This window comes from Nipponia nippon, unplaced genomic scaffold (genome assembly GCF_047370975.1).
Source record: "Nipponia nippon isolate SJK-2023a ecotype South Korea unplaced genomic scaffold, ASM4737097v1 scaffold_10, whole genome shotgun sequence".
In the NCBI taxonomy this organism is placed as follows: Eukaryota; Metazoa; Chordata; class Aves; order Pelecaniformes; family Threskiornithidae; genus Nipponia; species Nipponia nippon.
In genome coordinates, this window is record NW_028262291.1 from 2,531,038 (window position 1) to 2,646,065 (window position 115,028).

A 115,028-nucleotide genomic window follows, 5' to 3' on the forward strand; every position below is an offset into this window, starting at 1 on the left:
GGCAGCATTTCACAGGTGTGTTTCTCTCTTTTGCAAAGGATATAAAGATTGCTTTCACAGAGGACAGCCCCCCATGTGTTAGCTTACTACTGATACCTGGATTAAGGAATGAAACAAAGTTAATCAAGACTTTGACTATCTGAGCAACTAAACCCCTCGAGGCAGTGAAGAGAAAAGGGCCTCCATTGCAAACTTGACTCTGTGCCCTACAAAAAAAAGCTTGGTTTTGCTTGTGGTTTCTCTTCCCTTTCTGAAAGTACATGATGTTCCTGAAAAGTAGCCCCATCTGAGGTACAGGGTGGTGTCTCATTAATTCAGAATATACTGAAAAAAGGAGAACGTGGTCCTTTTCTCCTCCTAACTGATGTGATGTCTTTTTAATGTTCTTATCAAACAAGTAATTACTGGATTTTTTTTCTCTGGAACATTTCTTCAAAACAAAATTTTGCAGCCTGCAAAAGTTATTGTCCCTTGAAAAGATGGAGGAGATGTTTCAGAATGTAGCCTTGTCCTGAATTATGGATTCCCAATTAAGTTTTCTACCAGAGAGACAATAATTTTAACAATTGCAGTTTCCTTGCTGTGTTTGGAGAGACACGTCATAGTCACAGAAGGGAGTCTTGGATGAGGGTCCATGCAGGAGCACAGGCTCTGCCTACAGGAGTGGGAGCAGATGGATGCAGGTCAGCTCCCTGCCAGAGGTCAGAGCCATGTTAGGGCAGAGCATCCACGAGCCATCCACAAAGGCAAGGTGCTGTTCCAGCATGTCTTCAGACCAGCCAGGGCAGGGCAGAGAGACCCAGGTCTGCCTACATAGATAAGTGCAGCCGTAATTGTAGATGCTTACCTCCAAGGTCACGCTTCTCAAACTCTCTGTCCTGTTGACATGTAACCCTGGAGACAGAATCATGGAATCATAGAATGGTTTAGGTTGGAAGGGACCTTAAAGATCATTTAGTTCCAAACCCCTGCCATGGGCAGGGACGCCTTCCACCAGACCAGGTTGCTCAAAGCTCCATCCAACCCGGCCTTGAACGTTTCCAGGGATGGGGCATCCACAGCTTCTCTGGGCAACCTGGTCCAGTGCCTCGCCACCCTCATAGCAAAGAAAGACATGTACAACCCAAAGCTGTCTGTCTTATACCTAAGTTCTCCTTCTGGGTGAGACTGTACAGCTCGTAAAGTAGATGTTCTTCATCCAGTCTTGCCCAGGAGCCTCACTTGGTAGATATTCTCACAGCACGTGTGACAGGCTCCATGCAAAATTTAGTTTTCATAGAAAAGGTGGTCAAAAGAACCATAGGTGGCATCCTGTATGGCAAAATTACTCAGGCCTTCTCTGGAACAAGAGATTTTCTGAGACACAAGATGCTTCAGTGTGTCTTAATACTAGATTGTTTTCTGGACCACTCTATGCCAGTTTATCTCCAGTGGATTAAGTGTAAATGGCAAACATTTATGTGGTACGGGATAAAAATGTTGATGCAATAACCACCAGTTCAGCAGTCACATACTGGCTTTCTGGAGATCCGGAAAACTATGTCAAATGCCTGTGCAAGGAGACTCTTAGTCACAAAAGCAGCGCTGTAGAATAGCTCTGTGCACATATACTAGCTCCCAGATGCATACGACATAGATTTTGGCAGGTGTGTGGGTAGTTGTTGCAGAACACCGAGCGTGGTGTAAATTCACTCAATAGTTTCTCTGGATGAGCATGACTGTGGTGGCTTTCACTATCTGTCTGGGCTTTTCCGTGCAACTCTGAAATTTGGTTGGTGACCTGGATAATATAGACAGAGACAGCTTCTGCTTTCAGATTGGGAAAGGACTTGTTTGAGGTCTTTTAATGTAATGTAATGTAATATTGACAGGCATTACAGGACCCTCTGGATGGGATCTGATGCTAAATAAATTCAGACATGAAATAGCTCTGTGCACTGTTAATATGGAAGACAATTATCTTAGAGTTCCCAAACTTAATTTGTCTAAGTCACAACAGTGGTGTGGTAGATACTGGCACCTGCAGTGCGTGTTACCAGTGAAAGTCATGATTCCTGACTCTGTGTGTTATAGGCAGAGACATCCTGTATTTTTTCAATATGTTCCTGGCTCTGGATTTTCCAGCTCCTTGTAGACCAGAATCTAAACCCACATTTTTATCTACTTCTTTTCAGGTAGCTGCTACATTTACAAGTCTGAATATAACACAATGGGAAGTTTTTTTTGTACTTTCAGCCAGCTGTGGAGTCCCTTGAAATTTTTTTGCATGTATATAAAAAAACCACATATGCAGAAATTTGCAACAACTATTGCATATTTTATTACCACCACCTCAAGTACTGAACATGGTTTATGTAAGACTCTACACATATTCCAACTAGAAGACGAACACATCATTAGTGTGGACACTCTTAACTTTTATTTAGAGCAAGATAAAGGGTTTCAAAATGCAACGTGACAGCACGGTAGGCATTATTCCTCCCATTCTTTTATCACTGCCTTCTAATGAATACCAGTAGTCACACTTCTCTTTTACCTAGGGTGGTTCAACCATTGCCACACGTCAGGAACTTTAAACGGTTGTTTTGGGCTTGACTGATTAATTTGCAAGATGCTACATGATTTAAAGAATGAGAATTGCATAATTTACAGTTCTGTGTCAGCCAGAAAGACTGCCCACTCCATGCAGGGCTGAGGGCCAGGCAGGCGTCTCTGCTATGTGAGAGTTCAGCTGCCTCTATCCAACTGGTTTTGGGCTACTGTTAATTCACTGGGAAACACAAGGAAGACAAAACCCAAGACGTCACATTTGCCACTGTGTTTGTAGTCTGAGACTTGAACAGAATTTGCTAAGAAAGATAATTGTAAGCCGAGAACTTCATGGTCGCTTATATCACAAATACCCTGTAAACTCCATTTAAGAGTCCCTTAAGGACAAGCTCTTCAAAATAAAGTTATTCTATATAATTTAAACGGTACCTTTCTCCTGATGCAGAGGCCTATCAGATCATCTCTGCTTTGATCAGCTCTTGCCTACGCATGCCGTCTGCTTGGGAGACAGGGAATGCAGCCATAATTTCATCTCACCCTGCTGAGGTACCTTGGTCAAGAATGTAGTTTGGCTTTCTTTTCTTTCTGTTCTTCCTGAAATCTGCAACTTCAGCTGTTTTTTTTCAGGCTTTCTCGGAACTGGGAGCTCATCACAACAACCACTTTTTGTTGAATCACGATATGTGAATTGTCTGTGAAACTGTCACAAGAGATAGTTGAGACCTAGAACTTGTTAGGTTTCAGGCAGGGACTGGGCATCGTTGTAGAAAATATTTGTGGTTATAAACATAATACATTGATAAACATAAATAAAAAGTTTGCAGAAAGGTGGAAAAATCATGATTTGGGATTTAACTCAGTATTGCACTGTAAAGGGATAGGATGGAAACCTAAGGAGAACAGACTATACCATATCTGCCTGTTGCTTGTACCTTCCTCAAAAGCATCCAAGGCTAATAATTTTGGATTAAAAGAAAAAAAAAAACCACAAGATTAAGAGGATCCTAAATCTCAAGTAGGGCAATATTTCATATATGTGGGCTTAGTTTTTTCTGGGTCACCTGCAAAATTGATGTGACTTCATAGGAAACATGGCATTGCCTTCTCTTTGCTGTTTATTACGACTGAGAACTCTTACCTCTTTACTACACAGCAGATCCTCTCTGAACATCAGAGATATTTAGACTTTGGCTCTACAAGACTAATATTTAAGTAAGGTTAATTATGTAAAGAGTGCCGTTAAACATAGTTTTAGAAACTCCTAATTACAGCCAAACTTGGTGTTAACAGTAGTTGTTGTTATTGTTATTATTGTTGTTATTATTATTATTCTCAACCCCCAAATCTTTTAACATCTGTTGTTGACTTATGAATGAATTACGTGAACAATGAGATGACTGAATGACTGGAGTATACACAGGAAACTGAAAACAACTGTATGCACCGTATTGTCAATGTGCAAGCCAAATTAACAGGAGATAAATCATGTTTTCCTAATGTGCTCTGTCTTTACTCTGATCTGGTGGTATTTTGAACAACAATGCTTTTAGTTAAGACACACAAATTTAGCATGCCAGGGTCAACACGAAAAATTTCAAAGCCCAAAGGACAACCTGAAATTTTTGGGTTGTGACGAGACTGTTGAGAGACACCTTGTGGAGAGATTGCAGACCTTGGAGCATTCTTCTGTTTTCACTATGCTATGTAAAAGTTGGCCCTATGCCTTGAAGGCAGGAATTACAGTGGAATGAGAGATGTTAGCAAACATATTTAATAACAGCTTTTGCCTCTCCACACAAATTCCTTTACAGCTTTACATTTTGGTGCTATATGACTTTATGAAGCTCCACTGCATGATAAATGCAGGATTTCCTGACCTTAGTGACTGATTAAAGGATTACAGGATGCTGACAGTGCTTCAGTTTTCTAAGATCACTGAATATTTGCTGCAGAAGAGCTCCCCACAGCCTTCCTTGGATTTCTCTTCTGGCTAACCCCCATATTGACTTAGCAGTGTAGAAGCAAGTTAACAGCTTACCTTATCCAGTTCCTAATGCTCTGTGAAGGTGCTCACTTAATAGTTCTTTCCATCATTTTGCTATCCCATTTAACTGAACAACAGATAATCTTCCTAAGTCTTTCTATTTATACACATTTATATTCAGTGAAGTAGGCTACAGTTCTCATGCATAATCAGACCTTCCAAAGGCAACTCAGAAAAGATGAAGGAACAGGGCTTTTATTCAAGGGTGTGTCGAAGTGTCTGGTGTGAACGTAGAAGAGGAGGGAGCTATGGAAGGGTGTGTTGGGCAAGGGGAGCCAACCAGCCCTAGAAGCAGAGGGAGTGGCTTGGGGAGGGACTGTGTAACGGGCAGGCTGAGACGATTCACCCTCCACCTGGACACAGTGCTGCAAAGCTTAGACTAGTGAATCTGTGTTGACTGCACATCTACTGGTACAGATGGCTCCACAGACTGGCTCCACCGGAAAGGAGACACGACCTGTTTCAGCCTTTCTACAGCTTTTCACTTGGGAAGAGATCAGAATCCACAATGGCCATGGTCAAGGTCAGAAGCAATGGCTGGTGATTGACAGGAAGGTTTATGATGTCAGCAAGTTTTCCAAACAACACCCTGGAGGCAGCCGAGTTATTAGCCACTATGCTGGGCAAGATGCTACGGTAAGATCTAGAAGGACAGTGGAGGAAGGTGGTTCTGTTGTCAGGGCAGGATGACATGGCGGGACGCCAGTGGAGAGTGCCCATGGTAGTTGGCTCTGTGCTTGGTCAGATAATGTAATGGACATATCTGGGCTATTTGTAAAAATGCCCTTCTGGTTACCTTCAAGGTAACCTCCTATGCAAACTGTAAAGCTCTGTCTAGGTTCATTACACCCTGCTGTAAACAAAGCAATATCCATGCAGGTTGCCTTGCCCCTAGGCGTGATCAGGCAAGCCATCTTCCAGATGCCTGAAAAGTGTCTCTCGCAGCAGTGAGAAAGGGAAGAGGGTAGGAAGGGGTATGCTCACTGCGTATTTTTACTTTAAAGGCTGCTCTTTCAGTGTCACATGGATGTGATCGGTGATAAGCAAATGATAACCAAAGATAGAGCATGGGTAGATAGACAAGGAGGAGGTAATATCCAAACATAAAGTAATTTTGGGGGCAGAGAAGCAAGAGAAGGGGGTACTCAAGGAAGTGACACTACTTTGTACAGGTAAGTGGAGGAGAAGAGAGTCTTGAGCAAAAAGGCTACTTCAAAAGAGGGGGGAAAAGAAATAAAATAGAGGAAAAATGACTGAGAAAGAAACAGAATGACATTTGGCTGCAGAAGATGAGGAAAAATTCTACAAATAATCACTATTTGAAAATAGATTTTCCAGAGATTCCTGCAAAATTCTTTCATTTAGAGGATTTCTCTAAAAAAATTTGTTGCTTGTTGACAGAAATAATAAATTCTAAGCAGATCTCACAGACTATTTGCTGAAAGTAGGTACTGAATTTCTGAATAGTCAGGAATACGCACATTAGAAACATGACCAGGATTATGTCATAAACTTGTGATGTGGGAGACCCAGATTTAATTCTTGTCACGACAAGACTTTTTGACTTCAAGGAAGTTGCTTAGGCTGCCTGATTCCTCAGGTTTCAGTATATAAAATGGGATAGCACTTCCTAACTCATGGCCCGAAGTGGGTCAGATCAGTTATTTTTCACGTTTCGTTCCTTTCACCCTACTTGAAACTGAGGCAGAAAAATACCTAGTGTTCTCAAATGAAGAAAAAAGGCGGCTTCTGAGTCTCGTTGGTTTTCTTCTCTAGCTCACTGACTGGCAGATACAGCCCTGTTTGAAGGAGAGGGTTGTGTGTCCATTATGCAGCACCTGCATAACGTGATGGGAGATTGCAAACAGGGCTGCACGAGGAGCTACCTGGAGAAGGGACACCAATCCTGCCCACCGGCTCTCTCACCAACCTCTTACCTTCCCAGTAAACCTTCTGTGCATGCTAATTCACTGTAGTCTTCTCTCAGGAGGATTTAAGCATGCTAAAAGTATTTTTTTAATGAAAACTCTGTTTTTACTTAAAGATGAACGTGCCAGTTTTAAATCAACACATCCCTTTCAGATGATGTTTTGTGCCATGCTGTAATGAGCTTACTGCAGCAATAGAGACAAATGTTGAGGCTGCCACTCTTAAGAATGTAAGACCAACCATATCGAGCCAGCCCAGAGATCCCTGTAGCCTGGTGCCATCTCCTGCAGTTTCTATTACCGGACTTGTACAAAAGGAGACAAGGAATACAGAAGGCATGGAATGATTTGTCCCCAAGCTATGTCCTCCCAGCTTTTGCAGCCACCAGTGTAAGGACTTGCATTTAGATTATTATGCTTTGTAGACACCCAGGGGTTTTAACCACAGTGAATTTGTCTGGTATGAATGAGATTAAAGAATGACCTTTGATCTTATTTGTATTTATTATTACAATAATATTACAATGTGGTTTTCCTCATTATTACTTTCATACATTTTAAACCTACCTCCTGATAATTTCATTATTGTGTTATGAAAACAGTGAATAGATTTTCCATCATTTTCTCAATGCTATTTACAGGTTTTTAAAACTCATTAACTTGTTACCTGTTTTCCAAGGCAGTCTTCTAGTATGAAAGCTGTTCTAGAACTCTATTCATCTTTTTTTGCTACGTGTAGTTGTACCACATCCCTTTGAAGACAGAAGGACTAGAACTACGTGCAGTACTCAAGGTTGTGGGTACACTGTGGATTTATGTTGCATCATAATGACATTCTTCTGTCTTGCTCTTGATTTTTATTCTGCTAGACTTTATCGTTCTTTTTGCTTTTAAAATGCTGCTATGTCCATATATTCTGAGAAATATAGAGTTCTGAAATTTTACAGAAAAGCAGGACTGGAAGGTGTCTCAAAAGATCATCTGGTGCATGACTTTGCCTAAAGCCAGGATCCAAGATTTTTTTTCCAAGTACTCTTGACTACTCTAGAACTCATAATTGTATATATATGGTGAGAATTTTCTTCCTCTGTGTGGATTACTTTATAAATATAGACAATATGCTTTGCAGAACACTACATTGATGTCAAATGTTGGAGGTTAGGTGCGTTACAGATGATAGCCTTTAAAGTTAATCTCTCATAAGATGATAATCAGGGCCTAAGAGCAGGGAGGAGAAAGGACAGGTTGCAGGACTGAAAGGCTTGTGTTTCTGTGATAAGAATCTGTAATGATGATGATGTGGATAGGAAATTCTGCTTAAAAGGATTCTGGCTCCTGTTTCTAAGCTGCAGTATAGCTACTTACAGCTTGACTCAGTTTTAGAATTCCTGGCAAGAGGGAGCTACATAAAAATGCATAAAAAAACTGTAGGATGAGGGACACAGAATCATAATGGAAAGATTTCCCCAGTCCTCTGGGTCTGGACAGAGTTCCTCATTTGTCACTGTGACAAAGAGCCACTGGATATCTGTAGAAAGCTCATCTGTCCAAAAAGTCACCTTACTCTGACTTCTAGACTAAAGTACTCGGAGTCAGACTGTCTCTAAACAAGGGACTCCAGACGAATGTCAGACTGCACAAGGGAAGTCCTCTGTCCTCTTCCAGGGACTTAATCCTGACCAGACGCATGCAGAATTTTTTTGTGTCGTGATCACCCACATTGATTTTTCAGAGCCAAAATCAGCAAGTACCTGGCTGCTCAGACACTGAGGATTTTATTATATCTACTCTTCCTGGAAGACAAAAGAGTATGGTCAGCCTCTTTACCTTTCTTCTGGAAAATTCACTGAGGACATGAGTTAAAGAAGAGTTTTGGTTTTCGGGCATTTCATCCTTTATTCTTTAGTTTATATTGATTTTTGAAACTGGTATTTCAAATGGTTCTTGGACAGACCCATTTGTGTCACTACTGTTACCCAGTTCCCCAAAACATCAATCAGTCTGAAAACTTAGAGGGAGCTGTAAGAGATACCCAGTTAGTCCTGCTGTGTATGGAGCTTCAGCATATATTTCCTATGGTCCTAGTGTAATAAAAACAGGATTTTAAAATCATCATCCTAAGCATGGCAAAGACACACCTCATTCATTGAGGTGTTTTCCTGCTCCTGGGTCCCATCCGTAAGGCAGGGCTGCTGGCTGGAGCCTTCGAGGGAAGGACTGTGCTGAAACAAGCAGATGAAAGAGCATGTTTCCCTCTGCAAAGAGTTTTTCATCAAACAGTTTCACGTTTATTACCAGCCTCGCCCAGGTACTTTTATGAAACCTAGTTTCTTGAAACTTCTCCAGCTTCCTTGGGCCAAGTTCCAGTTGATGGCAAAGAACAACAGGAGCAACCAAAGGGACAAAAATGGACAAAGGAAACTGGATTATGGATTATAATAAAGACCTGAAAAAAGGAGAGGCTCAGCATCTGGTGTTCAGTCACATACCCCTTCTTACCCCCTTCCTTTGTGTGTTTCTCAGGATGCCTTTGTGGCATTTCACAATGATAAGTCTCTGGTGAAAAAATACTTGAAATCTCTGCTGATCGGGGAGTTGGCACCAGATCAACCCAGCTTTGAGTCTAATAAAAAAGTAAGTGTCCTAGAATCCAGCTGTGGGAATGGCTTGGGGTGCAGTGTGGGAGGAGAAGGAAAATAAGGGAGCTATCAGAAATAATTTCTGAAGCAGCATGCCTGACACTGTGCCATAGGCTGGGTGGTGGGGAGGCAGCCAGCAGTAGTCATGCATGGGAACATGTGCTGTCCCAGCATCGCTAAATCCACACCTGGGTGTAAGGAACGAGGCCCAGAGCCCCAAATTCTCCTCGGTTCTTCCCACTGCGATATCTCAATAACAGAGCCTGTCAGCAACTTGTTTTCCAGCGTCAAAGCAAATCCAAGATCTGTTGATCTCATGCTCATTTTTGCACAGAGACCCCCTCTGATAGCAGCCATGGAAGTCAGAGGAGATATTCTTTGGGATTCCTGGGTCTGCTTTGTTACATTTTCAAAGTAGGTGTGCATTAATACTCACTTTACCCACAGAAATCACTTTTAGAGGATTTTCGTGAGCTGCGCTGTGCTATTGAGAAGATGGGACTTCTGAGACCAAATTACATCTTTTTCTTCCTGATTTTCCTTCACCTGCTGATACTGGATGCTGCATCCTGGCTTGTGGTCTGGTACTTTGGGATATCCTTAGTGCCTTTCCTGGTTGGCATTGCATTCTTCACCATTGCTCAGGTAAACTCCTGACAGCTGTTCAATACTGCAGCCACATCTGGTTCTTCCAAATGGAGAGGATTAATGAAATGTTCATATCCCAGTCATTGCTTTACTGCCTCTTCTTAGATCCTGTAATCTGGCTGAAGACAAGCCGCATGTTCTCCATAATTTTTGCTGCCTCTAGCAAATCTAGATTTGCTGACGAGCTGCTCACTGGGGTTCGTGGGGTGTTGTGGAGCCGGCAATTTCACAAGACGGGATGAGCTGATCTAATCACTTACCTCAGCAAAAGAGGGAATATTTCATTCTCAGCTCCACTTTTGGCTCCATGTTCCTTCTGTTTACTGACTGATGGCTCTGGTGTTTGTTGGGTCCTTCAGAAGCCAATTACACTCATTAGACCTGAATAGTTTTCTGCTGTTTAGTAAACTGAATCATAGAAGGGCACGATACGTGTCAGGGTAGGTGTACGGAAGGAGGGAACAGGACTTTGTGGCCCTTAGGTGGGAGAAATTGGAGGGCGAGGGGAGGAAGAAAGCAAGATTTTCTTAGTAGCGCTGAAACCTTAGGTTTGCTCAGACATCCGTGGAATATGTGCGAAGTAACTAATTTTTTAAATAATCTGTTCTGTTTGCCTAATATCTGCTAAGGAAGATATTCCACAGGGAGCATTCTTGTGTTTCTGTGGGAATATGAAATGCAACGAAGCTATGGATTTGGAAATTCTTACACTTTCTAGCTGGTTACTTGGAAATTATATATTTGCAATGGCAGCAAAAGACTTCCATGCTGTAACAGTCAAGTTAAAGATGCTTTACTGCTTTCCCTTTAGCTGCTACAATAAAATCAATATCAAGCATTGAGCAGCTGTAGTGGACAGTAGTCTGGAATTAAATTCTCAGCATTGAGCACATAGGACAGCAGGTAGCATTCCTTCCCCAAACCAGAAGGAAGATGCACTCGCGCTATGGAGTTACAGAGAATCCCGAGGCAAATTAACACGACGCCGCTGTGATCGTTTTGTCTTCCAGATCCAGATGGGCTGGTTCCAACATGATCTGGGGCACTGCTCTGTCTTCAGGAAGCCTAAATGGAATCGACTTCTGCAGATGGTTGTGATAAATGTTCTGAAGGTAATTGGCTCATGGTGGGAATAGACTCTGAGGCCCATCTGGACTAAGCAATGAATGGGAGCGTCCCTACATTCGGGCAGTATCGCCTGTGAGGGAAATGTAGTGCAGCTGTCAATAATAGGTGGATAAATACTGATGTAATTGTTGATATTGTTCTAGTTTGAATCCCTGGTCTTTAACTTTTCCTGCAGGGCTTGCCAGCCAGCTGGTGGAATCACCTACACAACCAGCACCATGCCAAACCCAACTGCTTCCGCAAAGACCCTGACCTCAACATGCACCCTCTCCTGTTCAGCTTGGGAAAGACGCTTTCTGTGGAGGTGAGCGTGGGGATGGCTGGAGAAGCAAAGATTTTAAAGACAGAAAGCTGTAGAGTGAGGTATAATAATAACCCAGATTGTGCCTTTCTGCATAAACTCATGGTAATTTCCAAAGCACTCCAAGGTCTGAGAGTCTCATGTACTGACTGGTTATTAAGATGCTTAGGCACCAGCTCCTGAGAAGCAAAGTCTTAAAATCAGTGAAGTTCTGTGTGTTGCTAGAAGAGCAGGGTAAGCACCTCGAAGGCAGTCCAAAGAATGAGTCAGTCCACTTGCATTAGTGTTAGATGTTCGTAGTGATCCTGTAGATAGTGAGTCAGATGTTCCCTCTGGGTCCTTTTGGCCGTGGGAGCTGTTTGGCACCTAAATCCTTCAGGATCAGTATAGCTGCTATGCACAAAACACAAGCATAGCAAATTATTTCTTAATCACGAAGTTTATGGCTTTCATAAAAATAAAAACCATGAACAGCCCTTCCCTGCATCCTCATGATTTCTGATATCATCAGGATGGGCAAGGTCTCGTTTGCCTTTTCTTTCCCTGGCAACTCTGTTTACTCATGGGGTGATGAAATGTCCTCTTTGCTAGATAACCAGCCTCTTAAAATAATCATAGAATCATCAAGCCATTTAGGCTGGAAAAGACCTTTAAGGTCATCAATTCCAACCGTTAACCTAGCGCTGCTAAGCCCACCACTAAACCATGTCATCAAGCACCACGTCTACCCTTCTTTTAAATACCTCCAGGGATGGGGACTCAACCACTGCCCTGGGCAGCCTGTGCCAGGGCCTGACAGCCCTTTCGGTGAAGTTCCTAATATCCTATCTAAACCTCCCCGGTGAACTCTCACTCTCCTGGTAATAAGCAAAGAAATTACAGCTCTCCAAGGCATGTGGGAAATTCCAGCTCTGCTGTCTCAGAAAGACTCCTGTAAAGAGAGTTTACACAAAATACTTATTCATAGAAAACTGTTAGCTGCAACTGGGAAGGATTTTGGCAGTGCTCTTCTGAAAGATCTCTCATGGCTATCTATTAGCATGAGCATCTAGAGTAGGCTGGCTGTGTTAGATTGGGTTTGATGGAAGTGAAAATGTAGAAAATTAGTTCTCATGTCTTCCTGCTTTTTAACAGAAAATTCAGGCACACTTTGAATGGGCAAAATGGATTTCAGTGGTTTCATTTAGTCCAGTTCATTTGTTCTGTTTCGGGTTTGATCCAGCGAAGACATCTTTGAGGTGTTCAAGCTTTTTTTCTCTGTGATAGGGGAGCTCTGGAAATAGTTTGCTTTACCACCTTATTATTTTGTCCTTTGAAGAATCATAAGCACAAAATTTGCAGAAGATGTTAAGAACCCTTTTGTGCAAATAGTGAAAAAATAGACTGTGAGGAAATAAACTCAGTTGTTCTTTTTGTAGGTATTTCATCTTTTTGCTGTTTCAGGTACTTGAAGGCAAAATATTCAACAAAACAAAAAGGCGGATGTCTTTATAGAGTACTTACTACTTTGATCTTGTGATCACTTTAGGATAGCATCCAAATGCTTGTGTCATTTCTGGCCACTATCATCTCCTCTATTATTCAAAAATTTGGGATGTCTGCATCCTATCTTATCTGATACAGAAATTCAGATGTAGCTTTCACAGCAAACACGTCCTGCATTAGTCACCCATCAAGTTTCTTGTCTTAGTTTTCATGTTAATAACCTGTTCCTCCCTGAGCAGCCATAGTCTCAGCACTCTGTGGTTAATATGTGGAATTGGTTAGATTGGACTTTCATTGCCATCACTGGAAACTTCCCCTACAAAATTCAAATGACTTGTGAGTGGTTTTGTGATTTTTGAGCATTTTTGTATCCTGCCATGAGTTTTGGAACTCTCCTAAAAATGGCTCTGTTCTGACATTGGCATAACGTTGATATCTGGATACAGAGGCTCAAATGAAATCTGCCTTTCTGCATTGCTTTGGAACTTCAGCACCTGCTTTTCAAGAAAAGGGGTTGAATTAGAGAGATTAAGAGGTAGTTCTCAATGTGTTCATTAGACAGGAATAAGAAATACCTTATGAAGGGTCTCAGGTCTCCAACTGACCCATTACAATGTCTTTTCATTTTTCAGCTTGGAAAAAAGAAGAAGAAGTTCATGCCTTACAATTATCAACATAAGTATTTCATCCGTGAGTATCCCCACTTCCTTGCAGTGCTATAGGAACTTCACCTAAAAATCATGACTGCATCTCCTCCCCAAAATAAAGATTTTTAAAGACACCCCTATTGAAGTCACAGCTTCAGGAAGCTTCCTTCACTTTAAAGAAGGTTCACGTGAGGAGGAATTGCCCCTTACGTCTCTGTTAGGATTATGTGATGGTAGGTACTAGATAGGGGTGAATTGAGTGGGAAGAAGAAAGGGATGGGAAAGAAATGAAGAACTGGTGAGATGAAAAGAGGAACAGATTATGTGGACACATGAAAAATTAGTGTAACTGGAAGACAGCAATTTTTTTATTCCACTGCAAAGAAGAATCTTCTAGGGGAACTGTTGTGTCCTCCCCCCCCCCCACCCCCCCCCACCCCACCCCCCACCCCCGTTCTGTAAGATTTATGATGCAGAGAAGTTATAATGTCTCTCTCTTTTCATTCTTCCCTTCAGTATTGGCCCCACTGGCACTTGTACCCTTCTTCCAGCTGTCTATATTCTACTTTGCAATCAAGAGGAAAAAGTGGTTGGTAAGCACTACTTGCATTTTCTAGAAGACTTCAAAAGATATTTGCCAGTCTGTGGCTATATTAACCTTCACCTCAGGTGATTGTGGGGCTTAAGACAGAAAAGGCTGATTCTAGGCTTGCTGCAGCAGGAATGCAGCCAAGGGGTCCAGGGAGAATTTTTTTAACCTCTTAGCAGCTGAATAAATGTTAACAGAAGACTATCAGACCTAGGCAGGTTGTGATTACAGGGCTGTTTGCTGGTCTTTCGTTACTGATGGTAAAGTGAGTGCTGTGGGAATATTTGAAGGACACACTCAACTTGAGGCAGAATGATGGTGTGGAGCTTACTCTTGATAAATAAGAGATCAATAAATAAGAACATTTTTAATGCTGCAGTTCAAGTAAAGGGGAGAGGAGGGAGTGGAGGGAGTTCATCAACAAAGACTTATTTTAATATTTATTGTTGTTTTATTTTGTTTTGGTTTGTTTTTCTTTTTTTTACAGGACCTGTTATTGATTGTGTCTTTCAACATCCGAGTCTGTCTTATGTATATTCCTTTAATGGGATTTAACAATTTCATGGTGTACTACTGGCTGTCCAGGTAACACACAGCATACCCAGAGTCTCCATGACTAATATTTGTAAACAATATTGAGCTTCAATGGAAATAAATGAAAACTAGTCATACTCACTACAATTTTCTCAGAAATAAATAGTCAGCCAAGAAGGAACAGTGTAACTTGGGGAGGTGGTGGTGGCGGCTGCTCAGGGACATCTGCGACTACAAATTTAGTGACTCTCAAAAGAAACTCCAGAAGTTAGGAGGCAAAGGAATGGAATAGAAAATCTTGGATTATGTAAAAGTGCTCTTTTACTTAAGACGAGACTCAGGAAAGTGTTTTAATGGTATCTTTGGGTGGGATCAGAGATATGATAAGTGTTTCTGTGTTTATCTGCCCAGGTACCTAGAGAGTACCTGGTTTATTTGGGTGTCACAGATGAATCACATTCCAATGGACATTGACTATGATAAGAACAAAGACTGGGTATCTACTCAGGTGAGAATCTCCTTTCTTCTGGAAGAGTGGATCTGTAGTTCTGAATTATAGGACAAAGACAATGTTGTTCTTCTCTTAGCTTTACTGCTGTGTTGATGAGGCTTGTCCTTGCCGTTCGTTAAATAGGCATGCATTTCTGTAGTAGCCAAAGCATTTAAAACTTTAGTTGGAAAACAGGACAACTAGATTAAAAAAAAAAAAATCCTATTTTTGACACATTTTTCACAACGCTTTTCCCGTCATATTATGAAAAAGTACTGATGATAGAATAGCAGTCAATCTCCTTTTTAGGCCAACTAAAGAGAAGCAAAGTGGGACTGGATACCTTTATTTTTTTACCCCACAGATTACAGGTTTACTGCAGATAAGATAAATCTGACAAAATTTAGGTCTGATAAAAATGAGTATGTGAATACAACTTTACTCACATCTATACTTCCTCCAGCAGTATAAGCCCACATGGTGGGTTCTAAGCATTTTTCCTTATATTGAGGGGAAAAAGACCCAGCCTGATATTCATCTGATGAGATCTGGATGCCTACATCTGAACACCTGCTACATTCATGGGAGAGAAAAAGCCATTTCTAGAGCATGATTCATCTTACCCTAAAATAGACATCTAAATTGGATCAGATGAATGACACCATAAAAATGTCTATTTTTCTCCATTGACCCTAAAGTGATGAGCTCAGATGCAGATTTCAAACTAAAGGTGTCTAAATTAGGTGAGATGAAGCCTGTGTACACAAACGTTTGGCCTCGTACTTTTGCATCTGACTCCACTTGTACTGGTGGGAGGAGGCCAGAAGAATGGCTTTTGTTTCTTTATTGGGCATCTTTTCTTTCCATCCAAGTGAAAGATGTGAGGAGAACCTCTTTAAAAGAACCACAGTTGGAGTTGTGTGCATGCCAGTGAAGAAATTGTTCTTTCTGAGTGAAGAGCCAGCTGAATTAACCTATGTCCCAACAACCCATTTCAATCTAGACTTTGTTTAATTCTTCAGGGCAATGATACCTATAATCTCTGACACTAAATTGCTTTTTATGCTAGATGAGGGTGGGTAATAATTGCTGGGGTTCAATTATCAGACTTCCAGAAAAATAAATCATGTATTTCTTTGGTCTTTTTTCCTTCCAGCTCCATGCAACATGCAATGTGAAGCAATCTTTCTTCAATGACTGGTTCACTGGGCACTTGAACTTCCAAATTGAGCACCAGTGAGTATGATTATGGGGAAAAGAGTGGGAATAATACGGGGCACTTAAAAGTGAGAAAGACCATGTAGCCTCACATGAAACCATTCAGGAGACCTTTTGCTCTCCTTCTAGGGGAGGTCAGGGAAATATTTTGAACAGAGGGAACAGAGGGTGATGCAAGCGAAGTCTTACAATAGCTATCTCTCATTCAATTCTGCAGCCTTTTCCCCACGATGCCTCGACACAACTACTGGAAAGCTGCTCCTCTGGTGAAAGCCCTTTGTGATAAGCATGGCATTGAGTATAAAAGCAAGACTTTACTGACAGCCTTTGTAGATATTTTGCAGTAAGTATCACTTAACAAGACAGTTTGCACTGTAATAGCATGCAAGGGAGGGACATAGGCAGCCATTTCAAAACAATATCCATGGAGAGATCAAACCTAGAGTTTATTTAGGTTTTTCCAAAGGCACTTTTAATTTTCAAAAATTTTTAAAGTTTCAAAGATTATTTTCCTTAAATCCTCTCAATTCATTCCCTGTAGTCAGACTTCGAGATGTCCATGCAGTTTTTATTCCGTTTTTTCCATTTACTTCTTTTTACATCTAAACTACATTTTGCTTCCCGTGAAGTTGAATATTGTCTCCCCATAAGCCATTTTTTACTTTCTGTTCCTGCAGTTCACTGAAGGATTCTGGGGAGCACTGGCTTGAAGCATATCTGCATGGATAGAAACTCTCAGCTCTCAAAGGGAACCTCTTCACCAGACGACTGCTGCAAAGAGTCAGCACAGACCATCTGTGTGTGTGTGCGTGCGTCTTCTGGCATAGAAACTCAGGAGCTGGGCAAAGCTAATTTCAGTAAGAATGGGTGGGGAAGTGGTTTAAAGATACATTATTTTTTTTTTTTTCTTGTACCCAACCATGAACCTCTGTTTTTCCTGCTCTCAGTCTCAGAATTTAGAGCCATGATGAACGGGGCCTTTAACTGGGGAGAAGTAGCTCTTGAATCAGCTTGGTTGGTTTACTTCATTGGAGGCACCAGCTCATTGCTTATGGAAAAAGTTTGAAAGGAAATTCTTTGTAGACTCGTAGAATCATAGAATGGTTTGGGTTGGAAGGGACCTTTAAAGATCACCTCATCCAAACCCCTGCTGTGGGCACGGACAACTTTCACTAGATCAAGTTGCTCAAAGCCTTGTCCAACCTGACCTTGAACACTTCCAGGGATGAGGCACCCATGACTTCCCTGGGCAACCTGTTCCAGTGTCTCACCACCCTCACAGTAAAGTATTTCTTCCTTCTATCTAATCTAAATCTACCCTCTTTCAGTTTAAAACCATTGCTCTTTGTCCTGTCACTACGAGCCCTGGTAAAAAGTCTCTCTCCATCTTTCTTATAAGCCCTCTTTCAGTACTGAAGGCCACAATAAGGTCTCCTTCTTAGTGTGTTTGGCTCAGTGGAACAGTGAAAATGGCATAGAACGAAGCAAACTGCAGGGAGTCAGGACACACTAGGGCAGGGGGGATCTTTAAGGGATATTCTAGAACAGATAAAATAAGTACGCAAAGAACAAGATGGCCTGGGGTATGTCCCCATCGCTGTTGATCATATGTACACTACTCGCTCTAACCACCTAGGTGTTATAACTAGTACTGTTTGTGGATTGCGTAGGGAGGCAGATAAGTAGATGTTAAGTTTTACACCTGTAATAGTTGGTTTGAATACAGTCCAAAGAGTCTGTATAGCATGTATTATTTATATGCATAAATACATGTGTACCTCTTATTTGGGTGGTGACTGTGCTGTCTGATTAGCTTTCTGATGTAGACCAGCTTTGAGTAAGACTGAGAAGCCTAGGCACGGAAGAGTAGGTCCAGATTGCAAGGGTATTTAGGGTACTCTTGCTTTTATTGGGTTTTATACATACTAATTTTCATCTAAATGCTTACTTCCCAGTGATTCCAAGGACCTGTGGGCATGTACATTGGTTGTTAGGCAACTAAGTACCTTTGTGGCTCTGTTCCTGTATCCAGGAAAGGAAATAAATCATACCTAATTCTGTCATCCCATGTGGGCCTCTTTGGGCCTTGCAAACTCTTCTTCTCTTTCAGCATCCCCAAGAACCAGCTCCTTTCCTGGTACTCTCTCTTACCAGTTTGGTACCTGGTACTTAGCTGTTTGGCCCCAAGAAGGACCTAGCTCCTCCCTGCTTATGGTCAAAGACAGCTTCTGCTAGTGGAAGCGTAATGACCGCCTGTGTAGAGGCACAGTAGCTCTCCAAGAACACAATTGGGTTTTGAGAGAGAGCCAACAAAATGAAGAAGCTAGGAGTGGGCCTATAGTAGAATATTTTCACTGGAAATGCTTTAAACTTTATGGGAAAGGTAAACTGTAGATAAGGAGAGATGAGCAGTGAATAACAGACCAAAGAAATAGAGGATGTATGAAAGAACAAGATGTGTGAATGTCAATTAATAGCAGGAAAAAAAGAAGGGGAAAAAAAAGAAGCTGAGTGGTGATAACATGTTTTTTTGGAAAAGCTAGAATATAGGAAAAAAGAGAAATGATAAGAATATCAATAAAGCTCCTCTTCAGGATTTTTAAACTGAAAGTCAATACCTGTTTTAGAGCATAGGAGCTCTGATTAATCTTGCTGATTTTGCAAAGGAATGATGATTCAATGATGACATTTTCTAATATAATTTATAGCTCATATATTTCATTATGGGACAGTTGAGCCATACTGGCAAAACCCGTATTGTACTGTATTCACCTAACTGACCTAAAACCATGAAGGTAGTCTGTAACGGCAGTAAGTAGACAATTTGCCCATAAAAGCAAAGACCATGTGGAAGAAAAGTGGTTCTTCTCCTCTGCCATTCATATCCAGAACTCTATGCCCCAGCTTTCAGTGGACAAACCACCTAAAGGAGGAAAACGTGAAAGATCTTAAAGTGAGATTCCACCATGAACAACATGACCCATCTGCAACCCACTGGTGAGCAGCTTAGATGTATTACAAGCTACAGACGACCACAGCCGCCTTCTAGGTAACAAATCACATCAAGCCCAACACACAAAGCAGAAGGAGTTTGGACTTTCTATTTTTGCCTTTGTTTTTAAGGAACATCTTCATTTATTCTTTTTATTTATATTTTTTGTGTGTATGTGCAGGTACTAACAACACTGTTCTGGTTACTTCCTAATAATAGCTGACAGATGTCACTGAAAAGGATCCTGATTAAAAAAGTAGTTATTCAAAAACTGCTTTGAATGTAATTTGAAAATCCCTTCTAACTAGTACCTAGAACAATTCTGTGTTCCCAAACCCAAGGTTGGTTAGAATGGTGATATCCACAATTATGTGTAACAGTAGTAACATTTTATAAGTATGTAAGTGATAGTACTGTCTTCACGTGAATGCAGGGATTTCACTGCACGCTCTGTTGGGTCATACACAAAGACATTTTCAAATGGATGTTTTGGTGAAGGTAATGTAAATATTAGGGATTCCTATGGGTTTTTACTGGTGAGACTTGAAAGCTGTGCTGATTAGATCCTGAGTCCCACTGAAATCCTCGAAATACAAAACTGACACAAAATGGTTCTTTCTGGTGTCAGTCTCATAAATCAAACTGGTTATTTGTTGCATTTAGTTAACATTCTACTCATTTGAACGTAGTAATTTATTGAGTCTGTCTATTTGCAACCTCATTTTAATTAAAACATTTCTGTCTCTAATTGGTTCAACAGGCTGCTTTGTGTGAATATTCATTTCTTTCATAAAGGTTATTAACAATTAAGGTGGTTTACGTGTATCAAATTCTAACACAGTTCACAGACTTCAAGGGGTCAGGCTAACACCTGGTGAGAAGCTGGCAAGCCACTTCATTTGCATTCGCACTAATGCTGAAGTCTCTAATAGTCTGATCTTAATGAGGAATAACTGGAAATTGCCCCAGCTGTAACACTGGTATAGAAGGAGAAGAAAACGTGCTCAGTGAAAGCCTGTTCAACAGAAAACATACCTGACAGACTAAGAAGATTGAAATACAGGCTTTGTGCTTAAACAGTCTTCTTGAGACTGTAATCTTATTCATCACGTTTTTCATAACTGTAATGATCCCTGAAAGACAATATATGCAATCTGGAATACCTGGAAGAAACAAGGAAATTAGGGAAATAGTTTGCAGAATCCTGCTTGCTTCAGGAGTTTATTCTGCTACAAGTGTTTTTTCTAATACAGGTAGACCAAAAGAGCAAAAGAAATGGGGCACAGTCCCTGACAGTGGTTAGGAATTGAATTCGGGTCATGTAAATACAGTGTGTCATGCAGAGTAAAGCAGCATGCTTTTTATTCTGCAGCAATCCTATCTCCAGCTTCTCATAGTAATTAAATGTTTAATTCTAATTGAAATAACGGGAACTAACCCCCTAGATATTGTCCAGCTTGTATACCCAACTGTATTTGCATCCTCAAAGCTCCTTTGCCTTAATTCAGGGGTTTAATGTAACTTTACATTCAAAATTAGTCAGCTTGTCAAACAAAAATATTTGTTTCAAGGCACTAGCTTTCTGAATGGTCAAGATTTCAAAGAAACCAGAGGCTTTTGAGAAAAAATGTAATCAAAAGCCCAGCCTTTACTAAAATGCAGTTTTAAAGAAAAATCAAACTCCTGGACTGCCAGACTCCTGGATCTGCCATTTACACTAATCTTACAGATAAGAGTAAACACAAGAATGTGCAAATGGGGTTGAAGATCTAGGGCATATGTTTGGAAGTCTTTCTGGTTTTAAGTTATCAGAGTGAAATGCAATATTCCAGAGGACTGTTAAAATTGATGTGCAGAGAGAGGTAAACCACTTATTGTCCTTCTCTTTCTATTCCAAACGCCAAGTCCCTTCTTTAAGCCACTGTCCCCTTCATCTCTTCTTCTGACTAAGCAGGGTCACTTCTCACAACAAGCTTCTCTCTCAAATTGATAATGGACACTCTGAGTCTGTCTCCCTCCCTCCATCATCAAACACTTCACATACTTGATGATGTGTAGGCTATTTTAATAAGCAATGTAGACAATCTTTTATAGCAAAAGGAGGAAGAATGTCATAAATCTTTTATTTCTTCTTCCACTTACTTTCTTGTTCTCATATTACACAGCTCCAGTATTCTCCTTTCACTTCTCAGTTTTTCTCTCACTCTCCTCTTGGATAATTTTTATCATTGCCTCCTTTAACTCTTTTCCAAATGGGTTTCCATCAACCTCTTTCCCACCTCCAACTCGTGAATATTTCCTGTCTCCTCATGATTAGACAGATTCCGGACTTTCTACCCTGTAGGTTCTCTGGAAGATTTAAAGGATGCTGACTTGGCGGCTGTTTGTATGGGTAAGTCATGTCAATGAAGCTGCAGCAAATATCCTTACGCAGACCAAAAAGGATTATGAAGTTTCGGGGATAAGGATAAGCTTGGCTTAACAAAGCTTATTTCATGATGAAGGGAGGCATATATGGTTACATTCCGTCTCCTAAATTTGTATCTTTGCTTTTGTTCTTCACTCAGGATCTAGATTTAGGGAGGCAATTGGATAAGATGGTTCAAGTGGAATCTGACTGAAAGAATTTAGAAAAGGAAAGAACAACTCCCTTTTCTACCAGCTTCTCGCTCTGTGCGGCAGGACCTCAGCTTAGCACTTGCCCTCTCTCCTCCCACCGAAGGGTAAAACGATTCCTATATAAGGCTTGCTCACTGATTCCTCTTACCACCCACCCCTGCAAAAAAATGTTAGAGTTCTTCAGTGCTGTTGCATAAACTCGTAAATAATTAATTGGTGGCCAACTTGTTTGTCAGCTGACATGAAGGAAACTACAATGTATGTATATAATGTATATCCTTTAAGAGACAGTCAGTCAGAAATAGAGACGATATCTAAAATGAAGTCTGATGACATACGTGACTATATTCCAGCTCACCACCTAAAATGCCTTTTCTTCAGGTGTTGCCTACAGCTGGCTCGGTAGGTGTGTTCTGCGATTATTCTAAAGCTCTTTAAATGCTGAGCTATGCTCCTGTGCATGTACAGAACTGCCTTGGTCTGAGCTGTTTTCAGCTTATCACCCACCTAAGGGTGGGGCATATTTGGTTTTCCTGTCTGCCGTATCTCCTGAGGGGCCTGATCCCATAGGCATGCTCAGAACATGCTTGGCATGTTGGCAGGACTTGTGCCTTTCAGAGAACATTTGTGTTTATTTTCTTTCTGAAATGGAACTGGAAGAGGTGATCCTCCACTTTTTCGTAATACAGTGGTTATACAGTTGTTATGGCAGTATAATTGCCTAGGTTGGATTCTCTCCCTAGCGAAAGTGACTCAAAGCCATAACGCCCACCTCTCACCCACGTGTGAACTGGATGGTGACATGTTCCCCTCTCTTTGGAAGGTGTACCACAGTGCAACAAAGAATTCAAGACTGGCAGAACTGGCCTCTCATTTATAGCATTTCTTGTCTCGTTCTCAGTATACTTCTCGGGGAGGAATTCAATCCCCATTTTAGATGCTTTCTACACCTCAGATTGAATGGCTGCTGATAATTGCAAGAGCAATTTCCATCCTTTGTAATTGCATTCATAAGAGTGATATGGTGTCTAATCTGCTGTCTAAGGCAGCCTGGGCCCTTATGTTGTACTTCTGGGCCTGTCCTTGCTCAAACTCCACAAGGGACTAGAAAATGGTGTGCCAGGACTGAGTCAATTGTTCAAACGTTGGTTTTTGGTACCCTTTTTGAGGAAATTGCTATCAAGGGATGTGCGCTGTGCACACACTGCAGTCTGAGAAGCACCGTGATGGGTTTCTGGTACCAGGAAGAAGCAATTTAAAATCAGGATAGTGCCTCTCCTGTCCCCCCTTTTGCACTCATTACTCTCACCTCGAATAAAACAACAATGTGCCGTGAATACTAGAGGATGAATAGTTGTGTGCAGAAGTCCGGGAAAAATACAGAGTGAGAACCAGAGAGATTACTGGAGAGCCCACAGAAGCTTGTGCAGTATGAAGTGGTAACTTTTATAATGCTGTTGTAAGAGCTAGTTGGAAACATCTGTTGTGGTATATGATGTCTTCTGTTACCCAGTGCTGGTAGAGTCAGCTACAAGTTAGGCTCTGCAGGTACAAGTTGGAGTCTGAATGAAGCCAACGTGCTAATTCCCTGCTTCTCAACAATGTGTTTGGTGCTGAACATGCCAACTTTGCCTTGCAGCACCTTCAAGAGCTAGTAATAGGCTCTTTAATGAACTGTTGAGTTCAAGTGGTCACCTGGACCCCGGCGAATAAAGTGGGGAAGAGGCCAGTGTGGTGAGTCTACATTAGCATGATACGCCATGCAATGTAGGCATTCCTTTAGGACTGGCAGTGCTATTGTACTGACAACGTGCATAGGGGTGTTGCCAAATGCACTTCCATGAGGACAGTGTAATCTCTGTGCTTATTGTATGTAACTACAATAAGAACTAAATATAAGTCAGATATGCTTTCTTTAAGATCTGTAAGTGTAGGTAGCTTTTATTTCCTCAACGCTTTAAGATGAACTTAGAAAGTACCTAAATAGCGATAAAAAGTAAATTAATTTGTTCAGCTCTTGCAAATTAAAACCTGCTTTCACCAATGGGATTTTGCACGTCAAAGAAACCAACAAATATTGTTAAAATCAAGGTGAAAAAAAGAGTCAGTACTTGTGTTTTGGAAGGTGCCTGTATGTCTGAATTCTCTGGTTTTCATACCAAGAAATACTCAGCTTGCAAAACCCTGCTCGGGAGAGAGAAATAATCAGAGCTGATCTTTCCTCATGACTGAATCGAAAAGGGTACTAGCCTAGAGCAGTATTTGGGCCTGTATAAAGTCCAACCCCAGCTGCCCCTGCTCCGAAGTTTGTTTTTTGGAGAAACTGAGTAGGATTATTAAGAGGATAAGATGATGGAAAGATATATTCTTTCAGAATTCTGTCAGTAATACTGTAATAACTCCAGTACAATAAACACAGTAATAACTACCACACAGGTAGAGGTTGGCAACTTGATAAGAAACCACGAAGCAATTCCTAACAAGGAAGAGTTCATTACATATTTTTAGACTCAGGTTGAATCTTAATTAAAAGAACATTTCCAGCTGGTAGCCAACCTAATGAACTTCTGCTTCCAGTTAGACACAGAAGAATGTTTATCAGAATACTTATCTTCTCCTCTGTGGACCGGAGGTTTCCATTGTGACAGTTTTGTACCAGAATATGAATTATATCATTATGCTTCAGGTGTTCTTTTTTGATGAGTTGTGAAGATGTTCCTTATTTGGACCCTTGGTCCCTGAAGGGTATTTATATCTTATCAGAAAGGTGGTATGCCTGTTATGGCTGAGGATACGTGAGGAAAAAAGAGAATCAAGTGAAATAATCTTTATTGGTTTGACTGGACACTAAACTGAAGCTGGTAACATATGCTCCGAAAAAAATCGTTCTCCCCTGAAGGACCTATGTTCCTTCTTGGAAGTAACAATTAACATTGGAAAACACATATAAATATATGTGAAAATACATCTTTTTGCGATGGTTTAGGTTCCTAGGGGATCTAGATCTCTCCCTATTGACTACCCTATCATTAAATATATTTACCACTCAAGTAATACTTACACTATCTGTATATTTTATCACCAGGGTGGTTATGCTTAACATAAGCAAATATGCTTATACTTCATGTTTTGGTTTTGTGATATGTTGGAAACATTCTAGTGGAAACATGTACAGCGATCCATACTATCTTTTTGTGCCAATTAATAAAGTTTATTGATTGAAGGGTGTTGACACAAGGGTGTCCACTAAAGCTGTTATTCTGATCTAGGATGCGTTAGAAGAGATTCAGTCTACATGTATTAGTGAAATAAAAATAATGGCATTTTTTTTTAAGCACTATTTCTTTTCCTTTGGATTTGTTTATTGCATATAATATCCAAGAAACCTAACACGAACCTCTAGAATCTCCAGCATCAAACTCCAGTGTGAATTAATCTTAGATTTGTTTTATAAGCGCAGTTTCCTATGGAAGTCATCCCTCTATGGTGACTGCTGATTGTTGGGTTCTCACATATAGGATTGTCTTTGCTGGTCTGTACCAAACTTGACAGGAGAACAGCGGCATCAACAATTGCTGTCTTAAAAAATATGGGAGAAGTGTCAGTTGAGCACAAAAGAGACGTGTAAATCCTTGTGTAAGGAAAAGCAGCAACAGGAACTTTGTTTCTTATGTCATGTGGTATCAGAGGGTCGCTCAGATTGATTCTCTATTTGCCCATTCGTGACAGCAGCTTCACCCTGCTTTGATTTAAGTATCTAGTATAAAAAACGTTATGTATTTTAGAATTACCTATTTATCACTGCACAATTCTTGTGCCAAAAAAACTGGTGTGCTGATACATACGGTTTTATACCAGCATAGTATGGAGGACATTGAGTAAGAGCAAGCTAATTATGCAAATAAAGCCCATATACTCTGCAAGAATTGCCACATACAGAAATCTACATGACCTTAATTTTCACTCTGATGCATAACTCCATTTTTATGAACAGAACCGTGCATGGCAGTCGCATACCATTCGGTATGTAACTGGGTCTTGTTTACATGGCATTCCAAACTATTTACAACCTCTCCGATCAGTGTCACACAGACTGATTAAAGCTTCAGTTACCTGTGTCTATGGGGCTACCTTAGAACAATAAATAGGCATGAGGTGGCATAAGAGAGACCATGTTAGATCAGAGCAATATTCCAGCCAGCCCAGTGTCCAAAAAGTGGATGCCTGAAGAAGGATATAAAAACGGATTCAACAGGGATTAATTATAATCTCTATTTTATTATCATATATGGACCGAATATGCGGTGACTTATGCAATGTGGGAAGGAAAATAATAGCAGCTCTGACCACTGAAATTGTTGCTAGCAGTGATTTAAAGGGTAGCTCTTCTCAGGAATCACTCATTCCACTCCCACTGACCTACTAGGACCTTTGAAATCCCACCCTCATGCTAGATGTCCCAAGTATTAGTCTAACCTTCTTCAGTTCCTTTTGAATTACGAAATAGCTTAAGACACTTCGGCCTGTTGCAATAGAAGTGCATTTACCAGGCTGCGGCTCCTCATGAGGCTGAAAAAGGATTTGTCTTCATTTTTTAACATTTGTTGAAGTGGGCACTAAAGCTACACACACCATGAGAAAAAAATCACAGTAATAATAGATATGAAAAAATCATCACTGCTTTGTTTCTGTGTGATTTTTCCTTTCTGTGTATTTGGAGAATGCACACTCTTAACTATAACATCACAGTAGAGGCTTACCAAAAAAGAGAGACCTATGCCATTAAAAAAGTAATTTCAAACCAGTTTGCTGGTTTTGGCTGGGGTAGAGTTAATTTTCTTCATAGTAGCTAGTGTGGGGCTATGGTTTGGATTCACACTGAAAAGAGTGTTGATAATGCAGAGGTGTTTTTGTTACTGCTGAGCAGGGCTTACAGAGTCAAGGCCTTTTCTGCTTCTCACCCCATCCCACCAGCGAGGAGGCTGGAGGTACACAAGAGGCTGGGAGGAGACACAGCCGGGACAGCTGACCCCAACTGACCAAAGGGATATCCCATGCCATATGTCATCATGCTCAGCATGTAAAGCTGGGGGAAGAAGAAGGAAGCAGGGGACGTTTGGAGTGATGGCGTTTGTCTTCCCAAGTCACCGTTACGCGTGATGGAGCCCTGCTTTCCTGGGGATGGCTGAGCACCTGCCTGCCGATGAGAAGTAGTGAGTGAATTCCTTGGTTTGCTTTGCTTGCATGCACGGCTTTTGCTTTACCTGTTAAACTGTCTTTATCTCAACTCATGAGTTTTCTCATTTTTAGTCTTCCAATTCTCTCCCCAATCCTACCAGGGGGGGAGTGAGTGAGCGGCTGGGTGGTGCTCAGTTGCCAGCTGGGGTTAAACCACGACACTAAGAGTCCCTATATTATTCCTGTTATGTCAAGGTGAGCCGAGTCAACCAATTTTGGAATATAGTATCTTGCTTTCTATCAGGGCCTGCTGGGATTTCTGATGCACTCTTTCAACACACCATTATGAAGCTCCACTTTGCTGAATCAGAAATGCTTTTATACATCAGCCATGCACATGAATAAGCAAAACAAAGCAGGCATGTAGTGCCCATAAAAACACTCATTATAATAGCTTTAAATGTCAGCTGTGGGACATGAGCTAAAAGTTTGATATTGCAGCATACCAAATTTGCTCAATGCATGGGATGGTGCTGTAAGCTTCTTAACCCCACGAATAAAGTTGCAAGCTGTGGATGTGTGTAAATGAGAGAGAGCTTCTCAGGATACTTTTTAATCCTTTTTTATTAACTTCTTCTTTTGACTGCCCTTACCAACCTTTAAATAAAAAAATACCTTCAGTAAGAAGCTTTGACATGCTGACAGCCAGTGAGATAAAACTCAGCCTTCGATTGCTGTGTGTAATTGTGTAAAGAGTGTAGAACATCTGTGTCAATCACACCGCTCAGCTTGGTGTCATCTGCAAATTTGCTGAGGCTGCACTCGATCCCACTGTCTATGTCATTGATGAAGATATTAAACAGTACTGGTCCCAGTACGGACTCCTGAGGGACACCACTTGTCACCGATCTCCATCTGGACATTGAGCTGTTGACCACTACTCTCTGGATGCGACCATCCAGCCAATTCCTTGTCCACCGAGTACTCCATCCATCAAATCTGTACCTCTCCAATTTAGAGGGAAGGATGTTGTGGGGGACCGTGTCAAAGGCCTTACAGAAGTCCAGATAGACGACACCCATAGCTCTTCCCTTGTCCACTAATGTAGCCACTCCATCATGATTTATTCATTCCTCACTTGCCAGCCTTATACATCACAAATTATTTACTAGTTTTTGTTTACCACTTATGGTAAAAAGCTACTATAGACGCAAGCAAGACAAAAAACTTCAAAATGGCAGCCTGCATTATGGTGAAAAAAAATAATTCCGATGTGTAGATTCTTTTGCAGCTTTCTTGACACAAGGTTGCTTTGGTGGTTTTGCAACAGCATGGGTTGTCCCCAGTGTTTGCCTGCTGGCAGGTTTAAACTTGTAGAAGTCATGTTCATTCTGATGAATTAATTGTGTCCTACATTTATTTTAGATTTATAAAATAAAATATTAAAAGCTTCCAATTGAAATTGGATTTTTGCCCCTGCTTTTAAATCCTTTGAAATATGTGGAAAGCCTCCACTTTCATTTAGTGGTCTCCAACATATGTTGCATGAAGGATGAAAGAGGAGTGATGGGTATGTGGGCCGAAAGCATGCAAGTCCAGTGTTGAGCCTCACAGGTGCTGCATGAGGTTGGAGAAGTTTGTATTTTATAGCAATAGCTATAGCTTGTAAACCTAAGCATGTATGTGAATTTTATTTACTGTGCAGAAAGACTTGTAAGCAGGGTTCTATGCAAGTTAGTAATCCACAGCGATTATTTACTGTCTAATGCACATAGTAAATGACTGGGATCAGCATGCTGTTGGAAAAGGGATCTTCCATTGCCTCTCCCTGGTTGTAGCTAAAACTCTGCAGTATTTCTTGCCTAAGTTGTCCTTCTTTGCTAGATTTCTTCTGCAACAAACTACTTACATTGAGTGCAAGCTCCAAGTGCTGTTTTCTGGTTTGGACAGACTTCGTGAACAGGTGAAAAGGAGCGGTTGGAGTTTGAAGGTAGGCCACTTCAAATTAGAAGCAGTATGTGCTTTTTATCCAGAGGACGTTAAGGCAGCAGTCTGGTAGCACATCCTGACTTCTGTGCTCTCTGGCACGAGATGAAATTTAGCAGTGCATAATAACATACTAGAAAAAATACTGAGGAAACTTTTCCCTGACTCAAATAATATGTTCTTTGGACTGTGATTTACAGTTTGACCATCCCTCTAAAATGTGTCCTCTCCAATGAATCAAGGGATCTGGTTTCACCAAAAATCTCAACTCCTTTTTGTTGCTTTAATCCTTTTCATTTTCTGTATCATGGGCATGAGTTCCTCATTTTAACTACTTATATTTAAAAATATTTGGTGACTAAAGGCAATATGTTTTATTTTTAACTAACGTCTCCTTTTTTCCAGTATGGACTGTTAACTTACACCCTTGTTACACTTACCAGTTAAAAATCTGCATATCCCTAGGTAGTTTCATTGTAGTTGTAAATACGACCTGTGTAAGTTATCTTGCCACCTTCATCTCTTGCTAATAACAACTTGTGAAGGGATTTACCTCTGGGCTACTGTCTCTGGTTTTGTTACTCCTGGTATTTTGACAGTCTTTGCTCCCACTGTAAGTTAATTTGATATGAATACTGGTGGTATATCAACTATAATGCCTGGATTTAGGCAGTTGGACTGTTTCTGTGTGAGCTGTCCTTCTCTGTACAATTTATTGTTATTTCTTACCACAAGTACACCCAGTGTCTTATGTGCAGCAGAGGAGAGAGATCCCAGCTAATTTCTTGCAAGTTTATTGAAAGTATGCCAAGAGTAACTGAGATTAAGGCAACAAATCTAAGTAGTTGGCTCTTCCAGGGAGCTGTACAAGATCCCTGTTCCCTATCCTTGTATTACGATGCCTTTCAGGCCTTGATCAGCATTGATCGCAGTCCTTTTATGTTGCCCTCTTCATTCAACTCAAGGGGCATTTCTCCACTCACCTCCTTGTTGCAGCAGGAGAGAGAAACCCAGGTCTGGTTCTACATGCCAGGGTGCTTTCTCCTTTCTCACCAGCGTTCTCCTCGAGTGGTTGTTTCCCTTGGTCACGCTCCCTAGGTCTGTATTGCCATAACCTTTCTGTGTCCACCTCTGGGATCCTGTTACCTCTTTTTCTCTCTATGCATCCCCGACACCTTTCCAACCTGATTCCTCCAGCTCCAGTCCTCCTAGCCCTGCTACCAGGGCATGACTGGAGTGTACTTTACCCTGGCATGGACCGATTGCCCAGGGTCAGTGTGGTTGGGGCTGGTCATGGGAATAAAAGCTTGCCTTCCCTTTTTTTCTTAAGAAAGAAAGTGTGGCTTTGGAAAAATCGGTGGAATATAATTTCCTTGGTTGCTGCTTCTTCAGAACTGCAGCTCTTGTGGAGCAGAAGATTCCTGGAGAAGGAACACTCTCTTGATAAGCAAATTTTTAAATATGACCTCAGATATTAAAAGCAAGGTTGAGGCGTTGCTGCCTTGTTTATACAGACTATTCCATTGTCTTCCATGAGTGTGTCGTCACTGTTTAGTTGCGTGAACCAGGGCGTGTCTTGCGTTCTTCTTGCTGTGGTGTCTGCATCTGCTGACAGCAATATAATTCCTCTGGTCTCTAAAAAAACAAACTCTTAACATGTTTCCCAGTGGTAGAGCTACCCTGGGGAAAGGACAAGATTCCATGGATTTTAAATAAAATCTATGGCAAGGCAATCAGGGGTTGTCTCTGATCATAGAATGGTTCGGGTTGGAAGGGGCCTTTAAAGATGATCTAGTACAATTCCCCTGCCATGAGGGACGTTTTTCACCAGATAAGGCTGCTCAAAGCCCCATCCAACGTAACCTTGAACACTTCCAACGATGGGGCATCCAGAAGACTGTTACTTATTTTTGTTCCCGGACTACAGACTTTGGTTTGTTAATATGAGGGTTTTTAAGGTAAGAGCTCTACAGGCAAAGAGAAAAAATAAGCAGTGACTAGAGGCTTCTGTGACTCCACAACAGCAGTGTCTGATCATCCCACGTGTCTTTTTCACACACTGATCTTCATAATCCTTTTGGGAGCTGGGAAAGTGCTATATCCCTTATAGGGAGAGAAGTCTCAACATCTGCCTCTAAATGGTTTGAGTGTGAAATGAGTCATTTATTTTTATAAGAAGACTGTGGCGGAGAACATAACTAAGTCCAAATTTCTGGCATCACTGGACCCTTTGTGAACATAAATGGCCATATAGATGTGTCTGTTAATATGGAGAGATTCAGATGTAAAAAAGATGAGAAAGAAATGCAAAATGGCAAGTTAGAAACAGGTAGGAGACCTTTGAAGATGAATGCTTGTACTAGTAAGAGAAGTGGGCTCGATCCCTTCTTGCCTGGCTCTATCTTTGTCTTGTGTCTCAGCCTGCCATGTGGTACTTCTATCATTTACTTTCTCTGTATGCATTCCAGCATCCTTTCACAGCATTTAATTCTGATATTAATGCTGATGAAAAAGTACATGCACTTGCTGCTAACTGGTGAGCTGGCACCTGATAAGCCCAGCTCTGAGCCCCAAAAAATTCTGCATTTGTCTTAATGAGTGCTTGCATGGTGGGACTGCCAGGAGAAGGTGGTAAGACCTCCTTCTATTTACTGGCAACTGGATCTTCCCATTTACATTGCCCTATAGCTTGGACTCACTCTGTACTGAACTCATCTCCAAGCTGAACTTGTCCTTGGGGTCACTGCTTGATACTTTTAGCGACATCCCCATCTGGAACTGGGAGCAAAACCTGCCTGCTCCAGGTGCTGTCTAGCTCATGTGCTTACTGAAGCCAAATAGTAGCCATGGCGATGTGCTCCCCGCAGTGGCAAACACATGAAAATGAAGATGAAATACATGCCAGAATTCTACTTTACTTTTTCTAAATCCAAAAAGGCAATCCTTAGTTATAGAAAAAAGAGGTCAGGGTGCTTAATAATTTTAACACAGTTGTCCATGTGATCTCATTTTCTTTGTAGGGATAAGCATTTAATGTGCGCCTGGAGGAAAGATTGCTCCTCACTTAGTTTTTCAGGTGTAAATTCTCAGGCCCTTCTTTGAGGAGACTATTTCTAGACAATATGGAGACAGTTTTCAGTGTGAAATTACCTTATTTTGGAGTGCACTCCTGGGCTACTGGGTGCATTTTACCTCAGTTCAGGAGTCAGCAGTTCCCCTTATGACTTGAAGTCAAATCAAAGCTTTTTTTATGTACAAAGTGCTTTCAAAGGAGTGTTTGACTAGATCTGAATCTGGAGAAAACTATTGTGTCTTTCTTCACTCACTAGGGACAAACATCTGAGTTTATATCGATTTTATCTGAGTTTATCGATTGATATTGGGACAACTAATGAGAGGAAGGCTGGAGAGCCTCAAGAATTTGATCAGAAAGTGGGAGGGGTTGAGAAGATCAGAGTAGTATGCACATCATTTAACTTGAATATATTTTAGTAGCATAGACTTACCACAAATAACATATAAAGTAGGGTGCAGTTTGGTGCTTTGAAGCATTCTTGCCTCCTGAGTGGTAGAGTATATACTGATACACTCATCAGGACTGATTATGGTCTGCATTAGATCAAATCTTGGTCATTAGATTAAATCTTTAATTGGTGGCCTACAATATTCTGTGCTTGTTTGGTCTTTCTCTGGCTCAACACATCTTGCACCTTTTGCTGCACAATGACAGTCTTGCTAGTAGAGAGGAAAGGACTTCTTTCAGTATGGAAAGGAATGGGCTGAAAAGTGGGGAAACACAGCTTTGACTGAGTTGTTTAGCTATCCATCATAGAATCACAGAATCATAGAATGGCTTGGGTTGGAACGGACTTTTAGAGGTCATCTAGTCCAACCCCCCTGCAGCGAGCAGGGATGTCTTCAACTAGATCAGGTTGCTCAGAGCTCCGTCCAACCTGACCTTGAATGTTTCCAGGGGTGGGGCATCTACAACCTCATAACCTCATAATCATAAACAGCATCTCTTTCTCTATTCTTTTTCTAAGAAAAGGTGGACTATGTCAGGGCCTTGAGTACACTAACAGGTCTTAGTGGCTGTGACCAGCCTCACCCGGTCCCCATGTAAGCTTAGCTTAGTCTTCAGTCCCTCCCTGAGCTCAGCTAGGCCTGGCCATGGACCCCATTGACCCTGACCCATGGACCTGCTTCATCACCACAAGCTTTTTCCTGTCTTCTGGGACTTGGTTGAACCTGGCTGCCGTCCCAGGCCTGCCCTGCTCACCTCTCAGGTACTGTGGGACAGGCCCCAGCTGACATGGCCGTGCTGCTTGTGGCCCCCCACTCTCCATCTTGTGGGGAGCTGCCCGCCTTGGCTGCGTCCTGACAGACTACTCTTGGTCTGCAGCTATAGCTTGCACCTTGAGTGCCATCTAGATCTTTCTGTGACTAGCCAAAGAAGCTTCCAGGGCATTTGCAGACTTCTGAACTGACTTGTGTCCTGCTCATTTCACCTAGAATCACAGAATATCTCAAGCTGGAAGGGACCCATAAGGATCACCGAGTCCAACTCCCTGCTCCTCGTGGGATTACCTAAAACTAAATCATATGACTAAGAGCATTGTCCAGACACTTCTTGAACTCTGACAGCCTGGGTGTCGTGACCTCTTTACTTGTCAAAGTGCTAGAAGAGGTGGAAGATCCTGGCATGATTTCCACAAAAGGAAATTTATTTGCAATCCGAATAGTTTAGAGCTATAGCCTCTCTCAAGGAGAAAAATAGGAAAGGATTAGGAGAAATAATCCAAGTTTGCCTCCTTGTGGTGCTGTCCTGTTGTTATGCCTAGAAAGGGACCGCTTTTTGCTTTTCTTTGTGTGAATTCCTCCCTGTTCGCTGCTGAGACTGGAATAGCTGTGGTCCTAACAGATTGCTTAGAGCATCCCTGGCTTTTCAGGACTTCAGTTGTGATTTTGGAGACTGAATGCCAGCTAGCATTGTTCAGCCAGGACAAAGACAGCACGCAGTTTTGCCTGATAATATCCGATACTACAATGCAGTGCTCCTGCACTGTGTGTGTAACACAGAAATTTTATCCAAAGAAGCGTAATGACAATATAAAAAAACCTTAATATCTTTCTCCTGGATTACTACTATTATCATTTGTATTAGGTGCATTTGAAAATGAAAAGGCAGTGCGATTCTAACAATTAATTTATAGCACACAGTTATGCAGCTGGAGCTATTCAGTCAAAGCACTGTTCTGTGGGTAAAAGAACCCAAACTGTCTGCAGCAAGAGAGTCTGGTACTGTCTGAGAGAGAGCAGGAAGCCAATAAGCATTAAAAATTAGCTGAAATTAGCAGTAAAAATATAGCTGAAATATAAGAACTTGCAGGGAAATATAAGGAATTACAGGGAAAGGCCTAGGAAACAGTTAAGGGCTTTTCTCCTTAAGCAGCCCTCATCCTCTGGCAGTTTTATGAAAAATCTTAGACCCAGGGAGGACTGGAACAACATTCTTTGAGGCTGGTGGACTTATTCACCAGCAAAGCTTCAGCTTGCTTACCAGGTACCCCTGAGCTTTGGCATCCTTTCCGCCATAAACAAAACCAGGCACAACGAAAAGTAAAAGCCACACCAGGCTACAGACTTTTAAAAATTATTTCTGAATTACACCTTCTTATCATTCTTCTTAGGAAGTAAGGAACTTTGCAGTCAATAGCTGTAATAAACTCATATAAATGAACAACAGAAAAATCTTGGACAGCCTCTGATTCCCAGCCTAAGAAAATGCAGACTACAGAAAGCCAAATTCTGTATTTTTTGTTTAGAAAGCATGATTGTCTGAAAGCCATAAAAAAAAATCATTCTTTCAGAATTTCGCTAAAAGCCTTTGATTAAAAACACTGACAGATGGCTTTCCCCAGGACAATGGACAAGTTACAAACCCCACAATGGTGAGTGGGTAGACCACATGCTGGGTATGGTGCTGGCTGCAGCCACTTGAAAATACCAGTTTGTAAGTAGCTCATAAAAGAGAGAAAAGACGACATGAAAACACTAACATTGTTTGTGGGTTAATTGGTAATAGCAGTATATTTGGAAGTAGGGACTACATGGGACTTAGAATTCACAAATTTAAGCCGAAAACTGTATATTTAGAGCAGCCATTCCAGCACCTGTACAAGAAGGACCGTTGTCCACACGGAAATTCTCAGTGTGAAGTTCATAATAGTGCCTTGCTGCAGTTTTTCCCTCTGTGTCCTGACTGCTCTACATCTTGTTCTTTGAATGAATTTGCCTCACATGTTTTTCCAACAAATTGTGAGGGCTTGCTCATAAACTAGAGAACTTGGCAGACTCTTGCCTACACACCTTAGTTGCCTGCAAGCCTAAACAAGGCGGTTCAGCATTCTCACCTCACATGCAATTAGTGTTGCTTTTCAACATGATGTAGAGAAAGAAGCAAGCAACAGGAATGTTTCTCTAGCACCTTCTTTTTTGACATAGCTTTGGATACTGTAAGGAGTTTGCCAGTGTCCAGGAGGACACATGTCGTCTTTGAGGAAACTATCTTGGTAACCACAGAAGGTGTTCTTTGCTACCAGCTCATGGTGCCTCATTTTCTGAAGGGGAGAGACTCAGGGTCTGGATGACAGGTCAGAGTCCTTGAGTTCCCTTCTGTACAAGACTCCTCCAAAAACTCTTCTCCAAGAAATGGAGTATAGGAATGGCTACATGGTCCCTTACACAAGTAGCCTCCTCTTTCAATCCATCTTGCAAAAAGCGGAAGGGGATTTAGTCTGACAGTAAAATCTTGATCTAGAACCGCAGTAGACAGCAAGACACAGAAAAAGGATCAGCCTCACCCAGGTGAATATGTAATTAATCTATGCATTTTCAAATTCAAATAAATCTACAAGCGAGGATATTACTCCACGCCAACATGCGAAGTAAGTTAACAGAAATCTCAAGAGAGAGCACAGTGTTTGGAGTATGGAGTCTGAGTCTAAATAACAGAGCCTAGTTTCTCGTAACTTTATTTTCCTTAACTGCAAGTTCCAGTTTTTTCTTTTCTTTTTTTTTTTTTTTAACGGTTGGTAGTTTCTCTTTATCTCATAATAGCTGAGCCCTCAGTGGAGACACTTGAACGAGCTTTCAGAACCAACTGTGAGTTTATACAAACTTGTAGGAACTTATTCTTGGCTTATTTTAATCAAATTTGACATAGTGTAAAGGTCCCAGTAAATACAAAAGTTGTTGGCTGGGAGGAAAAGTGAGCTGAGAAACAGGTAGGCACCTGTTAAATCTCATTTTCTTGGAAAACCAAGCTAAAAAATCTCAAGGAGGTGTTTGTGACTTACAAGCTGTTATTTATTTTTCAAATGAAACAAGAAAGAAAAGGGCAAAGAAACTTGTCCTTTTCTCTCATGTCCAGCCAAGGCAGTGAGATCCTTTTGACCCATTGCTTCCTCAGAACACTCCCCACTTGCCCTGTTTTAACGTCCCTTGCAAAATCACGTTACTTTAATATCTGCAATGCAGCCTACCTGAAGGCTCCATCTGGATAATGAGGTAGTGCAGCAAATACAGAAGCACTCAGGGCATGAGTAACCAGTGTGAATTCTTGAGGGTCCACAGTTATTTTCTATCCACTTTCCACAGCTAATTGCTATGTGTAAGCTCTGCACCTGCAGTGGGAAAAAAGAGGTGACTATTTTAAAAGCTCTGAATAGAAATTCGGCACATGGGTACTCAGATCAAGGTCCTGGTTGAGGAGAGGAGAATAGGAAGTAAAGGGTCATGTTTGGGTCCATACATTCCCTAAGGTGTGATGCTGGCAGGGCATCAAAACCTGGTCCACTGCGGAAAACTATCGGCAACGTCACAGTGACTACAGTAGGTGTTTGCTTTCAGGCTGATGTGGGAAAATTATAATTTCTTAACCTGTTTCAAGCTGGCTCATGAATGTGTGGAAACCCAGGGATGTTCCTGTCAAAAGCGGGTCCCACTTCCTTATGCAGGACAAATGAACCTTTTCTAGATCTAAAATCAGATTGTCAAACCCCAAAATTCAAGTACAGAGTTAAAACTAAGAGTATAGGGCTTTTCTAAGCCTACAAATACCACCATTAATTTAAAAATTAAAAGAATGTTTTAAGAACTTAAAAGGAAATGCATTCTTTTCCCTTCTCTTACCTCTGCCCCAAGAAAACCTTCTCCCAGCACTCACTGATTTCTAAGTTCCTCTTATGCACACAGGTCAAAGTTGCAAGCTTTTCTGAGTAGGCATAAGGCACCTTTTCCCCCTTCTTCTCTCCACTCTATTAATGAATACAGGGTTTGGTTTTTTTTAATTTTGTGCTTGCTGGGGACAGAATTGTTAAGAAAAATACCCAGAACTGCAGGGCTCACGACAGAAAAGCAAGTGCTGATACCATCACTGAAAATGCCTCCCAAAAGAAAACAACAAAGGTCAGTGTCTGGGATAAATACCAAGGAATTCAAAATAGCGGAAGTTTTTCAGGTCTCTCCTGGTTAGGTTATGTCTACAGGCAGTTCATGGAGAGAAGGGATGTAGTGTCATGGCCTAGGATTAGTCTTGCATCTCCTTTGCTTGCTCCATGTAATATCCTATGACACACTAATAGTGGTTGGGACTGACTCCAACAGCCTAGGCTAATGAAGCTCATTCCTACAGGTCACAAAGCCCTTGTATGCCTCTTACAAAAGGAAATGAAATTGCATTATGTCCCTGATATAACCCCTTTAGTTTAAAATTAATTTAATTATGTTATTATAATAACATAATTATTATACTATTATAATTAATTGTGTTATTATAACATAATTATTCCCCTCATGCCGAGGAAGGTTATGGCGCAGATCATCCTGAGTGCTATCACGTGGCACATACAGGACAACCAAGTGGTCAGACCCAGTCAGCGTGGGTTTATGAAAGGCAGGTCCTGCTTGACCAACCTGATCTCCTTCTATGACAAGGTGACCCGCTTAGTGGATGAGGGGAAGGCTGTGGATGTTGTCTACCTGGACTTCAGTAAGGCCTTTGACACCGTTTCCCACAGCATTCTCCTGGAGAAACTGGCTGCTCATGGCTTGGATGAGCGTACTCTTCACTGGGTAAAAATCTGGCTGGATGGCCAGGCCCAAAGAGTGGTGGTGAATGGAGTTAAATGCAGTTGGTGGCCAGTCACAAGTGGTGTCCCCAGGGCTCAGTGTTGGCGCCGGTTCTGTTTAATATCTTTATCAACGATCTGGATGAGGGGATCGAGGGCACCCTCAGTCAGTTTGCAGATGACACCAAGTTGGGCAGGAGTGTTGATCTGCTGGAGGGCAGGAAGGCCCTACAGAGGGACCTGGACAGGCTGGACTGATGGGCCAGGGCCAACTGGGTGAGATTCAACAAGGCTCAGTGCCAGGTCCTGCACTTGGGTCACAACAACCCCATGCGACGGTACAGACTTGGGGAGGAGTGGCTGGAGAGCTGTCTGGCGGAAAAGGACCTCGGGGTGTTGGTTGACAGCCACCTGAACATGAGCCAGAAGTGTGCCCAGGTGGCCAAGAGGGCCAATGGCATCCTGGCCTGTATCAGGAATAGTGTGGCCAGCAGGACCAGGGTGGAGCAGGATGGTGCTCCTGTATTTGGCACTGGTGAGGCCGCACCTCGAGTACTGTGGTCAGTTTTGGGCCCCTCACTACAAGAAGGACATCGAGGTGCTGGAGCGTGGCCAGAGGAGGGCAACGAAGCTGGTGAAGGGTCTGGAGCACAAGTCTTATGAGGAGCGGCTGAGGGAGCTGGGGTTGTTTAGTCTGGAGAAGAGGAGGCTGAGGGGAGACCTTATTGCTCTCTACAACTGCCTGAAAGGAGGTTGCAGTGAGGTGGGGGTCGGTCTCTTCTCCCTAGTAACGAGTGATAGAACGAGAAGAAACGGCCTCAAGCTGCACCAGGGCAGGTTTAGGTCAGATATTAGGAAAAACTTCTTCACCGAAAGGGCTGTCAGGCCCTGGCCCAGGCTGCCCAGGGAAGTGGTTGAGTCTCCATCCCTGGAGGTATTTAAAGAACGGATAGATAAGGTGCTTGAAGACAGGGTCTAGATGAACTTGGCAGTGACAGGTTAACGGTTGGACTCGATGATCTTAAGGGTCTTTTCCAACCTTGATGATTCTATGATTCTATGATTCTATGTTGCCCTTAGCCTTTTGTCCTGGGACACCAGGAGATCCTGCTATATAGAAGGTCATATTTCAAGATTCAGATCTCCCAGGTATAATCCCAGCTGCTGTCAAGCTTTACATTCCATGTCCAAAAGACAGCACTTGCACCACTGGGCCAGCCAATATATTGGGAAGTGGTTTGTGTGTCTGGCATCGCTGCCTCCTTAGGTTTATTATCTGTGAGCAATCAGTATATAATCAACGAGTAGCTGCCCAGGGCTAAGATTAAACAATTAGTACAACTAGTTGGATTTTCAGAAGTATACCACAGGCATAGTCCAAGGCATCTATTTGTCTAATGAAGGATTAGGAGCAATTAAGAGAAGTAAAATGCAATACTTGCATGGTATCCACTAATAGCCATCATGCTGGGCTGGCACAAAACACTTAAGAAATGTGTTTTTTAAATGCAATCAATTTCCTCCCAAGGTTAATCCTCCAGGCGGATCATGGTACACTTAAAGAAAATACCATACTAGAACCTGGTGTCTATAGACAGAGAAGAAAAAAGCATTCCATCGAGGTAAGTTATGTAGCAGTAATCCACAAATCCAAATAAAGATCTAGGGTCTGTGCCTCAATGAGCTAGTTTCAGTTAGGAGAGGAGAGCTCTTGATCCATCAGTTCAAGGATGTAGAACTGAAAAGAAATGGACGGTGGTCCTGCACCTGAAATTCAGCAAAGGACTCACTATAAACTCTGATTCATGTTACGTAGGAGATAAGATCAGTTAGTCCATGAGTCTTTGCTGAGAACAGAAAAAGGACTCACCCCAAGGGTATCTGTGAGGACAAACTGGATTCTTTTGTGCATATGATGTTTCTCCCCAGATATTTACAAGGAAGTTCTCAGTATCCCTTCTCTTCACATGGCAGCTCTCCAGGGAATCTCAGGAACTGGGAGATGGGAGACTTCAGATGCACATGAAAATTCACCTCCTTAAATCCACATTGTTTACCTGTTCTTTATTCTTATCAGGCAATATAATTTTCCCGGTTCCTTTTTGAGTCTGGGCAATACTTTTGCTTACCTCAGTACCTGCTTTGTCTGCCTCAGCTGTAACATTTACCTTTTAAGGATGCTTTTTTTGGCTTTTTACCAAAACATTTTTACCTTCTGTTTTGCTTAGATAGTTGTAAATGACACATACCCTGAAAAAACTCCTATGAAGAGTTTCTCTTTGTTACCCTTTGCTAACCCATAATTTGTAAAAGCTGAAGTAAAAATCAGCTGGGAATAGTTAAACTCCGATGCTTTTGCCAATTTCTCTTTCAATAATACAGGTCAGCTTTAAATAAAGAGCATAAAATACTCTAACAAAAACAAGCACGCACAAAATAATCTGGTAAACATAAATAATCATAAGTGAGGACGGGTTCTTAGACTTTGAGCAACTGAGTATCTACATCAAATAATTAGATTCTTGAGCTGACTGATCTGATGACATCAGAAAAGAACAAGAAAATACTGCGCAGTTGATCCATGGAAGCTATGCAGGGATTGTGCATTGTGCATTGCCCACAAACCTTATGTCCTCCTTAGGTAGTAGTCCCAAGACTATTTATTTCCCTCTGTCTGGTTGGTACCCTTGGTCTACCTCATCCTTGGACTCTTCAGGCCTCACAAAAAGCTTTGACGATAACTAGGCCTGGAGAGGGGGAAGGAAAAGGCGACAGAGTAGAAAGGGAGGGAGGAGATGGCTGGCACTGGCTGAAGACAGTACCGGAGGAGTAACCACAAAATCTCCTGTCTTAGTCTGAAATAAGCAACCAAAAAGAAAGAGGCTGAACATGGTTTTGCCACCTTCAATTAAGTTTATAGATAGAATTATTAATTTTAACCTTAGAGATTCTTTAAACTTTGTTTTTGGAGAAGACAAGTAAAAGTTCCATTTGAAAAATGAGAAACTTTGATTATAGGTAAGTAGGACACAGAAAACTTCGAACTTAACTGAACAATGTGCAACTGCTTGTTTTGTCCCTGAGCACGAGCAACAACACATGACCATTTCCTGCCCTTACATGAAGATGTTTCAAATATAATAATCCTCTTAAAGGTGGTACCGCAGTGCAATATTCACTTACCTACTTAACATCACTTCTACGGGTTGACTGAATTATATTACCTGTTCTTTGTATGTTGGACCACTGCTCTTCAGTTATAAAGGAATTATAATTATATAATTATTTTTATGGTACCTTATCAATGTCTAAGAAGCTTTCAACAGATATTGATTATATTATACATATTATCGATTATATTATACATATTCAAAGGCACAGATGAAGGTGACTTGTCTGTGATTTACATGGCATTGATTGTTTGAATTGTAGCCTTGTTGTAAAACACTGAAGTTGCAGTTAATAAATCCATGTAATTTCCAGCGGTAGCTGCACTTCTGGGCCTGGGGACGTGACGTAAGTTGGCGTGTATCCTATACCTCTGCCGTCTGTGCAAATTTACATTTCCAAATGCAATGGTACGTCAAAGTCTCTGTTAACCTGATAAATTCTGTTTGGCAAGCAAGAATGATTTGTGTGGTTTGGCTAACCTAAGAGCTAGCATTAACTTCCCATTTCTGCTTCTTTCCCCTTAGCAGGGAAGCAGAAGGAAGAAGATCCTAAAAGAAAGGATGAGTTGTGATGAAATGTGGATCCAGTCACTTCAGGTGAAACAAAGTAATTAGGTAGCCTAATAGGTGCTGGGCACAGGTTGTGCAAGGAACCAGTCCAGCTACAAAATATAGATCCTCCCTTTTAATCTTGATAAAGGTTCCGAACTGACAGAATATATTGTATTGCCCTGCTTTGCTCCCCCTCGTTTCCCTCAAATAAAAGTGACTGATTTGTTCGCGCAGAGTGAGTGGGTGTCTAGGATTTTGTAAGACAATTCTCATTGTGCAATGCGCCAGTTCTCAGCTGAGATTGGTTGAATAACTTGACGTGATTTTAATATACTGCCTCCCTTGGGGAGAATAAAGAAGAATCACGTAGACTCATTACGAAAGGTGAGGGACAGTGAATGCACATTGGTAATTGTAGAAGATAATTGTAAGAGAGTAATTCTGCAAAAGGCAATTTTAATTGTTTGATTTTCTATTTCAATTGCTTCTTCAGACTTTTTTCAGAAATTTGTTTCAATCGTTCAAAAAAGACAGAAAAGGTGATGGTAAGAGCTGAAGGTACAATTCCTTAAAGAACTCTGATATTTCACTGATGAAAGAGAAGAGGAGGACGTAACATGGTCACTGTCCATAACAAATGGAAGGAATACAAAGAAAATCTGAGTAGATCTCAAGTGCTTTGGTTTTCTTTAAACCTTAAACTTGTGCTGCCTCCAGCAATGACTGTTTAGAAAAAGAACGTTATCAACCCTAGCACTGAAGGACACATTAAATAGGATTCATCTTGCCTAGCTTTATGAAGTTAAGCATCTAGTCTAAGCTAGTGTCTAGGTTCTCTTGTCAATGAAGTAAGATAGCCATCTCCAGATGCAATTTATGCTGTCCATTATTCTCAAACGATTATAGAGCAAGAATAAATAAATCATTTAGATTATGCATTTTTAGACAGCTAAAGCTAAGTGAATGAATTCATTCACTGTATCTGAACTATTCTGATGCTCACATCATCCTTTTTTGAGACAGGGAGATGCCATGGAGCACTTTCAATATCTGTACTACCATACACCATAATCCTTAAACCTGTAGATGATAAAAAGAGGTTAGTGTGTTAAATGAAATACTCTACTTGCAATATAGTGAAATAAAGATGAGTTAAAAATACTTATGTTTACCTACTACTATGTTCAAGTCTTCCTTTTTTTTGTTATGATTTTATAGTCACATTTTTTCATCCCTCATTTTCAGATCATTCTGTTTCTGTATTAGTCAGTCACAAGCAGAGCAAAGAAAGCTGCTCAAATTAAAAGTAATTTTATACAGTCTGCACATTCAGTATCCTGTATATATTGCCTGAGGACTCTTTAGTGTAAGTAAATATGAATATGCCTTTTTTAAAAAACGTATTTGCAGTGCTGCAATATTGGCTATATTAGCCCAGGAAAATGTCACGTGGCTATACTGTTTCCAATGCCTGAATTAGTTGAAAGAGTTAAGTCTAGAGCAATATGAGCTCAGCCTCACTCAAGATAACTCATTCTTGTTCATGTAGAGTGTCGAGAGCCTGTATACATGGGCACTGAGTTTTTCTCTATCGACAAAGAGGAGCTGGACTCAATGATCCTTATGGTTCCCTTCCAACCTGAGCTATTCTACGATTCTAACATGATCTGGCTGGGATCACATGGGAATTTGAAGGCTGAGAAAGAATATAATAAATTTCCAAATTCTGGAATAAAATCCTAAGGGCTGTTTTCATTAATGATGTTTTGAGAGGGGCAGCGTGCTGTCTGATAATCACCTACAAGCAACAAGGGGGGGAAGGCCATGGGAGAGCAATGATGTCTACATGCCAATTCTGTGCTGCACCTGAAAAAGACAAAACTTATATCAGTCAAGGAATCACCAGCAGTGCAAGAAAAAATTTAGTGGTCTTGTACAAGACTGGGGAAGTTTCTTCTAGATGATTGTGTGAACTCTTGGTTGCCCGTTCCACAGAAAGATTAATTCAAAATTAAAGACAGAGGGCTACTTGATAGATCAGAGAAATGCTGTGTTGAGTGTATGATCGGAAGCTAAAAGAACGCAGCCAATTTTCAGGTGATATTGCCAATATTTTTGTCCAAGTGAAAAGTCAAGAACCAATGCAACTGTAATTTATATACATGTATTTAAATTTTGTAGAACAATATGATTTTCGGCTGTTCTTTGTAGGAGCCTAGTAGGTGAGAAGAAATACTACATTTGCTCTCACTGATGTAGTGCTTAAGGACACGAAGTACTTTCCATGAGATCTAGTGAAAGAAGCACATTAGGCTCGTTTTGTTATAGAAGCGACTTCTCAGGAAGATAATTTATAGTGTTGTGCAATGTGTTTTCACCTACTATTTGATGTGACTTGTCTGTACCCGTTGACATACCTCAGAAGAAGACTGGGTGGATCTTTATCTTATGAGGCAAGTTGTAATAACCAGTTTTCTCCAAATAATAGTATAGACAAAGCTTTCTACAAACGATATCTGTGAGTCTATGCAGAGTGTGGACACAGTCTATAAGCTCCATGTGCAGGAAACTATTGCTGTCTTACTGGCATTGTGCTGCTTTGTCTCTTGAAATTCACGGTTCCTCTCCTGTATAGGAAAAAGAGGGGGTGCAGTGGCATATACGTAAAGAATGCCCCTCTCTTTCTCTTCTTTTCCAGGAGAATATGTGCAATTACTGGGACACCGTCACAAGTTTCTCTCAAGATTTGCTTTAAGAACATGAATGATTCCAGGTTTTCCTGCACTTCTCCATCCTTGCCACTGGTGTGATGGCAACATAATTACTACTCTTAGGAAGTCTCTCTGCTGACTTTCCATCACCAGTGAGAACCACGTTTCGCCTTCTATACCATATAATTTGAGATTGGTTTCGTTCCTTTCCTTTCATAATTCCATTGTCTTTTGTTGCTTTTGTTAAAACACATTTAGAGTTGCTAGGCTGTTTCTTTGTCCTTTTCCAAATACTATCTTCATCAGAACATCATTCTCTGAAGATTAGGAAAGGAAGGTTATATAGTTATAACATATATATATGGTTATAACATATTTCTGAAAACCAAGGACTAAGAAATTAAGAAGTATGCAATATTAATCCCTCTCTCCCTCACAGATTGGCAACATGAAGTGGAAATCAGCTGAGAATATTCCAAGTACGCCTAACATGTAAGCAGTTAATGAACTGGACGGTGAGTTTAGCAAAGCTGTGATACAGGATTACCTGGAAAAGCCAAGACTTTCTAGGGGATTTCAGCCTCTCTCTGACCCTTTTGTGTACAGAGGACAGTGTTACATGTAAACTTTCAAATACTCGGCCATACCTCATATCTGTGCTGGTTTGCATAGATTATATCAAGTAGCAGGAAACAGGGATTCTCCGACTGTGGAGACTACCAAGAGTAAAGCAGTTCTTGTTTGATCTGCGTGTTTGAGGGTAGGAAGGTGAAAGTGTAGTGACAGGATCCTGGCCAAGAGACTAAAAGGATCCAAATTTTGAGACAGTGTAGTAATCTCTATAGGGTAAGCTATGGCCACATAGAATTGAATCATCCGCTCAAAATGTGTATCGCATTGCACTGGCCAGGGAGAGTCTAACTGGCCTCTTAACAGAGGCAGTTAACCAAAGTTAGACACTTAAAGTTAGGTAGGATGAATCTAGACCTAAATATTTGACCTTGTAGGGAAAATGTAGACAAATTCTGTTCACTGCAATTCTAAAATAAAGTAAGAATGTCTGTGTGTGTAGGGGGAGAGGGAGAAAGAGAGGGACTGGTAGATTAGGACATCATTCAAATAGTGTAAAGAGCTGGGCATAACTTAACTCTGTTTTCAATTCTTTACATGACTGAGTTTGAAACACTTCAACTGTTTCCTGATTTTCAGGTGTTTGAGTTTGTAGAACAGCTGCTTTCTAAATGGAACAGGATAACACAAGGAAAAGTTATGTAGACTGATAAAGCTTTCAATTGCTGAATTTCCTACTTCTTGTTCTAATAAAGAGTAATTCTTCCTGTGGGAGTAAGTGATCACGCATTTAATTTCATGTGCGGGGTTGAGTAGAGGTGGTATGTGATTCTTTATTATGTCTTCCCTTTCTGTCCTCCGTTGTAGTAGCAAGGTAATAGCTGTCAGGCATTGTAAAGTTTGAGGGGTGAGAAACAAGGCTGGTGAGAGAAATCCCTTCCCCATTAATGTTACAAAATCTCTTCTATTATGCAGCGACTTTAAGCATGTGAATACAGAGGTTTCCATAACTTTTGTACCCAGCATCTTTCTCACCTTATCTTCCATTTATCCTATGAACAGTACTAGCCGTTACTCCGTGTTACCATACCCCAGGAAGCAGTGCTAGGTGAATGCCTGTTTCCTTTGCTGTGTTGCCCGAGTGGGAGAGAAACTTGAAAAATTAAGTCAGACTATTTGAGTACTGAATGAGCTATCCTTCCCCACTTGCAACATGTAGTAAGAGTTCCCACAAACCACCATGCCATAAAGAATATACATTTTTCGTACATTTTGTTCAAGCTCTTCTCTTCCCTGTTCTTGTGATGTAGTATTCATAGCTTGGCTCAAGTGATTTTCGAGTTGCCAGGGCTCTGGGAAGTTTCTCCTTCACCTTGACACTCTTACCTGCCTTGTTCAGACATGCAGAGCCACATATTTAGTGCCTCTTCAGCACTGAATTTGTGACAGGGAACTTCTGGTCTGATTTAGATAGAAGTATGGTGATCTGGTGCTTTGGAAAGCAAGTTGGAATGAGGTAAATGGGAATAATGCAAGGTTTTCTTAAGAGTTTAAGTTGTTAAAAGTGGAAAGAGGAAAAGTTGGTAGGAGAATGCTTCCATATGGTTCAATAATTTCTTCAAGGGATTAAGTCATCCACCCCATGATCGTGGGTGCAGTTATCACCAAAACAGGGCATAATCAGCTGTACTAGCCAAAAAGGGTGTAACATGCTGTGACAGAAAAGAGATTATATCGCTCCTTCTATTCAGCAAGTCTGCGCTGCAAATCTTGAGTCATACGCTGATGCTTTTTGGGGGGCAGTAGATAAGACCTGTTATTATGAAAGAAGACGTTACGTCATATGAAGATGCAAAGATACAATTCTGTCGAAGCCACCCTTCCATTCATACTGTAAAACCTTACAGCCGTGTTTTAGGATAGGTATCGCATGCAAACACAGCAGCCATAGCACAACTGTTTATGTGACCATTTGAGTGGCGTGCAGCAGCAAGTTACTACGCATGAGCATAAGAAATCTTTCAGTCGGAATACAGTGTTTTTTTTCCTCTGAACTTCCAGCTTTTTCACACATTCTTTGTCTCTTTACTGATCTCCACTGGGTTACATTATTTAATCTTCCAGAAATTTCTGCAAAGTAGCACAAAGAGAATCCACCTTTGCTGTGTCATTATCAAGAGGACCTCTCAACACAGTGCTAGTTAACTAGCGGAGCGCACCCAAATAACGGGAATCATCTAGAAAGAATATGGTTAGCATCAGCTCTGTGCCACAGCAGCTGCTCCGCTAAAACACTATTTATCACAGCCTTGCTCACCTGAGTCTTTTCTAGGCCGGTGTTCAGGACCATGAGCAAAGTGCAATGAAGAATTTCGAAAGATTTACTAAAGGTCCTTGCCAGTGTTGTTATTGCTCCAACAATGTGACTCTGCTGTCTGGCTCTAGAGGAAATGTTCGAATTAAGCTACATGCCACTGGTGATCTCTTCCCTAAAACATGATCTTCAACTCATAGCAGAAAAGGGAGAGTTCAGGGTCATCAAGTAATCCCAGGAGCAACAACAGTTGCAATGTTTTGAACTGGAGGGGAATATGGGTCAGCGTGCTTAGGATTTATTTTTTATGCATATGGTGTGCCACCTCTAAGGATTTTTGCAGTGTTCTTGTAATCAACTTTCCTGAAAGCTATAAAGACTTTAAGAGATGTTCTGTTAGACTTTTACACAAGTCCATTGCAATTTACATTTGTAAACTTGATCAATGACCAATGAAAATGATGGGGCATCCACAATTTCTCTGGGCAACCTGTTCTACTGTCTCACCACCCTTATCATAAGAAAATTCTTCCTTATGTTCAATCTACCTCTACCCTCTTTCAGTTTAAAACCACTGCTCCTTGTCCTGTCACTACAGGCCTTGGTAAAATGTCTCTCTATGCCTTTCTTATAAGCCCCCCTTTACATATTGAAAGGACAACATCCTGGTATACTTGTTGACAGATGCCAGCCTTGGGTTCATAACACTCTGAAATAAAGTCAGCAGAGGAGCAGAAAGACTAAAGCATATTTTAGGCATAGGCAACTAGCATGAAGCTTTACAGGTATGTGCATCAGGAGATCCAAAATTCTTTCAGACCCATGGAAAGCAGAGTGTCTTACCCATAGCACCAGTTTGGCTGAACAGTCCCATATCAGAAGCCCTCAGTAAAACACTAGGACCAGTAAAACATTTCAAGTCCATACCATGGCAGTCTTTCCTGCTTGTTGCTGTAAACTCCAAGAAGTAGCACTGATCCCACTTCTCATTCCCCTAACATGTTACACCGCATGAGCAAGAAGAATCAGAGAAGAAAAAGAAGGAACAGGAGTTATAGGTCACAAATAATTACTTAAGGGTACAACTTGCATTCTCCTCCTATATATTGCATGTTTATAAATCATGCTTTATTTTGTTTATTTACATTTTGTTCTGGCTTACTTAGCTTAATCAGAACTTCTTTTTTGTTTCTTTTTGTGTGTGTGTGTGCTGATTTCAGAGGCCCCTCTTTATGGAGGTTTTGGGGTGTGTTTTGTGGCTGGCTGCTCTGATTATATCCTTTGGTTACTTGTGTTGTTGAAATTCATAGCATCATCTATTACTGAAATTGCTGCTGCTGCCCACACAACTATAATGAAAGAGGAACCCATGAAAAAGACTTTACTGAGTTACAGTACCAAAGCAAGCAGCCTATGCAATCCACTGAACTGATTTTCTACCAGTCCAAAATAGCAAACAGAGGAAGGCACACTGAGTCTTTTATGCTGCTTATCAGGCAAATCAATACCTTGTCTTCTTTCTTGCTATTCACCACAGTTCAAAATATTTTTCAGGGGCAAATTGTTGCAAATACATTGGCAGTTGCCCCTTTTGCCAGGATAAAAGAACAAACCTATGCCACAAAATCGTGTGTTAGCGGATGGGGACACACTAGGTCTAAAGCATGGCAGGAATGCAAGCACTACACAGCCCTAATCTCCCTGGCTACTTACTCGGACATTTTCCAAATGGGGGAACAGGTTATGGAGTCCCTTGGTATTCAGGTTGTACTCTGTCTGGAAAGATTAAACTCTAACTTTTCAGCATTTTGCATTGTTTTCCAAATGCACATGGCACCCGTAATTGTATGTGGCTCCATCCTGTCAAGTTTCCTAAATCATGGAAGAAGGAGATAGGTAGTGATCCTTAAAACACAAATAGGCTCCTGCAATTGATTGATGATCTTAGGGCCCATCAAATGGGCTAGGACTGGCTGGCAACTGGTCACCAGCGGCGTTCCTCAGGGTTCAATTCTAGGGCTGGTTCTGTTCAATATATTTATCAATGATCTGGATGCAGGAGTTGAAAGCACCATTAGCAACTTTGCTGATGATACCAAACTGGGACATGCTGTTGACAAGAGGCCCTGGAGAGGGATTTAGATAGATTTAGATAGATTGGAGCATTGGGCAATCATCAGTAGCATGAAATTTAACTTGAATGTGTCAAAGGCAACAAAGCTGGTGAAAGGGCTGGAAGGCATGTCCTCTGAGGAAAGGCTAAGGACCTCTGGGCTTGTCTAGTTTGGAGAAAAGGAGGCTGAGGGGTGACCGCGTTGCTTTTGACAGCTGAGCAGGGGAAGTGGAGAGGGAGGTGCTGAGCTTTTCTCCCTGGGATCCAGTGACAGGACGTGTGGGAATGGTTCAAAGCTGCACCAGGGGAGGTTTAGACTGGACATTAGGAAGCATTTCTTTACTGAGAGGGTGGTCAAACACTGGAACAGGCTTCCTAGAGAGGTGGTCAATGCCCCAGGCCTGTCAGTGTTTAAGAGGCATTTGGACAATGCCCTTAATAACATGCTTTAACTTTCGGTCAGCCCTGAACTGGTCAGGCAGTTGGACTAAATGATAGTTGTAGGTCCCTTCCAACTCCACTCAACTCAACTCAACTCCTGTTCTATTTTGTTCTGGTCAGGTCTATTCTATTCTATCCTGCCACCAGGGGAGAGAAAGTTCCTGCTTGTACACATATGAAGGTGCTTGACCTCCCCATGTCTTTGGTGTCATTCACCTAGCTAATGTTTCTCTGGTGTTCAAGAATCTGCCATGTCCCTGGCATGCAGAAAGGGAATGAACAGATTTCCATTCAGAGTCAGCAAATATATTAACCGCTTACCAGGTGCAACAGCTCAGTTTGGTTAAAAATCAATGTTCAGATTTTAACCTGCACAGAAGATCCATTTAGCCCTGCTCTAAATGTTTTTGGGTGGGTTTTTTTTCATTTAGGCTTAATGGCGTATGCATTAACACAAGAGTTCCAGAAAGGACCATAATGCAGGTTTGGTCCAGTTCACCCTGATGCAGGGACAAGAAGAATGGATTGATTACAGAGGATAAAAACATGGGATATGTGAGAGAACAAGTGGATGTCGGGTAGATATCAAGTCATAATTTGATGTTTATCTTTTTAGCAGCTGAGATCTTTTATTGTGAAAAGACAGATTGCAAAACATCCAAGCAGAGAGCTGCAATACTGGAATGCCTAAGTTTAGTTTAATGGGGGTTCCAGTAAAAAACTGAGTAGCTGACAACTTGATGTAGTAGCTGTGGTTCAGATTAATGACCTGTTTGTTACTAAATGCATTGTTCCATTGTAAACACTGGCTGATACAATAGCAATTATCAGCATTTCTACAAGGGTAATGTCTACAGGCTGACACAATAGTACTGCCATGAGGGCCATACAACCCATGTAACAGACGGTTCCTTCTCTGAACGGGTTATGTGGCTCGTTCCTGAGTAATTAAAGCTTCAGTTATCCAAGGGTTTGACATACATCCACAAAAGGACTTAACAGCCTGGCTACCGTTTTAGGTGTTTGAGGGCAGTTCTTAAAATCAAAAGCTCCAGCTCAGCTGTTGCCTACCTCCTGAAATCGCCAGGTTCTCAGTGCTCCGTAATACCTTTCACTAAAGTTCCCAAACACCAGTTTCTGAATCATGCACAGAAGTTGTTTTGGGTTTTTTTTTACCCTCACCTGCGGCAGCCTAAGGGCACAGATATCTTTCACCCAGTCAAGAAGCTTACTAGGGGCAGCTGAGCGGCTGGGTGCTTAATATACTAAAAAGCTTGGGGGAGAAAGCTTTTCCCTGCCTGTCTTACTGATCCAGTGGTAGCTGCAGCTTTACATCAAAGATGACAGGAAAAGAAGGTCATTTTTTATTTTACTCAGCAACCTGTGATTCACTGAAAAGGTAAAATATCAAGGGGATTTGAACTTACTTCTCTTGTGTATTGCTAGACTGCCCTAGCATCTGGGAATCCTCAGAAAGGTGGAGAAAAAGATGAAGAGGAAATCTCTCCGTGATGTTGTTGAAGCTATTTAACCCTGTGCGGGATTTTAGGGTCAGAAAAAGCAGCTAAGGAGGTGTGAACATAGGAAAAGGGGGGCTGAATTCTTCCTCCTTTTCTGCTGAATTTCAATGGTGAGTATTCAGCGTAGGAGGGAAGCTAAAAGGTACAAGTTCTGCTGTACTCCTGAAGGTGTGTACTGGAGATGGCTTATTTCAAATGTTATAAAAACATATTCTGTAAAAAAGTACCAGATGTGAGCCTAAGGGGTGGCAAAGCCCAGGAACAAGAAGGAAGAGATATTTTCTGACTGCCTACTATGACAGGGGAGAAGCAAAGAAACAGATCGATGATAATGACTATTAAACTTCTTTCTAAAGCATCTTATTGCATTGGCTGCCATTGGGAGCTGGGCCGAGAAATCACCTTCAGTCTTTTCACACCTTCTTATAAAGGCGAAGAGCCATAAACACTATTTAAACCACTTAACTATGGTAACTATATGAGATTTCTCATGGTTCTTTGGATCAGCATTTCTAACTTGAAATATAGACTGCAGAATTATTATCAAGTGAGAACTTTCCTAGCCCAAGCAGCCTGAAAAGCAAATGAGCACTGAGGAAAAAAAAAAAGCACGTAGATGTGTAAGAAATGTTACAAATATATAGGAATTAATTCAAATGAAATACTGCAAACCATCAAAAGATAGTAACTCAGACAAATTAACGTCAGCTTTGATCACATGCTTTGAAAACTCTGTCCTAATTATGTGCTCCTCCATCTGGGTTGATGCTGATGTGGGCTTTAACATGTGTTTTTCTATGGAATAAAGAAATCATTGACTCAGTCATGGTTCTATAATATTTTCAAAACTTTGTGGTCTGTTTTGAAAAGAGAAAATTATGCAAATGCTATGACTGTTTAGAAAGAGAGGAAAAGCTGAACCAAGTGTTGTTTTGCAATTAATACTAATTTCCTGGAGTCCCCAAGTCAACAGTTTACTTAATAATTTTACAAACAAGAAGGGGGCAAGGGAAGAAAAAGCAATGTCACAACCTACCATCAGAACCTGGTATAACGTTTCTTGTGTGCCATCCCAGGCTTGTCCAAGGTCACAGAGCATCAAGTGCAGAGCTCTGAGAAGAGGATGATTACTGTAAAGGGCACTGTGGAAGCCTCCTCCTCCCTGCTCCGCTCTTGCTGTGAGTGCTGGAGAACTGCAAATACAGAAATATGGGTTTTCATCAGGTTCTGAATAAAATACTGAGTTCTCAAGAGATTGGTATGGTTTGCCTTTTTTTTTTTTTTTAAATTCAGCATAAGAATGTGCATAACTCATGTTTCTTGCAAAGGGGTTCATGGACTGTAACATCTAAACTAAGCTGCAGAGTGATATTATTTTTCTGGTTAACAACAGGTTAATCAGAGGTGTATTTTAAGTGAAGTTTTCCCTGACTGTCAGAGCCCAGGAAGCCCGCCTTGGGAACAGAATGAGCTAGCTAAGAAAAAACCGACGTGGTCAGACATTCCCTACCTGTCGTTACTGCTATGCTTTATGTACTTGGATTGCGCTGCGGCTGCCAGAGCTGGGGCCGTGAAAAAGCAGGTTTTGGGCAGGGAAGGGGAAAACCCAGAGCAGCTGGAACTTGTGTAGGAGCTCTGCCTGCAGCTCAGCACCACCGCTCACCTTGCCCCAAGCCTCTCTGCTGATCCCCCAGGGATGGGAAAAGGAGGAGGGCGGGGACCCGGAGCAGGGCAGGACAGGGCGTGTCCCACCCTTATATGCCATGGTGGGAGCAGGGAGCTGGAGCTGGTGAAGTGGGAAGGAGGATGGCACCGCTGCGGGGTGCCAGGGAAGTGCATGAAGAGCAGGATGGGGACCCCGCGGTGGGCCGGGTGCTGAGGCGCTTCACCTGGGAGGAGATTGGGCAGCGCAGCGGCCGGGGGCCGCCGCTGCAGGAGCGTTGGCTGGTGATCGAGAGGAAGGTGTACGACATCAGCCAATTCTACCGGAGGCACCCGGGAGGGGCCCGTCTCATCAGCAGCCATGCTGGGCAAGATGCCACGGTGAGTGCTGGGGGTGGCAGGGACGGTGACGACGGGGAGGCCCTTGCTACCCGCTCGCTTTGAGATGTGGGGTGGAGGAGGCTGGTACCCGGCAAGCATCATGCAGCGAGAGCTTGGGAGGTGGCTTCGGTGGGAATTGGTGGGGCTTGGGGGTATGTAGCAGGGCTGGGGATAGGTAATGTCTGCTACGTGCAAGCTTTCCAGTCCTGTGCTGTGGAAACAGGCAAATAAAGAGGCTTAGCCCATGAAGCAGCCAGGCTGTAGCTATTTATCCAACTAAAGTCTTTAGGATTACTCTTATCTGCTGATCTTGCTTTTGCAGCTCTTGCGAACTGCAGTGATTGCTTACAGCCAGGGCAAGGTGGGGAAGCTGGCACAAGTAGTGCATCGGCCCTGTGGCAATGACAGTAGCTGCTTCCAGAAACATACCTTTAGGAAAGGTATCCCTCCTAAATGCCACCCGGCATACCCTGGAGGGAAAGCAAAGGCAGCAGGCTTTCCCAAGCAGTCTTCCAGAAAGGTTTCTGTAGTTATTGCATGTGGTCCTTCTGACCCTGGAGATGAACAAAATTGAAAGAATCAGCCAGTGTCCAACTGCTGGCAAGTTAGGGTGTGGGCAAAAAGACTTCTGTTCATCGTGTTTCCTTGCCTGGCTGCTAATTTAATGCTGGGGAAACCTGTGGTAAAACACACACCAAAACGTTCAGCAAATTCCTCAGACTTCTTGCCTTCTGGTGCATGCAGGAAGGGTAGAAAACAGTGGTAAATTAACTTCTTTACAAAGATGTGACAAACATGATTGCTTCCTTGCTGTGGATTTTGAAAGAAAAAAGAAAAACAAGACAAATAGTTCCCTGACCTTCCATATATAAGGGGTATTTGAGGCTGATGGAAGTAAAAGTAATTTTCAGTCCACTAAGTTTAAATTTCAAATTCTGTATTAGCTACACTTTGCATTCTGTATTTTCTATCGTTCATTTGCTCTAGTTAGTACCGTCAGGTTTCTTTCATTTTAGGATGCTGAAGTGAAGAAGTGAAAGAAGTATTAATTAAGAAAATCCGTAAGACTTTAGTGAGGTCTGTGCATCTTGGAATGGGTCAATTGCTTAATCTTCTGGATGTGTAGCATGAAAAATTAAAAAATTACCTTAGTTTGACTGGAAGGTTGTACCAAGAGCGTACAGCCTTGAAAGATAACTTAGGAGAGGATGAAAAACATGGAAGGCTCTCGGTAAGAAAAGAAACCTGAGGAATGGAAAAATGAGTATAATTAATGCCACAATATTAGTAAGGGTGGCACTGCACGAAACTGTGAAGAAGAGTCCTTTTATTGCTGCTTTTTGTTGTGTTTTCCCACAAAGGATAGAACAGTGGAGTTAAGGAATGAGGTGACTTAGACAGCAGGAGCAACAATCTTGAGACTGGAATTTTTGGGTGAATTTGGCAAAACTTGCTTGAATTTTGGAGACTGTAAAAACATCTGGTGTTGCAACATCATGAAACAACCAGGTACTTGCAGTAGATTATTTTGCAGAGAAACTGCTTGCTGAATTTTTTGATTTATCAGTGATAGCGATTATGTGCATGGTATTTAAACCCACCATATGTTACATATATGCCTCAGTGTTTGTCGTGCGGTTGGCCAACCGTTTCAGAGTAGAGGACAGAAATTCTGTAGCAGAGAATTTGCTCAGAGAGATTAGCTAAAACATCATTTTGTCACACATCCGCTCTTAATAAACGTTTGCCCAGAGCAACTCTGGGGCTGGAATGCAGTAAAGCACTGATTCTGGGCTGTTTAGAACGGCTAAATTGAATCGGATGAAAGACTGTGCAAAAGCAGGCATGCAGGCAGATCAGTAAGTTGGAGGCATGGATGTACAAAAGCAATTTTCCATGGTTGGAGAATCTTCAGGGGAAGTTCCTTTCCTACAGGCTGAATTCACAGCTCAGCTCCGGCTCAGTGGTGCTTCAGGGCTCCACCTGCCCCCTTCATGCTCCGCCAATGCAGTTGTCTCCTCTGCTTTTCTGCGTCCTGTCCTTTCTGTCCCCAGCCCTGCCGAGAGGCTATCACACCATTGCTTTTTCATGCTTGTATCTTTGAGAGATCAGTTACATCAGGTCTGTGCTTATGAATTTTGTCCTTGCATTCATTTCCTTCTAAATACTTCCAAGTACTAGAGAAAAATAGAAAGTTCTCTGGTATCGCTTGGCCCTTGATGAAATGCGTCCTCAGTTAATTTGGGAATGGAGTTCTCTACCCAGTGAATAAGAGGAACCACATTTTTCTTTTAAGCTGTTGGATTTAAAGGGCAATTTTCTCTTCTGACAAATTGCACAACAAAGAAGATTCTGGTCTGCTGATAAGAAGGGCCTTTTGGGCACCTGGATGTCCAGGAAGATGGAAAAGTCACTAAGATTGGGGTTGAGAAGAGGGGGAAGAAGGAAGGCAAGGGAACTAGACTTTGCTTTAGGTGTATGACGGAGATTCATGCACTTTTGTATTATGGAACTTGCATACCTGTAGTAATTGCAGTAGTGGAAGTTGGATCTCTTCCATTTGGCAGCTGAAATAAGATCTCATGTAAGAGCGTAGGACAAACACGAGAAGAAAAAGTTTAACAAAAGTTTGAGGAGATGGAAAGGTAAACCAGCCATCTTTGCCATTGTGGTTCCTCCACAGTGAATGTCTTGCTGTGTGCAGCAGGTCGAGGTCAGTACCATCGTATTTGTTTTTCTTACCTCTCCCTTTACTCTCGTGCGTTTGCAGGATGCCTTTGTAGCGTTCCATGTTGACAAGGTGCTGGTGAGCAAGTACTTGAAGTCACTGCAGATTGGGGAGCTGGCACCAGATCAACCCAGTATTGAGCCCACTAAAAATGTAAGTCTGTCCTTGTAAATCAGATCAAAGATAGATTAAAGGGAAATATTCTGAGATTAGACCTTGTTCTTCTCTATCAGCATAGCTCCTGGAACAATGGAATCCAGGTTCTTCACAATTTTTTTGTGCTACTATTTAGAAACAATACATGAATATTAACTAAATCCACATTATGCGGTTGAGAACGAGTTTCCTGAAGCTGAATTTTTCTTATCACAGCAACGCTACACAAATAGCAGAGCCTTGTTTTGCTTTCATGCATAGCACAGCTATCACCTTTTCTTCTTTCCCCTGCTTTGAGAAAGAGCTAACCAAAAATTAAGTAATTCCAGCTGATAGTCAATTGTCAGACTGTACTCCCTTCTGTTGTAGGTATCTGTAGGGAGAGACTGCAGCTGGAGTGTTTTAGCCTCGAATTAAGCTTCACAGGGTGTATTGGCATGGCCCTTCTGGACAGCCGCCTTTTGTCAGTCTCAAGGTCAAATTGCGTAATCATTCACAGAAGCACCGCGATGGCACTGTGAGAGTAACTAACCTAGTATGTCAAAGAAAACCTCATGAGAGAGGCACAGACAACAGAACAGGAATAGTCTCAGAGTACAAATATTCCCTGGGCTGTATGGTTCTTATTGCTTCCCACTATCCACAACCGTGTTTTTCCCCATTCCTCCCAGCCTGCTCTGACTTTTCCTTTGCATAGTCCCACACTGCACGCCGAAGAGGGGCAAGATGATACACGGCCCTGTGTAACTCGGGCATTAGAAACACAATTCAGAGCAGTCTGGCTGTCCCAGAATGACATGGCTGCGCTTCCTATGCAGGTGGGAACCTCCTGAACCCCCTTACCCATCGGTGGCCATGCCTTGCCTAGTTCTCAATTCCATAGCTGGTCTGCACCAGAGCCTGCCTGTGCCTTGCTCAATGCAAACCCCATTTCCCCAAAATGATTGGGAAAAAGTAGGCTGGCAAGCTCCTTTGTGGGATGGGTTGCGTGGAGACAGGAATCGAGCTTGGGAGGCATCTGTGGAGCTGGCAAAGCCAAAGGTGGGTTGGTCTAGCACCTCTGCTGTGCTCATTTCTTGTTCCATCCTCCTTCCTCGGTGCCCACCAGCCTGAGGCCAGCTGGGCTGTAGATGCCATTTTCATACAGGCATTTAACCCTCCCCTGTTAATCTTGGGAAGGGTAAAGTGAAAACATACATAGGTCTATTGGAACTGGCAGAAAAGGAATAATTTCATCCCAAAGGCCTACCACAAGATGGCGTGCTATGCTCACGCACACACAGTACAGCTTCCACTAGACACAACTTCCATCTGAGCCCTACGCTACCTGCCAAGAAGATGATGGAAGAAACACCAAAGATAGAGTTTTAGGGGTTGGGGGTACAGACATTATGCTCTGTGATGGCTGCTGCTTGCTCCTCTGCCCTGCGTACCTTATCAGGCAAAGACATGGAGAAGCTGTAGGAGAGCAATCAGGTTAATTAGTGTGCAAGCCCAGCTCTTGCCCATTTGGCCAGATCCTTTGCTCCTTCTTTCCTCCATTAAAGTGGTCCTTGGCTTTTGAGGCTGCAGTGCTACACTCTAGAAACAGAGAACATGTAACACTGGTGCTTCCCACAGAAAATGCTGGTGAAAGACTTCCGTGAACTGCGTGCTACTGTTGAGAGAATGGGACTTCTGGAGCCAAATCAACTCTTCTTCTTCCTGCACCTCGCTCACATCCTCCTGTTGGAGACTGCTGCTTGGCTCATTCTCTTCTACTTTGGGACGTCCTTAATGCCCTTTATAGTCTCTCTGGTGGTGCAGACCATTTCCCAGGTAGGCAACTAAGTCCACAGCACGTGCATGTGGACTTGCATCAACTTCTGTACACAAATACTATTGCAGTTTTGTAGTCCTCCGTTTCCTTACTTGGCATAGTTCTCCTTTGTCATAAGAAGACAACTGCTATATGGCATGTCTTTACAGAAGATATAAAGAAGAAATGCTGCATGTGGGGAGCTCCCACTAAACCTAGTCTGGGATTCTTTCAGCAAGATATATTCTGGGAGAAGCCTTAAGAGTATCAGGATTTCATAGTTCCTTTCCGATTTTGTCTTTGGAGCAGTGTCTGAGAAATAAATTTTGATATTTCAAAGCAAAGGAAGGGTGTGGTACTGTCCTGGTCTCGATTCCTGTTTTTTTTTCTCCCCTCCCAATGTTTTCTTCTTCCTCTTCCAGGTCCAGGCTTCATGGTTACAACATGATTTAGGACATCTTTCAGTATTCAGGAAGACCAAGTGGAACCAACTGCTGCATAAGTTTGTGATGTGCCATTTGGTTGTAAGTACCTGACCCTGGAAAACTTCTTTGGTTTGATGACTTTCCTGTAAAAGCTTGTGTTCGGAAGACTCTGTGGAGGATAGTGTGTTCAGCATTGGGCAAAAGACGGGAATTGGAGAGAATCTGGCTCTGGAAATGTACTTTTCATACTTTGTTCTTCACTAAAACAGGGGGCATCAGCCAAATGGTGGACTCTTCTGCACTCCCGGCACCATGCCAAACCCAACTGCTGGCAGAAAGATCCCGATATTGATATGCACCCTTTCTTGTTTACTTTGGGGAAGAAATTATCTGTGGAGGTCAGTGTGCGCACGCGCTCACGTACCAGGAACTGGGAACGCTCTAGTCAACAAAAAGCATACTGTACTGTAAAGATCTCAAACTAAGATGTGATGACAGTTTCTGAAAAAAAGATTGCTTTCATCTGTGTCTACTTTCTTCAGCCTTTGTAAGCAGGTCACCGTTCACATTAAGTTCCTTTAAAAATTTCTTAAACAGCTGACAAGTAGTTGTAAATAAATTAGACATGATGTACATACATCATATATAGGGTGGAAAATCCATCAGCAAAAAGGCTATTAATGGTTATAGCAACTTAATGACCTAGCAGAACATCTCAGTAATTAATGATTATTAGATAACTTGTAAACATTAATATAAAGCATGTCTGCAGTTGGCCTGGGATTATTACTTTAGTATTAATGTCTGACATTCGGAGATACAGGTGGCTTTGGCATGTCCATGCCTTCTAGGAGAAGGCAGAAGCCTTGCTGCGAAAGGCAGCCAGCGCAGCAGGGCTGCATAACCAAGGGCTGTTCCTGTAGCTCTGTAGGACCGGCGGTTGGCCGGTCCCTCTGGTGGGCAGAAGTCATTTGACCACGTAGGATGTTCTCAGCTTGTGCTGCGAGGCTGCTTCCAGGAAGGCCAAGCTAAGACAATGCTGAACCCCTTTTGCTGTACAGCTTCATCAGTTCTTGAGACTCTGTCAGAGTAGCTACAGCAGTGAAATATTTTTTTCCTTGGAAGACCTTTGCCATCGTGAAACTGTCATTTAAGTGTACAGAATCAAAGGAGAAAGGGGGTGGGAGGGGAAGAGAGAAAATAGATATGACTATTTTTGACCTATAATAGAACTTAGCCTTGAAATATCTAATATTTCACCAAATGAATTATGAATGTGGTAAGAACACAAAACCAAGGAAATTCACCAGTTAAAATTCCCCTCTATCTCTCCTCAAAATTATTTTTATCGTAACTTACAGATCATACCATCTTTTAATGGCTGAAATGTTCTGGTATAGTTTATACTGCATCGTTCTGTTCCAACACAGACGATGGTGGTATTTGTGATAGCAGTTTCCATCCTACCATATACCAACATAGGCTTTTCTTAAGGGCTGTTACCTCTGTTTTGGCTTGTCATAAGTATATCTAGAACTACTTTTCAGCAAATCACTTGTTTATTTTCCCCAACTGGAAAAAAATCTCATGCTTGCTTAACAGTTTATCTCTGAAGGACTTTACAAAGCTGTAAGGCATTAAAGCCTCACATTAATGGAATGAGGATTTATAGAAAAGGTGTATTATGTATGTAATAATAATGTAATACATAATACTAATAGGACAGGTACACAAGAAGGAGATAGCAGGAATGAGGGTTGTGGGAAGCACACAAGAAGAGTGCATCTGGGGAAGAAAGAATGGAAAACAGCAAGTTACCTGTGCAGGTTGCTTAGTTTCCACTCAGTATTTTTTTGTTGTTTCTTTTCACAGCTTGGCATCAAAAAGAAAAAATACATGCCATACAATCACCAACACAAATACTTCTTCATCAGTGAGTATCTCTGTTCCCCTGCAATACCGTGAGGGGTACTAATGGGGCTTGTAGATCTTACTTTTGACCTGTAGGACTTGAGCAAAACTAAGGTGCCTGCATCAAAGAACATAATCATCAGTTTGCATCTAATTTTTGGAGGAGTTGAAGACCTGACTGGATAAAACCCCAAGTAACCTTGTCTGACCTCATAGCTGATGCTGCTCTGAGATCCTGAGCTCCTTTCCAGCCTGAATTATCATATCCTATGTGAGATCAGGATTCTGTGCCCTTCTTGACTTGAAACACATTAATTTGGTCTGAGAATTTCTAACCAAATGGCTTAAGGTTGTTCCAGGGAAGCAAAAGTAGTGCGGTACACTTATCCCAGGTCATCTTAAAACTGTGTTGTTTTGCAAAAATAAGTATGCATCTATTTGGACAGAGAAAAGGAGAAAGACTCTCAACTCGCTAATTAAGGACGTTACTTGGGTGTGTGAGATGAGGGCTCCGGGGGTTGTTTACATGAGCTGTATAATGTATGGCTGATGAAGTGCATAAAGAGAGCAGAGGAAAAATTCAGATTTTTCTCCACTGTCAGTGCCCGATCCCTAGGCTCACTCCTGCCCTCTTCTTCCCATCTTAGTGAAGCTTTATTCCTTTCACAAAGCAGCACAAGTTCAACACGGGACAAGGAGATATCACCTCTTGCATCTTTCCAGGATAGTTTGAAGTCTGCTGCTTAGGACGCTTGCCTGAAAAGTGGACAGTATGAATTTGAACCCGAAAATCCAACATAAATGGGCACTTTCGAGGTGTGATTCATTTAACCCGTTTTTTTCCCTTGACCTCTGAAGATGGCAGGAACTGCACTCCAGCAGTGGCTGTTCTCTCAAGTGGCTAGGCAGAACTAGCAGGGTTAGTTCAGGTGTGCATCTCTCAGAGACGCAACTCTGAGATGCCTAGTTAAGGCCGGTGACCCTATCCCAGATCTTCCACATCCTCCACAGTGGCTCTGAATTACAATGTCATACCACATCTTTCAGTAGTATTCAAATTTAAATAATAGTCTGTGGGGTTTTTTTGGTTGTTTTGTTTTTTTAAGTACAAGTGAGATGTCCATTTGGAAGGTTGAGTGGGAGTTCTTCCTCCCAAAATCCCTGGCAGGCACAGGATTTCATAGGTATTCCTGTTGTTCCCCTGCTTTGAACAGCCGAATGGGGAGCCAGATGAGCTTTGGGGCTGTAGAAGCCACTTCTCTAAATACTGTGTGGCTGTGCCTCAGTTAAAAGCCTAAAATGAAATCTCGGGTTTGTAAGCACTATCAGATTAATGAACAGACCTAGAAATGTTTAGAAGCACTAATCGTAGAATATTTTGGGTTGGAAGGAACCTTGAAAGGTCATCCTGTCCAACCCCCTGCAGTGAGCAGGGACACCTTCACCTAGATCGGGTTGCTCAGAGCCCCGCATAGCATCCTAACCAGGATCAGTCAGTTGCTTTCTTGCAAAGTGGTTACTGTGGTACTCAAAAGGATTATTAAGTTTCTGGGGTCTTGTCCTCCTTATTCAGGATTCTCCACACCCCTTTTTGTTTTCACTCTTTTCTAAAAGAAGCCATGGCCATAGCTCTCCCTGAGGAAACAGAAGGCAATAGTACCTGTGTTGACAGCTGACATAAGCAGTAGCAGGCTGTCATGCTGTAGAGCAGGACCCGTCCTCAATCAAGCTTCAGAGAGCTTCTTGTCTTACCTTTGTTTTACCTCTTGAGGTCAGCAGGCTCCCAGATGGGTCACTGTTTGTCTGCGTTGATGCATACTGATATCATCCAGAAAATTCTGCAGCCCTGAAACTTCTCAGAATATTCTCCGTATTGAGTAGCTGTTCAGGGATCCTTTGCTTCCAGTTTGATTATTTGTCAGTCAGTCCATGACATTACCAGTGATGATGAATTCTGCCTTACAGCTCTTCCGCCGCTCCTGTTTCCCACCTACTTCCAGTGCCACACATTTTATATTGCGTACACAAAAAGGTATTGGGTGGTAAGTATTGCTACTTGTGCAACCAAGAAGGGGTCAGTTGTGGGCCTTCAACCTTTCTTCTGAACATGGAGCTGGCTTCTGTCCAGAGCTCGGTCCCTGCTGCGTGACACTGTATGCCATTTAGTTAAGCCTAATAAGACAGTCAGTTTGGCACGGTGCTTTCAGCGCCTCTGAATACTTTCTGCTAAACCCGTTATGTTCCGTAGCTTGATGACAAAGGCCTGAAAACAAGCAACAGGCTATTTGGCTTGTACTGCTTTGCCTCCTTTGCAGAACCACAAAGTGTACGGTCGCCTTTGGTTTGGGAAGTAAATTAGAAGGTCCATAGTGGTCAGGAATGGGAGGATGTGGATTTATAGGAACTGTTGTCGTTGATTTGTTAGCAGTATGCATACACTTGGCATTATGTCCTAGGCCAGGCAGCCAGAATTAGTGTTTCATTCTTCCTTTTCTTGCATCTGTTATGCATACAGGAGGACAGGGCAACTTCCAGCCAAAATGAGATTGTTGGTCTAGCACTTAGGTCACCGTGGAGTCCTGGGCAATGATTCGATACAAGTCTTCAACTCATGTTTCTGAAGGCATAGTCATTTGTTAATATATTAATCTACTTATTAGGTGTGAATGCTCAGATTCATCTCTATTACAGCAAACCATGAAAAGAAAGTCTTGTTAGCTTACGTTAATTTGGATTGCTCCAGGTGATTCAATTTAGCAAAACCTACAGAAGCTGAATGTAGATTGTTCTCTTGTACATATAGCGTGAAGCTTAGAAAAAGATTTAAGCAAATGTAATTTATAATGATTTTCTTTTCTTGTTGTCTCTGTTTTTGGTAGGACTTGGCCTGGATGCTGACCTTCTATATCAGATTCTTTTTTACTTATGGATCATTATTAGAAATAAAGAGTCTTCTGGCATATTATTTTATATTAAGGTGATATCTCTTTAGAAGGCTCTTCAGCCTTCCTCTACCTATTCTTTCCATCTGTGCCTGCCTGCCTTTCTCTGCCTTTGCTTATCTTTCCATGTTCTCCTTGACCATCTCATTTTTTGCTTAGTTTTTTAATTCTGTAAAGTTAAACTAAGACTCTTCCGCTTAATTGCTAGTTCAAGTTTTATGTTGCCTCATTGTCTCTGGCAGCATAGAGACTTGACTGAGCGCTGACCAAATTGAGAAATACTTACCTTGCCTAAGATTCAGTGCTTTGGGTGTTGGGTCTGCTATCGGTCAGAGAAAGCGAACATTTAAGAGAAACAGCTTAGCCTGGGCTGGCAAATGCCCCGGCATTGTCCAGCAGCATTGGCTTCCGTGGACAATACGCTCTCCACTTGGATCATTTTACTGATTCTAATCAGTGCCGTCCTTGGCTACAGATGAAACAAGATTAATAACAGGCCGCATCAGTTTCATAACAAAACATATTAAATAATCATGAGTTTCACAAGGAAGTAACTTGGAATGGTTTGGAAGTTCTTCCAGGTGCTAGATTAGGCAGGCTGGTGTTCAGCCATGTGTCTGTAAGTCTGGCTGTGCTGTTATTTCAATGGCTCAGCACCGAGGTGCTTACCTGTTCCTGAATTCTGGCCTCTTGTCTGATTGCACAGGATGCTGGCGAGCAGCTGGTTTGTCTGGGTTTCACAGATGAATCATATCCCTATGGATATTTACTATGACAACAATTTGGACTGGGTGTCTACTCAGGTAAAATATTTTCCATTCTTAAGCATTGTGGCCATACAGGTACAAATTCCAACCATAAGACAAGCAAGTCCTCTATTGCATTAAGGGTGAAAACCTGTTGGTAACTGGGAAGTGAAGGTTAATGGGATAATGGGATTCAGTTACAGTAACAGTAAAGGAGGACAGCAATGACATGTTCACGGGCAATCTAAAATCAAAGCTAGGTCCCAGCTCTATTTCCTAAACATACCCACCTCCCCACTTGCTGTATCATTGTCTTGGACCTTTTCCGCTTATGCGGAGATGGAAGTGTGTGTCCTGCTCTTGCTGAGCAATTTGGCACTAGCAGAATGCCAGTGTGGTGTCCCCTCTTTGCAGAGAGACTTATTGGAGTCCAGCAGTAAAGTCTGACCATCACAGAAGTACCCTGCCATCTCTGCTTTTTCTGCAGACGTAGGTTTGAGAAGACCCAGGAGGAACTTTTGACTGTTCACATGCATTCACAGGAGCACAGAGCCAACTCCTAGTTTTACCATGGTCCATGTTAGCCAGTCTACGTACCTCTGCTGGTCCAGAAAGCTGAAGGAGGATTATGATTCCTGGCTTGAGGTAGCTCAGCTTAGGCTAAGAGAAAACAATAGACATACTGTGCTCTTTAGACAAACGAGAAAGGCTGCAGTCACCAATCTGTACTGACTTTGCTTTCCTTTCCCCTCCTCTAGCTCCAGGCAACATGCAACGTTGAGCAGTCTCTGTTCAATGACTGGTTTACTGGGCATCTGAACTTCCAGATTGAACATCAGTGAGTACACACCTTGAGACAGAATTTTTCTCCTTCTTTTTTAATTTTTTTTTTCTTTTCCCTATTGTTCTTTGCTCTGAATTCTACAATAAGTGTGGGGCACCAATGAGTTTGTCTTTAAAAAGACTGAAAACCCTAAAGAGAATCATAATGTCATTCAAAACCTTCCCTGGACCCACAGGAAAGTGAGAATGATCAGTGAAAATTGAAACCATACAGACAGCAACAGGGTCTATCCAAAGTAGTAGCTCACAAGCATTAGTGAAAATGTACATGCTAAGGCACCCTGTTTATAGCCTGACACAGTATTTTAAGCCTACCTATGCTAACTACTTACACTATTACTCTAGAGGCTGAGATATGCAACTGGAGGATGGGCTCATCTCCTTTTCTGTGTTATTCAGGTGGTTACTTTGGGAGAAAGGGGAGGAGGGGAAGGAGATTCTTCCAGTTTATAGCATCACTTAATTTGGAGAAATGTCGCATCAGAGACGCTAGAGACAACTGTGGAAAATAACGGAGGGGGAAAGCAGGGAAGTCTTACAAGTTACTTGTGCTAAAAGCACACCAAGGGTAAAGAAGAGCCAGGAGCAGCTAAAGACCCTACTCAGTGTGAGCCGTGTGAGTCCTGGGAAGTCATAATGAACGTTGACATGTGAAAGGTAGTGTTTCTTATGGGGCCCCAGAAGAGAATTTGTCTGTCTCCTGTTCGCAGCCTATTCCCCACAATGCCAAGACACAACTACTGGAAGGTGGCTCCTCTGGTGAAGTCCTTGTGTGCCAAACACGGCATTGAGTACCAATGTAAGCCGTTGCTCACAGCGTTTGCAGACATTGTACAGTAAGTGACAACATTGCAGAAGGATGTAGGAGAGCCTGGAAGGCTAAGAACAAGAGTTGGATTGTTCTTCTCTTACAAATCAACACACAGAAACACTCTTTTCCCTTGTCCCCACCAACACTCCCCTAAGCAACCCTGCATAATGCGGCCTCTTGTGCTCTCTCTCTCTCTCTCTCTCTCAGCTCTCTGAAGAATTCAGGAGAGCTCTGGCTTGATGCCTACCTACACAAATAAGAAGACAAAGCTTGATGGTACCATTCACAGCCTGCCACGTCTTTGCATGCCCAGCAAGCTGAGGAGCAGGGACCACAAGGGCAGAAGAAAATAGATAAGAACTGAAGGACATGATCCCAATAGATATGAAGTTACCTGAATTTTACTTCTGGTCTTTCCTGGTGTTTTGGTTCAGATATGTTAAGAGTGGATAAGGCAAACAGGAGATGACTGGTTAGAACAGGAGAAACTCTGCTTGCTGTGTCAGAGTAAATATGGCTGAGAGCATTTCTGAGCCTGAGTGTCAGATTATGGACTGGTGCAGCTGCACACACTTAACTTCATGCCAGAGTCCTCTGACCCATTTTTTTTTTAGGTACTCCTCATGTGGAGGGTTTAATGCTTAATGCAACGTTTGCTTATTTGAAGTCATTTGAAATTGTACAGGATTTTGAATTAACATGGTGTTCCAGCAATGTGCTTAAAGCATAATAAATTATAAGTGACATATCACACTTTGAGTATAGCAATTGCAACATGCAGTTGAAGAACAACATAAATGTGTTTCCTATTACTGTGCTCTAGAGGATCCTCGTTGTCACAATACCAGGCATGCCCAGTTGTCGGGGAGAAACACATGGGTTGAAACCAGCTCAAGCCTGCTGCCCTCTTCAAAGTTTCTTTAGTTGTTGTTTGGGTTTTGTGCTCTGCTTGTGCCAAAGGTAGTCTTTGACTGCCTTGTGCAGCATGGGAAGGTACGTGCGTGCCCATACTGCCCTTTAGCTGGCTCTGGGTCGTACCTGATCACACCAAAAGGCACTTGCAAAGCCATGTTGCATGTCAGAGGGCCCTTGTAGACCACTGCAGGTCAATTAGCTCTAGGGTTGGTGTTGAGATAAGGATTAGAATAACAGCTAAGTTTAGGGTAGGGTTTCAGAGTTAGAGTGAGACATTGGGTTAGCCAAAGCCAACGGACACGTGTTGACTAGAGCTCCCACAGAGAAGTGGCCAGGAAGGTATAAAACATCAGCTTACCCAAAAAGCTTTTGAAGTGGATCCAACAGCAATTTCGTGCTTCCCGATGTGATACAGGGGACACCTGCACCGTGATGGAGGAGGAAGGATGAGCACTCTCACCATCACCTAGGGAGATAATTTTTTTTTTTGCTCATAGGTGCATGAATTAAGAGTTACGGGTTTTAAGTTATGAAATCTTATGACCTGAGTGGTGAATAAGTGAATTCACGTGACAGACCAGTCCAGGCAACAGGGGACTGAGCTCATGGAATAAAGTTTAAATCACAGAGTACATTGTCCTGTAACTTTGCGAGATCCAAATGGACCATGACAGGCACTAACTCTAACCCCAAACCTAATAGGCCCTAACCCTAAAAGTAACTCAAACCCTAATGGCCCTAACCATAACACTAACCCTAACCCTTACCTTAACAGCCCTAATACTAAGAGGCCCTAACCCAAACACCAATAGGCCCTAAGCCTTACCTTATCCCTAACTCTAGTGTCCCTAACCATAACACTAACAGGCCATAACACTACGTGTAGCTCTAACCTTAATGACCCTAACCTTAACTCCAACCCTAACACTTATAGGCACTAACCTGAACCCTAACAACGGCCCTAAACCAAACAATGCACTGGCCATATACTATAAGGGAACAACAGTACAGGATCCAGACGCAAGGTTTTAAGTGAGCCACAGACTTTTGCGTGTCAAAGCTTATTAAGGCAAAGCTTATTAAGCTCAAGCTTATTAAGGCAGTTTTGAGAGTTCAAGAGTAAACTGAATTACCTGAGTGGACTCAGATTCTGGCTCTGCCAGTCAGAAGCCGAGTCAGAGAAAGTGGCTGATCCAGGTACTTTGAATCACCCTTAAGAGGAGGCAATATCTCTCCGTTAATTAGTAAGAGAGTGTGGTCTTTGTCTGAAGTGAGTGCCATCGTGAGTACATACTCGGACCCTGAAAGAAAAGACTAACTTTTGGAAAGGGGACTTTGGGAACAAAAAATTAATTTGAGTGGTTAATTAATTTCAGCAGTTAAGACCACTTTCTTAAAATAATGAAAGTGATGAGTTTAAGAAATAGAGATCTTGCCTGGTAAAAAGATATAAGCAAGCCCCCGATTAGATAATGAATGGACTTTGTATTGTTTGTGCAATGACTGCCTGAATTATACATGCCATACTCAGCACTGACTTCTACTTAAAAACCTTTAACCTGGTACCACCAGCCAGAACATGTAAAAGATTTGTTATTAAACCATTTTCTGCCCTGGAAAATGTGCAATTATGTTTAGAGGTTAACAGCACAAAGTACGATGCCTGAACCAAGGGATTAAAAGAAGTGATTCCTGAAAACTCTGTGGGAGAAGTAAGGAGTGAAGCAGAACTCAGAACGCTATCAGTTATTCACAAACACATTTCCACTATTTGAAAAAGCCTTTAAAAATTATTTTCAGTAGTCTTTTAAAATAATTTCTTTGGGTAGATGAAAGACCTGATTTTGAAGACCAGCATTTGATTTTTGGACCTTCAACATCATTGGGCTTCTAGTGCAATTTGCAGTCAGGACCCCTGTAAGTCAAAATGCAATAAGAAAAATAAATTATCTGCAAATGTTTTCATTAGTTGAGGACCCAACGGTGTGCAAATGAGGAAAGGTGCGCAAGAAGGTTGAGCAAGATTGAGATGAAGGGCTGTGGATAAATGTTGAATAAAGCCTAAGCAATATGGATCAACGCCAGAGCAAACAGGAGGAGTTGCCAAATTTTCCCCGGGTATCTTCGACCAATCTTATCAGTATGGCAGGTAGCATAGGTTTAGATGAAAGGCTGCCTGCATTGCCTCGGCAAAATATTTAACAGCTTGGAGAGATTTTACAAAGAAGATAACACTGTGAGGGCCAAAGAAGAAAACATATACAAATTAGTTATGCAACCCAACAGAAAAGCATTAAAAGGCTCCTATGTAAAGAAGTTATGGTACATGAGAACAAAGCGGAGGTAAAATTAGCATCACTACTACAGTATCTTCTCTAAATGTGAAGAATGATGGAAATACAAAATAGTAACCGATTTATTCTAAAATACAGCCTTTATTCCTGCAACTCTGAAATGCAAATTCTATTCTCTTCCAATGGTCATATCTTGAAATCGGAAGTCCAGGACAGTTTCCACTGGAAATAATATTGAAAATTTGGAATTAAAATGAAGTATTTGTTCTGAGAAATTCTCTCTGAAAAAAGGTATGTTTTAAGAAATCTCAGTGTGCATGACAAATTTCATTTTATATATGGCACATCGTATTAATGGCTAGATATTACGTAAATGAAATAAGCACATTCAATGTCTTCTGTGTTACAAAGCTGAATGGTAAATAATAAAAAAACCTTAATCTTTAAATAAAAAGCTCTATCTGTTAAAAGGTTGACAGATCTCAGCCAAACTTTTTAGAGTATAATCACGCTGTTTATTTCATGGAAGTGTTGAAATTGTTCCTCACCCTGCAGTCTTCACAAACTTGTACACAAATGCCTATCGGATATATAACTGCCCTAAAAAAAAAGCTTGTAACTTATTTGTTTTAAATCTAAAGAAAGAGCAGCATTTAGGAAAAGTAATGAGTGTCAAAAGCACCTTGGACTCTGCACATACACAGCAAGTCAAGCGGGGAAAATGAGCGGAGATTTCTTCATTCTTGCTTTTCCAACTTTCCTCCACAAAATCAAGAGCATCGTCAAGACGCTGTAGACAACGTGAGAGCTATGAGTAGGCAGAGCTACATGGTTTCACCTCCTTAGTATGTGCTAATTTTGATTTTTTCCCCTCATCTCAAGCTACACAAAAAGGAACACCAGGCTTATCGCCTCACTTAACAGGGTTTAACAGAAAGATTAGAGGAAAAAAATGAAAGCGAGGCAAAATATGTTAGACTTCTGTTAAAGATTACACTTTTGGGCAGAGCAAGTGTCGCGTAATTTAAAGCGGCACTGGTCTGGCCAGCTTGCTGCTTCGGCAGGGCGGGCTGGGAACAGGTCGTGCAGACCTCTGCTCGGGCAGGGGGTCAGCGGTGCCCCATTTGGGCAGTCGTTGGCTAAAGCGGTCAACAAAAGATGATGTTTGATCCAACAGGCAATTTACTCAGCATGTTTTCCTTTGATCTATTGTATCAAGGGAACGTGAATGTGAAGAAACAACATGTTTAATTGAGTTGTTCTCTAAAAGTGAGGAGGAACCAAAAAGAAGGCTGGAGGTGATCTGTGAGGGTGGAGTAACTGCAGTGGACTGAGTAAAGCAAGCTGAGAGACTGATGTTTGAGTTTAGGTCTCCCAGTGGTCTCTGCCTCCTAGGCACCCTCACCCTTTCACAGTCTTACGTACCAACACAGTCCGAGCATGGAAAGCGAGATATCAACTTCCACAAGAGCTCAGTTACTCGCTTCTTCGCACATTTTCAACGGCAACCCCAGCAGCATCTGTGAGCGAAAGCCAGAGTTAACGCTGAAAGCTCGCCAGCTACCACCCCCAGCGCGGAGGCAGGCAGGGCTGCCTTAAGGGCATTTTACATTTTCATTCTGTTTGGGAAGTGTTGCAACTGCAGCTTAGTCTGTAAACAGTATCTCCCATCATCCTTATTCCTCAATAATTCTTTCAACATATATGCACAAGGTCAAGGAAAGATTCTGGAGACTGTAAGTGTAGAAAATAGGAAAGAGCTGATTCTTCCCCAGCTATTTGGTTGTAGAAGAGTTTATCCACTTGTGTGTCAATGCTGTTGATTCAGGATTGACAGCAACAATCGCTGTGAGACAAGGATTTATTGCACTGGGAGGGGAAAATCAATAAAAAAAAAAATAAAGTTCACAATACTGGTCAAAGTTTTAGAATGGTGAAATCTGAGAGGAATGAGCAAAGAATAAACGCTGAAGTTAACAGACACAGCAAATCTACATAACACATTTTTGTGATTTAGCACATGCTATGAAACAGGAACTGATGTTTTTCTTCTGACTTGTTCCATCGTAGCTTTACAGTATTTTAATCGAATCATTGGATCCAACTTTGATTACAGCAACCAAGCAAAATACCTTTTATAATCTCATAATGATTTGAATGAGATGGATTAAAATCAAGGTGACCATTTCAGAGGCTTTCAAGAAACTACGAAGACATTGTCTGCAAGTTCTTCTGAAAAAAAAAAAAAACCACAAAGTAACCGGCCTCTACTGTTTTCTTTCAAGGTGAAGAGCAATGTATCATCACTTAATGAAGCAGGTCAGGCTGCAACTTCTAGGCTGAAAAATGTCACCATTAATCATGTAACAGTTCAAGACCTCGATCCAGCTACTTAGCTCTGGTTAGCAGGATGCAAAAATATTATTTTTCATTAATAAAGTACAACTATCATTTTCCCAAGCTTTAGTGTGTGACCTGAAAATGAATTTCAGCACATCTCCTGAGGGCCTGTTTACTCTCAGACTGAGATTTCCAGCTGCACTGGGGTTGAAGTTTGACTTTGGGTAGAACCCTATCATGGCAAAGTTCAAGCTTTTATCACACAACTAAATCATACAGGCTCTACACAGCAATCCAGGCTGTAAAAGTGTCACTATTACCAGTGAACTGAGTATCAAGCTACCTCACTTATTTTTACACCACTGCCTCCTTGTTTAGCCTTGATTAGCTTTCCCAGACTATGTAAATACGCAACCCTTTACAAGCTTTGCAAACACAGGGCTTCTTCAGGAATCTTCTTCAGTCTAAATGATCCACAACTGAAAAATCATCCTGAACTAGAAGAGGACCTCAGAACTTCTCATGTGCGAGAAGTTTTCACAAGAAAAGTACATTGATACTTTCTTAACGGGACAGAAGAGAAAGGGAAAGGGACGGATGCTTTGTGGTACCTTAAACAGCTATTTGTGAGATGATGGTACAGCACAAATTAGAGGTCTTTAGCTCTTAATCTGGATTCAAGAGCTAAGTGGGAATCTAGCAGTTACCGACAGACAAACCGCAAATCCGGCAGAATTGCCTGTATTTCACTTACAGTCAAACTAGAGCCTTAGCTCTTTTCTCAGCTCTGTCCAAAATGGCCTTATGCAACTGCTTAAGTTACATCCTCAACATCAGTTAAGTCAAGACTATGCTCAAGTCCGGCTTTGCATGTCATGACCTGTGTCACGATCACACAATTGTGAGCCCAAACATCGGTTCAGATTAAGTTCTGCAATATTGCCTGGGAGGAAGGGTCAAGCTTCACCATGCACTGCCTCTCTTCATGTAATCTGCTGTCAATGAGGGGTAAGACTATGTAACACGTCACTGGATCAATCCACTTCTGCAGTACTGGTTTGAGGCCCCAAACCCCACAGCAAACAAAATGCAAAGTGCAGAAAGAATCATAGAGTGGTTTGGGTTGGAAGGGACCTTCAGAGGTCATCTAGGCCAACCCCCCTGCAATGGGGGGGGGACATCTTCAACCAGATCAGGTTGCTCAGAGCCCCATCCAACATGACCTTGAGTTTTTCCAGGGATGGGGCATCTATCACCTCTCTGGGCAACCTGTGCCAGTGTTTCACCACCCACAGTATAAAACATTTCTTCCTTATATCTAGCCTGACTCTACCCTCCTTTAATTTAAAACCTTTACCCCTTGTCTTATTGCAACAGGCCCTACTAAAAAGTCTGTCCCTGTTTTTCTTATAAGCCTCCTTTAAGTATCGAAAGGCTGCAATAAGGTCTCCCTGGAGCCTTCTTTTCTCCAGGCTGAACAACTCCAATTCTCTCAGCCTGTCCTCATAGGAGAGATGTTCCATCCCTCGGATTTTTGTTCTGTCCCTCCTCTGATCCCGCTCCAATGGGTTGACGTCTTCCCTGTGCTGAGGTACAGAAAGGTTTGACTTGAGGCTAGGGTATTATTGCCTTTAAAACCCTGCAGAGTGAAGGCACGTGAAGGCTAAGTGACGAGTTCTGACTCGGACTCTGTGCCAGAACACCGGACCACGCGCGTGTGCGTATCCAAATGAGACCCCTCATTTACAGGTGTGAGAAGTAGTCACAGGGCACTCATCTGTCGTCTTCTGCTCGGACAGGAGGAGGAAAGGGAAGGACACAAGCCAGGAACCAGCCCACAGGGAGAATGAAGACTGAATAATTAGAGAAAGGGAAAAAAAAAAAAGGAAATAGTTCAAGAGTAAGATCTTTTGTATTAAATTATTTCAAATGTTTATTAAGGGAAAAAAATTGAGAACATTACTTTCTTCTTTCCAAAATGATGGTCGTTACTGTTTATAAACTTCAGTTAAAAGCTTATTAAATTAAAGGAGGGGAAAAAAAAAAAATCTGTGGCAGCTTTCTTCCTCTCAGCATCCAGGCAAAGCAGGCTACAAAGCTCTGTGGTGACACAGTGAACACAATTTTCATGACTAAGTGTTCAGACGTTATTTGAAACTCTCAGCTCCGATGTTAAAAGGTGCTCTTCACACAGCTAAAGATACATTTTTTAAGAAGGCCCAACCTCCTAGTGAAGTCCCAAGCTATGTGCATCTTTGAGGAAAGTTTCCTCATGGCAAACCTTTAGATTAAGCCCTTTAAGGTCTCAAAACTAATATTAATCGTGAAGCCCCATACTTACTTCAAACCATAGCAACTTGTAAAACAGGTAGCTAAAGTTCATCTCCAGTGTATATCTACTACACTGTTTGCAGTGCTGATCAATACAGTTACTTTCCTAGCATCGTGAGCTCGTGCCCGTAACTTTAACCTAGCAAGAAAGCAGACATTCCTTCACATTTCTTCTCATCCACTTAATGTTTAACTTGCAGATAAAAATGAAATGGTGGTAACTATCTGATCCAAACCTACCTCACCCTTTTTCCCCTGGAGAAGATTTAGCAACTCTATACACTCACTCATCTCCTGGCACAGCCCACTTGGACACATGGCCACCGAGATTCTGGAGTTTGCTGCTGCCTTTGGCTAAAGTCCAAACATTCTGGAAAAGGGAAAACAACCTAGGAACAAAGGAGAAAGGCCCGTGAGAAGGAGAGGTACTCACGGAGAAGCTGTAATTTCCAAAACATAAGCTTCAAATTCATTCCCAATTCCACTGTTACAGATGCACATCTGAAATAAAACAGTAACAGGAAAACGTTGAGCAAGTCTCCTTTACACGTAACTGAAAACTGTATTGCAACAACGTGACAAAGGAATAGTTGATTTTACTTGAGCAGAACACAAAGTCAAAACACAAGTGAGATTGTGTCACGTCACGTAAACAGTCTTTTTATTCTCACAGTAAGTAGCTGTAAATGGATTTATCTTGTTTATTTGAAGAAATAGCGTTCTTCTTGTTCTTCCAGTGTTGCCTAACCCTCTCTATGCCTTTTGAAAAAGCCAGATTTCACTGTGTAATACTTGTCATGGTCAGTTTAGCAGCACAGAACATGGGTCAATCTTTTAAGCACAACTACACTGAAATTGTGAGTTTTCAAAACAAGGGTAGCTGCAGAAAGTACATACTACCTACCTACCCCGTTCCATGTCTTCTCAACACTACTGCACAAGATGTTTCCTCTCTTCTCATTCCCTAGTGCTTGATTTTCTTTCCTGACTTGACACCAACCAAATTTCAGCCTACCCTCTACTCTAAACTAGTATAACTTAGAACAGAATTTATTAGTGATAATCATTTATGGGCATGGTCAGATAAAGACCACCTGGACAAAGTTAATAAAATAGCTGTCCATGTTAAAACATCTGTCTAAAACCTCCACAAGGTCATGTCGTGGTGCCCTTTCCACCACATGGTCAGCAGGTCTATTTAGCCACCGTTTGGTAAAGGTTACCCTACGACGTACAACGAGGCACGCAGTTCCTTACCGTGAAACAAAAAGTGGTGATTTAGGAAAAAAAATAACTGCAAGAAGAAAAGCAGAACTGAACATCTGGGCAATATAGATGGTAGAATAAATCTCTGTACTGGCAGCTTTTTGAAAGGCTGTACAATAGCTTTGAGACACTTCAAGTGCTATATTTCAACTCTATACGCTCTGTTAAACTATTAAGAGCTGTCCTTCACTAAAATCTGAGTGAACTGTAATGAAACACTAGATAACCTTGTGACAATTCTGTAAATTGCCAAAGTTTTTAGATCAATAAAAGGTTCTTCAGCAAATAGAGGCTTAAGTAAGATATCAACAAAACCCACAGTAAAGCAGGACAGCAACTTTTTTCCTTTCATATGGTACACGCAGTTGTAGGTGCTGCTGTACTGCAGACAGGAGCAGCATTACCTCTTCTGAAAGCTTCGGAAATTAAAGAGGTTTCCAACAGGTAATGTCACATATCAGCTGAACAGAACTCGGTGCTTAGCCCCTACACATGAATTCCAAGCATCAGCCTCAAGCCCAAGGCTTTTGTTGGCAGTCAGGGCCTGTGCAGGCCAAGTAACTAAGTTCTGAAATAGATACCAATTACCCAGAACTTCAGCAGCTTCTGCACCATCTCCAAAAAAAAAAAAACAAACAGATGAAGGTATGAACTTCCTAGATTAAAATAAACGATTTGAAGACATTTACACAGAAAACAGACAACACATTGCCAAGAGATTTTGAAATTCAGTTTTATTTCAGAAATAAGAGGAAAACAATATAATTCATTTAGCAGACACAACCAAAATTAAAGATTAAGCCTTGCTTATTTTTTTCCAAAACTCACTAGGATTTTATGTTCCAGCAAGAAATATTCCCACCCATTCATGTAGCTCTTCCAGCTCCCACCTGCCTGATCAGGTAAAAATCCAGTTGAACCCCAGAACAGAGTAGGCTATCAGTTCATATTCTTTTACTGCATCCATATCACAGTTAATTTTTCACAATAGGTTCGTAGATAAATGAGTTGGAGAAGTAGCTTTCTACAACTTAATGGAACAGCACTTAGTATCTACTCATCTCTATCTATCTGCCATCACTTCTTGGAATGCCAATTCATGCTTAAATGCCAAATCAGAAGTACTCCTATTTAAAATACAATTCAAGACAGACCTTCTAACATACCAAATATACAAATTTCAAATCATAGCAGGTTTTTTTTTTTTTTTTCAAACAACATTTGCTTGAGTTAAGAGCTAGTAGCTGGGCTCTGCAACCCTTTGTATCATCAGTCATGCTTTTTCCAATCCCGATGCTAATGAGGCAGTATCAGCAGGCAAACAAGGAAAGCAAATATTTCAAATGAGGGGTAATGCTGTGCAACTAGGATCTACACTAATTACGCATATACTCTGATCCTTCTCTTTGGCAAGGGAAGAGGAAGAAGTAACAGGCAGAGTAGTTATTAAAAGTTGCCAGGACTTTAGATGCACGGTGAATTGCCTGATCCTAGCGAGCACACTCCTGAAACTCTTTTGGTCTGTTAGGACTAACTTCAATGTGCAACAGGTATGACAGATTTTTATTCAAAGCTCCAACAGTCAGCTTGGACACTAATTATCCCATAACTGGGTAACACTTTCCCAATAATTATCTAAGAAAAAAATACTAGGTGGGATTTTAGCCCTTGCAAAACAATAGTCTTAGTTTTGTCATGTGCTTGTACAGTAAAGCATTCAGGTGCTGACAACGTGCTTTTTTAGGCAACCACTACTCATATTCAACCAAGATAAGACCAGAAATTCCACAATTATCATTTAACTACTGCTCTAAGTTCTCCAATATAAACACTTCCATTGTGTGCCAGTGAGTAAGACCTGATTAAAGATTATACTCAGACTGAAGGCAAAAAAAAAATTTGCTAAGCTAAAGAAGCTGCTTTGGATCCAAGGAATAACAGGGATCCCTTTTCAACCCAAAGGGTTCCAAAATATTTTGCACTGATTAACTAAATTGCAAATACTAGGCAACATTACAACATGCCTAAGATCAGGTTTTATACATACATCTAGCTATAGATACCCACATTCATACAAACATGCCACTTCAATTAAAGTCTTAACTCTGAAAACTAGCTCTGGCTTCATCAACACGTAGCAATATCAGATTATGGCAGTAAAATAACAGAATTTCAGGAACCATTGGGAATAGTTTTGAAAGTGCTTGAGCTTGAATTTTACCAAGATAAAAACATTCATGCATTTGGAGGTTAATTTCTCAGACACTTGGAAAATTAATATTTTTCTATCTAAAGTTGTATCAAGTAGAAAGAACAATCCCCCCCCCCCCCCAAGAACTAAGATGTAATCAATTTAGTTGTAAAGTGTATGTAATAAGAAAATATCCTTTCCTATCTCCCTTAGGTCAGCTATATCCAACCTAGCATTAGTAAGCAAAAATTATGTTAAAATATAGATTGGGAATAAAATTTACATATACTGAGATTAAACTTTCTAGTTAACTTCATTTCAGTCATAAGGAATGAGACTTCAGCAGCATTTTACTCAAACTACTGCATATCATTTTACTTGTGGAAGGCCAAGAATGAATTTCAAAGGAAGTGTCTACAAATACATACAGATAACTTTTATTAGAAATATTGAGCAACGTCATCTTTAACATGAACAAGTTTATCCATAAGGATAATCACAGTGTCATTAGAGAAGTGTTATTGTGTGATTTAACCAGGGAAGTTTTACAATAAAAAAACAAAACAGCATTTTGATTGAACTTATGTTTGCTTCTAGATATTAAGTCAATTTGTAATCATGAATTTCCTTAAAAACACTGTATGTTGTTAACAAGCAGTAAAGCACTAGTGTTGAAAGGCACTAGGATTGTTAGCTTGTGTTAGTTTCCAATACAGATACAGGCACTTGAAAGCTTAATAAAATCAAGCCTGTAAAACACTTCTATATTTGTGCGGAAGTCTGCTACATTCATTCATGTCTTCAACAGGCTGTCCTGCAGTTATAAGGACGCAAAATTCATAGAGTAAACCTCTGCAGCACGCTTTACAAGTTGGATCTTTCTTTGGCAGAGACACGAGACGTCGACTGTGTATATGTCCTAATTACATCCTAAAAATAATAAAAAGAAATATTCAGAGCAAATACATTAGAAGTAGTTAGGGGAACTTCCAAAAAAATTACCACTTGAAGCAACAATTTTGTTACTCTAGGTAGCAAGCACTGAGCCCAGGGAAGGCTTGTGGAAACGTTTCATTACCATTAAAAGGAGCGGGTAATCATTTGGTCTGAAGAATCAACCTGAACACATTGCATATCATGTACAGTTATCTTCCAAAAGCCTTATAAAAACCCAACTGAAACAAAGTAATTGTACATCAAGACCAATTTCCCACTTTCTTGTATTTACAAAAGAAGCTAAGATAATTCACAGCCAGTTGAAATTCAACTACAGAAGTCATTAGCATACCTTTTTTCCACTGTCAGCATTGTATTTGTCCAGCAAAGCCTGAATACGGGCACCATAGTCAGGATGAACATCAGTGAAGTTTTTCACCTAAACAGGGAGACGGAACAGAAAAGGCAACGAGAATTTTTTCCTCCACTTCAAATGTATTCTTTAACACATTTTCTGCTGTGGTCTACAAGCAGTACACATCATAAGGAAGAAAAGGAGGATGAAAACTCTAAAAGTTTAATTCTGACCATCCAGAAAGGAGCTATGAGCATCTTCAAACACTGTTTCTATTATCTCATGTAGAGCTCTCTCCTGATTTAAACAATGTTCCACTGGGACGGATAAAGATCTAATCCCTCCCTGGCCCTCACTGCCTTTTCCTTGTTTAGAGCAAAATGTTACACTGGCAGCCACCTGAGTTTTGAAACACCAAGCTAAACACATAAGGACATCCTTGATGTTCAAAATCAATCCCATTCTTCCCATCAGGAAAAAGTTACTTTAATATGTTATACATGATTTATGTTATATTATGTAAATATGGACATACTTAAGTGTTCTGTATTGATAATTCCTGCATAGGAAAAAAAATCTTCTTAGAAGTTGCATTCTCAGAGAAGAATTTCTGATCTTCTTTTCCAGCATACTGCCATTTTGACAAAGTTACTAGACTGCAAGAAAACCTGGAATAAAGAACGAAGGCTAAAAAACAAATAGGCCACTTACAGCTCTCTTCTGAATGAAGAGTTGAGCATCTTTAAGGTGATCAGCAATATTTTTACACAGCCTTTGGCGTTCATCCTCCTTCAGCACTTTGGTATAGAATTCTCGCACCTTATGATTAGAAACAAAGTTTTAGTTTTAAATTCCCCAAAGCAAGTCATTCTACCTGTAGCAGCCAACAATACTTGCTAGACTTAAGATTCATTATTACTGAAAAAGAATAGCTCTCACTTACTAGTCAGGCAACACTTAAAATACTTAAACTCAAAAGGCAACCAGTTTGTGAGGGATTTTTGGCAAACCTGCTAACAACTCTTTCTATGTCTAGCTTGAAATTACTGTTGCTTATTGAATTAATGAAAACAAATATTGCTGTTGGGATCCAATTCCGGAATTGATGATCATGACACTACACGCATACTCGAATTTACAGACACTAATCGCAAAAAGACAAAGTCACAACCTCTAGATACCTGTGTACAGAATAGGGATGGCAAAGGTCTGAGAATTCACTAACTGTCCTGTCACCAAAATTCACTTACTCACGAAATTAAGCTGTATGGAGATCTTCCAGGCTCTCATGAGAGCCAAAATTCAGGTTAGCCCAGATGCTTCAGAGAGGAGCCATGTTTGAATGATTCTTATTAATATTCTCTAGACTTATCATAGAATCATAGAATTGTTAAGGTTGGAAAAGACCCTTAAGATCATCGAGTCCAACCGTTAACCTATCACTGCCAAGGCCACCACTAAACCATGTCCTCGAGCACCACGTCTACCCTTCTTTTAAATACCTCCAGGGATGGAGACTCAGACGCTTCCCTGGGCAGCCTGTGCCAGGGCCTGACTACCCTTTCGGTGAAGAAGTTTTTTCTAATATCCAACCTAAACCTGCCCTGGCGCAGCTTGAGGCTGTTTCCTCTCATCCTATCACTTGTTACTAGGGAGAAGAGACCGACCCCCACCTCGCTACAGCCTCCTTTCAGGCAGTTGTAGAGAGCAATAAGGTCTCCCCTCAGCCTCCTCGTCTCCAGACTAAACCACCCCAGCTCCCTCAGCCGCTCCTCATAAGACTTGTGCTCCAGACCCTTCACCAGCTTCGTTGCCCTTCTTTGGACAGGCTCCAGCACCTCCATGTCCTTCTTGGAGCGAGGGGCCCAACACTGAACACAGTACTCGAGGTGCAGGACTTATCCTATAAACTCATCTTATGTAATAACAAGCAATATAAAACCTTTTCATACATCATACCTGAGTCACATTATCTTCATTTGCACTATTGAAGCGCTGCACATCTCCCGAAACAGACATGCGGCTCTCCTTTACCACGGGCTGATCCTCCGGACCAGTAAAACTATTTGGATAATAGTTTGGGGCACCACCTGAAAACAAACAAACAAACTCCCCCAGAAAATCAAAACAGTCAAATGCCAGCTGTCTCAGATTAAGTCAGAAGACAGAAAATGTCCTTTGCCTAGAAGAACCTAAATCAATTGCCCAGTTATGATTCACTTTAATAAAGTTGTCAGTATTTTTCTGTCGACATACAGCTCAACATCAGGAGCTGTGTCTTCAAGCCAGTACTTAGCAGCACTTATTACAAACAGAATTTCAATAGCTTTTTGGGGGAAAAATTTATTTGTTTCAGAAATAAGGAGGTCTGGCCACTCTCACAACAATATTGCTCAGAGAATTTTACTAAACAAAGTCATGGAAGTTATTCAAAGTTTTAGTGCAAGGCAGCACAAAAATATACTTTCATCTGCATATTTAAAGTACTAATCTTAACTATGCAGGGGCTTATTTTAAGCACATGATGAACTTACAGAACTGCATAAAACTAAACTTATTAGCTGTTCTTGGACAGGAGCAGCTGTTCTCAAGTTCTTGTTTTCCAAATATTTCCCTCTCCTCCCTCAGCAAGTATTACAATTCATAGCCCAGAGGAATAGAGTGTTTCGGGCACGAGGCACAGCTTAAGTATATCCTTGTTTATGCTCAGGTGCAAACAGTCACTATTGGGCAAACACTGACAGAACATAACCTGCTGAACAGAGGCGAAGTTAAAGCTCTAGTCTTGGCACTTATACTCTTCCTTTCACAATCTCTTGGAAATCAGAAAGCAAAACAGTTTAACAAAGCGGACTGAGTACAGGAAAGTAAGTCTTTGAGTTTAAGAAAGGCAAATACAGGTTTCTCAGAGAGATTGAGGCCATCTCTATTTTTAGAACAGATTTTTGCCTAGAAAAAAAAGTAGAAACAAAGAAGCAGTAATTAACTTCCATGAAACCCTCTCTGAGATATTTCTTCATTTTAAATAATTAATATTTTAGAACTCTTTCAATAATGTCCCCTTTAACAAGCATGTTTCTAGAAGTCTTTAAAGTAACATAAACTAGGGACAGAACGGAATTCATTTGACTGGTGTTCTCCTGCAAACCCCCTTTCTCTTAAAGGCCTGTTTGTAAATTTTTAAACACATCTTAAGCTTCATTTGGTTTTAACACTTTTAGACTCCTCACTCCCTGTCCAAACATCCAAAGTCTCCTTTCCTGGATTAGTAGAAGAGATATACACCCATCCTAAACAAGTACGTAAGAGATTACAAACACTACTCTTCAGCAACTAAGAAGAAAACCCCCCTTTTTTCCTTCCCATTGTTTACAAAATTAAAAGTGAGACCATCAAGGACTTCACACACAGCTGAAGTTGTGTAAGGAACATCTATGTGCTTCTTTTAAAGTCTTAAAAAAGTTGCAGAGAACGCATTTTGCGACCTACAGAAGCATGCTTTACAGCAAAGTTTTGATTCTCAATACTTGTACAAGACCAACAAGAGACATACAGCGGATATACAAATAAGAATGATGAAGTCAATACAACATTCAAATTTAAGGATGCTTTCAGTAAGATCCCTCAAACAGGAGATAACAGGATAAAAGCCAGTATCTTGTGAATTAGCATCATATCAAGAACACAAGAAACAGGAATAAGAGGTCATTTTTTGTATTAAGACGAATTAATCAGATAGACCCTCCTCAAGGATCTGTGTGAGGACTAGTACTGTTCAACACATTCATAGAGTTACTTGAAAAGGGAGCAAATAATAAATTGACAGCTTATCCTCTACAAACTTTAACTTGGTCAAAATCAAAGTTGGCTATTTATACTGACACATGATCTCATGATACCAAAACAGGGGATGAAAATTGTTTTTCTGAAAAGAATTTTATTTGCCATGTAATTCACATGGGGAACAGAAATGCATGCAGCTTTATACACGCACAATAACGGGTCCTAAGATATGTCATTACCTATCACCAAATAGATCTTGAATTCATTTGGATAGTTTGAAGTAAATTACTTTTTGATTGCTGGTGAGCGCTGAGTTAGAGAGCATATTAGGAATGGCACATTGACAAATTTAGGGCACTCTACAGAAAAGAGCATACGATGGATTTGTAACAACTGCAGCTGAGACCAACTGATCATAGAATAGTTTGGGTTGGAAGGGACCTTTAAAGGTCATCTAATCTCAAAAAGGATCTAGTAATATAAGGAATGGTATTAAGGTTGACAAAAATTTGAGAGGTAAGCAACAGTTTTCATATAAAAGGAAAAAACAGACTGGGAAGTCTCAAGCTCAGGAAGTTATACAGTGATAAGTTTGAGTTGGGGCAAAAAGTCACAAGAGACACTGAACAGTTTGAGGAGGAAAAGTAGCATTTCTCACAGTATACTAAGTTAGCAATATCCAATAAAATGATCTGCTTAGCAAGTATCTTAAATCCCCTGTGAACAGAAAAGAACTCTGCAGCACATGCATAAGCATCATTATACTTAAGATATTTTTGTTACTACCTTGGTTGTCAGAGACACACATCGGTCCATCCCTCTGGTAATTGGCCACACGAGTTCTGAAGGGGCAGTTCACAGGAATTTGTAGATAGTTAGGTCCCAGACGGTGTCTATGAGTGTCAGGATACGAGAAAAGACGACCCTAAAAACATTTATCACAAATATTAATTACTACTTGCTGAAAGAGATGACTTAGGTGGTATAACCCAATTTAAAGCATTATACATTAAATAGTAAAAGGGAGAAGACTGCTTCCTTTGCATACATATTCTTGACATACTTCAAATTATGTCCAAAGTGACACTCAGCCACAAACTAACTTTGCTGGAATACCAATGAAGAATGGCAGGTTGCATTGCATTTATGCAGCTTGGGTATTTCCTGCCAATTTCAGAATGCTAAACCTATTCTGAAGCAGGAAAACGGTTACACATGTAGAGATGAAGTGACTATAACAGTGCTAAATATTACTATGGAATAATATAATATTTTCCTACTTATTTTCAACCTTAAATTTAAAAATTTATTACATCTGAAATATGGTAGTCCCTTATTTATTTACTGAACTGGATCTGAAGCAGTTCTAGTAACATCTGGATGACAAGAAAACAGATTGATTCTGACCATGAAGTCTGTGGGAGTGAAGACAGACAAAACAAAAGAACTGCACCATTGTTCAAGAGTTTATCCACTTAAAACTGTCAAAATACCATCTTGTTTCCACAGATATAATTTGAAACAACAATCTGGTTTTAATCTGAAAAAGCATAACATGCAAACATCCATGACTCTGCAGACATAGTCTACTGCAGCCAGTCGCATCGGATATTTTGACCTGTAAGACATCTGATACTACTTTTAAAGAATAGTCTCGCAGTTTACATCGGGGATCAATTATATCTGTATTTTAGAGCATTTGAAGTCCACCTCTCACTCACAAGAGTTTATAATTCTAAGATTACTGTAAAAGCATGAATAAATATGCATTGCTGCTATGGTTTTACCCCATACTTCTTGCCAGGCTGACAGATTTCCCCATCAACTTTGACAGTTGTTGCAGATGCCCTCTAAGTTCTAGATTTTTCTATTCCTTTAGTTCTTTCCTATTCTCTTATATTTAAGTTTATATTTAAATTTAAATAAATTTATTATGGATGAGCACGTCAAATGGTGATCATTAAAAACAACGACCAAAAAAAAAAAAAATCACTTGCTTTCCATCTGTCAGGTTATTTACTGCTGCTACACATACAGGGATAGGAATGCTTTCATAAACAGCAAACGTAATGCTCTTCAGGTAAAATCTGATGTGCATTGCAGTTTACCTGCAGCATTTTATCAGGGCTAGGTTCAATACCAGGTGGCATGTTGCTAGGATCATACGCCATCTGTTCAACCTCTGCAAAGTAATTGACAGGATTCCTGTTCAAGACGAACTTTCCCACAGGGATGAGAGGGTAGTCACCATGTGGCCAGATCTATAAAACATGACACATATACATTACAATCAACATTATTATAGTATTATGCAACTTAAATAATAGATCAGGCAAATGCTGCCTAGTAAAGTCTTCACTGAGACAATACATTACTCAAGAAATTTATTTTTTGCTAACAAGCATTTTGAGAAATGTCTTATTTTTAAGAAGTCTTTGGCAATTAAATACTGAGTATTAATGCAACTTATTTCATGATCCCAGCATAATCTCAGCACTTGAGTACTCAAATGAAATACCCACAGGCACTTGAAAAACTGCCTAGGAATGCAATATCGTAGGTGGAACTGGCAGCATGATTGTTTTCAGCTACTTCAAGATGTAACCAGCTTAACTAGCCTTTCCTTTGTCATCTTGGCCTGTCAAAAGTCTTTAGCCATTTTGGGGGAGCAATATTAGAGGAGAAAAAAAGTAATACACGTTTACATTAGTATCTTTCAACAAGCCATTCCTTGGAACAGCAATTGGAAGGCTGACAAAAATCAGACGCTACATTATCAACAACACTTAACGAGCAAGCTCAGGGTGTGACTATATGATCGAGGTCACACTTTGGAAATGCAGTGCAGTTGTAATCTACAGGCCTGGAATCAAGCCCTATCCATATTTCACTGAGGTAGAGTAACATCAGATATAACATCAATCTAATTTCATCTCCAGAATTTCTGACTCATCATGACCATATAATAAAGAGTAGACTTAAAAAAATAGAAGGGAAGAATAAAAAGGACAAACTAACTTTATTGATAGGGACTAGTAAGAAAACAGTGCTACTCCATGGAAACTGTTACTTTTTTTATAGATAAGCTCAGTTCTGGCATTTGCTACATTTTGATCTCATGACCATTCTTAAACTAGCTGAAATTGAATATTCACAACAGTATCAGAGATACCTTAGTTAAATCAAAAGGATTAAATGGAAATTTCTCTGCTTCTTCAAACGTCATAACTTGAATGTAGAAAGACCATGATGGATAGTTGCCCTTAGCAATGGCATTGTAAAGATCACGTATTCCATAATCAGGATCAGTAGAAGCCAATCTTCCTGCTTCTTCAACAGAAAGATTTTTGATGCCCTGGTCAGTCTAAAAGCAAAAAAAGCAGTAGCACCAGTTACAACATGCAGAAAGTATTACAGAAATCATTAATAAGAATGTGCTTTAACAAGACTTAGAATCCCAGAATGCAATTGTGCATCTTCCAATCCCCCAAATTTTTTTCAGAATAATAGTACATTCAACAGCTGCCTTCCCAATAAAAATTAATTCTCTCATAAGAGTGAAATAAATACGTAATGCTGTACCGCAGAACTAAGACATCAAACATGAAGATATGATCCCTGCAGCACATTGAGTAAAGAGGTTTCCCCTCTCCCCTTCCAGGGCAGAGTGCTCCTTTATTGTCTCATCATCCCACCCTTTCCTACAGATCACATGCCAAAACAGAGCAATGAAACAGTTGCAGCCCTCAGGGCTAAGAGTTCTGGATTCGACATGAATCTCAAATTTCCCATTCCCCACCCCTATTTCTGTGACATCTTTAGCACTAACTAAAATCTCACTTTAATAAGCTTTTGACAACTTGAAGGCTAAAAGCTGCTACACAATCCCTCTTAGTTTAACATAATGGTTTCCTAAGTTTTGCTTCAAAAGTAGATGTCCAGCCTTCACTAAAGTCTAATGAGGTAAGAAGCTGTACTGCCTTTAAATCGTCACAGTGAAGTTGTTTTCAAGTGCAATATGCTAGAGACTGCTTTCTCAGAAAAGCTTGGAAGTTTGTGAGCTTCAGCTGCAGAGCTCTTGGAAACAGAGTTTTTGTATTTTGGTATACAGTGGAGGCCATCTTAAAAATACTAGATCAATGCAGGTCATAACCAGAAGATAAGTGGGAAGGAAAACTAGATCCAGACCAAGAGAACTTTTACCTGAAGAACCACCTGTTGAATCCAAACTACTACGTAGCCATGAGCGTGAAACAGGAACATATCACACACTGAATAAAACGCATTTCCAAAGGGCTACAGGATTCTTGCATCTGCACTGAATGATAGCAAGGGAGTCTGATAGGAATTTCTTGCACAGCTTCACACCCAAAACACCTAGTGGTATGAGGCTGAAATGCAATAAGCTGAGCTAGGTGCTCAGAGCTCACCACACAAGTAAACTGAGCTCGCCAATAACAAGAGGCAGTTCCCCAAAGAAGAGTTCTTTATAGTCTAGTAAATACCTACTGTGTCATAGCAAGAACAATGATGTCCGTCATATTTGTTAAAGGCATGCAACCGATACAAAAAACCACGCACACCTTTTTGATTGAGTCTATGCGCTAACAAGGGTTTTCTGGATTAAACCTGAAAAGTCACAGAACATTTTTAGACCACCTGTATAAACTGTTTTTTATCCAATATGATGTATACTTCCAATAAATAACTGGAAAAAATATCAATACCTTCATATGGAATTTGCAATAAACTGCTCTTCCATTAGCATTAACCAGTTTAAAAGTATGTGATCCATATCCATTCATGTGGCGATAACCATCAGGAATACCACGATCACTGAACAAGAACGACACCTAAAGAGAAGGATCAAACAATATTAATGGACTCACCAGATCAAGGATAAAGTGACCATTCGAGACAAAGTTCATTTATTGCATTAATCTGCATCACTGGAAGCTATATTCATTTATGAATTCCTTGAGGAATTTCTAGTTTAAGTTCCAAGAGTGTTAATGAAATAAGACTGCTATGCTTTTGCACAAAGAACAATTGCGAATTAAACCTACGTGAAGTTTTATGCCCACATGAAACATCACTAGGTTAAGGTCTTGTACTTCACCAGATACTGTTATGATTTCCCCTATAAGCCCAGAGCAGGTAAGCATGGATAATTTAAGTTACAAATATAAATAAGAGTTTTTTCCAGGCTAAAGACAAAATCTGGAAACTGAAGTCCTTAACAACTAGCTCTTCAAAGTCTTCAAGCAGTAAGCATACCACCATGCAAACATTAAAAATGCTGCTTTTCTTTAGGTTTATGATCATAAACAGTACTTTTGGTACTTCTTTTTCCAACTAGTAATTACTGGAAGGCTTCTGTATGAACGCATTTTCTTAAAAATAAACACAACTGCATTTGTAATTTTATATCAGCTTTTTTTGCACAACGTTCTTAGCTACAAATACATTTCAGAATAATTACAATGCACTGTGAATTCTAGTCATTTCTGGAGTTGATCTAATGTGCTACACAATATAGAGCTTTAAATAAACTTACATGTCATAGCATTACTTTCCCAGTTTTACTGATTGCTAACATTAACAGTTTGATGTTCATCAGCATGTCCGCTGCCTTAGTATTAGAAAACCTAGCAACTTCCCCTTCATCCCGATATAAAGTATGATTATGAAAATAGAAGAATCCCATCCATTTCTAGAGTCATTAAAAGCAAAAAGGCAAAACTAGACACATGCACTAATAGCCTTAAAAGTTGCTGGAGGCCTTTCACCTTTACTGTGCCCAGAAGATTATGTAGACTTCTAGATAAAACATGGAAAAGAGATCGTTAAAAACATATGCTGTCATAACTTGATTTTCTTAATCATACAAAATAAAGTCAAAGGAGACCCTTACTTGATGCAAAGACTCAGGGCGAAGACTCCAGAAGTCCCACACCATGTCTGGATCCTTCAAATGAGTCTGAGGGTTCCTCTTCTGGCTATGGATGAAGGATGGAAACTAATTTGTCCAGAAGTGGAGGAGGGAGGGGGAAGAGAAAGAAAAAAAAAATTCTGTAACACCTCCAAATTATATGGGGTATATTAAGCAACTCCCGGTACAAAACAAGATAAACAGTTTTTTCAATACACTTAACTGAAAGAAACAGCATGCTGAAAGATGAGACAAAATTGAAGATCACTGAAAAAAATATTCTATTGTCATACCCCTCCCCTGCAACCAAATTCATTCACAGACCAGTGTAATTAGGGTAGAGTGAAACATTTACTATTAGGATAAATAGGCTGTTCAAAGCTAAAGAATGCTTTCATTTTGTGACTGATAAACATAGAGGTAAATCTTTTCAAATTTGTATATCTGAACTTTAGTGAATATTTGACTCCTAAATGAATACAGAAATACTATAAAATACCTGTGCAGAACTTCTCCACTCAAGAAAAGCCCCTCTACTTAAAGTGCTGTTAAACTTACACCGAAAAACAAAAAAAAAAATCAGATTTAATAAAAAGAATTTGCAAGCTTTTAAAGTCTTTATTTTTTAAGTAGCCTCAGAATGAAAAAAATGTCTAGAGAGTTAAACAGCTAGTTTGAACACCAGCAAAACCAATCAGATCTGAAGTTAAAAACACAATAACATACTTACTTGCTGGCTATTCTGCTGTGGCATATGCATAGCAGACACAACTAAATGTGTGTGCTATTTGTGGTATGAAACCAGGTAAGTAACCAAGCATTCGTTCTTACATTTATTTATTTTTTTTAAAATAACACCTTTTCAAGTCAAAAACATTTGGACCATCTAACAAACAAAGTTTAAGTGTGTCAAAACAACAGCTTTTGCTTCTCAGTGAGGCAAGAACACGATGGGAATGAACTTCTGGACTCTTTCACAAAGTACCCTAATCTTTTGTGCTTACTCACCAACATCGCATCCCGAATGAAGAAGATAGGAGTATTATTTCCCACAAGATCCCAATTACCCTCTTCTGTATAGAATTTCATTGCAAAGCCTCGAGGGTCACGAACTGTATCAGCTGACCCAGATTCTCCAGCTTGAAGAAACACATGAACATACAGAAGTGTTATGATAGGAAAAAATTACAAATTGTAAGCATAAAAACATGGAACTTGAGAATATGCCATAAAATCCTAAAAGGGGGTGTGTGTATTAATTTAAGTCTTTTCTATACCAAGGAATTTTTGGCATATTTTCAACAGTACTTCAGGCACTGGAAGTTTCCAAAGTGTGAACAGACACCCACCCAAGCATTCGGGCCACAGTTAAAAGAAGGAAAACACAAGTGTATCCACTTGAACCAATTAAGAGTGGAATTTGCATTGTCACTAACAGAGACAACATCAGATAAGGCTGAATTGGCTAAACACACATTCATTTCTGTGCATCCAATTCCAGCGTGAAAGTTCTAATTTGGAAGGTAGCAATCTAAATAGCGTGCCCAATAAAAAGGGAACTTGTTATAGAAGAGTTGCAACTCTCAATTTCCCTCCTGCTTTATCCAGTCCTTTCAATGGGTACCTTTATACCAGAGCAGAAGTGCCTACCAGAATACCCGAGCAAAAGCATTCCAGAAGCACTGAGGAACAGCTAATGCTAAACATCATGATGAAATAACAAGGACACTCATTCTCTCATTAAAAAAAATGGTGTACTACAGAACAGCTAGGAAGAAACACGTTCAAACAGAGCAGGGAAAGGAAAGGTAACGATGCAACACCCCGCTTCAGCACACGGTCTGCAGATCAAACTCAGCTGCCTGTCTTTCTCCTGTAAAACATTCCATGACCCCTTAAGTTCTGGTGACACAGGGAAAAGCCAGTAGGCCAAAGCCAGCAGCTCCTTGAGCCTTGTTGGACTACATTTTTCTCTTCAATACTACTTCCAGAACTGAACCCTCACTAGGATTTCTTTTAAAATACAGATAGAGTAGTAATAGATATGTTTTGAAAGGTCATTTTCCTATCAGACAAGATATTGATCATAATGCACGTTTTAACTAATAGCATTTAAGATCTTGCTAGTTTATGCATTCAGCTCTTATTTCTTAAAGAGTTTATTTATGGAAGATTGCTGTAAAGTAAGTACTAGGCAAAGAAGAATAAACATTCATCCCCAAAACATTCCTATAGCATAATAGATTATAGGTATTTATAGGTACTTAACTTTCAAGTGTTAAACTGCAATAGGTACGTGTTCATTATGATTCACCCAGAAACAAAGCAAGCTTTCCATCAGGACAAAAGATAACAGACTATTCTTTCCTCTCACATTCCAGAGGGAAAAGTGTCTGCAGCAAGCTCTGGCAGAAAGATGCAGAAGCTACTTAAGGTCTTACAATTTAAATGAAATTCACAGAAGAGGAGCCAGTTGGCAGAAAGCAAACGACCTTAAGCACATTAAGTGCTCCACCATGCAAACATTGCTATCAGTATAACTACAGTAACACATGCAAGAAGCTATACAATAACTTTAGAGCCTTACCAACAGTGGAGAATCGTATAGCGATCGGAGTTCTTTTTCCAATGTGTTCAAACACTTTTGCCTTACAATACTTGGTAATATCATGAGTGACTTCAAAATAGCCAAAGGCTCCTAAAAAAGGTAATTTCAAAATATCAGATCTAGATACCTTCCTTCCACTCACAGCATATCTGTTATTCCATTATGGTCCAACATACAATTTCAAGTCAAAAGGAAACATGGAAATACACCAGTTTAAACAGAGTTCATATCTGTGCACTGAAACACTCCATTTATTTTCACAAAATGAAATTTACTTAACACAAACTACTATGTGCATGGTGCTCAGTCACCCCTCCTTAACTCATCATTAACAGTTCCCAGCAGCAATACAGACCTCATTTCTAATGTACAAAATAACAAACAGTAGCTTTTTGGATGCTCCTCTGCCAAGATTTGCACATTTATCTCTGAGCAAGACAAGTATTTCTTTAATCTTGGTATGTGTTGCAGAACTTTTTGGTCCACCTGTAAGCTGGATGAAGCAACAAGGTTCTTCCCACCCCCACAGAGGAATTTTTCCCATTACTTTCACATTGTAATAAAATTCAGCCCCATATTTTCTTCTAGGGCAATACGTAACAAAAACCAGAGGTGTCAGTTCTACCCTACTAAGATCAAGAACAAATTTTAAAATGAGTTTGGGTTTCTTTGGTTTTGGTTTTTTTTTTTTTTTTTTTAGATTTAAATATTAGACCATCAGCTTGCTTTGGCAGACAGATACATCAGATGACAAAGACAAGAATCTCCATCAAATAACATGCAGACATTAAAATAGAAATGGATAAGTCTTCCCTTCCAGAGGAATGGGGTACTACAGAGGAACAGATATAGGAAGCAGAGCTTACAGCAAATACAGTAAGAATCTAAGGGCTATAACTACTTTTTTTTTTTTTTAAAACAGTTTTTCAGTGCTTCAAGTTTTGGCACAGTTCTTTTAAACTAGGCCTCACCTCCTGTTCTCACTGTTGTTGAGATAATTATTTATTATAGTCTATAATACTATTATTATAGATATATAATGCAATATAATGCAATTTATCTGTAGCAATCTACATGTTAACTCAAAGGCTTTTAAAAGTCTAATTCTACACAGAGAAAAAGTATGTGTTTTTAAACATACCTGCCCCTTTTGCATGCACAACTCTTTCAGGAATCCTCTCTCTGTCAAAATGAGCCATCTCATCAGTGAAAACAACATCTTGAACAAGAAGAGGCCCACGTGGCCCTACCGTCAGAATATTAAGCTTATCCCCTACTGGGTTCCCAGCACCGGTGGTCAAGACATCTGGTTTCTGAAAGTAAGAGACAGTCCATGTCACAACACCAGAAATTAAACACCCTCTATATTTAAGCCACACAATGTGCATGCCTGTTAAACGATTATGTGTCACAGGACATATTAATAAGTATATAGCAAAATTACATAAGATTCTGGAACTAGTTACAGAAAATATAGATGTCTGTCTACATCATCACAGTACTATGTCTGGGACTATTTAAGAAGGAGAGTTCAAGTCGTGTATAATCCAAGAATGTCTTCCATGGTTCAGAAATATTACTTAAAGACTATTTATTTTGCCTCAAGAAAAATATGAGGTGTCAAGCTTAAAACATGAGTTAAGGTTCAGTTTATCCCTCACCTCAACAGGAGAGGATAGGAAGAGAGCGAGCTAGAAAAGGAGTAGCTGCTGGAAAGTAATAAGGGAGAAAGGAGAGGAAGAAGGTAATGTCAATACAAGGACGGAGGCATAAGGAAGAGCTATAGTCTCATAGCATAGAGACTAAAATGGGGTACCCATGATTACTGTTGGTCTGGAAGAGCTATGGAAAAATAACATAAGCAAGAGCACCTGAGGAATCATCATTCTAGACACTTGAACTGCAGAAGGACTAAGATTAACAAAAGCCCTAAGAAGCCCTACTGTCAATAAATGTCTTGTCAAAAGGACAGCAAATCAGAATTTTTTTTTTTTACTAACATCATTATTGTTTTTAAAGAAATTGCCCAAGATAGCCCATACTCATCCTCTTCCCTTCCACAGTAAGTCTAAGTTAACCATTCTTGGAGGCTACTTAGAGCTGCAGCATCTTGTACAGTAGGAGTGACCCTGTACCTGAAAAAACAGCCACTCCAAGACAAATTCAAGAAACATCTTGGACCTCTGTAGCACTATAACTGAGTGTACTCCCACTTTCTTAAAAAAATTCCCAGTAGAAAAGACTTTATCTGCATCATATATGGGGTCATATGCTCCTCTAAGGTGACAGTCCTATTTTACTGGGTACTGTAGAAAATGCAGCAAGAAAGGTACATCAGCTCCAGAGACCTGATGGTTTCAGGTGTCAGTTTTGCCTGGAGCACATTTATTATTAGGAGCCAGGGCAATGTTTGTAAATGACTTAGAAGAACAGAATAGAAGTTAATACAACAAACAAACAAACTAACAAAAGAAAAAAGTTTGCAACAGGGTGAGCTCAAACACCTGAGTCACAGATTATGACCAGTTAAGACTAAATCCACGGTTACTGTAAACAGGCAAAAGTCCCTTCTGTATCTCATGGAAGAGTATACTTAACTGGACTAGCTTCCAGTTGTTTTTTTTTTTTTTCCAAGAGGCAACTCACAAAGGCAGGGTAAAGAACAACTATTCACATCTACACACAGAATTACAGATGAGATAGAGCATGCAAGGAGAGTTATACACACCTTTGTTTAACTCAGGTACATGAATAACCACATAAAAGACATTTGACAGGATAACTGCATTTCCAATGTGCTCTTACCAATATGCAACACACATTACTCTAGCTGGCTTGAATTCCCAAAATATCTAGGTTCTTTATTTTTCATTCACCACTTCATTAGCATAAAGCTATAAAGCTATAAGCATAAATTCAACTCCTTCAGGATGCCTGAAATCCTAACCCACACTGTAATTTGTACAAACACATTTAAAAAAGATAATATACCTAGGGTTACAAACAGGAACATGATGTTCAGAAACAGGAAAGTTACCAGGTAAGAATACTTTAAATAAAGCTAAAGTCAAAGGAACATTGCCTTAAGTCAAAACATTACCTATAGTTCCTCAAGGCAAATATGCAAGAGCAGAAACTGTTCTCAGTATTCTCTCCACTGCTTATACATCACATGCTTCCTACCTTGTATTTTGCTTAGTTTTAAATAAGCCAAAGAAAACAATTTCACTGGTCACTTTGAGAAATCACCTAGTCAGACCACATGGCAAGTTCCCCCATCCAGAGTCAGAGTTCAGCTTCTTAAAATGATGTCCTAACAAACAGGCCCCATATGATTTAGCACCCTTAAATATGTATGGTTTATTATGTTTTTGCTATCTTAAACTAGAAGTTGCTTAAATTGCCATTATAAATGAACTTTTTGCATTAGAATTTAATTTCCTATATTAAAGTAAGTGGGAGGACACCACCATATTCAAGGAACTTTAGGAAAAAGCTCATTCATCCATTCCATGATTCAGTCTAGTACGTGTAAAATATTCTTCAAGATATTCACCCAGCACAAATTAATGTAATTATGTTATCAGCTCATTATCCTGACATATTTTCTGTACTGAGGTATGAAAGCTACAAGCAACCCATTTTGAAACCCATTCTAAGCCTCTGCTTTGAAGAGCCCTTTCTTAGAACACAGTACAGTCTGCAGACGATGACCCTATAAAATGCTCACACATCACAACAGTTTTAAATGAACTTTTTGGTCAAGAAATTTTTTCAGAGTTTGCCTAGGGAGAACTTTTTTTTTTTTTAAATCCAGCTTCAATGGCATCCTAAGCTGCTGCATTTTCCTCTCCAATCTCCTCGTGTTCTCATTCATTATAGCCATTTCCATCCTTCCCACATGTCCTATGTGCACGTAAAGGACTTCCACTTCATCCTCACTCTAAGGCAGCGTGTGACACAAAAACCCTGTGTACAGCTTCAGCACTGTTTATGAATTCTGACTACTATAAATCCAAGAAAAGCAAACTTGGGGACTGGATTCTGGCAACTCTTTTTTAAAGATCAAACATAGCTCTAAGACCCCTCCAGTCCATATAGTGACTTTAACAAGTCACTAATACTTATGTCATCTCAAAGCAGCGACCAAGTTTCACTCAGTCCATTGAGAAACGCCAAAGTTATATTGAATTAGAGCCCCGTTTATCCTGGAGTTCTTCACAAATTCTAAGCAACCCAGTAGGTTTAACCACGCAGTGGTAGGACTATAATGCATACCTACACCTTTGACCCTCTCTTCTACAAAAGTTCTTACACGAGCTGGTAAAAGAAGAAAAAAATAAGCCTTAGTCTTAAGGAGATTTTTTGAGTCCTTTTGATTCACCTATGCCTTTATAATACCTTCCGTGTGATTACCTCAAGGGTAGAAAAAAAATCCGTGCATATTATTTGTAAACTATGCATGCAACAAAGAATAAAGGTTTGCAGAAGTAATACAGCCCTTCTCAAACCAACAGGTTATACTGTTGTCTGCAAACCACTGCTTCTATAATGCTAATATTTAAGACTACTAGAAGTAGTAGCTAAAACCACAACTTTTTGAAAATAAACCTATCAAAAAAATTTAACAGCTTTGTGGCTGTACAGTCTCTTTTGTGTAGGCAGACTTTCTGAAAGTTTCTTTCCAACATTCACATTAGAAGTACAAATATTTTTTTAAATGGTAGGATATATTCACTTTAGCTTCAGGATAATGTTATGTGGGGCACACAAAACAAGTTCCATCAGTCTGAAGGGAGAGAAAAAAAAATTGCAGTAGTTTTAAGAAGAACTCTCATACTACTTGAGTTCTTGGACTTGAGTTTGTTTGATGCCTATATTTTCATATGGTTGGGAGCTGCATACAGTCAAAACCTTAAAAGATAAGAACTGTCAAATCTGCATGTGTATTTCATTACAGCACTAACCTGCCAGGACAGAAAAAAGGGAAACAGCCAGGAGAATTTTAGTCACAAGTGTTATAAACACCATACATCAAAGTACATACTTCCAGGCTTCACTAATACTTTGCACCTTATACAAGTCACTTTAAAATTCTAATAAGTCCTCCCTACTCTCTATCTAAAGGTCTCATGACTCCTTATGCAACACAGACTTTGGATTGCCTCCCAATCTTCAAATTAACCTTGGCCTGTATTCAAATATTGCTTTGTTACAGAAAAGCCTACCTCCATACAAAAAGTATTACAGTACAAAAAGAAAGTGACACGTGCTAGAAAATGATGAAGTCACAGTTTGTCACTGGAAGGTAGTTTTCATATAGTACCTTTTAGAACCAGGGCAGAAAAAATAAAATCAAGGTGACTTAACAACTGCAAATAGTGGGAGCTGAGGCATCCACTTGTGTGTTGTAAGACTGCTGCTTAGTATAGCCAGCAGAAAAAGTATTTCATGCCCAATACACGTTTCTGTCAGAAAAATACATAGTAGAAACTCTCACAGCAATTTGATGAAGAAGGGAAATCAACTCTTGCAGCATTTATACATTTACCCAGATATTTTGGGGCATACTCTACATCTTCAGAAGATTGAGTGCCATGCTGTTGATTACACGTTCTTATCATTTCAGCCAACCACCTGCCCCAATCCACTTCAGCCCGGTAAACAAGCCTCCTCACACTGCTGAACGTGCCTTACCTTCTGCATTATTCCCTAGTTACATTGCCACCGGGCTCCATCAACGCGACAGCAGAACTGAAAATGCGAGCATCTGATTTGAAACGACAAAACCAGCATCTCTGCCCAAGGACCTGCCTGCCTGGGCGCAGACAAGCCCCATTTCTGCCTAAAAAGAGAGGCTGTGAGCAAGGCAGAGCTGCGAAGCCGCCGCGCCGGCAGCGCTGACCGCCCTCGCCGCTCCGGGCCAGCTGGCAGCCGCCAGCCCCGCCGTCCTCCGGTTCTCCCGGGCACGGCACCAAGCCGAGAGCCCGGCGTTAGGGGGCGAGGCCGCCCGGGCCTCCGCCACCCCCCCGAGCCCCGCTCCATCCGAGCTGGTTTCCCTCCGGTCAGGCGCCAGGCCGGAGGATTCCCCCGGGCCCCGCGCCGTCCAGCGCCCGGGCTCACCCGCTCCCCTCGGCCCCCCGTCAGGGCGGCAACCCCGCCGTCCCTCCGCCGGCTCCCCCCCGCCCCCAGCGGGCCAGACCGTTACCGCCCAGCGAGCCGGGCCGGACGGAGAGGGCCGCAGTCCCTCAGGCGGGTACCTGCGAGCCCCGCTGGCTCCGCCACTGCTTCAGCTGGTCCGAGGCGTCGTCCCGACCGTCAGCCATTTTGCAAGCTCAAGCGACCCCCAAGGCTGGAAGGGCGGTGCGGAGAGATGCAAGTACGGAGAGATGGAAGGGCGGTGCGGCCCCAGGCGGGGCTGTGCTCGCTACCAGCGCCGGAGAGGTCACCCCGCGGGGAGCCGCCGCTGCACCGCGCCCCGCAACACCGCGGGTAGCGGGAGCTACCGCACCTATGGCTTCTACACCAACGCTGCGCCCACCCTCCTTTACCTCCTCAGCCAATAGCCCTTGCGCCCAGCGGGCAGCGTGAGCTTTGAATGGCTGAGAGGAACGTCAATCAAGCGCTGTGAGGCGGAGGCGGTGGTAGCCCGCCGCCTCAGCCTGCAGGGGACGGCGGCAAGCGAGCGCCGGGCTGTAGTGTCCCCTTGTTACTCGAGTCTGAGTGTGTCTAATTAGCTGTGTGGAAGTAACTAACTTAATTTTTAGTCCGTGTCTTCAGTTTTGAGATGTCGGAACTTTCTGAAGCTGGTGATTCTGGAGAAGTTATTCAGTGGCGTAGGAAATTACAGGATGAGCGCACTGAAAACTGCAATTACTTATGGAGTTTCAGAGGCAAGGTTTGTTTCAGTAGGAAAAAATGTTTTAAGTTGCAGAATCAAATCGACCAAGTGTATAATTAAATGTTCATTCTTGTATCTGTACCTCAAGTGAGGCACAGGTGATACATTAACAGTGGTCATAATCATATGCACCCATTTGTAAACAGCATCGCTATGGAGGCCTGAATTTGTAACCTTAAAAAAAACCACTTCTGAATTAATAAGAAAACTCCCTGGTTATACTTACAAATGATGAGGTAAATACAGTTCTCCCGTTAGGCAACTGTGGTTCTGTTCGTTAAAGCGCCATCTTTGTGCACTGAGTTTTCTGCGCCACAGCCCACAGGGGATAAAAGTGGTTAGCAGCTGGATATTTTTCCTACTTCTGAGGCAAAACCTTTCAGCAACATGAATAATCTATCTTAAACTGTTAGGTTACGTGACTTTGGGCACTTGAAAGGTAGATGAAGATCTTTATCTACCAGTTATTCTGTGGACTTGCGCTTCATGGCGCATACTTCTGTATGGGGTTCCTGAACCAGGACAGGTGGATAAGACTACCTATACACACTAGAAAACTAAAATATATATACCTTTCCCCTTATTAGCTCTTCCCTAATGACAATGATTGGGGGGGGGGGGGGGGGGGGGAATCATAGCAGATAGGAGACCTGTCTAAACAAACAGAAATTACCCAAATGCGGTTGCAGGAGTACTGGTTTATAAAAGCAACTGAGTCAGCAAGTTTTGCGTCTGTGGTGTTTTGGTCCCCCCACCATCATTCTTGATAAGAATCCCAGTATGGTTCTTTACAGAACATATATTACAACGAAGCAGAGCAGCTCTGTTTACCCATAGCCTGTTAGAAAGAAATGAAACAGGGAAAATGTTTAGCTGCAAGATTATGGCTACATTTTTTTCTGTTAACAGATACAAAGAATAGTCTAGCTCATTACTTCAATCAGATGATTACTATCTAGTACGTGTTACTATGTATTAGAGGGCTAAGACTCCCAAATTCAGGTCTGTACTACATAAGGAATATCACTAATGGTGCTCCTTTTCCTCAGCGATAAGAACAGCAAACTCCTTTTTTTCTGCTTTAGCCTTATTTGGGACATTTCTTTCATGTCTCCAGGTCTCATAATCTTCTCTTTCTCAACATGATAACCAACCTCATAAGGAAGAGCAAGAAAGACCAATCACCTATGTTTCTAATATTTTTATACTAAATATACATCATCAGACTACACCTACTGCTGCATCTTCTGTGCAACCACTGATCACTTCCATGTACCAGATTACCACTGCACTCAGAAGATCTTTGGTAAAGCTAAACAGGAGTAAATCCACCAAAATCTAAGCAGTCTTTGTACAGAGCATGAAACCCTCTACAGTATCAGCCAAAGAAAAAAAGTACCCAAGCTTCACAACAAGGTCTTAACCCACAGAAAACTTTGCTTCCAAGATGCTAGCTCCCATTCTGCAAACTGTTTGCAGGCCTCACCATCAGCCATTTCTGAGAACATTTAACGATCTTTTCAGGTGCTCATTCAGGCTTATGTGGTGTTCTTCCATACAGCTCTTATTTTTTAAGATGACTGTTTTATAAAAAAATGGTCTTTTCGTAAGAAAAGATTGATTGACAAGTCCTATGGACTTAATATTAGGAGTGCGCACACACATTTTTTTTTTAAATCAAGTAAATGATATTTCAGTTTGCTTAACCAGCAAAATGAGGGAAAGGTGGACATTTTCATGAAGAGTTATTGTTTGCTTTTCCTTTAAAGTTTAACACTTCCTGTCAACAAATGTGCCTAGATAAACTTGCTTGTCACAAATCTGTTTCAAAATAAGAGTAACTTGCAAAAACTGCTTCTCTTTCATTTCCCTTAAACCCTTCTTATTATAACTGTAATGCTAGAGGAAAAGATACGTGTGTATAGACACACGTGTATGTGTGCCTAAAAAAACAAGAGGAGACTAAATATTGGCTAAGAAAATATGCAAAAGAAATTCCAAGAGAGAGCAGGGGGCAACATCAATGCCATGTATTTTCAAAAATGTTTGCACTTTAGCTTTACTGCTTGCACTTTAGCAACTGCAGTTGGTAAGAAAGGTCATATACAAAGCTAAGTTAAGTGTGAAACAAATACGAAACTTTTCTCTCGTCTAGCCTTAATCTTCTCTCTTTTCAGTGAAGAAAGCAGTGAATACTAGTTTAAATTCCACAGGTACCTTGCTGTGGGTATCTTTCTTTATTGCCTTTTTCCTCCCATTCTATTTTGATATTTGATTCCTGCGGCATCTTATTTGCCTGCGTAAGCCTCCTGTTATATATGCGTTAAGTAAACAAACTTCAAACAATTCCAAATTAATCATCTTTATTTACCTGGGGAGACTGGTTCTATGTTGCTGCCTGTCTTTCTGAGGCATAATCCAAACCACACTTCACCCTTAATTAAGACTTTTGAGAGATTAAAAGTCATAATACTTAACATTTGTATTTTGTTTTCTGTATTTAAAGTAAGTTTAAACACAAATTACAAGGTCAGTTTCATTCACATGCACGCGCACACACACAATCATGCTGTATATAAAGTTTACGCATAGTTCAGTCATTTACACCCGAGGGAATGATATAGAACGGGTCGAGCAGAAGGTCGATAGTGTCTGTTGCTTTGCTAATTAAGTTACATGGGCACATAAAGCTTTCATGCTACGTATATCAGCCATCTTGGCTGGCTGACTTGGTACTACCTCCTGATTATGATTAAATCTGATTCGTAAATGTTCCCATGTTCTCTACAACATCTGTTGAGTAGGTATATTCAGAGTACCTCTGAGTATACATAGCCAAAGCACTTAACTTCAGCACAGAGCATGGGGGCCCCAATGACTTTTGTTCTAAAAGATCAGAAAAGAGAAACACAAGACAGAGAGTGTGCATTTTTAAACTGATTGTTGGTGAGAACACTTATCAGAGGATTGGGACACTTAATTTTTTTCCCCATCTACTAAAGATGTTCAAACTTATATCTTCCAGAGCATCCAAATTATGTATCTAGAGAAGAGGCTTGGATATATTTTCTACTTGTGCTGCAAGGAATATGATCAGAAAGAAAAAAATAAAGACTCTGTTTTAGGCTCACGTAACAAAAATATAATTGATATTACTGAATATATTTTCAGTCACGAAACAAATTCATCTACTGCGTGTACTCCAACTATGAAGTAATATAATGAAACTATTCTAGAGACTTGAAGTAATAATTGGCCTTGTTATAAATATCCAACCTTGGGATATTTATAGTACCTCAGGAACGTCTACAAATGACTTTTCCACTGATCCTTTTGCTGTCATGTCTGATGTAAGCATCAGGGCAGAGAAAAAGCACTGAAAGAGGAACACATACTACTACTTAATTGTTCACTTACATGACAGAGGATTGAGGGGTAGGTATGGCAAGTACAGTCAGAAGAAAAAGGTTGCTATTATATTTTAGAAAAAAATGGAAACAACAGATTAATGTCCATTGTAATACAGTAGGTGGAACATACTGTCTGTCTTGATTCCAAAGGGGCAATATGCACCCAAAACAATTTTATATGTCAAACTTGTAATTAGATGGACATAAAGTCCATGATGTGAAGGGTCAGCCAACATCTGGGTGACAGGTGCTAAGATGTTAGACATAGTGTATGGTGAGTAAAAGAGATGGAATACGAGACAGGTAATAATAAGCTGGGGATCTCTGTATATACTCGGTAAGTTACGTCTGAAAACATTTTACTGGTTAAGCTATCGTGATAAGAAGTTTATCATTCAGTAACTTGTGTTATATGTAGTCTTTAATTTTGTGTTGTCAGTCATCAGCTCTGATGGAAAACACTGAAAACACCGTGAAATATAACATCTACAGAAGAGGCGGACTTTAAGGGATGATTGAGAGAATGATACTAGTGGAAAAGGTAAGCAGGCAGGAAGTAAAAGCTGGCTTTTATGGGAAATAGCACATGTATATTGGGCTGTCAGTTGACGGAGTGAGATACTGAGATGCATAACAGAGAGAAAAGGTGGACTTCTGAGAAAACATGTAGAGGAAAATCAGGAAAAGGCAGATGGGAAACCTCTTTTTTGTGTTTGAAATTTTCCGTCATCCTCTGCTGTAGTTGTTAGGGCAAAGTGTTAATTTAAACCACTGGAGAAAAAGACTAACCTCAGAGACAGAAAAGTGTGTTGGAATAATAATAGTTTATATGTTTCAAACGATGTGTTTTTCTTTTCCTCTGCTTCCTTCATTCCACATAGACGATAGACACATCAGTGATTCTGGAGCACATGTCTTCAAACTTTAATAGTGTATGTGGTTAGTAAATGTCAATGGATACACCAGTCCTACAGTGAAATACATTTTGCAGTATTTTTACCAAAAAGAGAATTTCATTCATCTATATTAACGTTTTGCAATAATTTATTAATTTTCTTAAACAGTACTCCTGATCGTCATCATCAAGAAGTTCTGTTTCATATTTAGTGCTGGAAAGACAGCTGCAATATACTTCTTGAGATAACTGAAAGAAGAACAATAGTAGAATAAGAAATGCAGCACTTTCAGGTGGCAAGGTGTTCAAACTTATATTTAGCATTCTGGATATCTCAGTTTTGTATTTTTATTCCTAGAAACTACATTATTAAAATTATTTCACATCCTATAAATACAGTTTTCTTTTGTTAATGCATTTGCTTTTATTTGATTTTCTTTCAAGTTAGAGCACCAATAAGTAAGCTTATGAATGTTTTTCTGCATTTGTTCTCTGTGTTATTAGCAGCATTATCTGAAGCATTCACCTAATAGCAGTTAATGAAACCTCTATTTTGAAACATGATTTTGCCCATTAATGCTTCATTCTGCATAAGAAAAGATTTAAAGCTAGACGCAGCAATCTTTTTTTCTGTTGTCAGAATCAGAAGCTCTTAAGCTTTTAAATGGGTCAGCCATCCAGTATGACATAGTCTCATGTGCTTTAAATTAGTCAAGTGCTTAATTGGCTTGCTGGATGTTTGCATGTACAAGTATAGATGCTTGATCCAAGAGATACCTTGATACAACAGATGTCATTTTGTATGTCCTAATTCTGTAGAAAGAAGAGAATCCTAAATGAACTGGTTTTTCAAACCAATTGAATTTTCAGAAACTTAAAGGCAATTAAAAATCTTGGCTGCCCAGCAACACTGGAAAATCAGGCTGTTATTTCATTGCCAGTAAAAATTAGAGACGTGCTTTTGAAAATTTTGCATATATGTCTGTAGCTAAATGCATCAGTATGGCTCCAGACTGATATACAGAGATTATTCATACAATTCATTAATATACCAATAAAATGAACTGAACTGAAGCTGCTACTTGGATGCATGAACAGAATTTGTTTGCCCATTATATATGTTCTATGATCTGTAAGCAGAAAAAAGAATAGTTTGATGCTGTGCTGAAAAATATCCGTGTAATATTTCAGATTAAAAAGTAGAATTCCATGCCTCAAGTGGGAAGGCGTACCTGATAAATGTTTTGTTAGAGGTCTACAGAATGTGAAGTGAACAAAAGAGATTGCATATATGCGTAACAACATCAACGCTGCTTTATCATCTGGGCATTCCATTTTGAAAGGAAAACCCTAATTAGTGGCATTTTGAGTGCATGACTGACATTTAGGTTGCGACGCGAATAACACCAATAATGGTAAATTTAGGCATGGTTCATACCTCAACTTTCAGTTACTTTTGGTACTAAAACAATGTCAAAATTTGTCATCTGATCAGCCATTGTTCTTTACAGCGGTGATTTCTGAATTTTCCTATGAATATCGTATCACGGTTCTGACTGGAAGAGACAATAATGTGATCAGAGGAAGCTTATGGGGAAAAAAACCCAAGCAAACCAGCCAGTGGAATGGCAACAAATGAGATGGATTTGCTGTCACCACAGCAAATGTGGATGCTGGGAAACAAGGAAGGACAAAGAAGAAGGTATGTTGCATTTGTAAGGTACGAAAAGAGAAAATGTCACTGTCTTTGAAACCAATAGGCAAGCAGCTAGAAATTCTCCATACATGATCTAGTCGCTAAGCCCAAACTGTTAAACCTGAGATCTTTAAGTCAGGCATCTAGGTGATGTTTAGGTATCTAAAGAAAGGCTGGATTGATCTTTTTCTATTTCATTAAGTTGTGAAAGATGTGAGACTCTGCAAGCAGAGATACATCAAAGACTAGTACAATGCATGTGACAATCGTAATAGGTACACGTGATATTTGTATGCTAGAGTATCAGTAAGCATTTTACATATATAATAATCCAGTGCGCTGACTTGATGGGTCAGTTTCTCATGGAATCACCTCGAGGTAATTGTTGCAAATTCCCAGTGCCTGCCAGGATCCCATTGAGATAATATTTTCTACGTTGGACGTGCTTATAATTTACATGTAGTTTAGTATGTTTTCTCTTTCGCTTTTTCTGTCCTGAAAATACAAATACACTTTAAACCATTTAATGGAAACCAGCTCGTCACTGCTTCATTTTCATTGTCTTTAAACTAGCTGATTAACAGATGCTGAACATAACTCAGATTTTTTAAAATAATTTCAAGGAATTGTGAAATAAATGCAGTTTTAAAAATCTGCTTTATTATAGGAGAAGAAATGTGGTTGTCTCTTTAGTTGCCTTGTTTAAGATGGATAACAGCAATAGAAGTAAGACTTGAGGTTTGTCCCTTGAGATGGTCGCAAATAGAACCAAGAGAATAATTAATCCTAGGGTGCTACAACACTAATTAGTATTGTTTGAATTGATAGGCGTCGTAGGTTCTCAGTACCTTTGAAAATCTCTTTTTATTTTGGTGTGAATATTTTAGCCTTTTTTTCCACTTTAAGTAGCTGTCATTCTCAGTATATTTTTCATTCTCAGTATATTTTACATCATAATAGGAGACATCTAAGGATGGAATACTGGCAAAAAGTCTGTATACCATCTGCTTACATATCTTAATTTTCACAATAGAAAAGACTACAAAAAATTCTGGGGTCTTACAAGATTCAAAGAAGCAAGGGGCACAGTCAGAGTGAAATACAACACCGTTAGTAGCATATTAGATAAATGTAAAATGGCTCTTCTAGCCTGGAATAATTGGCCACCACAGTGCCTGCCATATGGCCAGCAGCTTGCTGATGCCCTTTGCCCCAGCTGTCTTGTGTAACGGCAGCATCTGAGTTGTTGTTCCAGTCGCTCTGATGGAAGCAGTTTTTCACACTGACTAGTTATCTGTCATTATAGGCTGCAAGGATGGCCATTATTTTGTTTAAGACTTAACACAATTGCCAGGGGCTACTTCTGGTTTCTGCTGAAGTAGAATAAAAGGCCTGGAGAAGTGCCTGACTGTTTTGACCACAGGTAGATACATGGAAAATAAACAGAGCAGAATTTTCTCTGTGTGTTTAGGTATGGCTATTCTTAAAGCCAAAGTTTGCTTCTGTACATTTGACCTCATTTTTCTAAGGTTTTCTAAGGTTTTTCCATGGAAGCATCTCATATACTAAAAAAAAGCAAAATAATTCCATAACTCCAGTAGTGTTTACAGCATTTAGTTAGACATTGGGATCAATTTTAGACATCCTAAAAATTCTCTGGTTTTTATGTGTATGGAGAACTATGTTTTTAAAATATGCACCTGCTTTATAAAAGTTGCTAGAAGAGATAATAGTTATTTTGACATACCAGTACAGAACTTGGCTGTTTCATGACAGCTGAGAAGTGGGGAAACTTATCTGGAAACTGTAACAAATTATTAGTTTGTTGTTTTTTTTCCTGGAGGTTGACATTAAGTTACCAGGTTAATTATATTGATATGTTTGTTTCTAGCTACTAATTGTCCCCTGCACCCTGGCTGGCCACTTACAAGATCTTTACGAGAGGTTTACAAGCCATTTACATTGCCAAGAGACTTACAATGTAGGGATAAAAATTAAATACAGATCATGACTTACAAACCATCAAGCTTATAAACCGCTAAAACCTTCTAACCAGACCTACAGTGATCTATCAGCATTCCTATCCAGCTTTGTTTATGTGCATTTCCTATTTTTGTTGGGTTAAGAGCAGTATCCTGTGTTTGAACAGCCCAGTTGGGTCTTGATCCATAACGTGGACTTGTAAACAATTTTAAAAGGAATACACATTTTTCACCGAATATGCTACCTTCATTTTTTCAACACTTCTAGTAAAAAAATGTTTGATAAATTTTTACATCTATAAGAAAGAGTACTACATGATACCAACCATGTAAATTAGGCCAAGTTTTGGCCACCAACTAGTTTTGATTCACCAACAGTGAAAGCAGCTATTTTTCAATGGTCCTCTGGTTATCATATTATTTGGCTGAGGAGGTCAACATTTTTTTTTTTCTTTTGTCATTAGCATGGTAGGAGGTTTCTTTATTCGTTTTTACAGTGTGCTAATACCTCTTCTGTTTGGTATTGCTGTTCATCCATTTTCCTGAAATCTGAAAATCGGTTTCAAGATACAGAAGGCTGAGACACCTTAATTTTCTGCCTGCATGGCAGATTCCAGAGGCTTTTCACCATCTTCTTCTGTACTGATGTTTTTGCTCCTTTTCCTGATTACCTGTCATAGGGATTGCAACCAATGTGACCTATTCACAAAAGGCTCCATTGTACTTGAAAGTTAACAGCCAAGTATTTTCTTATGGATTGGAGATAGACCTTGGTCTGTCCCCCTGTATTTCAACGCATTTGAATGGGGAGGTTTTTGTTGTGATCCAGTTCTAATGACTAATCCTATGACATCCACCCGCCATTCTTCATTTAATTTAATTCTTTTGTCAACCTCTGATACATCTCTGATTCATCATTTTATTGAGTGCTTATGGATCCCATACTTCATAATCCTGGCACCAGCCCCTCTTTTACTGAATCATACAGACTGTTCTTATATTTTTTTTCAGGACCAGTTACTAAGATGTGCTATGCGTAGCACATTATATATAGCACTGTGGTACTTCCATTACAGATGAGGTGTCACAGGTATGCCTTCCCAATGACGTAGGCGGAAAAAAAGGGAGCTGGTAATTATCTACCCATTGCTTACAGCATACGTTTCATCCTGAGTGGCAATAACAAATTGGCCTGTGTCAGCGGTCTCCATGTTGGAGATTTGGAATTACTTTTAATTCTGGGTTATATGATAACAAGCAACCCCGTGCCATAAATGGAATTAGGAATATAAGAAGGTGGATGGTGTTATGTTTATTAAGGCTATGCGTTGACCAGGTGGTTCTTGAGCCAATAGTGTTAATTAACAACTCAGCTGCATGTGCGTGTACTGAACTGACAATGAGTTTTGGAACCTTATTATGTGATTGCTTCCCTACTGTTTTTCACATGATTTTACTTGTTGGATTGGAAGTATGCATGCTCTTCTGCTGTAGCAAAAACGTGGTGGTATAGACATTCAGCTCTTCACAAGAATAGTGAGATGGTAAAATATTGTTCATTCACATAAAAACTAGGAACAAGCATACTGGAAAAGTATGAACAGTGCATTATGTGTGGTGCTTTTTGACTGTCATATAAACTCAGAAAGTTTTCATTAATTAGTACACTCACTTGGGCAATAAGTGTCGAACTACAAATTCCTGCTCCAACATGCTGAGATTAAATCTTCTCATTGAAGAAGGTTTCTTAAAATTTTTAAGATGAGCAATATAATTTGGTGACGAATACTGGAATGCTAGTTACTGTGCTGTTATGATGTTATACAGAGTAAAAAGATTGCTTTGAAACTGTGTTACAGAATCTTTGAGAAAGAAACAAAGATTTTACCCGTGCCTCAAACTTCCATGTTTCAGTGGCCTACTGGTGTTACAAAGCTTTGTTTTCCTTTTTCTTTTTCATAAAAATGCCAATATTAATGGTCACACTAGGTGACTTATATAGTACTTTTCACATATGCCTTATAAATTTTAGATATAATTTTATTAAAATTTCAGCCTAATTTTGGGCAATCACTCATTTATTTACTAAATTAGCATTGTACGATATTGGCTCCACGGTATTCAAACAATATGAAGCATAGCTCAAACTGAAAAATTTATAAGATTCTATTCTAGGTTTATGTGCAGGTAGGCAAGGTTTTCTAGTGTATACTGGAAATGGCTAAAATCTCTTGAGTTTATCAGAGAAACCAGAGAAAAGAAAATTAGGGGTCACGAAGTAAAAAGATAGGAAGTTCTTAGTGAAGAGAGAATTCTGCAAGTGAAGACATTTTGTTGTGGGCTTTTTTTCCCCTTATTCTAACATGTTTGGCATTCTTTTAGTAACTATTTTGTTGCTGAAAGTACTGATTCATTGTAGTTTTTCCCACAAACATGTTTGAACTTTTCTCTCCTACCTTCCAGATGTGTACTATGGTGATAGTGCTGCAGCAGTCTGTCTGTCTCTCTTGCTTGCCCTTTGCTGCTATGCTGGCTCAATGTTATTATTGATTCACTACCAAACCAGACCAGCAAATAGTTGGTGGCTAAAATGGTTTCATGGAATATGGAAAGAATCGAGTTCAAATGCTAGATTTAGACAAGACTTAAAATGAGCCATGTGTGCCAGATGCCTGCTCTAGCTACTGGGTCCTTTGTGGTGCTGAGGGCTTCCTGGATACACCTGCACCGTCCCTTTGCATAGCGCTCTCACTCCTTGGCCCGGCCTCCATGGTCTAAGTTGTATACTTCGTTCACTCCGGAGGTCTCTCTGCATCAAATGTACTATGTCCCTTGCTGATGAAGCCCTGGTGTGTCTGAAAGAATAGTTAAAAGTCAATCGGAAAGACAGCATGGAGGGCACTGCACGAAGACTGGCTACCTCTGCCTGACTGTCCTCCCGTGCCATCCCAGAAGGCACCATATTCTCGTATGCTTCATACCCTGCCTTCTTCCACGCTAGAGTATACCACAGCTAGCCTAAGCAGTACGGCTTTCTGGAGGGTTGCCAAGCAATCCTGTCGCTGCTCAGGATAACCTGAAAAACAACCCAGTAAGTCTGAACACAAAACCATCGAGGGTTTATAGCATTTTGGCTTGGGTTCATGAGAAGACTTGGGCGTAGCTCTGTTATACCTGGAGATGGCGTAGACTGGGGGTGTCACTTCCAGCACCATCAGCCGAACACACTGCCAGCAGGTCTTGGGGCACCTTGACACTCCTCCATTCTGTCAACAGTGGTGAGCAGGGCCATTCTAAATTTCAGAAAAAGAAAGCAGAATATATGTGAAGGAGAGCATGTGACTGCAATAAACACAGTAGGATGCATGCGTCTCTTGGCAAGAAATGGCTCTGACAAGCATCCATACATTCCCATGCGTGTATATGCCTCCTTGGAATCTTTTCTGTGTGGGTCAGAAAAAGTAGTGCTCCCTGGGCACACCCCATTCCACCCATACTTCCTACGCAAAAAACATCAACAACGCGCTGGAATGCAGCGTATATAAATTATGTGACATCATCTTGGTGAAAGGATATTCATCACACCTCCTGTCTTTTCCTATTGATGCTTTCATGTGCGTTTCCTATCCAACTCCTTTCCGAGGATCCTAATTGCAGAAGACATCCTCCCATGGGCCTGTCACCCTAGGCCACACATGGCACCCTAGCAAGGATGGCAGGGAGAATACTCCAAGCATTACAGAGTACACAGTGTAAGACAGGGTAAGCACTACTGACCTTTTGGTGTAGGACAGTCTCAAAACACAGCCAGAAGCAGGACAACTTAACACGAGTATGCCTTCTCTCATTAACCTTCAGCCTAGGATTTCTGTTTCTGACTGGAACACTGGGTACATGGTGACAAATGTGCTCATACAGCATAGGGGATGTTGGTTTACTCCTTTTACAGTAGGCGTCCAAGGTAGCTGCACACCCAAGAGTTAGCCAACAGCGAGCACGGGAGGCCTGGTAGGACACTGTGGTAGAAACAATTCATTGAGAGCGGAGGGCGTAGTGTGTACCAGCTCCACAGCAGACAGGAATACACACTGCTGATCATCTCAAAGGCATGTTCCAACTCAAAATCAGGCACCTGAAGCGTCACAAAGTTTTTGACTCACTCCTCACTGAGGGCAGGCTAGAAAAATACAGCAGTGAAGTTCCACTGCCACATTGCACTTCTCATAATATGTGTCAGCTTGATTCTTATCCTCACTCTGTTTTCCCGTCCCTGTCTCACTTGCTTTCTCCTTCCTTTTTCTTGCAGTTGCACTTTCTTGCTCAGGAACATGTTACTGCACAGAGAGATGCCTAGATCAGTAGGCATGACACCTTCTCGTGATGGGCCACCTTGTCAGGTGCTGCTCTGGGAAATATGACCTGCAAATGAATAAGTTTAGACCTCCTCCTCATGCAAAATTGCAGGTTTTGTCTTTGTGAAGCAGGTGTCTGCAGCAGTGCGCTATGCTGTGTCTGTCTTGCCAATATATTGTGAACAGAAAGGGGTACTTCCTCTTCCAGTGACTTTATGCTAGGGATAAGGAAGGAAAGCAGATCTCTATTTATAGTTTTATAAATAGAAAGGCATTGGCTTCGCTACCATGCAGTTCAGATATTATGCTGGGCAATCCTGCAACTCTTCTAAGCAGTTATGCATGCAAGGCGTTGCACACTTGTTGATCACTCTGTGAGGCAAGACGTCTTGTGGTGATAAGAGCTGTATCGCAGGACGAGATCGGTTTGTGCCACGCATGCAGCGCCTCATCAGTGCTCACGTGCACCCCCATTACATGAGGTGTGCCAAACAGCAGCTGTTCACACAGCAATGGGAGAGCTAGTATTCATCTCTGAGCATTCTTCATTTTGCAGTGCATTGACTTGCTACACATTTGATAGATGTCCTGGAGCAGTTTAAGCACAGCGTTGTTGCTGTATTTCCCCACAGCCAGCCTCAAGAGGGAGTCAGTGGGTTACTGTCATACAGCGAAGCCGCCTAATCCTACAAAGTTTGGTATTGCTTGGGAAAATAAAGCTCTGACTAAGCCCAACCAGGGGGAAGCAGGATTTGTGCATAGCCTGTGATGCAGCGGTAGCCCTTGCGAGGGCTGGTAAGAGCCTTGTGGAATGAGATCCTGCATCAGCTAGGAAGCTGTTGCCAGAGTGGTGTATTTTGGTACCAAAATAAATACTGCCCCTCTTGTCCTAAGGTGCTGAATGATTCCAGGCAAGGTAGAAGACATTTTTAAGACTTTGGGTTTTGCCCTTGCATTTCCCCTATCATAGAATCATGGAATCGTTAAGGTTAGAAAAGACCCTTAAGATCATCAAGTCCAACCGTTAACCTATCACTGCCAAGCCCACCACTAAACCATGTCCTCGAGCACCACGTCTATCCATCCTTTAAATACCTCCAGGGATGGAGACTCAGCCACTTCCCTGGGCAGCCTGTGCCAGGGCCTGACCACCCTTTTGGTGAAGAAGTTTTTCCTGATATCTAACCTAAACTTCCCCTGGCGCAGCTTAAGGCCGATCATTTGTCTTTAATTCTTTTGGCCATTGTTTGCCATTGTATATAAACAGTATTCTCAGCACGGACTGATAGACTCTGGGGCATCCACTTTATACCGATGTTAGAGGATAATACTTTATTTGGTTTCCTGGCAGTTTCCTGACTGTTAAGGATTATGAAAAATACAATCTTTAAATGGCTGTCTGTATGGCTATTCTTTCCATTGACTCTGATCATAGTGGTTGACTCTTGATAATGTTATTGTCAATACTGCAGTACTGGCTAATAAGAGAGAGTTGAAAACATGAGCATTACTTTGGTACGCACGTGCCAGGAAGCATGACACACATCCGTTGCAATCTCTCTATATAATTTGCTTTATCAAGTGCCTCATGAGACAGGTTAATATTACAGCCAGTGAATGGCTATAGTAATAAGTGTAATTTTGACATGAAGTTCATCCAAATCTGTGAGTACTCTGGCACATGGGAGTGTAGCAGGTTTCTACATATACGTGATATAGAAGTGAAAACATGAGGTGTGATCCCATGACCAGATAACTGAAATTATTGAAAATGCCTCCAAAGAATTATCTTACACTGGCAGCTAGGACTTGTCAGACCTGGTGTTATAGCAGAGCTAGACATCTAGGTACTAGGGAAGTTACTGCTGTAACTTTATAGCTGGATGTTATAAATTAATCGCTATTAAATGCTGAAGAACAGCATCATTATTTGCAGCTATTTTGGTAGTGCTTAATGACTCTAGGAATGTTCTAGTTGTTTCATCCCTGCATAAGAAAGAAAGTGCAGGCACTGTAAAATTTTAATTAACAGTAAGAGCTGAAATGAGAAGAAAAATGGTGGGAAAGTAGGCCTCAGTGACTTTCAGTACACCACTTGCCTTGAATAATGTGTGACAAGGCAAATACTCTTCTATCCCCTTCATTTGATCTGATTCCAGATGGTATAATATGACTCCTCACACCAACCCTCGCTGGTAAGACCTTGCTGCTAGTGATTGAGAAAGTCTGATACCGTACCAAGTTATCGTCCAGGAATTTAATGCGTTTTTCAGATGCTAGTCTTTCTTATTCTGACAGTTTTTTCCACCCTTTGTCATCACAATAATTTTATTGTGTTATTCATAGGACAAAAGGACCAAACGTAGAGCCATAATTTTTGTAGTTCCATAATCGTCCCAAACAAGGCCTACTATAACACTTGTCCGGTTGTCTGACGCATTTAAAAGTAAGAAGTATTTTTATACCACCTCTTGTCTTCATACACTCCAAATTTCTGGACAGAAATTGTCAGTGCTTGTTGAGAATTACATTTTAAATTAGGTGAAATCTCATTGGTTATTTCCAAGATTGGTTTGCTTTTCCTACTTCAAAAATGTTTGCAAAGCAAACATGGAATAAATGCATTATACATGAAACAGCTCCTGAGGAAGGCGACTATTTCCTACATCTAACAAGTGTAGGAAGTATCTTCAATACTACTTTCATTCTTAGAAAGTGCTTGATTTAAAGATGTCTTCACCTATAAAATGTGTGCTGAATTAAGAGAGATTCAAAACTAAATTAATTAGAAATGTTTAAAGATGAGAGGATTCAGCAGCAGAGTTAGAAATGCTAGTGAGGAGAGGGATTCCAAACGTAGGCAGAGGACCTGACTTTGGAAAGGGAAATTGTGCTGAGGAGGGTTCATCTAGGTGTCCTTCACAGTGCGAAGAGCAGGAATCATAGGATCACGGAACTGCGGAGGTTGGAAGGCACCTCTGGAGAACATCTAGTCCAGCCCTCAAAGCAAGGTCAGCTCAAGCAGGTTGTCCAGGACTATGTCCAGTTGTGTTTTGAATATCTCCAAGCATGGAGACTCCGCAACCTCCCTGGGCAACCTGTTGCAGTATTTTACCACCCTCACAGTAAAAAGGTTGGGATTTTTTTAATGTTTAAATGGAATTTTTTGTATTTCAGTTTGGGCCTATTGCTTCTTGTTCTTTCCCTGGGCACCACCGAGAAGAGCCTAGCTGTCTTCTTTACTCTGCCCCCATCGGGTATTTATACACAAAGATACTCTCTCACCTTCTCCAGGCTGAACAGTCCCAGGTCTCTCAGCCTCTCATTAAATGACAGAAACTCCAGTCCCTTAATCATCTTTGTGTCCCTTTGCTGGACTAGCTCCAGTACGTCCATGTCTCGCTTGTACTGGAGAGCCCAGAACTGGACTCGGTGCTCCAGATGTGCTGTCTCAGCAGTGCTGAGTAGAGGGAAGGATCACCTCCCTCCACCTGCTGGCGATGCTTTTCCCAATGCAGTCCAGGATGCTGTTGGCCTTCTTTGCCACCAGGATGTACTGCTAGCTCACGTTCAACTTGTTTTCCACCAGGATCCCCAGGGCTTTTTATGCAAAGTTGTTTTCCAGCTGGCCAGCCCCCAGCACGTGGTGATGCAGGGGTTTATTCCTCCCTAGATACAGGACTTGGTGCTCACCTTTGTTGAACTTCACGAGATTCCTGTTTGACCATTTCTTCAGCCTGTCGAGGATCCTCTGAACGGCAGCCCCTACTCTATCAATCACTCCTCCCATTTTTTTGTCACCTGCCAACTGGACGACCGGCCTCCAGCTCAACTTTGTGGTGCTGATCACAACCCTTTAAGCCCAGCAGCTCAGCCAGCTTTCAGTCTACCTCCCTGACCACTTATCTAGGCCACAATTCATCAATTTGCCAATGAGGATGTTACAGGAGCAAGTGTCAAAAGCCTTGCCGAAGTGAAGACAAACAGTATCAACTGCTCTTTCCTCATCCATCATGCTAGCGATTTCATCATAGAAGGCTGTCAGGTTAGTCAGGCATCATTTCCCTTTCATAAATCAATGCTGACTACTCCAAATCACATTTTTGTCCTTACCGTGTTTGCAAATGTTTTCCAGGATTATTTGTTCCATCCCCTTCCCAAGGATAAAGGTGAGGGTGACCAGTTTGTAGCTAGTTGCTTTGAACGACTTCTGGGGGAGCACAGTGCAGCCAAAGCTGGCCAGTTAAGCTCTCTATACAGCAGCAGCAGCAAACCACGTTTTTGTTCATCTCAGGAATCTGATGTACATGTGCACAGAGATTTCTCTCCAAATTCCTTCTCTCTCTAATTATGTTGACTACAAAAGGCAGCTTTTGAAAGTAGAAAGGATACTTTTAAAATGGATTCTATGTTTCTTACGCTTTTCATATCTGAAAGTGTGTGTCAGAAGCAGGTAGTTGTGTAAAATGTTCAGCAATTGAAGTTTTTTAAATGGTCTTGCTTAACAGTCACTATTAGTTGTGATAGACACGACCCCTTATTTCTCAACAGTTAGAAATAATTTTGAGTAGTGTTACCTTACCTGTCATTATAAATAATAGTAAAGCTAATCTGTGCTGATTTCCTATGCTAAGCAAGCTTACCTTACTGAAAAAAATGAAGTGATCTTTTTTAAATAGAAATTCTGTTTTAACTGGTAGTCTAAGGATGTCAGTGAGGCAAGTTCTGTAAGGGCAGGTAATGTCACTTATTAGACTAACTAGTACAGTGGGAAAAAGTAGGCAGGATTTGTTAGGCAGGAGCGTTTTTGTGGAATTGCTAATAGTAAAATGTAGTTTTACTCTATGCTAAATCACAGATAAAACCGAGACGGGGCGAAGACAAGATCGCCATTTATTACCAACAAGCCTGAAGATTTCTTCAGTGTACTCTCTGTAGAT

General features: G+C 40.8%; 3 protein-coding genes and 1 long non-coding RNA gene across 6 annotated transcripts; 2 read left to right on the plus strand and 2 right to left on the minus strand.

Annotated features, from left to right (window-relative positions):
- Positions 1-4,639: 4,639 nt before the first annotated feature.
- LOC104009395 (acyl-CoA (8-3)-desaturase) lies at positions 4,640-19,872 on the plus strand. Its single transcript, XM_009461377.2, has 13 exons — positions 4,640-5,230; positions 9,046-9,156; positions 9,609-9,806; positions 10,820-10,921; positions 11,113-11,241; positions 13,356-13,413; positions 13,887-13,963; positions 14,447-14,544; positions 14,905-15,001; positions 16,140-16,219; positions 16,419-16,544; positions 16,879-17,058; positions 19,091-19,872. Exons 1-12 carry the CDS (start codon positions 5,012-5,014, stop codon positions 16,928-16,930), a joined length of 1,347 nt encoding a protein of 448 aa, XP_009459652.1. The 5' UTR covers positions 4,640-5,011; the 3' UTR covers positions 16,931-17,058; positions 19,091-19,872.
- A 10,601-nt stretch (positions 19,873-30,473) lies between these two features.
- Positions 30,474-54,096, minus strand: LOC148057030 (uncharacterized). Its single transcript, XR_015701058.1, has 4 exons — positions 53,971-54,096; positions 52,535-52,691; positions 36,521-36,661; positions 30,474-30,611 (listed from the first exon to the last, which is right to left on the minus strand). It is a non-coding gene; the product is annotated as an uncharacterized LOC148057030 (long non-coding RNA).
- LOC104009484 (acyl-CoA (8-3)-desaturase) lies at positions 53,302-66,791 on the plus strand. Of its 2 annotated transcripts, none has more exons than XM_009461489.2 (12): positions 53,302-53,541; positions 56,312-56,422; positions 58,046-58,243; positions 58,646-58,747; positions 58,918-59,046; positions 60,521-60,581; positions 62,525-62,601; positions 63,439-63,536; positions 64,208-64,304; positions 65,006-65,085; positions 65,801-65,926; positions 66,109-66,791. In XM_009461489.2, the coding sequence occupies exons 1-12, from the start codon at positions 53,305-53,307 to the stop codon at positions 66,158-66,160; spliced, it is 1,368 nt and encodes a 455-aa protein (XP_009459764.1). In that variant the 5' UTR covers positions 53,302-53,304; the 3' UTR covers positions 66,161-66,791. The 2 variants fall into 2 exon arrangements, with proteins under 2 accessions (XP_009459764.1, XP_087598211.1); XM_087742085.1 differs by having other exon boundaries at positions 65,801-65,889; positions 66,109-66,178.
- Positions 66,792-75,755: 8,964 nt separating this feature from the next.
- Positions 75,756-97,383, minus strand: CAT (catalase). 2 transcript variants are annotated; one of them, XM_087742319.1, is made up of 14 exons: positions 97,113-97,130; positions 96,550-96,606; positions 91,994-92,165; positions 90,832-90,942; positions 89,253-89,383; positions 88,227-88,331; positions 87,040-87,165; positions 85,485-85,676; positions 84,421-84,573; positions 83,099-83,237; positions 80,489-80,619; positions 79,241-79,348; positions 78,527-78,613; positions 75,756-78,168 (listed from the first exon to the last, which is right to left on the minus strand). In XM_087742319.1, the coding sequence occupies exons 2-14, from the start codon at positions 96,556-96,558 to the stop codon at positions 78,103-78,105; spliced, it is 1,530 nt and encodes a 509-aa protein (XP_087598445.1). In that variant the 5' UTR covers positions 96,559-96,606; positions 97,113-97,130; the 3' UTR covers positions 75,756-78,102. The 2 variants fall into 2 exon arrangements, with proteins under 2 accessions (XP_087598445.1, XP_009459653.1); XM_009461378.2 differs by lacking the exon at positions 96,550-96,606 and having other exon boundaries at positions 97,113-97,383.
- Positions 97,384-115,028: the final 17,645 nt, after the last annotated feature.

Bases quoted from the DNA above. Each gene is read 5' to 3' on its own strand.
- CAT (XM_009461378.2), bottom strand. From the start codon at position 97,178: ATGGCTGACGGTCGGGACGACGCCTCGGACCAGCTGAAGCAGTGGCGG. The intron at 90,943-91,993 runs GTATGTTTAAAA...TACCTTTTTTAG, and splicing joins TGTGCATGCAAAAGGGGCAG to GAGCCTTTGGCTATTTTGAA. The intron at 78,169-78,526 runs GTATGCTAATGA...TATTATTTTTAG, and splicing joins ATGCTGACAGTGGAAAAAAG to GATGTAATTAGGACATATAC.
- LOC104009484 (XM_009461489.2), top strand. From the start codon at position 53,305: ATGGCACCGCTGCGGGGTGCCAGGGAAGTGCATGAAGAGCAGGATGGG. The intron at 58,244-58,645 runs GTAGGCAACTAA...TTCCTCTTCCAG, and splicing joins TGGTGCAGACCATTTCCCAG to GTCCAGGCTTCATGGTTACA. The intron at 62,602-63,438 runs GTAAGTATTGCT...TGTTTTTGGTAG, and splicing joins ACACAAAAAGGTATTGGGTG to GACTTGGCCTGGATGCTGAC.
- LOC104009395 (XM_009461377.2), top strand. From the start codon at position 5,012: ATGGCTCCACAGACTGGCTCCACCGGAAAGGAGACACGACCTGTTTCA. The intron at 13,964-14,446 runs GTAAGCACTACT...TTTTTTTTACAG, and splicing joins TCAAGAGGAAAAAGTGGTTG to GACCTGTTATTGATTGTGTC. The intron at 16,545-16,878 runs GTAAGTATCACT...CTGTTCCTGCAG, and splicing joins GCCTTTGTAGATATTTTGCA to TTCACTGAAGGATTCTGGGG.